Raw genomic sequence first — 144,179 nt, 5'->3', positions numbered from 1 at the left:
CTAAAGATCCTTTGAAGCTTTCACCTGCCCAAGTTATGTGTATAACTCATAAAAGAAGCAATGAAGGGCCAGTGATGTATTACAGGACTTGGATATCAGCTACCTTACAGGAAGTTTGCGTTTTAACAAGTCTAGGTTATAAGTGATCTTAAGCATAGGCAGATAGAAGAAACTGACTCTTATATATTGGTTGCTTTCTTAAGATGCTAACACCAGTAGAATGTAGATTTTGTTAGTAAGAACGCACACACTCTTTGACTGATAAGTGATTCAAATTCTAGTAGTCAGACAAGCTTGTCAGTTAATCTAATACTTGCCTTGCTTCATAACTGAACCTGGAAAGCCATTTATTTCATGCCGTTAATGATAAACATCATTAACATTAACAGGTTAGTGTTGTAATCATTGCCAGGTGGCCATGACTTAGTGACCTTCGTGAGAGGTTTCTGTCACCAAGTGAGTCACTAACTGATTCCTCAGAAGGAGGTGGTATCAGTGTTTCCTCAAGGCTGACAATATATGATTTGGATACTATTTTGGCACTAATATGCTTTATGGTCTGTGTGTATTTGAAAAGAAAAATCATTAAAATGAATATTAGAAGTTATTGAAAATTATCACTTGGTTGTATCATCATATTAACTAAAAATGTTTTATTATGGTGTGCAATGCAATGCTGTATTGTTAGACACTGAAATTTTGTATTTAGAGAATGTTAAAACTCAAGCATTTAGCAATTTTAATTATCTATGCTTTCAAAACAACCCCGTCACGCAGCTTAGAAAAAAATAAAACAGATGATACTTAGGATCATATACAATGATGATATAAAATATTTCCTATAAAATATCGCAAATGAAATGAAATGAAATGAATTCAAGTTTTCTGCGTCTTAACACATTTTTATTATTAAAATATATAAAGCTTGGTACAGAGATATTAAAAGAAACAACTGACTATAAAATGTGTGGTTTGAACACTCATAAATGTAAGAGAGCAAACAAGTAAAATTAGAATAGGATAGGATAGGATAGGATAGGATAGGATAGGATAGGATAGGATAGGATAGGATAGGATAGAATAGAATAGAATAGAATAGAATAGAATAGAATAGAATAGAATAGATCTGTAAGTCACGTATCCACCTAAGGAAATTCAATTTCAATGAATGGTATACTGGCATTCACTGGATTCAGAAGTACACTGTAAAGACATCTTAGCTGGATCTTGGGCTGCAGAACCTCCTAGAGTTAGACAAAGCTCAGTTATTTACCGCACACTCAGGAACTCACTTCAGTCAGTGTCTTCTGCAATTTAAATAAGTAGAGCAGTATCAGTGTCTCTGTTTATCTTCCTGCCTTAGGCAGGGCATTGACTGCCTAAGAAGAACACAGGAAAGAACACTCCAGGTGGGGCTTATCTACTCCTTCAAGTGAGGCCCTGGTGGAAACTAAGCCTAGATTTTTCACAGCATTATCAAGAGAAGGAAAGGAAACCATAGACTTATAAATTTCCAGAGGCCTTACTCGTCCACCTTGACTGTGCAGTTGGGTACTGTTTGGTGTATATGTCTGAGGAAAGAACCTGAACCTTAGAGCTTACACGGCCCCTCTCCTGTTCATCTCCCGGCATATTTCCTGCTCTGGCTGTTTGTGTATCCTGTATGTATTGTAGCTCCCAGCCATCATATGACTTTAGAATGTTACTCTGTTTCCAAAGGACTGAACCATGTTCCCCAAAGTCAAATTCAAGAATATTTAATAGAGTGAAGGATACTAACAAATAAATACATAATGTTTGCCAGTCAACCAAAAATAGGCACAGGAGAGAACAAACAGTTATGGTGATCTCCTGACTAAGATTATTTAAGTATTCTACCTTTTAATCTCTGAGAGAAAATTGAGACGGTATAAAAGTTCAGGTGAGCAGTAACGACTGCACATTTCTTTAGAGTCATTTCTTTCTATAATTTACTTTATTTGATGTTCAGCAAAATAGAAGGAAGCCAGCTTTTTCCAGTTTATTTAGCTTCTGATTCAAAACTTTATATAAATAAAATATCTACACAAAATGTGGCCATATACAGTGAGGATCTTGCGAGGTTCTTTGCTCATCTTCAAGGGCACCTCACTTGTAATTGCCCAGTGATGTGGAGCCTGTTGGAATTAGAAATGAAAAATCAATACTCGCCTTTATGCTGCCCTCTTGTATATATGTGTGTATCATTGTACCATAAAGACTTAATGGTCTGTGGTTTCTGCATCTTTTTCTTTAGCCAAGCTGAACACAGACAGGTCTATGTACGCCTCTGCAGGATGAAGCAGAATGCAACAAAGCTATTCTGAGAGTACACTGAGCTGTTCTGCAGTATTGCCATACTCTACACTGTTCTCTATCCTACACGGTGCACTGTTAGAGTTACAATGGTTTTGAAGGTATTCTATGTGTTTATGATTATTTGATGTTGGACTTCTGTCTTAGTTTTGGCCATGCCGTGCATGAGGCTTAGCACATTGCTGTTTAAGGTTGCAGCATTCCTAATCATCGGGGAAATGAAAATCAAAACAACCCTGAAATTCCACCTCACAACAGTCAGAATGGCTAAGAGCAAAAACTCAGGTGACAGCAGATGCTGGTGAGGATGTAGAGAAAGGGGAACATTCCTCCACTGTTGATGGGATAGGAAACTGGTACAACACTCTGGAAATCAGTATGGCGGTTCCTCAGAAAATTTGACATAGTACTACCTGAGGACCCAGTTATTCCACTCCTGGGGGGCATATACCCAAAAGTAGCTCCAACATCTAACGAGGACACATGTTCAACAATGTTCATAGCAGCCTTATTTATAATAGCCAGAAGCTAGAAAGAACCCATATGTCCTTCAGCAGAGGAATGGATACAGGCATTGTGGTACATATACACAATCGAGTACTACTCAGCTATTAAAAACTAGTTCATGAAAGTCCTAGGCAAATGGATGGAACTTGAAGCTGTCATCTTGAGTGATGTAACTCAGTCACAAAAGAAAACTCATGGTATGCACTCACTTATAAGCATATACTAGCCCTCCCTCAACAAATAAAAGCTCAGAATACTCAAGGTACCATTCACAGAACTTATGTTATGAAGCTCAAAAAGAAGGAAGACCAGAATGTGGATGCCTCAGTCCTTCTTAGAAGGGAGAACAAAACAGGGGAGGAAATACATAGTCAAATAGAGGAGCAGGGATTGAAGAAAAGGTCTACAGAGACTGCCTCACCTGGAGAACTGCTCCATATGCATCCACGAAACCCAAGTGCTATTTATTACTGATGCCAAGAAGTGTTTATTGGCAGGAACCTAATATGTCTCCTCAGAGGCTCTCCCAGAGTCATATAGATACAGATGAGGATGCCTGTAGCTAAATATCAGACTGGATATGGGGACCCCAATGAAAGAGCTAGAGAAAGGACTGAAAGAGCTGAAAAGTTTGCAACCTCATGGGAAGAACAACATCATCAACCAGCCAAGGCACCAAGATGGAGAGGGTGGTTGAGAGAGGGAGCACTTTCATGGATGCAAGTTGAGGGAGAGGAGGGAAGAGAGTGGGAGGAAGGGTATAATATTTGAAATGTAAATACAGAGAATATCCAATAAAATTGAGAAAAAAAGATTGTGCACTTTTCAGGCAGTAGATTAATAAAGGCTTTACAGCAGTAAAAATTTTAGAGCAGTAAACTTTACTTTAGGACAGTAACTTTTTATTGTAGCTCATAGTTCAAAGGAATACAGTCGATCCTTATGAGGAGGGCACGGTAGATAGGCAGCTCACATGAGTCCACGATCAAACAGCAGAGTGTGGTGAATGCTAGTTCTCAGATCACTTTATTTTAGTTTTGTACAGAACATTATTGCAGTGTATCATATGAGCCAAGGCTAGGGTGTATTTTTTTACATCAGTTAACACAATCCAAAATCTCTCTCCTAGACCTGCTCAGTGGTGGGTGTTTTGATTTTGTTTGTTTATACTTCTGCTTTCTCAGTTTGTGAGACAAGGCTCACTATATGTCATTGGCTAGCCTAGAACCCATTAGGTAGATCAGGCTGGTTTTGAACTCATGTTTTGTCTTATGTATTTATTTATTTGGCAAAAGATCTCTGACTTGTTTTTATATTATGTACTGCTCGCTTTGTTATGGACAGTTTCTGCGCTGTTGGTCTTTCTATGAGTTTGGATTCCTCTAAGTATATTCTTTGTCTTTCATGCTGATGTTCATACTTTGGTCTCTGATTTTTGATACCTGGTAGATACAAAGATATCTGATGTGTCTTCCATGATAAAGATGAGTAAAGGCTTAGTATATTTCCCAAGGTCATACACGAAACACAAATTTTCACCTGAGTGAGACAAATGTCAACAGTCTAAGGATTTTGAAAGACTTTCTTATAGGCATTGTAAGAGTAAAACCATTAGTTGCATTTTCAATTTTGAAGATCTAGTTCACAACAGAAGGAAAACAATACAAAACCTTGCACAAATTGACATTCTTATTGTTCTGTACATTTTTGACAGACCAGTTAGGGGATTACAGGTGACATACTTTGAGTTCTTTGAAGCATTTGAAGGAAAGATTTCAGCGATTTATGCTATAAATGTGCTTAGGGTTTTCTATTAAGCTGTTTAAATTTTTCTTCAGGATAATAAATTTTAAATGTATTTAATATGATCAAATGCATATAATCTAGTAAGCCTTAAGTGGTGAATCATTGTATACACATGCTCAAAGCCTACTGAGTTCCAGCTACTATGAAAGTAAATAATAGTAAATATAACATGAGTACTTTAAAGGTTAAAATATATATTTCCAAAGAAACTATTTTCCTTGATTTTTGTGTGTGTGTGAGAACTGATGATGTAGAGTTTGTGTACAGATCTATGTGTAATCAGTATTTTGATTTCTGAAATGTGTTTCATTTAAATCAATAATAAATACAGCATAGATAGGGATGTGGAAAGGCACCACAACTGATGTTCAGTGGGCTGAATTATTATTATTTTGCCTATAAAATATTGAATATTCATACAGCTAGGGTTGTAACCCAAATTTACTATAACATCAGGCAGATCTCACAGAGTATACCAATTAGACAAGAACCATTTTCTGTCTTACTCATTTTTCCCGTCATGCCATAATCGTAAGTGGGCTGAAGCATTTCTATAACCCAGCACTGGAGAGATTGTGACTAGCCAGTCTCTGAGGTTCGATGGTCAGCTCTCCCACTGTAAGGGAGAGATCTTACTTCACCGTGACACCTGACCTCAAAAGTAACCTTAAGAGAAATTGAGGATGATAGCTAACACAATCGTCTGGATGCTGCATGTGTACATATTTACACGAATGCTTATGTGTGCTTATGCCTGCATATACAAAGAACAATTCTACCTCATGCATACAATCATCTCAAAGGAAATCAACCTAAAAGGGTTAAAGCAAGTTGCTACATCATCATCTCAGGGCAGTACCAAATATGGAAGAGAAAAAATGGTAATGTGCATTTAAACATTGCTGCCCCACTGTAAGTTACAAAGTTAGAATAGACAGCCAAGGTCTAAGGATAAAATGTGGGCAGTAGTACAAACGACAAACAATAGAGCATCAGTGAATATGAGGATATGTTCCAATTGGCTGGAGGAAATCTAGCAGAATTTTACAAATAAAAATACTGGACCCTCCATGTGGGTTCAAAAGCAACTGTAGCAATCATAGGAAAGAGTAGACCAAAGATACACAGCTTTTGTCAGCCTTACTTGCATAATCAATATAAGGGCTGTAATTTGAGACAAGCAGAGCCAACAATCAATGTACTCACATACACTAAGGGTAAATTACTGAGAAGAAAGGGAGAAACAAGAGTCTTCTAAAACAGCTGCTGCCGTGGGTCCATCCCTGAATCTGTGGTACCCAGATTGTCTTGGGAATTTCTAACATTATAGACTATTGCAGGTACCTCCTGTCATTCAGAGAGCATCCTGCATATAAAGTCCCTAAAGTAACATTCATGAACCCTTGGATCTATGGACCATTCTTTCATTCCTTTCGCTTAATGAATGAACCTGTGTAATTATGGGTAATAGAACTTATAGACAGGGTTAAATGCATCACAGAAGGAAAAAAATGCAGCCTGATGGGTTAGCCTAGACAATACAGGCTTTTATGTTATTTTGGGGAAGCAATGTCATATAGAATTAAATGTCAACTTACCTAATTAATATGTTTACATTATTGTGTTAAACCTCCTGTACAAATGTTCACTTAAAGTAACTTCTAAAAGTTCTGAGGATAGTTCTTAAATACAAAAATCTGATTTAAGAATCACCTGTGCTCTGTACTAGATAAATTTATGTAAACTGTACACAGTCTAGGGTCACGAGAGAAGAAAGAATCTTAATTAAGAAAATACATCCATAAGATCTGATTATAGGACAGCTTATTAATTTGTGATCAGTGTGGGAGAGGCAGTACATTCCTCGGGCTTGCGGTCCTGGGTTCTATAAGAAAGCAGACTGAGCAAACCTTGGGTATCAAGGTTGTAAACAGCATTCCTCCAGGGCCTCTGCACCATTACCAGTCTCCAGGTTCCTGCCCTGTATGAATTCTTGCCCACACTGCTTTTGATGATATACAGTTGTATCAAACCGTGAACAAAATAAACCCTTTTCTCCTTAATTGCCTTTGGTTATGGTGTTTCACTATAGTGACGCTAACCCAAATTAATTCACTTCCCTAGTGATTCTTTAAAAAAAACAAGAAATAGAATGAATGAATTGTCTAGGCAGGTAGTTGGCTTGTAATCATAATCACTGGTGTGGCAGATTTATGAAGACTTGTCACAGCAATAGGCTTTTTCAGTGCTGTCTTGAAGAAACACTGTTTGCTGTGTTTTTATGGCTGTACACTGAGTTGAGATGCATGTAGTTACTTCTATAGACAAGTTGTAATTTTAACAGTTGATCATATCAATCAAAGTGGCAGGTGTGTAGAGTGGGGTAAGCAGATTCCTGATTGATTGATTAAGTTTTCCACTGCTTTGAACAGGTGGTGAACAGGCATGACCCCAGACTGCAAATGTTGCAAAAACACTAGTTGAGTTTAAAGACCCTGACCTTGGGACAATGTGTAAGCATTAAATACTTATCCTATGTGTCACTATGGATTAGACGTAGGGCTTTGTGCACTGTGGAAGCTCTTTCCCAACTTAGGTACAGCAACAGCCTAGATATAAGTTCTGACTGTGTTTCGGTGGCACTGAGACTTCATTCAAATGGAATGCAATAAAACCTGCCTTGGAAATGGATCTCTGTTAGGAAATGTTATAGGATATGCCAGAAACTGCATGTATTGTTTCTTTTCCTAGACAGGATTTCTTTGTGTAGCCCAGGCTATCCTGTAGTTTGTAGCCCTGTAGATCTGGCTGCCATCAAATTCAGGGATCTGCCTACCTCTGCCTGCCAAGTGCTCGGATTAAATAGTACACCACCAGCAGCTGGACACTGTGTTTTAATGTAAAAAGTTTCTTCTCCCATTCAACCCCAGCACATCCCCGCCCCAAATGAGTTTGTTGAGGGAATGAGCCAGATCACAGAAGGCTGTCAGGTATAGCTTGTGTTTGACTTCAAAGACTAGCGTGTTTTAGAAAGAACGAATAGGGAGGACTTGTGTGGGTATCAGCAGATGAACATGGCCCAACACTTCCTATTGCTGTCTGAGGAGGTATTCCTCGAGAGTCCCTGGCTTGAGTGGCTAGGATATGTTCTAGCAAGCAGAAAAGTTGTTCGGAAAGTTGGTGTGAAACCAAGTTGATGGACACTTGATGTCCTGCCCTGTCTTTCTCTCTCTTGTTTTTCTGTGACAATGGTTGTCACAGTCTAGGGCTAGTCTGGTAGCCCCAGTGTTCCAGAAATTTTCTGTCTGCACCCCAGCATTACCTGGATCACCAAGCCCAACTTTCAATATTAGTTCTGGGAATTTGGCATCTGGTCCTCGAGCTTGGATAATACATGCTCTTATCCACTAAGCCATTTCCCCAGCCTTGATACTGATGCTGCTATTGGTGAAGTGGCATTGTCTGAAGGACATGATTTACAACTGGATCCAAAGCCTGAGAAAAGCATAAAAGTAAAGATTTAACATTATGTTAAAATAAGACGAGCTGTTTTACTTCGTTCCTGAGTTTCAATTAAAGGCAGATTTAGGGGCATGCCATTAGGTGTATGGGTAACAGATACAGGTACTGGTGGAGATACATTGAAAAATTACCTGTCTCCATGTTTTATTCATTTTTCTTGCTATTTAATTCTCCTGTTTTTTTTAACGACTTTATTTTGCAAAACAAAGATAAATGTACAGATTTTAAACATTTTTTGCTTAAAATTATACATTTTTGTCAGTACTGTTTTTTCAGACATTAAAATAAATTTTACATAAAACCATGTGAATATGTTTTTTAGTCAGTACTTGATTTTTTTCAAGGGCTTGACAGTATGCATTGAAAACCTACTAGTTACAATAAGCGTAAAGTACATGTAAAACAAAACGCAACATGGAAATAGTCAAAGTCTTCTTGTTTTGTGAATATATGTATATTTTTTGTTTTCTTTATTTCTTGGACTTCATACAGTCTGTGAGTTGTTTCTGGGGGAGTGCAAGCCTCTGGGGTTAGCATCCCACTATCAGTGACTGCATATTATGTCTGTTCTTTTGTGACTGGGTTATCTCACTCAGGATGATCTTCTCTAGATGCAGCCATTTTCTTAAGAATTTGGTTAAGTCATTGTTTCTGGTGGCTGAGTAGTATTCCATTGTGTATATGTACCACAATTTTTGTATCCATTCATCTTCTGAAGGACATCTGGGATCCTTCCAGCTTCTGGCTATTATAAATAGAGCCGCTATGAACATTGTGGTGCATATATCTTTGTTGTGTATTAAAGTGTCTCTGGGGTATATGCCCAGAAGTGGAATAGCTGGGTCTTCAGGTAGTACTATATCCAATTTTCTGAGGTATCGCCAGACAGATTTCCAGAGTGGTTGTATTAGCTTGCAACCCCACCAACAGTGGAGAAGTGTTCCTCTTTCTCCACAGCCTCGCCAGCATCTGCTGTCATCTGAGTTTTGGATCTTGGCCAATCTGACTGGTGTGAGGTGGAATCTTAGGGTTGTTTTGATTTGCATTTCCCTGATGGCTAAGGATGTGGAGCACTTCCTCAGATGTTTCTCGGCCATTCGGTGTTCCTCAACTGAAAATGATTTGTTTAGCTCTGTACCCCATTTTTTAATAGGGTTATTTGATTCTCTGGTGTCTAGCTTTTTGAGTTCCTTGTACACCTTGGATATTAGGCCTCTATCTGATGTGGTGTTGGTAAAGATCTTTTCCCATTCTGTTGGTTGCCGTTTTGTTTTCTTGACGATGTTCTTAGCCTTACAGAAACTTTGCAATCTCATTAAGTCCCATTTGTTAATCTTTGACCTTAGAGCTTGAGCCATTGGTGTTTTGTTCAGGAAATTTTCTCCTGTGCCTATGTGTTCTAAGGTTTTCCCTACTTTCTCATCTAATAGTTTCAGTGTATCTGGTTTAATGTGGAGATCTTTAATCCACTTACACTTGAGCTTTGTACAAGGAGATAAGAACGGGTCTATTTTCATTCTTTTGCATAAATTCTCCTGTTAAAGTCCAGTATAGGGATGTTTTCTCTTTGTAGGTTTTGAAGTGGTTTTGATATTGTGAATGAGTTTGTAATTCACGAGCCAGGCTTCTTTCGCATAGCATGGCCCCTTTTGTTCCCTTTCTTCCTTCTGTGTCTTGGTTTCACTTATAGGTACAATATCATCTGCCATCCCATTACTTCTGGGAGAATTATAATGCTGTTGCGTGCTGGCATTAATCTCCAACATGGATATAACTGTAAATATGTGTTCTTAGGGAACCAGGGGAATAAACCTGTTGTGGTTGCCTATTATATAATTGCATATTGATATAGTAAATACATATTCAATAATTACCCTGAGTAAAATATCTTCCATCTTTCTCTGAAATTACAACGTTTGCTTTTTCTATGATAAAGTGTGTTTCTCTTGGGCTGGGGAGACAGTTCAGTAGTTAAGAGCAATGTGTAGTCTTGCAGAAGCTACTTGCTTGGTCTTATGTTCCCACATGATGGTTCCCAACCATCTGTAGCTCCAGTTTCTGTGGATTCTAGTGCCCTCTTCTGTGCTCTAAGTGTTCCTGGAACACATGTGGTCTACATGTGTGTATGTAAGCAACTCACACCATTCATATAAAGCCAAACTTTAAAAGTATTTGTATTTTTCCATGTCTCCACCCTTTCTCTCCTGATTTTTCCTTAAATAAAAATTTATAATATGTTTATTTAGGCCTTATTGCAATATATGATTTTATATTTAAATATTTTGTCTCTAATGATGGATATGTCTCTACCTCTTTGTCCCTCTGTCTTCTTATCTCTCTCTGTCTCTCACAGTCTGTCTATTTCCCACACCCCGTGTGTATTTGTGTTTTTGTATGTGTGTGTGTGTGTGTGTGTGTGTGTGTGTGTGTCTGTGTGTGTGTGTGTGTGTGTGTGTGTACACACTTGCATGTGTGTGTCCACATACAGATGCAGGCAGGCTCTTGGGTGATTGTCTGTCCTTACTAGGCACTTACAGTTCAGCCCACGGGCATGACTGATTCATAATTTCATTGAAGGGGATTAACATTCTTTCTGGTTTCCTGCCCAGCCAGTCTGATAAAACCTCACACTCTAATCACCAATTACCACTCAGGTCTCTCAAAGGATAAATTGCTGACAGGACCAGACTTGACCACGCAATCCTTACTGATTTCAGCATTTCTTCTGGAATCTAAAATGAGCAGAGCAAACTGGTCAAAACTGAAGCAGGATTTAGCAGTAGCTCTCAGGACATCTGCCAGCATTCCTTATGGCTCACAATTCAATATCTGTTCAATGAAAACTTCAAGTTATTTTATGTTCTTCCACATGTGCTTTTGGAAATATTTGAAAAAAAAAAAAAAAGATTGGTTATAGCTCTAAAATTCTCCCATCTCTTATTGTCTATGTTTATACCCTCCAACTGTAATGAGGAAAGACTGCATTTGTCATTCTGGAAATAATTCATTAACTTTTTTTTCCCTTCTACTACACTGTGTAGTTATTGTTATTTTATGGTTACTTGTCATCCAACTCATAAAGTTTATCTTACTTGTGTCAAAGAGAAAACATAACAGACAATGTGTGGTACCATCTGCAGCTCTACGTATCCCCAGAGTATGTGAAAAATATTTCTGTCGATACGGGAGTGGGACTGCTCTACCCAGGAGGGCATTTCTCTCCATGCCACGGGTCCATGCTTCCTCCAGTTGATATTTATATAAACAAAGGATAAACAATAGGTAGTGAAAGCATTAGAGTTACATGATTAATTGAGTTTTAGGATATCCATCATGAGAAAAAGAAAAAATTACAATGTTGAATTTTTTCCCTTTGACTGTAGAACTATGAAGTGGAATCCAAAAACTCAGTGACATTTTACAATCTAAAGATGCACAAAGCTTATATCCAGACTTCACCTATGCCGCCTTGATTCCTGTATATAACGACTGTTAAGATTTCTTTTGTTTTATTTCTTCCCGGCAACATGCTCTTGTGACTGGAGGCCACACAGTGGTTTCGAACAGTCATTCTTCTTGTGAAGGACAGGGCTCCATTTCCTACATCTGAGTCACATTGCACAACCTCCTGTGACTCCTGACCCTGTGGAATCAGCACTCACAGTTGCACATACACACCCCATCGAAATAATAAATAAATAAATAAATAAATAAATAAATAAATAAATAAATAAATAAATAAACTTTTTTCCCAAAATGCTTATATAAATATAAGTATAAATCTATAGACCCGCATATACTCATCCTGTGGCATTTTTCCCTAACAGACAGCACAATCCTAAATATTTTGTATGCTGCTTCTTATTGTTTACTTATACATTTTTTATCACATTTATGTGTCATTGTGTATGCATAGTTTACATGGATACATAACCCTGTATATGTATTTTACATATCTAGCTTATAGGTAAGCCAATCCTGGAAAGTCAGTACTTTGGGAGACCCGATGAGCATTCCAGCACTAACCTTTTCAATTTGCCTACTATATTTTTTCAGCATCTTAGATTGTCTGGCTAATAAGTCAGTGGAACACGGCTGATTTCTGCTTCTGCAGTGTGGTAATATGAAATCATGTGAACTGGGTGAAACCATGTTTATCATATTTATTCTCTGTGTGACAGCTGATACAATAGTTTATTTTTTAATATTTGGAAGAAGAAAAAAGTTTGTGTCACTGTTCTTAATTACACTGTTCTTAATTAATTACGTTTGCCTGCATTCAGAGAATTTCTCTAAAATATCGACAAAGCCATGAATGAATGTCTCAGTTTTCACACACTACACAATATTTACACTGAATGAGCCAGACATATTCCCTTAATTCTTTTAAATAGTTTATTCTGGTTAAAAGCAAATTCTCATTTTAAGTGCTCCATGGGTTTTTTTTTTTTTTTTTTTTTTTTTTTTTTTTTTTTTTTTATAGCCGGTGGCAGAGCTTTCTTTTGCATGGTCTAATGAGAAGTAGAGAATAGATGTAAAAGTCAAGAATGACACATGTAAACAAAGGTATGTCCACCTTAGTGTAAGCAGGGTTTTCTTGCAGGGATGAATGTTTCAGTTCTGTCATGGAAAGAGAAATCCCAAGCACTCCAGTTTGACAAATTCTATGAAAGATGTTTGGAGAGATGTCCTCAATCTGACATCTCTTCACTGTGCCGAGATAGAGGGTCACATTTTCTGGCTGAAGCAAGCCACAGAGATGCTTCCCAAGGGGGGAAAATGAGTGTCTGGTGCTGGCCCAGGGAAGCTCACAGTGTTTGCATTACCGCTGAGGCATGGGCCACTTGTTCTGGGTCAGTACATGGTATTACTGTCAAGGAAAGTTCCGGCTGTGGGAGAAAGACCACCCTCATGCTTCATTCATACTACAGACTAGAGGCAACCTGGAAATAAATCTATGTGGAACAAGAAAGAAAAGCATCAATTTAGATTTAAAACACACACACACACACAAGTGACCTAGATAACATATAAAAGAAGACTGAGTCAAATTAACAAGCCTCTTCTCACCCTATTTCACAGATAGAAGTCTTCTCCTTGGTCTCTTTATGCTTTCCCGACAAAGAGCTTCATCTGTGTTCAGTTGACCTGTCAGCTCCTGGCAGCAGAGACACAATATTGTCTACATTTCCCATCGGAAAACATTATGACCGTGAGAAGGCATCTGATTTCCCCATCAACTGAGTGATGGGCCCGTGTTGTCAGTATGCTCACGCTGTACAGTGTGGTCTGAAAGAGCTGACCACAGGTGCCCCGAGTACCAAATTCTGTATCAGGAACAATTTAGCTGCTTGTTCAACTCTCAGACATAACTAGAAAGCAGATTCTTCCATTTCGATGCGCAAGAGGATGTAGGTTGGGGTATTTAGTTACTTGTGCTTGTGTAAAGCTTTGAGTCAAAACTAAACACTGTACTCCAGGAGTGTGGTTGGTTTATATTCGATAGAGTGCTTGCCCATTGATCAGTTGTCCTCAATTAGAGCTTTACGTTATTCCAACTCAAAGCCTCTCTTACTTAAATTGTTATTGTTACTGCTACAATGATAATGATGATGATGATTAATGTATATGTTGCATGCACCAGATAGCAAGTATGTTAAGTATGTACATGTGTACATACATATGGAGGTAAAAACCAAACGCTCATTGTCTCCAATTTGTTTCCTTCTCATTAATCTCAATAGCTGACTGACAGCTTTTATATTCAGAAGCTGGCTGGCCTTGTAGCTTTTAGAGTCTTCCTGTATCTGCCCCTCAATGCTAGGGATAGAGACTTCCTAGATTCCCTTATTCTCCCAGAGCAATAGCTCTTACCCACTGAGATAGCACCCCATGTCCCTAGTTACAGCATGTTAAGTTAAATACACAGATATTTCGTCAAAGCATGCCTAAGTTTGTCAAGGTGGTTCATGGTTTGATATTTCTTTATGTCTAAGGCATCTCACTTCTGTGCTATTCCAACAGTTAAGTCAGTTATAACTCACAGACTTTGCATCTTTGAGACTATAAAATTCCCATAAAAATTGCAAAGGGAAGTCTTGACTCTTTAAAAGAAGCCTTTATTTCTTTAAAACTCAAGACATATAAGAGACCCTAGTATCTGAATGTTTGGGGTTGTATGCTGCAAAAGAGCATAATGTATTTGTGAGTAAAGTGAGTTTTTAGATTTTCTGATCTTTAAAGTGATGTGAGTTTTGTTTCACTAGTAGGCTTTGTGTCAGGCTAGCAAATGATACTGAAATCTAGGCTAATGGGGAGAAGCAGGGCTGGTAATAAAGCACAGCTTCCTGGCAAGTCCTCAGAGGCATTCGAACCTTGGTCTGCATCTGCTCCCTGCAGTCCTGTTAGTCCTGAAGATTTCTTGGGTTAGCTCTGGCCATGGGCCAAGATGACATGCAACACAAACATGTAGATAATGAGGTTTACCTCAGAGACATTTTAACACAGCGATGGTCAATACTCAGTTTCTAAGGTGTGCTTTGATGCTTTTCCTCTGTCAAGGACCCCCCCCCCCTTGAAGATATCTGTCTCCATTAGAGTGTTGTTCAGTCCAGTGTGAGAGTAAGTAAGCATGGGAGACAGAACCACTTCCTGGTAATATGCAATGCTCTTCAAGATGCAGAGAAATCACATTATAGTATTAATATTTTGATTGCCATATTATTTCACAAGCCACATAAGCTTATCGATGCAATACCAATCTGAGACATCTGTGAGAGAGTTGTGATGTGCATCTCTTATCAGAAACAATGACACCAATAGCATAAAGTAAAATCAGATAATAAGACAAATAGGAGAAGATATAAAAAATGAGAATGGAAAACAGACTGTTGACTAGATAATGAAGGCCTAGATAGACAGAGAGACAGACAGATAGATATAGATAGGTAGATAGGTAGATAGATAGAGAGATGACATATATATATATATATATATATATATATATATATATATAAAATAGATGGATGAATAGATGATATATAGACAAACAGATGACAGATAGATGGACAGAATTCAGGCAGACAGACAGATGGATGGATAGATGACAGACAGACAGATAGATGATGATAGCTAGTAGATAGATAATAGATGATAGACATAGAGATCATAATGTCCCTAATTAGCACTAGCTGTCAACTTGACACAGCTCAGAATTATCTCAGGTAATCTCAGTTGGAGTATTGCTTCTATCAGATTGGTCTTTGCAGAGGCCAAGCCCACTGTGGTAAGTACTATCCCTGGAAGGCATCCCTGGGATATTTCAGGTAGCTTGTTGAACAATCCAAAGAGCTGACCATGAAAAAATAGATGTATGGGCAAATGATATATGTATATATGTTTTCTTTGGATGTTTACACATTAGAGATATTAGCCCCATAAGAGCTAGACATTAACTGCATTTTCCTTTCCACAGTAACTTTGCACTGCATATACACTATGTTTAATCTTGGATACTGTTTGTACTACATGTAACTCCTATGAGTGGATAAGAGAATATTGTGACTTTGGGATATGATATGAACCAATGCACTATTCCATGAGAGGCAAAAGGGATGCTTAGCAACAGGCTGGACCATGTGGCACAACAGGAAGAGCATAGGGTGTGCTTGGAAAGCATGTATTTTAAGGGAGCTTGGAGTAATTCCATAGACATGACCAACATGACATCCCACTGGGGACAATATAGACAGGTGGCTGCAAGATGAAGCTACTACAACCTGTCAATGCGCTAATCAATGGGCTTGTTCACACTGAATGATCATTTCAAAGGTACTACCAAACTGGATGGTACAAATATTGATGTACCTTATAATAGCATATACCACCTGTGTTCTCTTGTTCTGTTTTGTTCTCTGTCCCTGTGCTTCAGGGAGATAAGGATTATCTCCTTTGCGTATTTGCCATGATGTTCCCAAGCTAAAGTTCTGGATGTTCTGGAGACAGCTAGCTACATATATAAACCTCTGAATGCACAGCCAATGTAATTCTTTCCTTTTAAACCTGTTTTTTGAGTGATTTATTCTAGTGATAAAGCAAAGTGGATAGCTAACACACCTGCATACACCACACCACACATACACATAATATATATTTATATATAATGATTCTTCTGCCTATCTTTAAAACATAATCTTCACTGATTTTTACTGATACCTGAGGAACCTCCCAGAACAAGCAGGTGACAGGGTAAAGAGATAGATTAGGCTGACTGGTCTGTCAATGACACCAGTGTGAGCTGACAGAAGATGACATCGAGTCTTAAGCTAGACATACACTTTATTATATAACTAGGGTAATGCCTGAGGTTGAACAGAAAACCCTTTTAATGATATCATAGCCCTTTAACCAATCAGATCATGACTTAAGTGTGTGATTAGAGATAGATAATAGATAGATAGATGATAGATAGATGATAGATAGATAGATGATAGATAGATAGATAGATAGATAGATAGATGATAGATGATAGATAGATGATAGATAGATAGATGATAGATAGATGATAGATAGATAGATGATAGATAGATGATAAATAGATGATAGATAGATAGATGAGATAGATAGATAAATAGATAGAATAATTCTCTGAAGTTTTCAGTGAGTCTGAGCATTTGACAAGTTTGAAGAGAGCAACTGCTGCACACTTGGTATGTTTGCTTATATATTCAGTTTCAGAAGGTTCTGATCCTAGTTCTATAGGGAAAGGCCTGGCAGGGATGACTGCCCTGTGTTCTACTACAAGGTCCTCCTGTAGAAGGCAGGACTGCTGTGTTCAGTCCTATATTTTCTATATTTGCTCCACATTTTGTCTTAAAGTATTTCTGGAAAGTATGTCATCTGTTAATCAAACCAACAGTGTTTCTCTTCAGACTAGTCAAGAATCGGGCATCACGTTTCCATGGGTAATGAGCCTGGGGAATTACTCCACTGCACAAGCACAGGGAACTGAGCTACCCATTCATCCCCAGCTTGCCTCAGGTTCCAATGCTCCGGGAAGATGGCCTTCGTCCCATCTGGATCCTGGAGGAAGCTCCAGAATTATATGATAACATTTTCTGTCCCGTGCTTTTGGCTTCATGTTCTTGCAGCCTGTCAGTATCTGTAGCCTAGCGGCGTGATATGACTTCTTTGTTTATAACTCCACAATGACTTCTAGAATGTCCACAAGCAAGCAGATGAGCATATCACTAACGCTGCCAAATCCTTCGGAAGTTCAGGATAGAGATAGTCTATAGAAACACTTTCCCAAGGCAAGTAAGTGCTACTCTGTGCACAGACGTTGGGAGATACAAAAGTCTATGAACCACTGCTTCTTGCTTATCACTTTTTCTTAAAGTTAGAAGACTAAACATCCTATATAAATATTTCTTAAGCATCCACTGTCAATGCCAATATGTTTCTGTGACTCTTAAAAATCAATGTAGATATTTATCAGTCTGTGATGAAACATTCTTATCAGGGACGTCCATCAATCAACTTATGTCTAAGTTCTTTCTCAAACTCAGTTTGTATTTGTTTACAAATTACATTCTTATATTTTGCATAAATCTTTGTAACTACCATGTTTTCACCCCTCAGCATAGGCATATCTTGTTCTAATAACTACAACACATATGGATGCTCACTAATTAAAACAAAAAAGTGTGGATTTTGTTCATGGTGTCCATGTCTCCTCCCTGATTAATCGTGGCAAACTCTGTACTGTTCTTATTTCGGTGGCACTGGAAGATGAGGACGTGTTTCCGATACAGCTAAAATTGAAAAAGCTAGAAGAGTGATACTCAAGCCTCTATGGTAAATTGTGATGATACCTTGTAATTGCGAAATCTGACGGGATGAGCAAGCTGAGCAGTCTACTTAAAATGGGTGTTTAGTCAGCGGAAATAGGGAAATAGATGGATTGATGATACATTCCATGGCCCCTTCATGCTCGAAACTATTTCTGGCTTCAGCATGGGATCTGTCAGCATGGTACACACAGGATTCTACACGTGTCATTAATCCTGGTGGCATGCATTGGTTTGGGGTGATTCTGATTATTGCCTTTAGAAACTAGGAGACCAGGCATGTGTGGTTGTATGTTTAGGGACATGAAAGGCTAATATGTGGATGAGTTGCCCATTTCAATGGGCTCACTTAGAGCTTTGATGCACCGACTCCTCTGCAATGGCTTCCTGCTACTCAGAGAACACAGCAGCTCAAAAAGCATCAGCTACTGAGCCTGCTACCCCGATCTTGCATTTCAGGTTCTTGTGTGGCCAACAGATCTGCATATATGGTTATAAAGAAGAAAATGTATTTTTCCAACTTGTTAATATACTTATATTATATAGCTTGCACTTCACGATTCTTTGAACAATGATGTTGAGAAGTGTGCCTCAGATTAACTGACTGGGAGGCACTGGTCTCTGCCGCCACAGCCTTTCAACGACTAGCCTTTGTCTGTGTTGGCTAATAAGACATTCTTAGCCTGAAAAGGTTTGTTAAGCCTAAAATTCTACACTTTGTCACAATCAAAGGGGCAAAATGATATTTTTTCCACTTTGCTTTGGAAATTATTTATGAGACTCATAGTTTTATAAATAAGGGGATAATCTGGTCCTGCAATATAAATCTTCTCAGGATATTTAAAGATATTAACCTGTACTTTAAAATGAAAGGGAACCTTGATTCATCTTGTACAAATGAATGGCTTATTTTATGCCATGATACCAGTGCAAAGACAATACTATCCAGCTGTAACTGTTTTCAATGTCATTTTGTGAAAAAGAAAAGAGCATTTGTTTAAATCTACAGGATTGAGGTTGAAGACAGAGCAACAGCAGGGTCTTCACTGTCTGGTGACTAATATTGATGCTTTCTCTTCCATATCCTCATTTATTTTTAATCGGTTTATCGTGTTCCTTAAAGATAATTCAGTTCTATCAGGTAGAATACTTAGCTTTGAATATTAAATTGTTTCATGAGATTTATAATAAAATACATCAGAGCTGCATGTGTTTTCTACCCACTTTCTGGGTTTAATTTTATTATTCTCCCTGGTTAGATATTATCTTCTGTTCCTAGGAAGATCACGGGTTATGATGCATAGACTTCTAAACTTCTACCATAGATTTTTAATACACATTATCTATACAACCATTATTTCAACCTTAAGGAAATGTTTTTGTTTTTGTTTGGTTGGTTTTGTTTCATTCATTTGCTTTAAAAAACTACAACTGGGAGTTGAAAAGATGGCTGAACAGTTGAGAGTACTGGCTGTTCTCCTAAAGGACACAGGTTCAGTTCCCACTAGCTACATAGCAGCCCATATCTGTCTCTAATTCCAGTTCCCAGCGATCTGACAACCTCATCCAGAACAACAATGTACATAAAAATTAATTTCTTTAAAAAAGGGCGGGGTAGTAGTGTTGCATGCTTTTAATAACAGCACGTGGGAGGCAGAGGCAGGCAGAGATCCATGAGTTTGAGGCCATCCTGGTTTACAGAGATTTTCAGGAGAGATGATAGAAAGCAGAAAAAACCTGTCTCTAAATAAATAAATAATAAATAAATAATAAATAAATAAATAGATAAATATTAAAAATTCTAAACAGCAAAAAATATTCAGAAATCTTGGGGAAGATGTTTTTTTTCATGTTTTACGTACTGTCTAATAGATACTAATTTCTCATAACTTTAATTTGTATGCCTTTGATTATTGTACTTTTGCCTGAAGACTGGAAACTACCCTCATCAGCAGCTATACACATGTGGTATTTAGTAGTTAGTGTCAATACCATAGTTGTAAGGGTCATCTGGCTTGTTACTCTTAATGGTTTTATATTTCTTTTGTTTGTTAGAGTTAACGATTCTTAATATTTTTTATGATTTCTGTGGCTTGTTTTATCTCTCTAATTGCATTACACTTACAAGACGTGTTTTATTTTACTTTGTTCTCTCTCTGTTCCCATGGATTACTCTGAGTGGCTAGCTGGGCTGCTGATTCTGTCTAAAGGTGAGGGAATCAATTTTTATGTGTCTCTGTGACTGGTAATGAAAGCTAAGTGTGTTCTGTACAATGCAAACACACCCAGGAGCCAGGAGAAACAGTGTGGCCAAGTGAATGACAAGAAACTGGTCAGTCTCATTCATAAAATCCTTGTCAAGAGGAGCTTACCCATACTCCCAAAAGGAGTGCCACACACACCGGGAACTACTGCCACTCCACCCCAGAGAGGACGTTACTACATGTGGAATCTTCTTCACTGCCTGAGCTACCTTACCCACCTTTGTAAGCAGCTTGCATGTCGAGAGATTTTCTTTCCATTTCTATACCACCCTTACAATTGATTTTTTTTTTATCATCATTTTTTAAAGTTTTTTTGAAAAATACCTTCCAAAATGAGTTGTAAGTTTTTATTCTGCTCTTAGATAAGATTCTTCTTGTTTGTGTAAGAATGTTTGCTCGTGTGTGTGTGTGTGTGTGTTGTGTGTTTTACACACTATTTTGCTCCTGGCATGGCTCTTTTTCTTTAGGATGACTTCTCTTCCCTTTATTCCCTTTGCATTGGCATGAGCCTTTTCTGATTTTTTTCATATGCACCTTTCTTCTCAAATTCCTGACGTTCTTCATTCTTTCTACTCGAAGACTAAGAAATGACATTAGTTGAGAACCGAGAACCACACTAAGCAGTAATTGTGATAGAATCGCATCTCCCATCTGGACAGACTACACCAGGCCAATGAAGTTCCATGTAAGAGAGGTTTATTGTGAGGGAAAGAGGCAAAGGGGGGCAACAGAGACAAGGGAGAAAAGAGAGAAGGTCAAGAGGCTTTGCCTTTTATTTAGGCTGAGACATAACCATAACCACTCACAGGTAAAGGTAGGAAGTAAACCAAGTAGATGCTGAGAATGTATAGTGATTGTCATGGCAACAGATGCACAGGTCCCTGTCACCTATGGGTGATACAATTGTTACCAATAGAGGCTGTTACTTTTCTTTGGGTCTGCTTCATCATTTTTACTCATTGTAATTTAGGTGATTCTTCAGGGTTGCCTAAAGCAAGGTACAGAAAAATCAAGGCGTTCTTTCACACACCAACTCAGCAGCTTAAACACGTTCCTGCCTCATTAGGTAAACATTGAAGAAAAGAGAAAATCCACCCACATCGGTGTTTCTATATCTTCCATTTCTGTGTATTTTTCAAACTTAGACATCCTGGTTGACTTGATTGCGATTTAAGGTTGGCTCCTTTATTTTGACAGTCTCATTCATATTTAATTTCAAGCCATTTTTTGCCACTGTATATCTTCTATCTCCACTAAGATATATGCTCTTCCCATCATGCAAATAGCAGGTATCCCATATTCTAATCACCTTCAGATTTCCTCTTTCTGAAGTTTCTGTAACAGGATGAATGTGTGCTTAAATATGACTGTCAGTTGAATGCTTTTCCCCCAAACTTTTCAACAGCATTTCCAATTAGTTTGTTATTCAGAAGTCTGCAGCATTGGAACATACTGATGGAAGTATTCTAAATACTCCTGTTTAGAATCTACCATATGGAAAGCAGATGAAGACAGAGCATCCCTCTCCCATCATTACTTGATCACTCTTGGATTCTGGGTTTCTTCTTTATTGTTTTGGTAACAGACTCTAATTTCTACAGCACAAGGACAGTTTCAGTGCTTTGCATTTTTAAGTGTCTCAAAGGCAAATTTTTATTTCTCTGTCTTGTGCTAATATACTGAGAGTCAGTTAGAAATAGCTTCTCTTTTCTTCTTTTGCCTCACATGCATTTGGTTACAAATTTATCTTTTAAATTTTCAAACAGAGCAGTGCTAAAATGCATAGGTTCATAATCCCAAATCCTCAACCCCCATTCCCACCCAACCAGTAGCTGACTTCTTCTAGATCTAATACATTGTGTGTAGATTCATCTTCCAGCTCTTGATACTTGCTAGAGGGCAGATTTAGTGGTTAGAATAGGTATGATCCTTATTGATTCATGTGTTTTAATGCTTGGTTTATAAGAAGTAGCACTGCTAGGAGGTGTGGACCATTGGGAAGAAGTACATCACTGTTGGGGTGAGCTTTGAGTTCTCATATATAAGTTCAAGCAATACCCAGTGCATAATCAAAGCCTCCTCCTGGCTGCCTACCAAAGAAGACAGTCCCCTTCTGCTGTCTGCAGATAAAGACATAGAAATTTTGGCTCTTCTAGTACCATGTTTGCCTGCATGCTGCCATGCTTCCCACTGTGATTAGGAGCAATGATGTCAGTCAGCACCAATGACATGTTTTCCTTTATACGAGTTGCCTTGGTCATGTTGTCTCTTATCAGCAATAAAGCCCTAACTAAGATGGCAGACATTTTAGTTTTCTTTTCAATACCAGTTTTGGTTTCATCATTAGGAATGTTAGTCTTTCTACTATATTGTTTGTTTGTAATTTTATTAAAGAAGTTTCCTTATTAACTCATAATTCTGATGCTCTCTTACAGTTTTAAATTGAAAAGCTTCCCATTATTTTATCTCTTCCTATTCATTCCTGATAGTCCTTGCTTTCACATTCAGATTGAAGGCAATGCTGTACAGAAACCATTCAGCAGAGCAGAGGTTGTGGGTCTTGTTCTCTTTACCTTTCTTCAGTTTAGCTACAATAGTGATCTGTTCATTCAATTTTATATCTGGTCATTTATATCATATTTATTTCACCGACTTAGAAACTACTAAAACTAATCAATTTTATTTCTTAAGGAAAAAAACATAAGGACTGCTTCAGGGTTCACTTGTAAATATAAGAAAGAATGGATATTAGAATATTTGGCTATCCATGCATCTTTAGGGTCAGTTTCTAGAAAATCTGTGAATCATGGTTATTTTTAATGCATTGCTTGAGGTCTTTATATCACTACTGCCCGGTAGCTCTTTCGCATCTGTCTTGATGTCTTTACTACAGTTACGGGTAACTCTCATGAGTTGTGGACACTGTAACACATATCTCCTGAAGTACATCATGCAGATCAGTCACAGGCCAGAGGCTGAGACACTGGTAAAAATGATCCAGAGCCTCCCCCTCCTCCAGCAGCTCTAGGACTGTATCTTCTTTTGCTATTTCCAGGCTCTGGCAGCTGTCACCATTTCTTAGCTTGTGCCTTCATCTTTCCAATTATGCTCAAAGTCCTCCTGGTCTGCATGTAGTGAAGTCTCTGAGGCTCGTCTCCTAGAAGATCATTTGGGAGGATGATGAGACTCACTGCAACATCACTGTGACATTATCTTTCTCTCAAAATTCTTAATATGACTACATTAGTGAAAAACTGTTTCAGATTAGGGTATGGCCATATGGCTCCAAAGTCTACTGAAGAGCCTCTTGAATGAACCTCATTTTCATTGCTACTGTTGCTTGTGAATTTTGGTACTCCTTATTTCTTAGCAGATGATGGCATTCTCCAGAGCGATGTAGGATGCTGTGGCATTATCAAGTCTAGTTATAAAAGAAATAATAGAGTTCTATCACCTGAATTCCATATGATTAATATGTCTTAGGAAAATAATCTGCTATATCAATCTTACCCTCTTTCTCCTTTTATTTTTTGAATGGTTCTCTGAAGGTTTCCAGGATTACATTTATTTCACATGGTCACGTGGGGGTATACTTGTACTTCCTTTTGTACAAAGAAAAATTACAGATATAAAGTGGAATCTATGGATTCTTTGGGAAGTGAGTTGTGTTAGGTGGTGTTTTGCTAGGGCAAACACATGAAAGAGTGTTTTCCTGAAGCAGTGTTGCAGTAAAACTAAAAAATGATTCATTGCTATGAGTTCATGTGTGGATTTAAGTGGAATTGTGGGCCATGGCTGATTCTCTGCCATTCAGTCTGTGAGCCACCCTCTCCTGGCTGTCTCTCTGACAGCTGGGAACTTAGTTCACATTCTCCACAGCCTGGTAAAATCATGACTCAATAATCAATAATTTATCAATCAGGTTTGTATATTAAATTCTCAGTCCACAGTGCATACATAAGCTTACAACCAGTTGAAAAAGATATAAACCACCCACCTAGGTAAGACAAATTGAACTATAGAAACCCTTAAAACTATTCATATCAACCTACCCCCAACTAAGGCCACTTGGATCTAGATCCTCCTTCTTTATCTCCATTTTGCTTCTCCTCTTGTTTTTCCTTCTCCTCCCCTTTCCTAGACTTTTCCCTGCCTCCCTTTCCTTTCCATCCAATGACAGGCTGAACCCACCTTGCTGCATAATGACATCATCCATCAAAGCAGACACTGGTAAGAAGATGTTTCACTAAGGCAGGCACATGAAGCAGACAAGGGCAAAAGGATGCTTTGCTGAAGCAAGCACAGGAAAGGTCACATGATGTTTAAGGACCCAACAGATGGTAGATGAAGCTAGATGGTATTGTTACACCTTGCCATTCCCTAATGGTCATTGTGTGTCATACTTTCATAGACAAAACACATACATACCGTAAAACTTCTGGTGGTGTTCTGGCAGTTTCTTGCTGCTTCTGCGGACTCTGGCTAACCGACACAGTGATGTCAACTGATACAGATTCAGGTAGAGTTTTGCTGAGACAGGACATGTGATGTTTGAAGGGAGCATAAATAAGACCCAACAGACAGTGACACTAGGCTTACATAGCTAGCAATGCATTGTTGGTCTCATGTCTCCCTCTTCATCCTTGTTGATCCTCACTCTCTTGAAAGACATGACAGAGAGAGAACTTCTCCTGGAGTCTTTGTTGGTTCTGGCTTCTCCTGCTGACTTATGCCGATTTGGCTGAGGCCTGGCTATCCCGACACTGCTCTAAAGGACTGCTGGTGTATATCCTGGCAATATAGATTGGATTTGCTCCAAAGAACTCTGTCAAAACAGGTCCAATTCCTCTGTATCCTAATAAATTTTTTTCAGTACCTCCATCAGATGGTAGACTAGAGGAGAAGTTAATCATAAAAGAAATACTTCATTAAAAGTAGAGTTTAAAAATTAAGCCTGTACATTTTTTTCTCAAAAGAGTATATGGGCTTTTTTTAAAAAAAATTACTGACTTTATGTTTTTCTCTGTTGAGATAGATTGCTTGTGTTAATTTGGGGGGGGGGCAAATTTCCCTAAATTTTAGAAAAGTATATAATAAATTCTTGTCACAAATGTCTTCTTCATTGTATTGTGTGTTCTGTGTACTTTGTGTATTTTTCAGTAAGAGGGCTCTTGAAAGGTGAACACAATTAGTGCATTGCTGGTGGGTTTTCCTTTGACCTGATGTAATTGTTTTACTTTTTGAACAGTGTTATTCCTGCTGTGTAATTGCTACCTGCTTGGCTTTATTTATTCTTTGTTGTAAATTCTACAGAACCAGGCACCTATAACATTCTGAATGTAGCTTTGTTTATATTTCCAATGCATAACTTGGTTGCTCATTTATTTTTTAATCCATTTTATTTGTAAGTAAAAATATATCCTTTTTTAAAAAAATGGATTTGGATTTTTCTCTGTATGACAATAAATGGAGTTTTGTTTAATATGTGAGCTACGTCTTTATTTATATTTCATCTCAGGTTTTCAATGAATTATATTACAGTGAATATTGTTTCTATATATATTCTATACTTTTTCCTCAATTGCGAGTTGCATTACAAATTTAATTTTGATGTTTTATTATACTTGTTTCCTTAGTAAAGTGAATCATACTATAGCAGTTTCCTTTATAGTGAAACATGTGGAAGATCCCCTTTCTTTTCCACCATTTTAACATTCCGCCTTACCTCTCAGGCTGTGGTTTCTGAACCTTTCTGTGTAGAGCTGTCAGGGTCATGGATTATTCGTATTTTTCCATCAGCGTGTTTCACTTACATATCTACTTATCATGAATATTCATTTGTATCATGCTCAAGTTTGACTTAGTATTAAATTTTAAGTTAAATACGGTTGGTTGGGTCTTTTTGATTTTCCTTCACTTTGTGTTGTTTCCCTAACTCTCTACCAATAGAATGGCGGTTCTTCTCTAGAGGACACTGTGGCTCTTCTGCACTGTGTTGACTTGAACTGACTCAACTTTCCTCATGTATAATAGATTCTTTCTGATGAGCTTGGATGGAACTTAACTTGTGTGTAGTTTATACTCCCTGCTTTTCTCTCTATGACTCAGGCTTCTGTGCTTGGAAGTCATTATACTTTGCTTATTCCATACACCTTTAAACTCTTCCTAGTTCCTTCTAGGGACATTTACTAGGTAGACTGTAGCATTTCCGGTTTCCTATAATAGTGTGTTTTATCTTGAGTTATTTGTTCTATGTATTTTGGATACTAATACATTTTGTATAACTTGATTAACAAATGATTGCACATAGAACTACTAAGTATGTAGAAAACTATTTCATGCCCATATAAAGATGTTTCCAGAGTATACAAGACTCCATCTGTAAATTCTTTCTTTCTTTGTTTCTTTCTTTCTTTTTCTTTTTTTTTTTTTTTTTTTTTTTTTTTTGTTTTCCCAGTGAGTAGATTTAATGGATTCTTGACATTCCCACATATTGGACCTTTTCTTCAGTCTCCCTTCATCATATATAAAATGGGAGTAATGTGAAGCTATACTCAAGAGTGAATGTGATGTACTCAGAGGGTTAATCCAGAATTCACACCAAACCTAGACAGCAGGGTCAGGCACCCGTAAGCACTGTGGCTGCCTCCAGAAAGATATCTATTGCAAAACCAAATGGGTCTCAGCTCCCTGGGGAATGGTTAGCTTTTTCTCACTTGCTTCACTTCTCTCTACCCCCAGCTTCTGCTCAATTTCTCTACTTTCTTTTTGCTAGTAGCATCGAGATGTAAACTCTTTCAGAGTTAGTAAGACCCATGCATTCTTTTTCTCCATCTAACAACCTACTCTCCTTTTTAGTTCATATTAACTCATGAAGATATGAGTTTTCCTCATACAGTCCATATATACATTTAATACAATTCAGATAACAATCCACTTCATCTTTTGGGCAGAAATAGTGAAATCAATTTCAAGACTGATATATGTTAACTCATATGCTTAGTGTGAACGCCGTAGCACCATTTCTGCTGCTACAAAAGCCTGAAATGTATTAAACTCACAATACCAGTGGCACTGGAATAACAGCCTATTGATGTCTTGTAAGAGGATGAGGCTGTATTACAAGGCACAGGGTGGCATCTACTATAGTTGAGCAAGATTATCAGCTTGAATTCTGATTTCCTGTGTCTGCTTTTATACTTGTGTATATGTGTGTATGTGTATATAGCACAAAAAACAACTGTAGGTATCTTTCTGACACATAATACACGTTTTATATCTTACCAAGTATGCAAGGCAAAAGAAGACCCGGGATCTACATGTCTCTGACATTTATTACTGGGTTTGTCAGCACATGCCACCAAAACTGGCTTTGTAAAAGCAGATCTTTTTCAAGTTAAACTCATTTCCTCTTCCTTGGAAGGCAAGCACTGTATAAGTTAAGCTAGCTTCTAAATCCTCTCTTCTTATAAGGTCACTGATGGCATCATTAGATCAGCCAATCATCATCACTCCTCCATATTCTAATTGTCACTATAAAGTTCCATTTACATATCCTGTTGACATTTAAATCACAGGTTTATATTTCCCAATGCATGAGTTCTTATGAGAAATATTTATGTCATGATATACTGAATATGAATCGAGATGTAGGTTGATTGGTAAAGTGTTTACCTTAGCATACAGGAGGTTCTGACTCAGAGCTCCAGTACTATATAAACCAGGTTGGATGCTGTATACCAGGAAAGTAGAAGAAGGAAAGTCAGGAGTTCAAGGTCATCCTCAACTACAAAGAGTTTGAGGATAACCACCAGAAGACCTGTTCCAAAAACAGAACCAAATTATACTTGAAAGAGGATAATTTAATAAAGGATCCATATGAACAGACTAAAAATGAATAACACAAGAACAAGATCAAATAAGAGAGAACAGATCAGAGTGTCACTTTGTAGCCTCGTGTATGTTTATTTGCTACAAATTTTTAACTGCAGTTCCACCATGATTGACAGTGTTTGGAACCAGTGCTGAGCTAGTGCTTGAATAGTTACATGCCTAGAAACTTTGAGCTGTCTTGCAATGCTTTAAAAAGTTAAGGGAATTTGAACATCAATGTTTCGATCCCAAAACAAAGCTTTCAGGAAAAAAAATACAAAGAAAAGTCTTTGAACTTTAGCCTTTTCATATCTTAGAGTTTTAGATAACAGGTGAAATATTATTTTGTGATATATAATAGATTACAGTATTATGTTCTATTTAATTAAAATACTTCATCTGACCAATAAAAAACATTGTTTGGAGAAGAAACAAGTGGGGTGTAGACTAGTGGAAAGTAATGTCTTTCAGTTGAGTTACTGAGATGATTCATACAACATTCAGCACCTCTTAGACCACTGGGCCTTCGGACATTTTTGTCATTTCTTGTCATGTGAGAAGTTGTGTGGTAATAGGAAACATGTATTTTAGCTTTGATATTAAGCTTCAAATAGGATCCTTTTCAAGGTTTGATTTGAAAATACTCTCATTCTCTCAAATATATACTTTATCATTTTTAATAACCCTTTAATTTCTGTTTCCAGATAAATAATAAAATGTTGATTTATTCATGAGTCCTGTAATTGTATCTCTTAAAGAAGAAGAAAACTTACATATTAAAGATTTGAGTGATAATATTACAAAGTTGTTTCATTATAGGGCATAAGCTTCTACCCCACTCTGGCGATATTTGAGTCCTTCTAGAATTTAGCCTATTTCTTACATTAGGAATAAGTTCTCCTATATTGTGTTATGAGTTTGAAAACAACATAATTTTCTCAGGATTCACTAAGATCTCTAATGAATCCTACAGTGTGATGTGTACTCTTAAAATTGTACCTCCAGCATTGTGTTCGACCTAGCTTTATATTGTTTTGTGCATATATGTATATGATATATGCGCATGTATGTATATGTATATATACAAATGTATGCATATATGTGTATGTATACACTTATCTAACTACAATGTTATTTTGTAATGCCATAGCAACAGCTGCAGTTCCAGTGCTAACTCATCAAATCCTTTATATTTCAAGTAGAAACACCAGGAGTTGTCTAGAATTGGACTTCAAGCCCTTCTAAAATTGAATTGTATAACCAGAGATTGATTTGTGGAAGTACTTTCTTCCTGTTAGTATTCCCTGTTCTCTAAAGTGGTTCTTAACCCCAGCAGCAGCATATTCAAACACCCCGTTACCAGCCTGTACTGTCTTTCTTTCTTTCTTTTTCTTCTTAACAAGAAAAAACAGACATCCAATTTTAATCAGAGCTTTTAAAAAGGAATCATTAAAAACAACTCCATCCTTTTAGATATAACCTGTACTTTCATAGTGCATCAAATACCAGGATACATGTTGCATTAACTGTATCCTTAAGCGTAAAAGTCAGCAACCTGAATATGGGGTAACATAATAGGTTATATCATAGGGGAAACGAGAACCAAAGAAGGGCTCATGGAGCTACCAGATAGATGTTTGGTTTTATCTGTCACATAGGAACATGAACATTCATTCTCTAGTTGAAAGGGCCGTTTTTACTATTTTCCTTAACTAAGCAAGAAATAGAAACAAGCTGACTCTCTTGATACCCACTCCTGGCACTTCACTGGGTAGTGCAGTGGATGAATCCAATAGAGAGTGAGAAAAGTCTTACCAACTGTATCCATGGCAAACTCATCCCATAATAAGCAAGTATATTAAAAAGAGATAGGCACTAGTACATTCAATAATTTTCTTCAGCCTACCTCATCATTCATTCATACATAAAAGTATATGTGCAGATATAAAATGCATATGCATATAAGCACATAATTTTATATTTATTTGTTCAAATATACTTGTTTGTATAAATTTTTATTATGCAGTTGTATGTGTGCATGCATGCATGTGTGTGTGTGTGTGTGTGTGTGTGTGTGTGTGTGTGTATGTTTACTCATGGTTATATGGAAGTCAAAGGAGAGCCTATTGAAAATTTTTTTCTTTTATTAAAATAGAATATTCTCTGTATTTACATTTTAAATGTTATCCACTCCCCCCCACTCCCATCTCTCCTCCCCATCCCCTTGCCTCAATGAAGGTGCTTTCTCTCCCAAGCACCCTATCTACCTCAGCATTTTGGCATTCCCCTACACTGGAAAAAAATCTTCACTGGACCAAAGACCTCTCCTGCATTGTTGCCGGACAATGCTGTTCTCTGTTATATATGTAACTGGAGCCATGATCTGTCAATTGATGAGCGTGGGGTGTCGAAGTTTCCCACTATTATTGTGTGTGTTGTAATAATATATGCTTTGAATTTTAGTAGAATTTCTTTTATAAATATGGATACTTGTATTTGGAGCATACATATTCAGGATTGAGAGTACATCTTGATTGATTTTTCCTTTGATGAGTAAAAAGTGTCCTTCCTTATCTTTTTTGATGACGTTAGGTTGAAAATCTCTTTTATTCAATAGAATGGCTACACCAACTTGTTTCTTAGGATAGTTTGCTTGGAAAGTTTTTCCAAGTCTTTTACTCTGAGGTACTGCCTATCTTTGTCACTGCTATGAGTTTCCTGTATGCAGCAAAATGCTGAATCCTGTTTATGTATCCAGTCTGACAGTCGATATCTTTTTATTGGGGAATTGATTCCATTGATGTTAAGAGATATTAAGAAATAGTGATTATTGTTTCCTGTTATTTTTGTTGTTAGAGATGGAATTATGTTTGTGTGGTTTTCTTCTTTTGAGTTAGTTGCAAGAAATTTATTTTCTTGCTTTTCCAAGGGTGTAGTTTCCTTCCTTGTGTTAGAGTTTTCCATCTATTATCCTTTGTAAGGCTGAATTTGTGGAGAGATGGTGTGTAAATTTGGTTTTGTCCTGGAATATCTTGGTTTCTCCATCTATAATAATTCAGAGTTTTGCTAGATATAGTAACCTGTGCTGGGATTTGTGTTATCTTAGGGTCTTTATGACATCTGTCCAGGATATTTTAGCTTTCATAGTCTCTGTTGAGAAGTCTGGTGTAATTCTGATTGGCATGCCTTTATATGTTAATTGTCCTTTTTTCCTTACTGCTTTTAGTATTCTTCCTTTGTTTTTAATGTTTGATGTTTTGATTATTATGTGTAGGGAGGAATTTCTTTTTTCTGGTCCAGTCTATTTGTAATTATGTAGGCATCTTGTATGTTCATGGTCATCTTTTTCTTTATACTGGGGAAGGTTTTTTCTATAATGTTGAAGATATTTACTGGGCCTTTTATTTGGGAGTCTTCGGTCTCTTCTACATTTATTATCCTTAGATTTGGTCTTCTCATTGTGTCCTGGATTTCCTGAATGTTTTAGGTTAGGAGCCTTTTGATTTTGCATTTTCTCTGACTGTTGTGTCAATGTTTTTTATGGTATCCCTGCCTCCAATATTCTCTCTTCATCTCTTGTACTCTGTTGATGATGCTGTGTCTATGACTCCTGACCTCTTTCCTAGGTCTTCTATCTCCAGGGTTGTCTTTTTTGTGATTTTTTATTGTTTATATTTACATTTTTAGATCTAGGATGGTTTTGTTCTATTCCTTCACCTCTTTGGTTGTGTTTATCTGTAGCTCTTTAAGTGATTTTTGTATTTCCTCTTCAAGGGCTTCTATTTGTTTACCTGATTTCTCCTGTATTTTTTTAAGGTGAAATATTCATGCACTTCTCAAGGCCCTCTATCATCAATATCAGGTATGATTTAAAGTTCAAATCTTGTTTTTCTGGTGTCTTGGGATATCCATTACTTGCTGTGGTGAGAAACTGGATTCTGATGTTGCCAGGTTGTCCTGGTTTCTGTTGCTTAGGTTCTTGCACTTGCCTCTTGTTATCTTGTTATCTGTGATGCTAGTTGATCTTTTTGTCTCTGACTGAAGTTTGTCTCTCCTGTGGGTCTGTGTGTCCATGGGCTCACTAGCGAGGTTGCTCCTGGTTGTTTAGCTCTCTGTGAGAAAGCCATGAGTCCTGATAGCTATGGGCTGGCTCTGGCTCTGGGCATAGATACAGACCAGAACATTCCATTCCCAGGCAGCACAGTGATACCTGTGCTCAGAGAGTTCCCAGAGTCTCTCCCAAGATAGTCTGTGGAGAGAAATTGAGGACTCATCCATGGGCTCAGAAGGGAGAGCATTTCTGAGGCTTCTCTGGTTGCTTAGCTCTCTGTGGGCAGGCCTTGTGTCCTTGGAAATTGTTTTCTTTATCCACTCTGCAGGGTTATTTCAATTTCAGGCATTTAGAAATCAGAAATATTATTACATTAGTTAAAAGGGCATTTGAAAAAGGGAAGAAAGTACATAATAATATTTATAATATTGTGTGACTGGTTTTTTTCAATCCTCATTTTAAAAGACATTCTTCCAAAATATATATTTTAAACAGTGTTTTTAACTACACATATATGGGATATTTTAACATGCTTATGCTAGAATCTTCTATTATGTGCTCTTACTGCATATCAAGGTATATTCCATTATTTATTTAGTTTCTGCATGAGATGAGAAAACAGTCAATCTTCCCCAAGTCCTGCAGGTGGTCAGAGTTCTAACCCTGAAAAGACCCTGCATCTAGTGCCCCACAGAGAAGAAGGTTAACATCCCTTACCCCAGTCACGGAGACTTTTCCTTTGCTTTGTAAGTTAACTGTTCCGCTATGGAAACAGCATTGTTGCCTGTGGTAAGTGAGTTCAAATGTGAGTATCTGTGTTTCAAGAAACTTAAGAACTACCATTATTTCTTCCCAGCCTTGCAATGTATGTATTGGATTTTTTCTTTTATACTATCAGATGCCAGTTTATTCACATGCATTATTAGCATGATACGATCCAATATGTTCTGTTTATAAAATCATCTCTGACATATTTAAGTACTTCCAACAATTAGTGATGCTGGTCTCTTTCATTATGCCTTTTTTGTCATATTCAATGGTTTCATTACCACACCATTATGTTAGGCTGCTGTGAATTAGAAACCTACAAGGTGCAGCTTGAGGGACTGAAGTCATCTAGAGTAGGAAAGTTCATGGTTAATACTGAAATCTGAGGAATGAAAGAATGGAAGAGGAATAGTGGATACATTTTACTCAATACTAGAAAGTGATCATCAAAGGAAGAGAACCAAAGTGAGAAAGCATAGATTTCAACACCATCTAAGACAGAATTGTGTTGTACTGGGGCAGGGAGGGAGTAAATATTTCAGAATTTAATGATGGAAGATGTAGTAAGAAGGAATCAAAGATGCTGCCTCAGGTTCACTGGGTTTTGTTTTTGTGACTTTATAAGAAGTATTTATTGTTTTCCCATCTATTATCAAATATTTATTTGCTCATGCTCAGAAACAGGCAGTAAGATACCTAGTACTATTTTCTGATTTTTGTGCTAGAACTTCACCTCCTTTGTAACTTTCATATGATTATACTAAATGTTATGAAAAAAAAAAAAAAAACATTTCACCACTCTTAAGTGTACAACAGTTCGTACAAAAATAATTTGGTATGCTTTTTAAACTACAGGCTATCATATGAAGTGAGCAATTTTCTTCATCCTTGAGCCAAGAACAAAACAAAACAAACAAAAAGGAGACGGTCTATATATGTAGAGTTTTCTCTGAGATGTCTTTAGGGTGCCTAATGGATCTTCTTTCTGGGGAATGCACATGTACTGGTCCATCACCATTATAGAAAACAAGCAGCATCCTTGGCAATGGTTTGTTTTTACAGGTGCAATACTTACAGACTTCACATGGGAGAGAAAGTTTCTGCATAATTGTAGAATCAATGTTGCACTTTCTTTGTTTATTCGTGGAGGGATCCAAACAGCACTGTGAGTTATAAGACAACTCCCATTTACTCTTTCTCTAGAAAGTTCAATCACCTCAGTTGGATATAAACACTTTATGTGCTCCATATCCTGCCCCTATGTCTCCCTCAGGCATTATTTTTTTTATAGATCTTACTCATGGCACAATATCTTTACATCATTTTTTTTTTCTTTTCTCATTTCTCCAATCCCAGATTTCAGTAGTCTGATTCTGGAAATGGGCCTGTCAGTCCTCTTAAAAGAATCAGCTTCTTATTAATGAATAAATATCAAATGATGTGTTTATTGGGACTGCTAGGGATTAAGCAGAGATATGGGAGATATAGTAGGCAGATGCCATACACAGAATTATATCCACATCTCTACCGAACACTGTTTTCTAGTTCTAAATTAGTCCTCTGTTGTATTATTGTAGATTAGAGAAAGATTATTGGCTTTGTCTTAGATGTTACATCACTGAGGAAGCTCTTTGGCTATTTTATATCAAGTGCTGCTGTTATGTTAACAATTGCATCAATGTGGATCAACAGAGGAAATCATATTTTATGATTTTCTTTACAGAGGTAAGGCATGCTTCATTTCCATCCTTTAATGCAATGAACAATGGATTGAGCTGTAACTTATGAACATTCTGCATGCTGTTGTTGATGCTATAAAACCTTAGTTATACTCCCCTCACAAAACAAGTTTACCTGTCACCTATCCTCTCTGGATATAGCCTTCTCCATTTACTGTTGAAACTATTTCTTTGTAGCAATTTTCGAATGCTGAATTGTTTTCAAACATCCTGGATTACATGCAAAGCCTTCAGATTCTCCTTTAAAAAGGATGTGCAAAGGGAAGATGATGACTGTATGCATACACACACACACACACACACACACATACAATTATTCAGAGTGTTAAAAGTATTCTAGAAGGAATTCTGACAAAAGCTCGGGTGTACTCCTTAAACAAGAAGAGTGACAAATTATCCAAACTTAAAGTATAATAATTTAGACAGTATTATTAGCCAACTATTGTGTGGCACAGTACAGGGACATACTTACAAAAGCCAAAGCCACTTGATCTTTGAAAAGATTTATCACTTTGAGCTAAGAAGAATTTCCCTAGTTAATGCTATCTTTGGGTGAGATGTTTGAATTAATCTGTCTTCGAAGCTCAGCTAAAATTCTAGTTCCCTCTACTGTGCAGTCTTTTCTAATGCCCTCTCTGTAAGAGTTGTCATGTTTGTTCTATCCCTTTGATTCATGACTACTTCTGCAATGTTAGATATTAGCTATTTATTTAGTGGGGAGAACCTAAGAGGCCTATAAAAGTAGTATTTTGTCTTTTCATTTGGTTCGTGGTTTACACATAATAGCTGTCCGGTAAATATGTTGTTAAAACAAGCTATTCACTGGCTTGTATGAATGAATAAAGAGAAAGAAAACAATTTGTAATGAAGATTGGCTTGCTTATTTATTTTGAATGATCCTTATGACTCTCACATATTTTTCTTTAGACAAAAACATGAATTTCAATATTTGACAAATTAGGAAATTTGTTTAGATAACAAATGGAAGAAAATAAAAATTGAGTGGTATAACCTTGTTTGAATACCAATTTTAAGTAAATTTCCCTTAAAAAGATTTATTAACTCTCAAGAGGAAGGCAAAGAACCAGATACATTTACTTGTATTCTAAGTATTAAAGAACATTTATGAAATAGCATGAGGGGCTGTGGAAGACATACCTGTTATAAGAGTTTTAGAAACCAGAACTCAAGCATTAAGGTACTCAGAACCTTAGAGTTAAACACAGGCTGAGTTCCTGTGAACAGGCAAACTAAAGGATGTAGAATTTCAAGGTGAGTCACGGCAGGTGTAGCTGGCTTTGAAACACATTGCTAGTTTTGACTCCATCCACCACTCAGTCTGGAAACCTTAAAAACTCTCATAGCCATGGCCACAGAGACTCCCACAGACACTGTGGGGCATCATCAGAAGTGAGGTCACAGAACCTAAGTCAGCTTTATGTCCACAGACAACTGATTTTTGATCAAGGTAGCATGACAACTCACTAGAACAAAACAAAACAAAACAAACAAAAAAAAAAAAAAACAAAGATTTTTTCCAATATTTCAGAAAACTGGATATCCACATGAAAAAAACAAGACATTGGATTCATACCCTAGAGTTTATACTAAATATTACTCAAATGGCTCATGCATTTAAATATAAGTTTTAGATATAAAAAATTTAAACAGAATTCCAGCATGCTCAGGGACAGAATAATATAAATTTGATTGAGATAAAATGATATATTTATGCTCAAGGAGTACGTTCCACAAATGAGATGATAATCTACAAAATTAGAAAATAATTTTAAACAACATAAATGATTGGTAAGAAAGCTATATATTATTATTATTATCTTTATTATTACTATTATTATTATTATAACTGTTATTATTATTGCTTACAAATAATAAGTGCCATTTAAAAGTACAAGTGACCTTGCACTGGGGAGGCTCCAGGGAGTCTATAAAGGTGACTCTAGATAAGATTCTTAACAGTGGCAGATATGCAGCCTGCAGTGGCCATCTCCTGTACCCCGGCAGGACTCCCAGTGAAGAGATAAGAACAGCAACCCACCCATAAAGCCTTTTGTCCAAACAAAATGTGTCCTGCCTGCATGATGTTCAGGGATGAAGAAGGAACAAAGAGAGAGAATAATCAACCAATGACTGGCCCAAACTGAGACCCATCCAATGAACAAGAACCAATCCCTGACACTATTCATGGTATTCTTCCTGTTATGCTTGCCGACAGGAGCCTGGCAGAACTATACTTTGAGGGGTTCCACTGAGCTGAGGGAAACCAGACCCACAAAGGTTGTTAGATGAAGCTCAGGGAGTTTTGTAGAAGAGTAAGGGGAGGATTGAGAGACCCAAAGAGGACAGGGACTCCATAGGAAAACCAACAGAGTCAACTAACCTGGACCCATGGGGGGCTCTCAGAGACAGAACAACCAACCTAGGCCACTGTCTTAGTCAGGGTTTCTGTTCCTGCACAAACATTATGATCAATAAGCAAGTATATTCAGTCCTTCCGCTCCTGTTCTCTAATTGAGAAAATGTGTTATAGCTAGATCTCATGGGGGCATTTCCTCAAGAGAGGTTCCTTCCTCTGTGATAACTTCAGCTTGTGTCAAGTTGATACAGAAAAGCAGCCAGTAAAATTGAGCCTTTGTCATCTTGACACACACACACACACACACACACACACACTTCACTATTAAGCTTCAACCCTTACTTTCGCATTTATCCCTAAGGTCTAAATGACTTTAAAAGTTCCATAGTCTTTACAAATTCTTACGTATTAAAATTTCAATCCCTTTAAAATATTCAATTTCTTTTAAAATTCAGTGTCATGTTACAGTTTAAAATCTCTTACCTGTGGGCTGCATTAAAATACTTTCTTACTTCAAGAGGGAAAAAATAGCAGGGCATAGTCAGAATCAAAATCAAAATCAAAATCAAACTCTAACCAACCAATATCTGGGATCCACTCACAATCTTCTGGGCTTCTCCAAGGGTTTGGGTCACTTCTCCAGCTCTGTTTTTTTGTGGCATACAGCTTGTCTTCTAGGCTTCAGCTACCTGTGCTCCACTGCTGCTGCTGTTCTTGGTGATCATCCCATGGGACTGGCATCTCCAAAGAACTGGGGTCTTCAACTGTAACTAGGCTTCACCAGTAGCCTCTTATAGGCTCTGTTCATGGTGCCAAGCCTCAACTCCTTTGCATGACCCCTTCAGCCCTGGGCCATCAACTGCAACCGAGGCTATACTTTTACCAAGAGTCTTCCATGGTCTCTCACAGTGCCAAGCCTCAGCTGTACTTCATGATGTCTTCATGTCTTCAAAACTAGTACCACATGGGTGACTCTTACACATTACCAAGTACAGCTGTAACAAGAGGTACAACCTTGGCTATCTCTGGAACACAGGTTCTTTGTGCTCTCAGAAAACATCTACCAGAAGATTTCACCTTAGTGATGCTGGTCTCTTCTCAATCACCACTAATTTCTTAGCTCCAGCTAAGCAGCATCAGTTGTCCCAGTAGTTCCTTCTATTCTGTACTCTAAAGCCAGATCCAAATCCTGCTGCTTGCTGGAGCTGAAACTTGGATCCCTCATTCTATTACATTACCCCCAGCTTTCTGTTTGCCATCTCCTTCATTGCCTAAGCTTGGCCATCCTACAACTTGCTCTGTTGAATGACTTTGAACATAGAGATCTAGATGTCTGTCTCTTCAGCACTGGGAATAAAGATGTTAGCCACTAATCCCAGATTTAAGTTTTTCTTTGCCTAGAACTTGCTCTGTTCTTGGATAGTCTTGAATTCAGAGATCTTGTCTTTGCCTCCTGGAATTAAAGACTTGTACTACCACTCCTGGATCTAAATTTAGCTTGGTGGAATCTTGCCACAAAGTCACTACTCCCATAATATGTTATCTTATAGAACATAGGATTTTGTTAAAAATGCTCTTCATGAGACTTAACCAGAGAACAAAGTCTCTTCTGAGCTTTTTTGAGACTTCCTTTGTCATTGCAATTAATATAAATCTTTTTAACATAGCCCCAGTTAGACTCTTCAGACAAGGGCAAAAGCAGTCACATTTGTCACCAAAATACCACAAAAGAGTCTGTAGGCCATGTACTGAAGTCCTCCACTGAAATCTCTTGGTCAAGGTCTTCACAGATCAATTTACTCACAGAAACAAAGTCTTCCATATTCCTACTAGGATGACTCATTAATCCCTACTTAAAACATTCCATAGCTTCCCAAATCCAAAGTCCAAACACATCCAAATTCTTTGAAACAAAAGCACAGTAATGACTATCATAACAGTCCCTCAGTTCCTGGTATCAAGATCTGTCTTAGTTAAGGTTTTACTGCTGTGAACAGACACCATGACCAAGACAAGTCTTATAAAAAACAACATTTAGTTGGGGCTGGCTTACAGGTTCAGAGGTTCAGCCCATTATCATCAAGGCAGGGTTATGGCAGCATCCAGGCAGGCATGGTACATGACAGTTCTATATCTTCATCCAAAAGAAACCAGGAATAGACAGAGCATCCTCAGGCATCTAGGAGGAAGATCTGTAAGCACACTTCCACAGGCCTCCAACAAAGCCATGACTTCCAATAGTGCCACTCCCTGGGACAGGGTATGCAAACCATCATAGCCCCACAACGTATGTGTGGAAGATGTGTTGCTTGGTCTTCAAGTTTGTTCTGCAACGACTGGAGTGGGAGCTATCCCTGCATCTGATCTCTTCCTGTAGATCTTGTTCTCCAAGCTGGTATGCCTTTCCTGGATCTAGTGTAAGAGGATATGCCTAGTCCTGCAGAGAGTTGATGAGTGTGTGTGGGGTATGTGCGTTACACAAGGTGGTTACTCTTTTCAAAGGAGGAGGTGGGAAGTATATTAGGAGGAGCTGTGTGAGGAGTTACTAGAAAGGGAGGGGCTGAGATTGGAAAATGACATGAATAAATAAATAAATGAAAACAAATAACACCCCAAAAAAGATCAAATAAATCTTGGGCCATACCTTGCTCGTGACCAAATAAAGACCCCTTCCGTCAACTGAAGCAGTAGAAATAAATTAATCAGCTAATTAATTAAAAAGTGTTGATAAATTTCACTTCTCCTGTGCAATTTAATTGCCAGTTGCTAAAAAGTGCTGCTTTTCACAAATAGTCAAACAGTAATAAATGCCAGTTGAAGTGTTAGACTTGTAGGGCTTGTATTCTTGGTGGTCCTCATGGGGCTTCCCCAAAGCAGTAGAAACATGGGTGCCCAGTTCCAACACCTGTGGACATACACACATAAGCTTTGGTTCAGTCAGATTCCCTTCTCTCTTCATTGACTTCCCATATTAACACAACCTGCATTCTCAAATAGCATAGCAAAGTGGTTATGCCAGGCATACATGCAGTTTTAAAATTCATTTATAGAGTTCAGTGAATATTTGATGAATAGAGTAGGACTGTATTGTAGTGTGCCCGTGTGTGTGTGTGTGTGTGTGTGTGTGTGTGTGCGCGTATTTAAGTAAGAGAATGCCTATGTGTGTATGTGTCTATGTATGAATGTGTGTGAAGTGTGAGTATATTCTCAATTATGTACACTTGTAGGCATGTGCATGGTTATGCATGTGCTCATGTAAGTGTGTGCATATGTGTGTATATATGTGTACATGAGTGTGTGTGTTGTATGTGTATGTTGTTTTGGAACACATTTAGATGTGTGTTTCTGTATGAGCCTGTATTCATTTTCCAATGAGGTATAATGTAGGCATAAGTTAGAATGATACCTTGACATTTATGGCACCATAGTGGCCACTGTGCAGAGAGTAATTACTTAATTTGATAAATAAAAGTTTTACAAATACAAATAAATAAAACTAAAAAATACTGTTCTCCAGAATTAAATTAGTGGGGAACATAGAGAAGAAATAAAATGCCCCAAAATTTAATTGGCCTCAGGGGGCTACAATATAAGTGACCATGCTTAATAATAATAATAATAATAATAATAATAATAATAATAATAATAATAATAATAAATTACTATATTGTAGATTGATGTCTATATGCATGTGAGGGCAGGTACAAGATAAAGCAAGGCCTGTGATTGGGCAGTGAAAATGAAAGGTGGGCACAGAGTTTTTTAACTGAAAGGCAAGATAGGAGCTGAGTGAGAAGAAACCAAGATGGAGGAGGAAAAGGATGACCCTCCCTGTGTGGCTTTAAATAGACATAAGTAGCTATGAATGTTTTATAAGGAATGAATAATTCCAGACAAGTTGTCTTATCTAGGTGGACAGTTTACATCAATATCAATTGGCTCTGAGTTTATTGTGTGTACTTTTGGGAGAATGAGAATTTACTAATACAAACCTGATTGATAAATTACAATTGATTTTATCCGGGAATTGCTACAATAACCACAGGGGGCAGATGCTGGGAATGTGAGCTGAGTTCACAGAAGAGAGTCACAAGAGGGTGGCTACACCTGGGGCCAGAGAGTAGCAGGAGGTAGCATGGCATGGTGCCTGGTCACTTTATACATTAATATTTACTGCTACACTATATTGCATGTATTACAATTTTATTAAGGAAATTGGTGTCCAGTGCCCTTAAAGACACTCATGCACACACACACACACACACACACACACGAGCACATAGATCTGTGAGATGTTCTCAGTGTCTGGATTGTTGTGAGCACTATTACACCAAGTATTTTAAATCATAATATCATGTTATATAGCTTAACTTTACACAATAAAAATTATTTAGCTTTAATATTTTTTAAAAAGTAATAGTGAGGAGCATTAAATGAACAAAATACCTGCTTACCACTATTACTAGTGTAAAATAATGAACCGATAGTACATTTCTGTCTCTTCTCCTGCTGAGGTTTCAGACGGGCAAATTATAAGTGACTTATTTGTATTATATTTTGGTTGATAACTATGAGTAGACTTACCTAGTGCTGCGGGAGTTTTTAATTATTTTTGCCACAAGCCCACAGTGATAAAGGCTCATTTATTTCAGTATTTCATCTTTAACCAATTTATTGTTAGACAAAAGTTAACTAAGTTGGAACCTGAGATAATTTTCCTGGCACCAGCATTTTAGGATTCATTCCCTACACTATTTATAAAAGTGAAATATTATGCCTGCAGGTACATTGTGTTGACAGAAAGAAATGACACAGTGCAGCTCCTGGAGGCTCAGAGGGGCAAGCATTCATATTTGACTATTATTTTTAATCTTTGTTGATGCTTTGATTTACTCATAAAACATAAGGAGGTTGCTTCCCTGCACCAAACATGTGAAAACCAGAGTCACAAGGCAGCTTCCTATAAAGTGATTTCTTTCTTTCTTTAATGCAGAAACAGGGTTGCTTTTAAGTAAGAAAAGAATCAATTTCCCAACTGGAAGTGGCTGTTGAAAGAAAGGACACATTTTATAAATAACCAGACACACAGGGTTGGGAAAAAATGCTGAATTCTTGTGAGGACAGAGTGAACAGAGGCAGAGAGGGGGAGATAATATTGATCATGCTCGGAGCTTAGACTTGCACCAGGCTGATCTGGCTCTGTAGCAGACTGGATTGATAAAGCTCTGAAGCAAACAAAGCTCCAGGCTCACTCCACCAGTCTGTGTTGTTGTCTTCATTTCATCCCTTTAATGGATAGAGTGTGGATGTGTGGCACCTTGTGGGTCATTTTACTAATTCTGTCCAGTTGACAGGCATTGGGGAAAGTTCTATTGTAAAGTACTACGCTGAGCAATTTCAAAGTTCCACACTGGTTTTTCCTACTGTTCTAGCATATTTGCCCCACAGGTAGCAGAACCAATACTCAAATGCCTTCAGACTGTTTCCTTAGAGACTCCCACTTCTGAGAATTACCTCTGGCAGAAGGGGAACTCTTAAAAAGGTATTTCGTTTTTGCTCGTCCACACAGAAATACTTCTGGATTTCACAAACACACAATACAGCAGACCCCTGCTTCCTTCACCTATAACATTCTTTTAAAAATAGATTTAATCTTCATTCAGAGCTGGCCCGATTCCTTGCTATGGAGAAAACCTGGATGAGTGCTGATGTAAAGTTCACTTCTTGTGTGGCGAAACCAAATTCTGCTGTACGCTGAAAAAACTATTTTTCCTATTATATTTTTTTCAAGGTGGAAAATGAAATAAAAGATACATATATTGTCATGGAAGAGGATGGCTCATACATTAAAAATAAGAAAAACAGAATAGTTTAGGATAATTATGGGACTAAAGATTCTGCAAATTATAGCTTTTCTTCCAGGAGTGACTTTTATCCAAGAACCAATTTGCGAAACACAACTGCTGCGTATCATTAGATGTTTTCTCAGCAAATGATAAATAACAAAGGTTTTCAGAATAAATGACAGAGAGTTGTTGGGTGTGGGTGGTTGATTAGCTCTCCCTACACTACTCACGGTGAAGAATTAATGACAATTTCGTTTTCTGAACCAGGAATGCTATACAATCAGCTGTCAGAGATGTTTCCCATTAAAACTGAAAGGCATAATGTCCAAGAAATAATCACATGCAAATGTATTCAGATCTGCACTTTCGGTCCTTGAGCTTTCTGCTGTTGATGATGTTGAGTGTGCTGATTATAACCCACAGAGTCAAATGTGCCCTGAGGAAAGGCCACTTAGGTACTGAGTTCATGTGTAAAATGGGCCTATCATTAATATTAGAGATTTATCCATGATTACAAATAATGTACATGTTGTCCTCATCTTTGGAGATTGAATACTTGGAAATGAATCTTTATGACAGTCATCCTTGAAGCTGCATCTAGGTCTTGTCAGATAATCGCTGGCCAACCTTGGCTGATTCCTTTTGACTAATGTTTCATTTTCTCTGTGAGTTAGCTCCAGGAACAGTAGATGCCTTCTCATGGTTGTTACTGTCCTCTTCAAGATCTAACAGGTAGCATGCAGCTGAGCTGACTAGGACTCTATTTGTGAAGTTCACAAAGATGTATTTGTGGTACCTTGCGCTCTTTTCCATTGCTGAAATCCACTGTAGTTACTTAACCCCATCTCTGAACAGTTCAGTGGGGCGGACAGGAGGAGCCTCAGTTCTGTGTCCAAGCCTTTCGCATAGATGTGTCAACACATGCAAGGGCACAGTTTGTTCCTATTCTGCCTGCACTTTATTACTGAGGTGAGCACAGGACAGATTGCTGTAGGTTGTGATTTTCTGAATAGGAATCATTCTGTCATCTTAGGCTTCCTATGTCTTATGCTGATTATAGGATAAATTTGCTCCAAAGACATAAACATACAAACACACACCCACACAAACGTGTGTGTGCAAGGAAAGTGGGTATATGTGTGTAAATATATATACATACACACATATATACATATATATAAATATATATATGTGTGTATGTGTGCATGTATGTATATACACATTTTCCTTAAAACTCACACAATTGAAATAGTACCACCTATGGACATTAAAAAAGAGAAAGGAAGAAACGTGGATTCTTAATTGGCTCTTTGCTTTGTGATCCGAGACACCAGGAGAAAAATGGGTACTGGCGGCCTTGTCTGATGTGGTTGCCATTTGTTTCCAGCTGTATCAACGGGGCAGATTTTAAGAGATTTGAGGATTAGAAGAGCTAAAATTAGAGTGGAGCTATGATTATAATTTGAGTAATGGTATATAGACATATCTGTCAATAGCTTTTGTCTCACACACATACAATAGTTTTTGTTAAAAATAACATTCATTTCACATTTTCCTTCCACTCAACTCTTTCCAGTCTCTCTCTCTCTCTCTCTCTCTCTCTCTCTCTCTCTCTCTCTCTCTCTCTCTCTCTCTCTCTCTCTCTCTCTCTCTCCCCGTATTATGAGTCTTGTGATGATATGTTTCATTTCCCACACTATGATGTGTGATAAATTACTACAGTGCAAGGTTTGTCTACATCATATACAAATAGGAGATCTAGGCTGGAGGTCCTTAGGCACTAGAGTTGTTAATATTTTTAATGTGAGTATCTTGAGATTCAGAGATGTACACTTTGACAGAAGTCTTTGCAGAATTACTGCATGTAGGATTACTACCAATTATAATAGTTTTAATCTTACATAAGTATAAATATCTCAATAAAAGTTCTGACATTCTTTGAAGCCTTTGGTTTCTCAGCACCGTGAGCCATTAAACATTCCATATGGTGAATGGAGCTGTCAGGAAGGTCACTGCTTTCTTCTTAGCTCCAGAGGTTATATCCAGTGTGAATTTGTTGGTGCCAATGACTCCTGCAATTGATAAAAGTTCCACTTTTTTTTTCACTTTTAAGTTGAAGGGCTCCGTGTATGTATTCTGTGTTTTTAAGTATTTTCTTTTTGAACAATTGCTAAAGATTTTGTCGCAGTGTTTCAGTTGGAAGCAATTTTCTCCAGTATGAGTTCTCTTGTGTTGATAAAAAATGTAACTTGCAGCTAAAACTCTTCTTGCTTTCTTTGCACTTGTAAGACTTTTCTACAGCATAGATTCGGAGGTGTTGACTTGGGTTTGAAGAATGTTCAACACTTGCCACCCCCTTTAATTTGACACAGGTTCTAGCCAGTAAAAATTCTGCTGTATGGCTGGCGAGTGGTTATCAGTGTGTCCTTAACAGCTTTTATAAACATGTCTCTACAATCTCTGCAGTCACAGTATTTCTCTCCACATTTTTGTTGGTTAAGAAATAATCAGACTAGAAGTAGGCATTCTGGGCCACATGTATCTTTTGATATTTACTAAAGTGCTAGATTTATAACTGTTGTAACTGTTCTCCTACTTTAAGGAGCTCTTGAGTATGAATTCTCCCAACCCCCTTGTCTCTTGCTCATTTGTTTTAGTTCTTATTGTTTTAATTTATCAAGACAAGATTTGTCTATGTACACCTGGCTGTACGGGATTCATCTTACAGAGACGGCTGACCTCCAACTCAGAGATCTGTCTGCCTCTCCCTCCCAAGTACTAGAATAAAGGGATGCACCACTTCCCAATAAATCGATTTTCCTGAAGTGTAAGCATATTTGTGTTGAGTAAGATGGCATAACTTTAAAAATCTTTGCTATGTACTATACCATTGCTGTGTTTCCCCCTAGTGCAAATTATTTGCTATTGATCAATCAAGGTGGAAAGAACAGTTAAAGGATTGACTATATCTTTATATTTTCTCAATTTCTTTCCGTTATGATTTTTCTTCTTCACTTTTTCGAATAAATTGTTTCTGTAAGTTTTAAAAAGCCTCCTGTGCACAGAGAAAGCATGGCCATGTTCAGGGCTACACCTCATGTCTCTTCACATTTCAGCATGTTTCTTTGAATTGAGATCAAGTGTGGCATATAGAAAGTGAGACCTGACAGGGTCTTTAACACAAAGGCTGAGTGAGTGTTTCTTTCAACTGAGGGAGTTATATGTTCCACCTTTCCTTCATTCAGTCATTTGTCTCAAGGGAGCAAACCACAGGGACAATAATCCTACAGGTCTCAAGTATCTCATCATCTTACCAATTTCACCAAGAATCCAGGCATTTTCAACTCTCTAGGGTGAGATCAGGGGCCATCTTTTTAAATGTCAGTGTGTCTCTGTTCAGGCTTCTGTGGTGTCCTAGCATCCTTCATAGGACTCTCTCAGAACTAGAAAAAAGCATGGTGAAAGAGACTTCATAAGCCAGCACCCAGAGTCAGATACCAACCTCTCTATTGATTGAACGAGCCACATTTTAATGAGTTTTCAGTGTTTCCACTAATGACTTTATCTTTAAACTGAAGCCAGAACATATGCATGGGCATATTTATGTGTGCCATATGTGTGTATGTATGTGTCTTATTGTTTTATGCACATATTTATCTATAAAGGCACCACAGAGCTATAAATAAAGTTGGGCTTGGAATCACATGCAAAGGTCTGAATGACGTCTAGCATTAATGTAAGATTTGGTTACAGTTTTTCTTATCAGTAATAGTTTGTGCCATTTTGACAAGAACAGATGTTGCAAGACTACCAGACTTTTGGATCTTTCTTGATCGAAGCTGGTTTTTAACTTTTAAGCTATGCTATATCATTTTACCAACAGACTACTTATACAAAGGTATTACTTTTAATAAGGCTAGATCATAGTTTTTTCAGTTTGCGTTGAATTATGACAGGGTTTATGTCTGACGGGTATGTGCAGTGCCTGTGCAGGCCAATAAAAGGCATCAGATCCCATGAAGCTGAATGATGCTGATTGTAAACCCCACCAGTAGGTTCAAGGGAACTGGGCTCCTCTGCAAGCAATACTTCCTTTTAGCACTGATTGGATTCTTCAGTTCTTAGATCACATTACCAAAAAAAAAAAAAAAAAAAAAAAAAAAAGGAAAAAAAAAAAAAAACCCATACACAGCAAACCATTTTATAGAGATTAAATTGTATGTATCCATTCCTTTTTAAACATAAATGACTTTTTATTTTTGTATTTTTAAGCTTATCAGGGACATTCATTTTCACTTGATGTGATTCAAGTTTCTATTAATTAGATGTGATTTAAATATTGGATAAACAGAATTTTTCCTATAATAATTGTGATTTGGAAATTGCCTACCCCAGTGCTACATGTTGCTACATTTTACCATAATTATGTTTTCAGGAGATAAAGAGGATCTTTTCTTGGCATTATGTATCTATCCCATTTGATGTCCACTTTCTCATTAACCCTAAGTGTTGCAGTCCCTCCATGCTAACCTACCCATTGGGAGAGGATACATTTTCTTCCTCTTGTACCCATATTATGTGAGCAGGCTGTCACATGACCACATGCTATTCACTGGTCAACAGTTTATGATAATTGACCTGAAATGGATAGAAACCTGAGCACATTCACACAGTGCTAACAGATTAATAAAGTGTTCTGGCCTACTTTGGTTCAGAGGTTGATTTGACTGAGAAAATGAGAGATGTAATGCTCAGCACTTTCCCATAGAAAGTGTTTACAATGTGAAAAATCACTTGCTGTCTGTGCTGATCAGTTAACATCAGAATCAAAACTGGGTGTGAGATGTTGAGGAAAATCTTAAATATATTTGTCTGAAGAGGTAAATATCTTATACAGATATTAAAGTGAATAGATTGTGTGTGTGTGTGTATTTGAAATTTTTTAAAGATGTATTTATTTTATGTATGTGAGTGCACTGTCACTCTCTTCAGACACACCAAAAGAGAGCATCAAATCCCATTACAGATGGTTGTGAGCCACTGTGAGGTTGCTGGAAATTGAACTCAGGTTCTGTGGAAGAGCAATCAGAGCTCTTAACTGCTGATCCATCTCTCCATCCACTTATATTCAAGTTTTTCTAAAAATCTATTTTTAGATTTACTCCACTATTTAGGATCTGATTTCATCTATTATTATTAAATATTAAAGGGGAATTTTCAAAATATAAATTAAGGACCAAGAGGCATCATCTTAATACTAGATTTAAATACTCTTAATTTCTGACATGTTACATAAATATTTCAAGAGCATATGTTAAATGAAAATGGACATACACATTTCTTTTTATTATGGCTATATCCACAGAATTTAAATAAAAAAATAACTAAAAAATGTTCAAAATGTATATGACAAATGGATAATTTCAAAACCAACTTGAGAGGGATTAGAACATCAATGTATGTAACTTGCAACTGGTACAGTCAATGGGAGAAGTGGGTCCATTTTCACAACCACTGTCTATGCAGAGGTTGTCACAACAGCAGGGACACAGGACTTCCATAAAATCCCAACTGTCAAGTTCCTTCTGGGGACTCTGATGTCACACCCATTCTGACCATAACTTTTTTACCTTTTGTTCTTTGTAGGAATTTACATTTTTCTCTAAATCTCATTTAGCACAGCTGGTAAATTATTCTCTATATCTTCTGAATTCACACCAGGATTTGCTAACCACTCATTCTTACCTATGTTTTATTATCATGATCTTTGCAACTAAATTGCTGGGGTTCCTAGCATCATATTGTCAGAAAAGAGGCTAGAACGAATAATGGGGGTTTGACAGCTTCACTTCTGACCTCTAATGTCACTCAGTGGAAGTTCATATATTCTCTGGATAAATGTGTAGTGGGTGTCTCAGTGGGAGGTAGTGGGGATAATAGAAAATCTCTGCATGTCTTTTTGATCTCTTTTCTCCGTGTAGAGGAGAGCATGCTAAAAGTGAAGGTAAAGGGATAACAGTTCTAGCATTAAAAGAAGAATATAATGTGAATGGTTTCATTTGATTAGCATGCATCCATTGCATACATTAATGGATCAGGTGTGATGTTCTATATTGCATACACCCGGTATTGGCCCAACTCTTAAGCTTATCCAAGACTATGACCTCCTTATTCTCAAGTAGTCACTATTATATTTTCAGGTCAGTTTGTTTTAGCTTTCTCTGATGTGAGAGAACATGGATGGTTTTGCTCTCCTGTACATGCCTGTTTTAATTAACATAATCACATAACCCCCAACCCCCGTTACCCACTTAGATGCCTAAGACAGGATTTCATTTGAATGTGTACGTAGCACTCTTTCTAGCAGTCTATTGATGGCCACCAAGGCTGAGTCAGAGTATTAGGAATTCTCCACAGCTCTGCAAACAGTCAGGGCATGGAGGGGACCCTTTGATGTGTTCCCATCAGTTCTTTTCCTTCTATATGCCGAGGTGGAGTAACTGGGTCATCCATACTCCTGTCTTCCTTTTTGTGTTGTGAACCCGGACTTCCGTGCTATTCTCTGTAATAGTTATCTTAATTTATATTCTTGGCATTGGCCGGTGAGCTGATCTATCTGTACATTCTGGCCAACATATTTTCAGAGTCGCTGGAAAAGAGATGCCACTTTGCAAAGCAGATAAAGGGCAATACTATAGACCCTTTACTTCACTTCAGAGTACTGCTGAATTAAAGTAACCAGGTATTAATGACAGGGATTGATGTAGTGTTAATTGAATATCACCTTTTTTTTTTTTTTGAGCATATCATGATTTGCTTCTTTTCATATGTTTGTGTGTCTTTTGGTTAGTACTTTATTTATTTACTTTCCATCCCCACCACAGACACTGTCCCTGAGAAAATGGTATGTGTGGGTGAACATGACTTATAACTAGTACTATTTCCTTATGTTGCAATCATAATAAATATTTATTGATCTTCTACCAATGGTTGGACTTCATACTACACGTACATACTTTCCTCTATTTTAACAGTCATTGTCAAACAACACTGGTCAGAATCTTATAGCTGAATATACTATGACATAGAATTTTAATTGTGCACTGTCAAGCAGCAATAAGAGATGGAACCAGGATTTCCACCATGGCTCTGTCATCAGGTCAGACATGTTTGGCAACAACGCTTTCTTTATTCATAGTGGGAAGCCTTGCTTTCCCTTAACTCATCTTCTCTCCATCTCTAGCCCCTGTTTCCCCAAGTTCATTAAAATCACCGTTACATAGTCAGCCCTCTCTGTGCTTGGCACTTGGCATTTGGCTTAGAAAAGGGTGTCAAATCCATTTGAAGTAATCATTGCATGCTGGGAAATTGCATCCTGGGAGAAGATGTGATCTCAGGAGCCATCATGAAGAAAGCAGGATTGAGCTTAAATGAGGGGGTAGTGATGGGAGTGGAACACCAGGTCCCTCTTACAGCCTCCTTGTTTGGCATTTGGGAAGAATTAACCACTGAGCTATAGAGGCACCCCAGTCACTGAAGAGGGCCCCCTGAAAGCAAACTTGGCAGGTCTGCCTCCCAGCAAGAGCTACCATCCAGGCTGCAGGCATGGGGAGCCAAGCCTTCTAAAAAGGGAATTGTTGCCTTGCATTATGTGAGACTTCATCCAGCATGGGCCCATCAGAGTAGATTACCTCATCATGTTATTCTGAACTGAGGGGTAAGACGGCAGGTCTCCCTTCTTTGAAAATCAACCCACGGCAATTCAGCTTTGATTACGTTCTAAACTTAGAAACACATCTATTTGTCTATTCTCCACCTTGTTCTCCCATCTAGGAAAATCCGGTGAGATACAGTGTGCCTCATAATCCATGTTCTATTACCCAAACCTGTCTACAGATTAATATAATAATGATAAAATTAGCCATGATAATTCCTGTTATTCTATTCATGAGTGAATAAAGTTTGTTTGGCTTCTCACTCAGCCCCAAGACTACTTTAAAAGAGATTCAAGAAATGTCCTAAAACATTTCACAAGATAAATCACAAGATGATACTCATAAGTAATAGTCAGAGAGACTTGTGTATAAAAATCACATGACACCCATGAAGAGGCCCATTGAGAAGTCTTAATAATCAGAGATAATACAGCTGTTCTTCTGTATTATTGCCTAAACTAAGCTGTTTTGAGTCTATTTTCTGAATCAATAATCACCACAACTCTCAGAGAAAGTAGAGGCTATCCATTTTGTTTACTTGACAACACCTTGGAGTAAATCAGAGTCCAGCATCTTCACCCATGACATAGGTGAGTGGCAACAGGTCTCTCGTTAGTATGGTGCATGCATTTTAAATATCTCATAATCAAAGAACATTCATGGCTTTCCTCAGGGTAAATTAGCCCCTTAATGAGCTAATAGAAGCACATCACAGATAATCACATAATTACATCTTTTGATAAGTAAGCAAACTGAATGTCCTTTATGCTTTCTGTATTATATACTTCTTTCATTTCTTTTTCTTTCTTCTTTTTTTTTTTTTTTTTTTTTTTTTGGTGAAACACCATGTGTTAAAAATTAGCTTCAGTGTTGAATATGAATACATAGTAGATTGTTGATTCTTCCAATGTGGTCTTCTGTACCTAAAGCATCTCCTTAAAAAGTAACTCTTTTCCAATATTAAGTAGAAAGAGAGAAACCAACCGAACCATATTGAGGTGACTTAAAAAAAAAAAAAAAAACAAGTGATCATAATTCTCCCTATTTATGTTTTGAAAATAAATGGTCATACTTTTATTAATATGGGTGTATTTTATGTTGTCATAATCAAAGGTGGGCAAATAAAAACAAACAACAGCAACAACAAAAACTGGGCTTTAAGTAGGCTAAGCAATGCCAAAGCTGCGATCAGAGGGGATGAAGACAGATAAACATGGGGGAGCTTGGTGGATTTCCTGGAAGAGCAGGCAGGACAAGGTTACTCATAAGCATTTACTAGTCATAAGCAATAATACATGGAGGAGACATTTGAGTGTACAGGTGCAGTATAAGGCAGAGGCCTGAACTGGAGACAGATGGGTATCTTTGAGTCATTGGCCTATAAATGAGGACATGGGGGAAATGAGGAGTTAAAATAAGAATCATCCCCAAACAGTTCATGTGAAAAATGGCACATGAAACAAGGAACGCCTGGAGAAGTAACCGACAGATACAGTAAGATCCTAACACCACCAATGGAAATGTTTTCTGATGTGGTAGGTCAAGTGCTTGAGCTTAAGAAAGATGTAAAATATGCCCCCCATGGGATTTCTCAAGGTGATGCTGTTACAAGCTTTAATACAATGGTGGGGGACCAATGGTAGGGTGGGTGTTATAGAATTGGTCAGAGAGGCAGTCAGAGAAAGATGACTTAGCAGCGTGGTAATGACTATGTTTGGGATGGAGGTTTTGGGAAAGTATGTACTGCCATCCCTAGAGCAGTTGATAAGGTACAGAATCCCAATTTTGATGGCATGAATCCCATTGAATAGTCTTTAGTTTTGGTTATAGTAATCATTTCACTGCGTGTTCTAAGCTTAAGGTTATTTCAGAAGGATTCATATAATCCTGGGCTAATTTTAGAACCAAGCATACCTTAGTTATAACTGAAGTCAGTAGTCTTCCATTTTCCCAAATATTGAGCTTCTAATAAAATGCAACTCTAACATTTTTGCATGCTTACAAAGGTAAAGAGGTTTGTCTTATATTCCTTTGGCATCCTTAATGGTTATTAATATCTGTAGATTTAATTTCTTGTTCAGTTCCTCAGAGTTCTTTTGCTCACTGATTTTGACTCCTTTGAGCCTTTTGTCTTATTCGAACTCATGTTAGCTACGGGACTTAGCAGCTAAAGATGTTCGTGCTGGGTTTAAATACTTTGTCTCAGTCATACATGATTGGTCTCTTTGGATTCTTGCTTACATTCATGTATTTACTTGGATCTTTTGAAAAAATACATTCTCATGAATGGATTTCAACCTATCTTCTCCATTTTGGGCACTGTGTCTTCCAAAGCCTCAGTCTGCATGCATGTTTTCTTACATGTTTGTTTGTGAATATTTGTCTGTTTACTATGAATGCTGAATAGTCAGGTTCGATGGCCAGTAGACTTTCTATAAATCCTGTTGACAGGTGCCTTCATTCTTGATGTTGAGGACAAGACTGCTGTCCCTTTGAAAACACATCCAGTCCCATCTTAGAGTCTCAGCCAGGCCTGAGATGACTTGACAAAATAAGATTAATAGTTGAGACAAGTGGGAAGTCTCTAAGTCAACTCCTACTGTATGCAGATTATGTTTGTGTGGAAATGAGATAATGTTTTTCTATTTCTGTAATATTATAACATTGCAAAATATCCTCCTTTTTCCAGTCTAGTTTTATCTCATGCCATGACTAGGAGAACGCTGTTCTAGCCAGCTCTAATTTTGCTTTTATGCCTGAATTTGTCATGACACCAAATCACCCAGATAATGTATAGATTTCCAATTAATTTTTCCAAAGTGAAAGAAGGAAAAAATCTTACCCAACTGATGCTTTCTCTGTCACATACTGCAAACCCTCTCAAGAGTTCTTATATTCTAGAATGTCATTCTCTTTCCCCCCTTCAATCAGAATGAGCTCACTTCTGTGTACTTTTACTGGTTCACAGACTAGACTTCCACATGGAGCTTCACCATCTTAGCACATGACCTAACCTGTCTCTATGTAAATGTACAGCAGTGCCTGAAGTTTACCTCTGACCTGTCACAACTCAAGAAAACCTAATATAGCAGGTCCATTCTTAGTGTTTCACCCCATCTGAGTTGCCTGTGCTCTGCTGCACACCAATGTTCACTTTAAATCACATTATTTTCTGGCATGTGTGCCTGAGAATTTCTCAAGGGATATAACTTTGTCACACCTACACAGTAGGTCTAACTACATGTTATTAGGTGGCTATCTATAGCCGTAATTAACTGTGACATATCGGTATATTGAAATGATCCTCAGTCTTCCTCTTGAGACACACTGGTACTCTTATTGCTGAAGGCCTAGCTGATATGTTCATAGTTAACTACTGCAGCTATATAAACCAATATCATTACTTAATGTTACATATCTGCACAAATCATTCCATTTACTATATAGCCACACACATTTGTAAATATTAAATATATGGGTCTCTGAAATCTGTTTAAGTCATCTACAAAGTTTACTAAGTAATTTCAAAGGGATTTTCCCATTGAAAATACATATTCTGACTCTCAAAATAGTGCAGCAGCCTCAACCTCATTTTATAGTTGTGTTTCTCTTGTATGCTAAGTTAAAGTTCTGAGTATATACTGTATCTGTTCATTAAAGTGCAGCTTTGTAAAGGTCAGCCACATGCTCCTCAGGAAGAGACAGACTTGAGTTTCCTACATTACCCAGTGGATACTGAGGTACCAGAAAGCCTTGCTTACATTTTACATACACACACAGTCACATATTGGTTGATCAAACTGTTTTTAAATGAACTTAATCATGCTGTGTAATGAAGATAGCTTCTATACCACAGATGTAGCCAATAGTTTTGTGTTCCTTTGGTGTCCTGTGAGGTCACTGATGAGGTGTAACTTCACAGTGTGATACACATAAGTTAAGTAACTGACAGAAAGAAAATACTCAAATATGGAACCTTTAATTCAGTTTCTAAGAATATATGTAGGTGTGTGTGTGTGTGTGTGTGTGTGTGTGTGTGTGTGTGTGTGTGTGTGTATGGGTGTTTGCATTTGTATGGACACATGTATACATGTATGCTGAAACCCACTGTTGATCTCAAGAATCATTTTGGCCACTCTTCCATTTTATTTGTCAAGACAGGGTCTCTCAATCAAATCAAGATCTCAGAGAATGATGAGAAAGACCTCGCGAGACAGGCACCCTCCATTAAACCCAGAGCTCGGAAATATGGTGTTGCTAAAATCCATTCTCTGGGCCAGACATAAACAGTGGGTACCCCTCCTCCCAACTTTCCAATTAAACACTGAGGCATAGTTCCTCAAAAGGTCTCTCTGGCAGGAACTATTACTTCACTGGGATTTATTACAGATGATAGACGAGGATTGACTAAAATAGTTGCATGTGCTTTCACCTCAGCGGGATGAACCTGTAATACCTTTACCTAGAAGGGATGAAGCTTCCCCTTTGCAGCAGAGATGAAGCTCTGACTCTCAGAATCTCTCCTGGCCTACATACTCTACCCTCTTTCTGAGGGAGCATGAAATTATGGTAGAGTTCTGTACAACAGGTGGTAGGAGGAGCAGTTGGTTAGGAGACCCCTCACTCTTTATGCAAGGGTATAAGCAGGCAACAAGCCCAGCTAGGGTAATCATGTACAAGTCAGTACAGATGAGCTTCCTAAGATGATGTTTTCTTGGCTTGGAGGTCAGTCATACACAGCATATGGCTCGTCCCACTAACCAGATTGCTTTGTGGATCCTCTGCCCGTCCCCAAGACTGGGATTGCAGGTAAGACTCCCACCTGGCCTATTCTGGATCCCAGTCATCTGCAACTCAGTTATTATGCTTTCCCACAAGCACTGAACCAAGTGCCCTGGATACGTCTTTATATGGGACACTAATCATTTATGAAGCTAGATGATCACATGTCCTGTGATGACTATTTCAAGTCCCAGCAGGTTCTCATAATAGTACACAGACTCTGAAGATCCCACGGAGCATCGGAGTTCAATACCAAAGGCTGTCTCGGGAAGCGAGGACTGTTCTTCACATTGGTGAAGCAGAACCCTTGTTACATCCATCCCAGGACTCACCATCTCTAAACCGAGATAAAATGACATGTTGCTCTTTTTCTATGAGGGATGTGATGCTCTTGGCTGTACTTTATTCTGCCATGATTATTATGTTCTCCACAGTACACTTTTCAGCTTAATAACTGAGAAATCCTGTTCTTTAAAACTCTAGTAACTCTAGAAGGAAAGGTGTGGGGTATATTATATTAATGTGTCTGCAAATTACAAGATTTTATTTTTTATTGAAATGTGAGTTTTGTATGTTTGATAGCATATTTATTTGTGCAGGTGCACTTGCTTGTGCAGGGTTGTGACAGCTAGTTGACATCGGATGCTTCCCACAGTTACTCTCTACCTTGCATTTTGAGACATGGTCTCCAGGGACCCACTTGTCTTTGCAAAATCCTGAAACTGAAATCGAATATGCCTTTCTGTGTGACACACTTCAGATACTCTAAAGCTTTGAAGATAGACTTTATCTAATGAAACCATTATTTATACAGAATTCTAGCAGATGGAAGCTACTGTCAACACATGAATAACATGTTTCTTCCATGTTGTGTTTAACCAGAAAATAATCTAATAGTGATTGTGTCCTGAAATGTGTCCATTAATGACATATTTATGTTCAAAGCTTAAAAATATGCTCTTGAAAATAAGTTGGCACTTTCTTCTTCCATAGTTTGTTCCCAAACACATTATGAGAAATCAATAAAGCAATAGTGGACTCATTTACTAATAAATCTTCTCCTTGGATAGGAGATGTGTATGAACCAACATGGGCCACTCATACACTAGGAGATAAACAGGTATCTGTACCCAGCCAAGTGCTTTAGCAATTATAAAGGAAATATTTCACCTAATCTTATTGCACATTTTTAATTAGCTTCATAGACAATAGATTCCTGGCTCCACTTTACAACCCATAAGACACTCATTTATTTATCAAAATGCTTCTGTTCTCTAACTATGCGAGGAATACTGGTTTGAACCTAAAAAAAATTAATAAAAGCCATCTCCACTAATTCATCTTTCCTTCCTAGATGTATCACATGCTCTCCAGAGTCCATGTAAAATAAAACTGAAGACCAAGGGTTCAACGTTTTCCTGTTAATGATAGACACTGAATGTGCACTTGGCATATCCACATGTATATTGATGCACTCGTAAGGTAAACCCTGTATGTGAATGTGGATTTGCTCAGACTCATCTTGTTGTTCCTGGTTGAGAATGTGATTATAAACTGTCAGTATCCACTCACAGAGATGCACAATGCAAAGGCCTCTCTTCGTCTACATCACTTATACACTCATGCTCCTAAAGTAAATGCAGTACTGTGTTTGCAAAAATAAATAAATAATAATAATAATAATAATAATAATAATGGCCTTTAGTGGTCACACTCAGCTCCATGCTCCACTCACAATCCACTGAAGATCTTTGTCTAGGCACCAAGCACTGAATTACTAATACAGGGCTGTCCTGTAAACAGGATTGGAACATTATATATCCTGTCACCACTTACTTCCCCGTCACCAGGGCAAAATTCCTCCCACATTGCTATGAATTATGTAGCAGAAGTTGACAGGAAACATTTAATCTCCTAAGTGAGTGCTGGGTAAAGAGATACCTTGCCGGCTGCTCAGACAGATAGTCTTATCGTCATTAAGCCACCGTCCGTGCTCACGGAAGATAGCAGACCTGAGCTTCATCTCTTGGTGACTGTGCTCCCCTCATTTTGTCATGCATGAGCCCACACTTTAAAAGCTGGTCATGTTCCAGAAACTCATTTGCGAATCAGTTGTTTGGAACTTGGGATGGATTTTTCCCATAGAAACGATATTAAAAATGATGGTTGGGTTCCCAGACAACTCATAAAATGTCCACTTAGCCTGCAATAAACATATATTCTAGAACCTAGCCAAGCTGCATAAGAGGTTCATCTTTTAGGCCTTTAAATATGGATACTATTTTGCCTAAAAGAGTATGAAGAACTTACTCTCTCCCCAACCCCCACCCCATGTACATATATCTATGAAGCAAATCCAATTTCCTAATATTTAAATTGTAGACCAAAGTAACAGACAATCACAAAGCATGTGACTTGTGTATCATGGAGCTTATTTAGCCTTTATTTTAACACACACACACACACACACACACACACACACACACACACACACATATATATATATATTATGTTATGTTAGAGTTTTACTGTTGTGAACAGACATAATGACCAAGGCAACTCTTACAAAGACAACATTTAACTGGGGCTGGCTCACAGGTTAAGAGGTTCAGTCCATTATCATCAAAGCAGAAACATGGCAACATCCAGGCAGGCATGGTGCAGGAGGGCTGAGAGTTCAACATCTTCATGTGAAGGTTGATAGCAGATTACTGGTTTCCAGGAAGCTAGAATGGGGGTCTTAAAGTCCACACCAACAGTGACACAACCACTCCAACAGGGCCACACCTTCAAATAGTGCCACTCTCTGAGCCAAGGACATACCAACCGTGTGTGTGTGTGTGTGTGTGTGTGTGTGTGTGTGTGTGTGGTCATAAAGGAAGATCAAATTGCAAAAGAAAAATAAATATAAGCAAAAGAACCTTAAGCTGTCCCATGTGTAGAGCAGGAGGAACTGACCGAAGTTGATCTGTCAGGTGTCTTAAATGGTTGTATTTTCACTGGGAGAGACATCACTCAGTTTACACATTCATTTCAATAACATGAATATATAATTAAGCACCTATAGATAATCAGTTCTAGATGCATTATAGATTTATTCTAAATAAAATAGGTATTTTTACAAAGTGATGCTTCATGTATTCTAAATTCTGTTGTGCTGAACATAATCACACAACCCCCAATATGTTGTTGGGAGAACTCTTTATCTTTTTTCTCATTTACTCTTTCCATTGCCTTTCAGTGTCAAATGTGTAGATGAGATCTTCCTTGGCAGGGACCACTGAGTCAGTGTCAGAGTAGATGCCAAAGTAGATTCCATACACTGAGGCAGAAGGAAGAGAGCAATGGGAGAATTTTCTCAAATAATTAATGGCTAGAATTAACCTGTGGTTTTATGCATTAACCAGAGTTACCCTCTTAGCCTTGTTGACATACTGGAGAAGTAGAAGTGTGATATCTGTATGTATTTCAAAGCAGGAGAGATATGCATACAATGAAAAAAGAGACAAAATAAAGCCAGAAATATGTACTAAAGATTTTTAAATTCTCACATGTAGATGGTTAAGAAATTACATTCTGAGCAGTGTTGGTAAAATCCCAACACTAATTTACAAATACTATTGAACTTGTGCTGGTAGAAGGTCCCAGAGGAAGAATTGGAACACAGATGCCTATAGGAAAAGGCTTAGTTTTTAGGTGTTTGTATAAACATTATTTCTTCTATTGTGGAATTATATTCACCGAAAAGAAAATAGGTTCTTCTAAAAAGCATGTTGCCACTAAACAAAACTTTCTTTGGCGCCTCTCCTATTGTTGCAGTGGGCAGTCATCTTTGTGTATGACATTTTGACCCTGAACAACACTTTTTGCAGGTATCGTTGATTCATCTCCAATAAGCTACATCTTATATAAGCTGGGTTATATAGCTTCTGACCTTTGATTCTTATGCCTGATAAAACCTAGGGCTTGAAGTAGCATATGCTACCTAGGCAGTGCCTAGTGCTTAGACATCAAATAGTTCATATTCCCATCTACAAAATTTAGGTTTATATCCTGCTGATTATATAAGAAAGGTATTCAGTTAGGGTTCTGAAAAAGGCTTACTGTTAAATTGTCTTGCTTTCATTTTAGGATTTAATGATTTTTGTAATGAAATTTATTTCCTATAACTTGCATTGGGTGTTTTAAGTAGAGAGCTGTTCTCCCAATACTAATACGAAATGAATACTGCACAATTTGTATAAAATTTTGTAAAATGTGGCTATTTTCTGACTGTAAGTTAAAAACCTCAAGCACCGATTATAAAAGAATTATTAATAAAGTTTATGTAGCATTAACTTTGTACATTTTCCATTAAATTATATTTTAAGGAAGTATTTTATAGAAGCAAATAAGGTATTTTTTACACATATATCAAATCTATCAATTTTATTTTGGCTACTGGATTTGTTTTACGAACTATAAGCTCTCCTGTTTTATGGTGACATCTTAAATCGCATTTATATATGATTGTTTCTCTATAAAAGACCCTTTGATTTCTGTGTTTGGATACTAAATATTCTATTATTTTAAGCAGAAAGTGTTTGTTTTTGTGTTCTTATATTGCACACTATTTCAATCACTTAAAAACCTCTGAATGTTTTTATATATCTGCTGCTGGTGAAGGTCCTGAACACAGCAATGGGATATGCAGGGAAAAAAATGTGCACATAGGAGCCTTCACTGTCCTAGGAGATGTGTAACCTAACCCATGTAAGTTAGACATGGCGAGGCAGTGTGGAGGGAAAGTAAGCCAAAGAAACACTGATTCTTCCATAACTCCATCTGGATCTTTGATTGTAAACCATAGTCACATCTTCTTGTCAGGATGAGCAACAGGCCGAGGAAAGGGCTTCCAAAGGACCTCCCAGCAGCAATGCGATAAGACATGGAACTCCATATTTCTGCAGAGTGTTTATCATGGATAACTGACCGGGGAATCCCATAAGCACTCTTTGGTTGACATAACCTAATGTCTGTGAGCTTTCCCTCTGAGATGTGATGAAATTGACAAAGTTGTTTTCATTCCTACTTATTATTATCTCTCTTGGGCTCATCCATCAGGCTAAAGGGTCCCAAGCTGAGCAAGCCACTCATTTCTCAAGTGTTATAAAAGTGAAAGAAGATGGATTGCTTTGGAAGGAGAGGTGGTAGAAGATAGGTTTAAAACAGAAATTCTCCACATGCAGAATAACGAATTGGAGATCATTTAGGCTAGAGAGGAATGAACAGGCTGCTTCCTGGGGTACTTGCTCTAATATATGCTGACTATGCTATACATACATTGTGAATAAAGCTTACCTCATGCTCATGTGCATTAGAAAAGGAAGCGAAATTAGTTCTTGCTGTGGACCCTATCATGGTGTAGTTAATACACACCCCACATCAATTTCTCTGTCCCGTTCATTGTGAATGGCATTGCAGAGAAGAGGCCAGAGAATGGAAGGCACATGAAATCAGAGAAGTAAAGCAGCTATACAACCACTCTGACTGAGAACTCACTACCAAAAGGAGCAAGGCTGAACAGGCAGAAATGGTTAAAAGCGGACGGGTCATAAAGGAATGACTTATTTCTGCATCCTCATTGTTCCACAGAGCTGGGGCAGCACAGAGGAGAAATACATCTCAAAAACAGAGCAGCAGCGCTGAGTGGGCTGAGACCAATCTCTCAGCACTCCGAGTGTGTCAATTAATCAGACATAGAGCAGTTTCAGGGCTCTTAGCTAAAAGATAAGACCTCGGAAAACCACCCAGAAAGCTCGGAGACAGGCTGTTTCATTCATTAACATCTATTTTCATTCTCCAGTTATTCCCAACAGGTTTAATGATCTGCTCACAAGGCCGCTAACACTAGAAAAAATAATTTTTGATAATAGGTTTTAAAATAATATTTTACGTATGATGAAATCTTCAAGGTGCAAATATTGTTGAGTAACTTACTACATGCTAATCATCATCATCATCATCATCATAACCACTACAGCATATTATGGGATACTCTTATGTGGACTGACTCCTAAACTGGAGGATTCCTGCCTTAAAGATCTTACCCTGTGTATCTTTACAAGTAAGCCATGCTCCCTACCCATGTGGAAGAATCATGCAACCTATCTTTATCTCTAAATTAAATAAAGTCACAGGTATGCTGGTTACATGTCATTATGCAGGCTTGTAATGTTTAACTTTTGGGTGGTTTTACCTTCTTAAATTAAGGAATCTTCTGCAGTTCTCTGTCTAGGGACAAAGCTTCCCTTGTATAAAAAAGTCATCACTGGAAATTTGCATGTCTGAGCCACAAGCTATGCCCCCACCACCCAAGTCTGAGATGTTGTATTACAGATCAAAGACTGTTTAGCTTGACTGTTAAGATAATGTTTACTTGCTGTTCTTCTTGAAGCAACTTTAGCCACTTATAGGGAGGAGTCCCATGTCTTCCCTCTTGATATAGAAATTAAAGTTGATATATAAGCTAGAGTCTGAGTGATGGTATTGCTCATACAACTTTGATCTTCGATAAGGATCTACTTTGAGTTGTGTGGATACTAGCAGATTGGAACCGGATTTAGTTTATGTAGATGAGGTATTTCAGATGTCAAAAGCCCATGCCTTCTTTCCCCAGGCATATTCCACTTTCCTTGTGCTTCACTGAGCTAATCAAACAACAGGAAGCTGCTTTCTGATGTGAGAACACAACATGGCCTTTAATTTTATCTATGCGATCACATCCCTCACCTGAGAAAGAAAGTTGATTTCCAGAAAAATCAATTGCACTAAGTACCAAATACATGGATACATATTTCCTTAGAGCATTACAGTTTTAATCTCATGAATCCAGGTAATACCAAAATATATTTTTTATGTAAAATCACATTACCACGTTAGCTTATGCAGTATTTGTGCGATTAGCCATGGTAGATATGTTACTTTTCTGGTAGAATTTAGATTGAATTTAAACCCTTCTCTAATTTTAAAGTATATTCTGTATGCTGTGATATATTTTAGGGATTTTTCTGTAATACACCAGGATAATAGAGCCAAATTAAGTTTAAAATGGAGAAAACTCAAAGGCTATTTTCCTACTTAGTGTGCACCAGTACATATTTACTCCTAGTTTTTACCAAATGAAATAAGACATATAACCTGAACTTCATAGAATGAGGCAAAACTGAGAATGTCCCATGTTGTTTATATATGAAATTTCTTTCTTTTTCCTTATATTTTTGGTTGTGAGCCTAGCCTTTAACAGCTGAGCCTTCTCCACAGCCCAGCTTCTTCTTTTCTAAATTGTAAAACCAGAAATAATTCATACCGTAGATATAAATACTACAAAAATATCGGTTCCTATACTTGGACAGGAATAAGAATAATATGCTCTGTTTAATACAAAGGTTTATAATTATGATCAGCAGCTTTCAGTATAACAGAAGATTGTGTTTTCATTCATGTAATATAATCTGAAACTGATCGTAAAGTTAGAATACACATTAGAAAAATTAATTGTCCAAATTCCAGATTTATTACCAGTAACTGACAATCTGAGTGATATGGTTTTACTCTGACATAAGAATTATAAACTTACAATCACATCTTTGAACATTTTAAACTTTGTCTTAATTAATTAATTAATAAGTTAAATAATGAATTAGCTTTGTATTCCAAGGTCTGCCAACTTCGTCTCCCAGTATCCCCTCACACAGATCTGTCCCCCCATTACCCCCTTCCCATTTCCTCTGAGAAGAGGGAGCCTCTCCTCAGGTATCACTTCACCACATAAGCCACTCATCAAGACACTGCAACACTAGGCAATCCTCTCCCACCGCGGCCAAACATTGTAACCCAGTTAGGGGAACCAGATCCATAGGTGGGCACCAGATTCAATGACAGCTACCACTCTAAGTTTTGGGGTACCCATATAAGATCTAGTTGTGCATCTGCTATGTATGTGCAGGGGACCTAGGTACAATTCATGCTTGCTCTTCTGCTGTTTGTTAAATCTCCAGAAGCCTCTAAGGATCCAGGTTAGTTGACTCTGCTGGTTTTCCTATAAAGTCCCTGTCTTCTTTGGGTCCTTCCATCTTCTACCCAACTCTTCCACAAGACTTCCTGAGCTCCATGTAATGTTTGGTTGTGGGTCTCTGCATGTGTTTCTGTTATGTGTTGAGTGGGGCCTCTCAGAGGACAGTTATGTTAGGCTCCTATCTGCAAGCATAATGGAAAATTATTAACAGCATCAGGGATTAGTTCTTCCTTATGATATGTGTCTCAAATGAGGTAAGTCATTGGTTGGCCTTTTTTTTTTTTTTTTTTTTTTTTTGTATTCTTCTTTGTCTTTGTTCGTGCACATCTCATAGGCAGGTCACATTTTGAGTCAAAGGTTGTGTGGGTAGGTTGCTGTCCTTATCCCTCCACCGGGAGACCTGCCTGATTACAGGCGGTGGCCATCTACTGCTAGGAGCCTCAGCTATAGTTGCCCTACAGAAACCTTGGAGCTTCCCCCCATCCCAGGTCAGGCATGTCCTAGAGATGCACCCCCCCAACCTGCCCAGCAATAATTTTTATTCTTTCTCACCTGCTCTCTCTACACCTAATCCTCCCTGGCCTGTTCCCCTCCTTTATCCTCTTTCCGACCCAGTCCCCTCCATCCATAAACCTCTGATGTCTATTTTATTTCCCTCTCTGAGGAAGATTCAACCATCCTCTCTTGATTAACCTTACTGTTTTGTTTCTTTGAGTTTGTGGTTTGTAGCATGGTTTTCTTGTACTTTATAGGTAATATCCACTTAAACCGAGTACAAAACCATTCACAGACCTTTGGATCTGGATTACATCATTCAGAATGGTGTTTTCTATCTCTATCCATTTGCCTACAAAATCCATGGTGTCCTTGTTTTTATTAGCCGAATGGTATTTCATTGTGTAAATGAACCTCATTTTCTGTATGCATTTTTCAGTTGAGAGGCATATGGGTTATTTCCAGTTTCTGGCTATTATATGTAAATCTGGTGTGAACATAACTGAGCAAGTGTCCTTGTGGTGGGATGTAACATCTTTTTAGATATGTGCTCAGAAGTGATATATCTGTATCTTAAGGTAGAACTATTCCAAAGTTTTTCAGAAAGCACCAAATTGATATGCAAAGAGGTTGTACAAGTTTGCTCCTACCAGCAATGTAGGTGTGTGAATTTTATACTTGTAATAATTTGAATATTAAAGTGAGTTGTAAGCCCATGGGTGTACACACATGGGAAATATTTAAATTTATTTCTAATCCTGGTAACAAAGGACTTTGTGGTTTAACAAAAGACTGGATGTTTGATAAACCTGTCAAAAATTATTTGCTTCATTTTTTTTGCTATTATCATCTTATAAAATAGTCTACACGTATACTCTTGAGTAGCATGTTAATACGGCATAGGTTAAAGAACTGTAGTGTGAAGATGTAAGCTGATTATATATGTGTGTGTATATGTGTATATGTGTTTACATATGCACATAAATAATGTGTATTATTATGTATATTATATGTATATTCATATGCTTCTATATGTATAAAAATAATTAAAGAAGATGAGGTCACATATTAGAGAGAGAGAGAAAGAAAGAGAGAGAGAGAGAGAGAGAGAGAGAGAGAGAGAGAGAGAGAGCGCAGAGGGTAGAGGGAGGAATTGGAGAAGGTGAGTTGGAAATGATGTAAACAATAGACTCATGTTAAAAAAGAAGTCTCAAATTACATGTAGAAAGGTATCCAGTCCCTAATTAAATGCAGCACTGAGAACAGGAACGTGATAAGTCCTGAAATTCTACAAATCAGCTTGTCAGGAATCACAAGTCTATCCAGGGCTATGGAATTAGACACTGCGGGAGGATCCCAGACACCAGAGGTTTTAAAATATTTTTGATTTATTTCTAAATTGGAGAACCACCCCTCTGAGGAAGGCCATGTATGTAAGAAGCCATGGTAACTCAATCCTTACATAAGTCAAATACGAAGATTACAGGACAAAGCAAACGCTGGGCAACCTGTCTGTGGACTCTTGAAATTCCCCTTAGGCAAAAGACCAAAGTCCAAGGAAAAAGAGTAATACTGTCCACACAAAGACCCTTCCCCATAAATAAATATTTTAATGCATGGTACAGATTCCTGAAATTAAAATAAGAAAAATAATGTACATTATGTAGGAAATGAAAATGTGCTAAAATTAACACACACCCCAGAATGTACTTAGTATAAATATAAAAGGCTGAGATGAACCCGAACTCTTCTTTCTTTCTGATGTCTATCACCTTATTGCAATCATTTGATATAATACAACTGGAAGAAATATGACGCTAAATTTTAGAATAACCATTATCTCATAGCATTTCTAATAATGTTTATATTGTTTCATATGAACAATGAAATCTTCTCTTATTCCCCGGCAGTGGAATAGGTGTTTTCTCCGAGTGGTGATTCCTTTTGTGCAACAGCCAATGACACACCCTTTATGTCATAATTTGGTTGACATGAACCAAAGCTTACTCTTTCCCAAAGTGCTTGTAAAGAGATGTAAAGAGATTTAGCACCATAAGAGAATGCTGGTCTTCTGAGAACCAAAAAGAATGTTTGTAAGTACTTATTTCTTAGCCAATGTCATCTCTTAATGATGTAAACAGACCAAGTTCCTTCCTTAGTGAATGCATAGATGGCCATTGATGCCAACAATATGTTTTGGTGAAGCCTTGTGCAGATTGATTCGTAAGAGTCTACCTCCAGTATTTGGGGTTAAATGAACTCATAGTAAAATTTAAGACTATATTTTGAGGCAGTGTTAGATTATGCAGGCATACTCATGTTCAGCTTACTGATAAGTTTTACCTGTTTAGGGATTGGTTGCTTTGGCTTATGATGTCTCCTGTATGAAAAGCATAAACTCTAGAATTCTTCATATGACAGTGCTTGACTGAGCCATACTAAAATTTGAAACTTTCATCTATTTTAATGAAGACGTCTGCCTCTAAATTGTGCACATTTAGATGTGTGCATTTCGAAAAGCCATTGAGCATATCAATTCTCATTCAATTACAAAGAAAACAGACCTAATAAAGCCTGAGGCCTCTTTCGGGTGTGTGGTATGAATGTACGCACGTGTGCACACGTGTGTGTACATACATGCATCTTACCAACAAGATAAATTTTCAGAGTTTCTCTCAAGAGCTTATGAAACAGATGCAAAAATTAAAGTATATTAAAATACCACCAAGTTTCCTATTTGAACTGGGAAATTACAAATACACAAGGACAGGACACAACAATCATCTGCCTATGGGCTCTTTGCATCCTTGTGCATGCACAAATGCACAGCATATGCACAGACACATTGGTGTCTCAGACTACAGACAAAGGATAGAGGCTGCCCGGCTGAGGACCAGCATGCACAGAAATTCTCAGGCTGCTACTTCTAATTTCATTTTCCTGTGACAGCCACTGTCTCTCCCTGGACACAAGGGGGACTGTATGCTGCAGTCTCCCGCTTTATACAATGTGATGGAGGAGATATCAGTTTTTTCCCAGGAATTTGCTAAATGGTTAAAATATTTCCCAAAGCACAAAATACCTATTAATTATTGATGAGCTTATATCAAAGACAAGGAGAGGCCACCTAAAGAGGTCCCAGTGACTAAACTCCAACAGTGGAATCAAACACTTAAATATTTGTCAGGCTTATTCCCTGGAATATAAACTAAATGCCCATAATTCAATTCCTATTTTAAAACTGATTAAATTAGGGATTGAAAAAGGGAAAGAGAGAGACCTATCATACAAAGAAGTAGACCTTAAGGGTGGGCTGTGCTTGAAATGTCCTTCCAAATAGCACCTGGAAAATCCCATGAGATGGTTAGTACACTGACAGACAGGAACTCAGCCTGGCTGTCACAACAATATCCTGTAAATATCGTGGACTGACTATTGGCATAAAATATAAGAAATATAGCACTTTACATGGGCTACCCCACCTCGTACTGACCCTTGCACGTTAACTAGAAAGTACTAGAAAACCCCAAATTCACAGCCCCAAGTGTCAGGAAGAAGTGTTCAAGACCATATATGTTGTCATCAAGGGTAGACTGAGAAAATGCCCTGCCCAAAATGACTCTGAGGAGGTCACAGATCATATACAGCAGTATCCTAGGTGACTTGAACATGGAAAGAGAAGTTTTAGGTATTAACTAAAAGAATTTGAATGTAGTGTAAATTCATATACAGATTGTGTCCCAGTGTAGATTCAAGAGTCATAACTGTACATGCCAGATGACATGTCTCATGGACTTGTGGATATTCCATATATCCCACCCCAACCCAGTGTTTCTAAAAATATGAGGAAAAAGAAGCTAGAAATAAAACATTAAATGTTGACATTATCAATGCCACATATGCACACTTCTGGGATTGTAAGTTCTTGTTTTACTGTTTGGAAGAAGAGTAGCCAAAATCAAAGCTCATTTTACACAGTGTTTTCAGGCACCTCTGTTTCTGTCTCACAAGGTCAGGCATGACAGTGAGGCTTCTCAGGGTGAGGTAATTCTCACTGTCTATTTCAATATAAGCCATGTGAAGATTTTTTTCCAGTGTCTGCAAAGGACTCCGCACTCCCTGTTTTTAACTCTGCTCACAACCGTCTTCCTGATCATTGCCTCCAAGTTTATTAACCCCATTGTTTTTCTGTTTTGTTCACGCAGCACACTTGCCAATGAGCAATTACAAAGTTAGACAGTAAAGCTAACTTGATCAGAGGTTCGATTTAGTGCTTAGCAAGAACATTTGATTCTGACGATGGCATCTTTTGAAATGATAATAGTAATTTTAAGAAAGGGAGTGGCATTTGCCAGCTCCTCTAAAGCAGTGAGTGTGCTATTATACGCTTGCTGCTTATTCTGGTTGCCCATTTCAGCTGACAGCTCTTCCCTCCTCTCCTCTGACAGTATGCTGACATGCTATATGCTTTCCTTACCCCATTCGCTCTCTCTCCAGCTCTACCTCAGGGGACTGAAATGTCAGCATTTGACTATGAAAAAAATACAGTTTCATCACCAAGAGTTCATGTCTACAGCATGCATTCTTTGTCAGTCTGCTCAGATGTAAATACGCAGCCATATGAACACAGTCTAAGAGAAAAAAAAGGGCTTAATTTATTTTAGTGGCTTAAGTTCTTAATCTAGCTAAGTGGCTTGCCTCCTGGAGTTCCCACTCAGGATTCCTGCTCTCTGGCCTCCGTATTTACAGTAGCTCAGCGAAAAACGAAAAGGGTAACATTAACATTGAATTAATCCATTCCCCCAAATTACATACCATTGCCACAGTGTATTGATTAAATTTGGCAGAAGTACTGCTTGATAATATGAAAAAACTGAGTGTACCTTGATATTTAAAAGTACTTAATTTCAGTGGAAGAGGGGGTTCATACTGAGAGAGGGAAATGTTACAACTACTTCGATAAATTATAGACACACCTATATGAAACTGGCAGCAAATATCTGTATTTTTTATTGTCCATGTATTCCTCTGTATCTCTCTGTGTGTATATCGGTCTGTCTTTATGTCTGTATCTCTGTGTATGGGTTTGCATGTGTGTGTGTCTTTATGTATCTTTCTCTGTGTCTCTGTCTCTGCCTGTCTCTGTCTGTCTCTGTCTCTGTCTCTATCTCTGTCTCTCTCTCTCTCTCTCTCTCTCTCTCTCTGTGTGTGTGTGTGTGTGTGTGTGTGTGTGTGTGTGTGTGTGTTTATGTGGGTGCTATTGATATAACTCTGACCATCTGAAGTGACAGCATAAGATCTTGGCCATTGAATCCTCTTCTCCATCTGTCTTTTTTGCATTTTTATTTTAATTAAAATGTAGTTCCTGGGTGGGCTTTGATAACATTAAGGTCTTTGTAACTATCTGCTGTCTGTCTTACAAACTCACTGTCTATGCAGAATTATAGTGAGAGTTTAAGCCAGTATAGAGTTTTGATCAACTCTATCAAACCTCAGCCTTTCCTTAGTTTCCTGCGAGAATCTCATGACACTCTTCCATATAGATAGATGGGCTGATAGTTCTCTTCTAGATTTCAGTAGGACATAGAACAAATCACATAAAATGATCATCCCCTTTTTCCTTGCATAATTTTAAAAAATCCAATAACAAAGGCAAGAAGATGAGAAGTAGATGTGAATCAGAGAAAAGGATATATAGATAAAAACACATTATAGAAATGACAGCCCCCAGTCACCAGAGGATGAGCCCCTCACAGTTGCTGGAGACCCTGGAACTTCAGTAGAGTATCAAAGGTTCTCACTCAGCTAAAATCATGCCTATATGGACAGGGTAGAGTTCAGTTTATAGGAATTAGTTATGGCAGCAGAGTCTGATCTCTGAGAAGGACATTTGTCAAAAGCACCAGAAAGAGTGCTTTTGCGCTTGTTAGACAATAGAGAAAAAAGAGTAAGAGCTGTCCATTGTACAGGGCAGCCTGATTCTGCCTTTGCAGGGGATGTAGGCAGCCTCTGTTAACTGTAAATCAGCAGATTGTTCCTTCTATAATTAGGTGCCGCAGCCAAATGTATCTTAAATAATAGCTGGAAGAGAAATGGGTAGGAGCCATATTTAGTTGCACTCAAGAGTAGGATTTAATGATGCAAGCTTAGATGCAAGAAGCCGAGCCAAAACAAAGCCCAAAGCTCTGCTTATTAAAGAAAATATCTGAGTGAGTTTTATGGAGTTACAGTTTTTGAAAATCGGTACATCAATCAATATTAAAAAAAAAAAAAAAAAAAAAAAAAACACAAACAAACCCTTAGGCTTATGGAAAAGGACCATTTGCTGTTTTAAAGAAACATAGAAAGCTCTATGAAATTAAGTGTAAGAGTTGTGTGTGTGTGTGTTTTTTGTGTTTCTTATGCTTATCTGTGTTCAAAAACATTGCTCATAAATAGCCAATGGTGTTCTTAGATGCTGCTCGAAGAGAAGGAAGGATATTACTTGAAATGGAGACAGCCCACATGCTTTAAGTAGCACAAGAAAGATGGTCCTTCAACCATCCCAGCCTCTGTAGATCGCATCCCACCTATCCATTTACATTATGTGTCATGGTTGATTAGCATATACTAATATATCAAACATTAGCATAACCTTCAAACTGATAGTTTTCTATTGAAGCAAAATATTTCACAAGGTAATGAAGATAAGTACAAATGATTAATAAAACTGAAACAGGTCAAGCTGAGGAAATTCACCCCTTTTCTCATATGCTACCTCCACAAATGTTGCCAAAGTGAGACTAAGAAAGCTAAGGAGAAGCTTGGGCTATGTGAAATATGACATTAAAGCCTGCACACACAGCAGGCAAAAGACTAGAGTCTTGGATCGCATTTTCCAAACTCTGCAGAGTCCAGTATTACTCTAATACCAAAAGTTTCTTGCAAATCATTTTGACATGAGCCAGCTCCTCTTCCTCTACCCGTTCAGATAATGGTCAAAAAGTTAAAGAATCAGATATTAAACAAGAGGAATGATCTCCTCCTCCTCTATTAGCCACAGTGCATTCACTATAAATAATATTGCCAGTTCTCTTAACTGCTTCCAGAAATAGTTCATGCACAAAAGGGTGTCTGTGCAGGTGTGTGCATGTTCCTTCTACACACATTGTTGCTTAAACAATCAGAAAAAAAAATTACACATCACTAAAAAATTGTCTCACATACTGCTGCACACACAGGCAACCTTTTTGTAACTCAATATTTATTTTATCAATGCTTATTAATAGAACATAATTTTAAGAGTAAATGCATGTTATAGTCAACTTAATGACCATTTTTTTTTCATAGAATGAGTTTTAAGCATGTATTATGTTCCTGGGGGAAACAAAGAAATAAGGTGAGATAAAAAATGTAAAAAACATTTTCTTTTAGATTGTAGATACTGCCTATGTTTTTCTCTGGAAATTTCAGTGTTTTGGGTTTCACACTGAGGTCTTTGATCCACTTGGAGTGCAGTTCTGTGCAGGGTGAGAGATGCAGAAATCACTGTATTCAACTAAGTGTGGACACCCAGTTTCCTCAGCACCACTTGCTGGAGATGCTACCTTTTTTGCTAGTGTATAATTTTCTCATCTTCATCAAATATCAGATAGTCATAGGTATATGTGATCTTGCTTGAATCTTCTCTTATGTCCCACTGGCCAACTTTATGTCTGTTTAAAAAAAATACAATGCTGTATTTATTGCTGTAATTCTGTATTGACTTAAATTTTTGAACTATCTCTTATCTCTGGCATAAAGCCAACATATCATATTGGATAGCTGACTTATGATATGCCTGTATATTATTTGAACACATTTTATTGATTATTTTTTTTAACCTGTGTTTCTCATTAGGTTGACCTGTAGTTTATTTTATTTGGACTTATTTCAACCTTCTTTTGGTATTAGAGTAATACTGGACTCTGCAGAGTTTGGAAAATGCTCCCCTTGTTTCTAGTTTTAAAATTATTGAAGAACCACAATCTTTGAATTATGTAGATCTTCTTTGAAATATGGTAGAGTTCTGCTATGACATAATCTGAGCCTGGCCTTTCTTTTAAACAGAGGGATTCTATTACTCTTTCAATCTCATGAATCAGTTAAGTGACTGATCACTTTAAGGTTTAGTTTAATTGTTTGGGTGAAACTGGAAACGAATCTATTTCTTTTCATTTTTTAAACTTGAGGGAGTACTGGTCTGAAAAATATTCTCTTGTAAGTCCTGATTTCTTAGGTGTCTTGATTTAATGCAATGCACGATGTCATTTGGACAGATGTCCTGTGGTTTCATTCTCCTTGGTTGTCTGTTCTCTATGTGGGCAGTTTAATCAACACAGAGCTGGGAAATCAGCATACTGAGTATGTAATTGCTACCTGGATGAGGTGGAAAGCTTAGGACCAGTAGGAGACAATGGTGAGACATTAAAAAGTGCTATGGGTAATGAGGCTTTTGTGGTCAACATCAGTTGCCTTTGTTAAATCACCTCTGAGGGTTGATTCTACTGGACATCTGGTCATTAGTAGACCAGTGGTGGAGGATGGGGCAGTATAAGGGTGTTCACAGGAGTAGTATTTTAAAGAACTTGGAGAAGACCCTTACATTCCATGAGGAACAGCTTAGGTCAGTCCAGCTGTTCCTTCCATTGGGCTTAGGTGATTACTAACCTGGAGATGGGTGGTCTAGCATACAGGTATGGTAGTATTAAGTTTTTAAGGAAAGATCTCATGCTATGGGCACAGTTACAGGACAGCTTTTCAGTTTTTCATCACTCCTTTGTTGGTTCTTCTGGATATTAGTCCTATGTATCTTTGCTATATTTGTCAGACACTGGCCATTGAGAATTAATTGCTTCTAACCAAAGCCAACCAACCCATCCCTAGACAGGAGCCTTCCCAGTTTCAGTGAAAAGACAAGGCAGAAAGTTGTGTGTTGTCAGTTCACAGAACACTTCCTCCAGCTTATAATGAAGACTGCATAAACAGAGGGAGAGCAGGAGAGATCAGCTTCAATTTTCTCTTCTTCCAAAGCTACCTAGTAAATACATCATCAGAGACCTGATGCTCACAGCTCCTACAAAACACATTTATTTTATGTCAGGATTTTGGATTACCTGTGAGCTTTCCCTGCCAATCCACTGGGATAACTGCCTATCCTGAATTTTTTCCTGCAGTGGTTTGAATAGCTCCCTGGAGAGCGATGGTAGAAGATGTTGCTGAGGAATGTAAAACTCTAGGTCTCCACTGTCCTCCACTGACAGCAACAACTCTCAAGTTCCACACACTTAAGACAGAAGGACGGGTTCTACATCACAATAGAAGCTGTGAGAAATGTGTTGCTTTGTTCAATCTACTAATATTTCTATGATGGAAAGGTATAATTCTTACCCAAACCCCAATATGTTTAAAATGATAAAGCAACTGACATATCAAACATTCTAAACTTTCATTGAGGATCTTTGCAGTCAGTCTTTCCTTTTGGTGACATTTTAAGATAAGTACTCTGTTATTGACAACTGTGATGCTTTTAAAGTCAGGCTACTTGATCTGCACTGTACTAGTCATTGCTTTCTACAACACTCCAGTAGAATGTGAATTTTATAAAAGGGACTTGTTAGGTCAGATTACACACTGTTGGGCTCTGAATAGCCTACCAGTGTCTGCCTGTAGGCTGAGGAGGCTGAGAACCTACTCAATCCATGAGGGTGTCATACATCAACAGTCCCCAGGCACAACTGAAATTCTAGAAGTCACTGGAAGGTTGTTGATGTTCGTTTCCTGTTGGAATGCAGAGCTGAAAATTGATGTCAGTGGAGGATAGCAATAGTGTGGGTAATGAACATACTTACCAGGCAGTGAAGGCAGAAGGGTGATAATGCCTTTTCCTGAAAATTATTTTAATTTCTTCTTGGATGCTGTTGCCCTCTGCCTGAGCAGGTCTGAGTCTTCCAGTCATCTGTACCTTGGAGCATCATCATGAACACATCACGATCTCCTAAGTGGATCCCATCAAGCCAACAATCAAGATCAGCCCTCACATTCTGTTTCCTATGGTTCCCCAGACAGTGGCTCTATATCAGGATTGCATATACTGCTTCTGAGTTGTGACTGAATTGTGGGCTACCATTTCCTCTGTTCACTAGTAGCTCCTCCTTCCTTGATCCTCTAATCTCAGCAACTGAAATAGATCTTGGACCTGACAAGTGGTCCATACAGGCTGCTGAGTGAATGGATGAACAGAGCAGAAATCAAGCACTGGACATTGATCTATAAATTTGACTGACTCAATGAATGTGTTCTGCAAAACTTGTCTAACCCTTCCAATATTTTCTTTTAAAATTGAATACCACATAGAGAATGGCCCCTAGCCTACAGCCTACATTCCCAGAAAGAATATCTTCCAGTTCATATTTTATCCTTTTATCAATGTTTGAAATATTACTAAAATAATAAATGCATACATAGCATAAGATAACAAGATGATGACTTCTTCCTCTTCTTTCTTTTTCCTCTCCTCCTCTTCTTCCCCTCTTCCTCCTCCTCTTCTTCCTCTCTCTCCTTTTTCTTCTCCCCACTCCCTCTCCTCTTCCACTCCTCCTCCTTATCCTTGAGTCTCTGTTTCCTTGGATATCTTTACCTCTTTTCTTGCACCCATTTGTACCTGTTCGTATCTAGTTAAAACATTTTTTCTTATACATCATTTCCAGGTCTTAGTTGGTATCAGGACACTTGTGCTAACGATCCAGATTTCTATAAATCCCGGCACTCTTAGGAGTTACCTTCTGCTACCATAAAATGCCACTGATTTTACCTGTATGAGCTCATTTTAAAATTAGCAATGGGCTGGACTGAAATGCCGAGGAGGGAGGGGTGTCTTCCTGTCATCCAGCTAATGTGGACACAAAGCAAAACACTTGTGCCTGGAATCTAAAATATATATCTGTCAGGCTCTGAAAATGAATGGTGTGTTTTGGGGCATAATAAGAAACTCCTGTGAAATTATTCTCAGTGGGACATCACATTTCTACATTTATTCTCTTTAGATATGAGTTTTTTTTAAAACAAAAAAAAAAAAAAAAAACAGAGACCATAAAATTTGAAGATTATTACAAAATCACTCAGTTCTGTTTTTTCACTTATAATTACTGATCCAACTCAAGAATGGTATTTTTAACAAGTCAATAATCGCAGACCCAACATTTTCACAGAAAATGTGAATATGAGCCTTTCCATTTGAATTCCTTCCTAAATAATATATTATGGGCATAGAAAGAAAAGAAGTATCAATTTAGACTAGTTCTATTATAATTAGTGCTATCATGAAGCCATTTCCCCAAATTTATACATTTTCTATTATTTAAATTTTTATTTCTAAAAATCAAACTGTAAAAGAGGATTAATAGGTGTAATTATCTGAATTTTTGGGGGCTAAACAGAGTTCAGAGAACATACCACAAAACTAGGGAGTATTCTAAGTTCTTGTCCACATATTCCTACCATACCCAGCACACATCTGGAATCCTGCTTACAGTCCTAAAATCCTCATCAAGTCTTCTCCAGAACCTAGTAAGGCAAATGTAACAGCTTCTCTTTTCAGATGTCAAAGTTCAGGTTAAGAGAGGGATTACAGCTTGGTGCAGAGCAACAGAGCTAAGCTGCAAAAAGAGCTACCATGTATGTCTGTGTGAGCCTGTAATGCCATCTTTGTTATGGAGAGCCCCAGTCAATGTGCTGTGTAGATAGCCATTATTTTTTAGGAGCATTACCAGCAATTTACTAAAGCTAAGATCGAACCAAACTTAGAGGAAGAAACATATATAGATTCATCTTTAAAGATTTTGTCTAAAGCCCCACACCTTACCAATACCTTTCCCCAAAGCAGAAAACATCAGCATTCAGGGTAACATCAGGTTCTTTGAAAGGTCAGGCCTTGCATGTTTTCTTTTAGATGATATTTTCCTTTTCTTTTATAATTAATTCTACTTATTTATTCATTTATTTATTTATTTTTACTAATTTTATTGGATACACTTCATTCACATTTCAAATGTTATCCTCTTTCCCAGATTCCCCTCCATTACCCTATCCCTTCCTCCTGCTTCTATGAAGGTGTTTACCCACCCACCAACCCCTATTTTCCTATCAATGTTTTAAACATTGCAAAATGAAAAGCCCAAACAATTTGAGAATCCAGTGGTAGAGGTAAGGAATGCACTAAACTGTGTGAGTACTCCTTCTATTAAAAATCGCACTCTTCCTAATAGCTAGTTACCAAGAAATTGAATTAGCAGAGAGAATAACCTTCTCCCCTTAAGTAGTGTACAGGTCTTTAGCAATAAAAATGTAACATTATATATTTGCTGACTGCTCTCAGCTCAGTTAAGTAGCTTCATTTGCCATTTTTATTAATTAGGTTTGTAAATTCAACTCTGATGTCAGCACATTAATTCCTTAAAGTTAGAAATAAGACAAAAGTTGTTAATATCTTGCAAAACAGGCTTTCATCTGGAGTATTTTTAAGGTATAAAGTATTTAACATAAACAGAAATGACTAGAACATATATTTCAAAAAGTAATTTTCATATAAAAGTCCAATTCTATTATTGGCTTTCAATGTTTGAATAAAATAGTTATCTTGGAAAGAATTTAATCATGTGAGTTTAACAGAGTTTGCTACTGTTGGAGAAATAGATGCATAATATAGGTCCATATTTTAATAATGCATAGTTCAGTTCATGTTGTTCATGCATAAGATCGGTGTGACTGAGTACATAGCTTCACCCAATTTAAATAGAGAGAAAGTCACTTGCAGTTCTTCATCATGCTTGGGCTTCATCCTGGTAGGAATAGATCCATGTCTACAGCATTGAAGACAGCAACTGTATCACAATTCCTCTAACATGAACTGTCTGTAATATCTTTAACCTAAGAAGGGTATAATCCACATTCATAAAGGAATTTACCTATCTGATCTTCAAAAACTATAACCCTATTTATCTTTTGGCATACCATCTCTTAGCAATACTCTTAAAGATTCGGATTGTATACTTAAGCAGACTGGGTAATTAAGTAAACACAGTCAACAAGACCAGGGGATAAGGCAAGTTCATTTTGCTTACCACCTGCAATTCTTTTTTTCCTCTGGTACTAATTATAGACTACCAGAAATAGACTGTTTCACTGTCGTATTTTGAAATTAGATTTAAAACAATCTAAATTATTAAATTCAGTAAAAGTGAAAGGCCATCAATCTATAAAACTGCACATCAGTAGCATTGAGTTTTTTATGTTCTAATTCTAATCTGTTTGACCTACTTTTAGTCAAAGGAGTTTCAGATCTCATTCAAAATACACCAGAACTCCCCAGAAGGAGTATGATGCAAGCATTTACAGGCATCACATAGCAGAGGAATGGAGTAAGGTGTTCTCAGACTAGCCTGGAATTCCTTATAAGAGTTTAAAAATCCATTTTTGAAACATCATCTAGCAACTGAAGCATCTTCAATACTCTCTGTTGAGAGGTTTGACATTTGAGTGCAGTTTCTCTGTTGAAGTGTGTTAGCCATTGCTTTACATGATCCAAACTCTGATTTTGAACGTTCTTGGAAGAGCAACTCAGTCTTCCTCACTTCCTTGTCCACTCCCAATTTGTTGTTTGTTGTCTCCAATTACAGGAGAAGAATTTTCCGTGTTCTGAGGCATTCACAATAATTCTCAGAAGCAGTAGTGAGGCCTCTTTGTTTCTCCTTGGGCCAACCAGGAGTGTTTACAGAACAGAAGGACCCATTCCAGCAGGCAGTCATAGGGTCAGAAGAACCATATGTCTAGCTTCATATTTATTCTTAGATTTCAGAAACTGCTTATAGATGACTCAGCTGTTTCTCTGAATCATTCTACTATGGCAACTGCCATTCTGGAGCCTGTGCTGTCACCAATATCAAGGGAAGGCTCCTCTGAATAGATTCATGAACACTGAATTTGTGGTGGATATATTCATCTCCTGCAGATTTCTACACACTTATCAGCTTAGGCAACACTGAGCTATTTTCTCCTATTTCTGTCAGATCTAATCCAACATTGATCTCACAGAGTCACAATCAAGAATTTGCTTTTCTCACGTCCAAGGGCCCCCGGATTCCTCAGTTTATGGTCCATTTACCTACCTTTAAAATCAAGAATAGGGACTGAGTTCTTCCTAGACATGACCACTATAGTGCCCTGTGTCTCCTATATGTTTAAGTTTCATGGATTAACATGTACATATTTTTGCTAAATCTTTTATGTATATGTTTATGTGTGGGGTTGTGGGAGGGTTGGTGTGGGTGTCTGTCATGATAAAGATTCAGAGAAATTAAAATCATTGCATAATTTATTACCAGTAGACTTTGAATTATAAAGTTACTTAAATCAACAGAAGAGAAATGCAACAGATTTATTAGATTTTACAATAGTGCTATTTTATCTATTTGTTTGTTTGCTTGAAGCAGGTTGTCCTGGAATTTGTGGATGAGGCTGGCCTTGAGTTCACAAAGATCTGCATGCCACTACCCCCATGTTTTGGGATTAAAATAATTTGCCACTATGCCTGGCTCACTCAACAGTACTATTAAATTTTAGATACCTAAGTTTTAATCTTTAAGGCCTAATTTCTTCAAAGAACATGTCACCAGTTTTTAATTAGTATTAACTAAGAGTGAAATTTTGTTTAGCAAAGGCTTAGAGTTTGAGCCTCTTAGGAATCAATTTCTTCCTATCTACCTCTTAGCTTGGTGTTTCTAATACTCTAAAGACACATTTTTTTTTCATAGTTACATACTGTTTTCCAACCAAGAAACATGAAGTAAATCACACGGATTAGCTTGGTAGCTGAGTAGAAACCAGCAGGAACCTTTCCTCTCTCTAAAATCTCCCACATACCTTTAGGTGCTTTTCTTCAAATGCATGGCCACATTTTTCAATAATTGTTTTTACTTCTGGGTGTGAGTATTTTAATGTTAATTTATCTACTTTTACGTGTATGAGTATTTGTAATTCATTCCTTTAAAAATATAATGAAATAACTTAAAACAAAAGCTATCACTTTAGAGTTGAAGAAGGCAAACCAGTAGAAGGATAAGCACCCAAGAAAAGGTCCAAGAACCAAAGACAAACTCATTTGCTCACTCAGAAATGCCATAAAACACTAAATTAAAAGCCATAATATATATGCATAAGACCTGTGTAGACACATGTAGGACTGTGTATGCTTCTTCAGTCTCCATGAACTCTTATAAGCTTTTCTCATGTTGATTAAGAGGAATGGTTCTCCACCTTCCTAATGCTATGGCCCTTTAATACAGCTCTTCTTATTGTCATGACACCAAGCAATACAGTTACTTTTGTTGCTACTTGATAACTATAATTTTGCTACTGTTAGAAACCATAATGTAAATATATGATATGCAGGGTATCTGATATGTGACCTCTGTGAAAGGGTCATTTGACACCCAAAAAAGTCACCACACACAGGTTGAGAATCATTGATTTTTAGGGTCCTGTTTTCTTGGTCATCTCCTTCCCCTCTAGCTCGTACTGTCTTTCAGTTACACATTCACTCACTTCATCCCTGCCATCTGTGAATACAGCTTCAATGGATAAATCTTTATGGAAAGAAAAGAGTTAAGATCTTTCCTCCAAGCCCTGTCTGTATTCACACCCCTTTGGCTATACACCTGTCAGCTTCTCTCTGACAGGGTTAGATCTTGCTTCTACCACGAATCACATTTTTCCTTAAGAAAAGTTTGAATAGATAAACTGAGACAATCACAGTTTAGATGGTGGGCATGTCTGTGTTTTAGTTTGGTCTTGGTGTCCTCATTATGCTAAGCTATGACCAATAGTCTTTAGTGAGATGCAGTCCCTCCCTTCAGTGCTCACACTGACTTCTAAAGTCACAGACATAAGCTCTTTAATGAACTTGGAGGGGGATGGAAGTTCGATGTTCTCATCACAAGAGCTGCCATTCATGATCTTGCTAGGATAGGAACAGGCAACACCAACCCTCAAAAGACAATTCAGGCAGGTTGTCTTTACCCACCACTTACTGCTCTGATCCTAAAACCAGTTAGCCAGCCAGCAGGTGAGTGGGAGACTCAGTTTTTTAATCTCATAAACTAGGGGCCAACATTCATGGTAAGCTTTGAAGGAGTGTATTCCAATTTTAAAAGAACTTTGAAACTTCTCTTAAAAATCTGTATTCTAGTCTTGTTTCATTCTGTCATCAAAACAATTCGAGGGCCAGGGCTTGGAAAATGGCTCCATCTATAGAGTGCTTTCTGTCCAGATATGGAGAAAAGAGCTCGAATGCAAATTCTGGGCATGGTTGTACCCTTCTGAATTCCCAGTGCTGCTGGAGGTAGAGATGGGATTCCTGGGGCTCACTAGCCACTTCATCTAGCACATTGTTGAGATCCTGTTCAGTGAGTGTGACAGAAGGAGACACCTAACCTTTATCTCAAGCCTCTATACATGTGGCCCCATGTGCTTGTGCATACACAAGCACACATACATGACACACACAGGCACATACATACACATGAGCTGTCAAAAACTATAAAGGGATTACCGGTTCAAGTATAAAGCTCACACAGCTAGTTTCAGGTTTCTAGACAAATCATTCAGTTGCTGAGGAAAGACACAGGACATTATTGTCCATGGTTTAGCAGGACCCTTAAATCTCATATATAGTAAAGCAGTCACTATATTGTTGTTTTTGCCCCAAATCCCAGAGGACAGTACAGGAGAGATCTATAGATCTGTGTACTAGTAGGGCTGCATGGCACATGGGAAGCCCTGTAGACTTCTGGGTAAAGCATTTTCTCATGAGTTTTCTCATTATCATCGACCCCTGGCCTTGTAGAGTCAGATAGCTTTAATACCTTACAAAATGGACAGACCGCTAAGGCTAAATCTCTCTTCCTCTGCTCTCATGTTTTTCAGTGAGATTTTATATGCTTTTTGCCACTGATTTTATTATCGTATAATCATTTAATGTAATTCTTCTATTACCATGCGTATCTGTCATTTTTATGAGTTATTTATAAATTGATGGTTCCAGTTCTGGTTCTGATCATAACTACTTCCTCCCTAGTAATCTCTCTCTGCCCATCTCTGTCTACAATCACCTCCATGTCTGTCTGACTGCCTGTCTGTCCTTGATTTTAGATCTGCCTTTTCTGACATTACATTGATGACTTTTGTCTCCTCTTTTCTACCTTCTTGATGTTATTCTTGGGTGAGCATTGCTGTTTTTCTTGATTGTCTAAGGCCCTCTTTCCTACCAGGTAATCTATGAAGAGTCTTCTGTTGATTTGCTATGGAGTCATATTGAGTAACTTATCTTTTCCTAATTTTGAAGTGAACATATTGGAACTGATACACACCTATAATTTTTAAGCTGTGAGCCAGCTTAAAATATCATTACGTATTTATCATTAGATAAATGTATATGTAAAGATATATTTATATGTAGTTATATATAGAGAGAGATACAAATATGTATGTGTGTGCATGTGTGTGTGCTTGTGTGTGTACATGTATGTATGCACAATATGTAGATAATGTGTGTGGATTCCACAGGCAGATAACTTAGTTTGGTTGACAAACCCTGTGACTAAGGTTCTGAGAGCTGGGCAAGTACCTTAGCTGCATGCTTTCACTTGCTTGTTTGTAAAACAGGGTTTATAGGAATTAATCATGTATTTATGAATTAAAATAGACTGTGTGCTAAGTTACTGTTTAAAAAGTGTTAATAAAACCAAGGATAAGTAAATACCTATTAAATAGCCACCATGTTCAATATGTTTCAAATTAAATTTGTATAAAGCATACATATTCTCTTCCTATTTTCAGTGTGATTTTCTTGGTTTATTTTTTTTTTGGTTTTGTTTTTGCTTATTTGTTTGGCTTCAAATGGTACATTGACCAACCATGGACGGTTCTATTCACCTAGACTGCTTACAGTTACAAAGAAACCCAAAGTGAAAGTCACACTGAGAATTATCTTGGTGCATATTTAAGGAGCTGGCATTCATGTGACTACAAGTGGGATAGTCAGGTGACACTAGAGGTACTTCTTTACACTGGCATCCACACTGATGCCAAAATAATAAAAATAAAATGAAATAAATAAAAATAAAAAGCAGTATTTGATATGTCTATCATATCAAATATAAAATAATATTTTTCTACAGAAATAAAGTTTTTCTACCTTCAGATCTTACATTATTATTCCCCCCCACACACACCAGCATTCCTGTCAACACTCATTTTGTACATAATGTCTATAAAACACATGGGTTCAAGTGATTCTTTTTCTAGGACATAATAACAACAACTTAAAAATATTTTAAAATATTATAGGATTTAATAGAGAACAAAGAAGTAATTATGAGATCTGATGTTCCTTTAGAGCAAAATCATGATAGAGATATAGACGTGGAAGGGACAGGAAAGGAAGGATCTAGATATCAAGAAACCCCATACGAGTAGCAACTTCTTTGCTTCATTCCTCATTGTTTCATCTCAAGTTGCTCAGAGCATCATGAGAAAGAAATGGGAAGCTTGGATCATTCGGAAATTTTGCTTAGGAAGAGGTTGAAAATGATGTTGCTGACTTACGGGTGTGAAGATGTCACGCTACTTAATATTCTGAGATGTGTGGTTTAGTAATCAAGGGAAACTAAGAGCACAGTTTCTTATGATTCTCCAAATCATCCTGAAGTCAGCCTCAGGGACTCTGTAATGCATTGCATGCATTTAACTAAAATAAATACCTAATGCAGCTCTTAAAGGGCTGGAAAGCTGGGCCTTAAAGCTCAGTATATCTTCTTTGCTGGATTTTATTGATCTGGACGTAGGAAATCATCACCTCCCTATCTGAAAGCAGACAGACTGGCAGGCTGATGGATAAGTAGATAAGGGAGAGAAGGAAAGGTCAACAGAAAAGAGCAGGCTGACTCAGGCAATATGAAAGAGCAGCTCTGGGGGTGAGCCTGCTCTGTCTCACTTGGTCAAGTCCACAACAATGCTTTTACTGATGCCTTCATGCGTTCTCCAGAGTGATGTCTGAATTGATAAAGGCTGACAGTCCAGTTATTATCCCCCTCCATTCAGTCCTCTGACAGTTTCTCATCCCATTCCTCTTCCTCAGTTTATAAGAGGATGTCCCCAGAGTCTGAAACATCCCCACACCCTGCCAGGCCTCCCCATTCCCTGGAGCCTCTAAGGCCTTGGAACAGCTTCCTGGTTGGGGACTCAGTGTATAAGAGACTTTGAGGGTTCAGCTTTCTTGAGAAAGATGCTCTTTCTGAGGGCTTGTCCTCCCCCTCACTTTCTTCCAATAGAAGAAAGCTGATGTTTATTCATCCTAGAAACTGTTATAGTTTACTTTGTTTCTTCTATTTATTTGTATATTTTCCCTAGAGATACTTGTGAAGTTTCTCCTGCATTTTTATTGATATCAAAATACAGCATTTAATTATCATGGTCATTAAAATGTCAGTTGCCTATAATTAAACCATCCACATTAGCATATACATAAAATGTATAAACACCCAGCTATCATAAGCCAAGAATTTCCACATAATAAGTCTGTTAAAAAATCATAGAGAATGAATAGGTAAATGTGTAAATATTTTAAGTAATGATTAGGTTTAGAGAATTTTGCTGTTTACATTTTATTACTGTTGAAAGTAAACTCATTTTAATTATGATGAACCACTCTTTATTTCTATCAGGCTCTTTTATCAACATTAGCATTTTTTATGGTTTAGCCTTTGAGCCTTTATCAAAGGGAAGTGGGAGAGGAAACCAGCTCTGCCTTGCTGAATGAAGGACAGGTTCATGTGTGTGTATGTGGGTGGGGATGCCTCTCCTACTGATTCTACATGTCAGTTACAACCTATACTAGATTAATTCTGATGAACTCTGAAGTCTATCTTCAATCTCTCTCTTTCCACTACATCATGTATTCATTTTTACCCATCATGTGCTTTATTTTCCTGTTGATGGACATTTATATGTCTTATATGTATGTGTGTGTGTGTATGTGTTAGCGTGTTTATGTGTGTTTATGTGCATACAGACAGAGTCACACATAGAAATTGTGCCTTGACCAATTCTTCCTATGAAGCATCTGAAACATATGGCAACAGTACATGACTTTAGATCCAAAACCTAATGCAGATCAACATCATTCCTGTTTCAAAGGTAAACATGAGGGAAACCCTCAGTTTTTGCTCTAGATCATAACTTAGTAGATAAATAATTGAACAAGAAACATTTCTCAAGACATACAACAGAGTAACACAGAAAATAACAATTTGTATGACACAGGGAAACTGAGTAATTGTTAGTGGTTCTCCTTTCTCATGGTGAAACTTACCTGAGAGATGGCAAAGACTGAGCATCCAAAGAAGGCCAACGCTGGATTTCCAGACACTTCTGATTACAGAACTGCCAAAGAGAGATTGGTCACAAAATTAACAGCCAAAGTACTAGAGACAAAATAGTACAATAGGCCAACAGATGATTACTTTTCTTAAGAATGAGGTGTTACGAGGGTTCATCTTGATTGTCTACTTGAAAAAATCTAGAATAACCTCAGGACATTTGAGTGAGGGAGTTTCCAGGTTGGATCTGGCTGCTGTGCCTCACCTGAATGTGGAAACATCATTACATAGACTGCAAACCCAGGCTGAAGAAGGAGGAGGCAGGGAGGCCATTAGTTCTAGATCTCACCTTCCTGAGTTTGGAAGCAATGTGAACAGCCATCTCAAACAACTGCTACTCTGACTTCCTATTATCATGGAGTGTACCCTTAGTGTGTGAAAATAACTCTTTTTTTAGGTGATGAGGCATGTAACTTACCATATAAAAATTAACTCATGTGCATCTTACAAATGGAAAAAAATTAATTATTGCTTAGAAAATTCTACTATTAGTTTTATCACATATACTATCTAATTCCATTAATTCCTGTGTAGCGAAGTAAAGATGCTTTATCATATGAAAAACATGTCAGAAATATTCAATTCTGTTTCTAGCGTGGCCTATATGATTCAAGGTTAATTCAGCTCTTGTTTAAAGGACTCACTTGCAGAAGATTGACCTCCCTATGTGCAAGACAAAAAGTCTTTGTCTAATTTGCAGTCTGAACCTACAGGAGGGAGTTGATAAAATAAGCCAATATGAGAAAAATATTAATTATTAAAAGGTCATGGTCATGTGAGAATACTACATTCTTCTCCCAGTCATCAAAGCTAAAAATGGAAATCTCTGGCACACTGAAGCAGAACATGATTCAGATACTGTAAGTTGAAAGGCAGACAGGACACTTCTGCTCCTTATGGAAAGAAATGATTTCCTATAAGCCAAGGACACAAAGATGGCATAGCGAGCCAGAAAGAGTCAATTCCATGAATAGTGCCTCTCTGACTGCACCAGATGACCAGACACAGGGCTTGTTCTGTAGCTCAGCAGCTCAGTTTGCTTGTGCTCCCATCCCAGCCTGTAGTAATGTCAGTCTTGTGGGGTGTCCCAGTCTTCAACTACCTGCATTAATTAGATTTTTTTTTATTCAACTACAAAAAAGAGATTTAAAGATCAAATTTTGTGTAAAATAAATGTGTACTGGCTGGGTTTTTTTTTTTTTTTTTTTTTTTTTTTTTGTCAACTTGACACAAGCTGGAGTCATCACAGAGAAAGGAGCCTGTGTTGGAAAAATACCTCCATGAGATCCAGTTGTAAGGCATTTTCTAAACTAACAATCAAGTAGGGAGGGCCCAGCCCATTGTGAGTGGTGCCATTCCTGTAGACCTGGGTTCTATAAGAAAGCAGGCTGAGCAAGTCAGGGGAAGCAAGCCAGTAAGTGACATCCCTCCATGGCCTCTGCATCAGCTCCTGCCTCCTGGGTTCCAGTCCTGACTTCCTTTGGTGATGAACAGCAGTGTGGAAGTGTAAGCTGAATAAACCCTTTTCTCCCCAACTTGCTTCTTGGTCATGATGTTTGTGTGGGAATAGAAACCTTGACTAAGACAAAATGCCTTTGGAGTTATATACAATCTTACGTTTGATTTCAAATCAAATAGTCAATAAAGTGCAGAAAGGATGAAGTATGCAGACATTAGAAAATAATTATTATACATAGAATTGTTTATCACTTTAATAAGCTTTGAAGAGACACGAATATTTATAAAACTCATTTTCCAATGGATATATATGAACCTTTACTTCTATATTTATAATCTATTGCGTAGTCCATATAGTAAATAAAATTAAACTTCATCCGTAAAACCAAATTATTTATTTACATTTTATTTTTATAGTTACATGATTTTTTCTGAATCCCTAATACTTAGAACTGAGATAACAATTCAAACTTTGAATCAAGTTTCATTAACATTACATTTTCTCTAACAATGAATTTCTTAAAATTTCTACATGTAAATGCAAAAAAAGTGGTACTTGACTGGGAAGGAAACATACCTCTCACAGTGACTGGACAGAGTACATCAACTGGGCTGGATCTTACAAGAGATGTTTGTGTTTGTTTGCTCGTTTGTTTTTATAAAGGGCCTCACTATATAATGCTGGCACTCCTAGAACTCACTATGTAAAGGAGACATGCCTTGAACTAACAGATATACTAATACTGTTTACTTCCTCTTACTGGGACCAAAGGGCTGTACCATATATCAAACTGGCCTTTGTGTTTGTTTTTCTGGTTTTGGAGAATAATCCATTACAAATCTTCTAAATTGTAAGATGTGGATAATTTGGGGTCAGGAATTGGATAGCTATGTCTGAATGGATGGTCAGGATGCCAACTTGGAGATCCATTTCCATTACGTTGCAAATAAGACCAAATTCTTCTCAAAAAATAAGCCTTTCATTAAAGCATCTCATATCCCAGGGAGTCTCTATTTTGAGCAATTTTGATCGTAGATGCCTTACAAGTTATCCTTACAAGAAGACTAAATATTGCTTCTATGTCACTAATCTTGGACTCTCTCTTCAAGGGACCAGAAAGGCAACCACTAAATTCAAAGCTTTTAGATAGAATCAAGCCAGGAGGACTGGTTCTCTGCATGTCTTGTCCCAAAGTCATAATTAACATGGCTGTAGAACTTATACCAAAGACTCATCAGTAGAACACAACTTATGGTACTCTCTTTTTCTATATCTTAACATAATTCGAATACAAAAGCATCTACTCATTTATTTTCTCTTTGCATTTTGCTTCCCTTAGCTCTTTTGTTTAGCATAGTGTGGAAGCCTTGTGTCTTATGAAAGACTTCTTCCATCACTGAGCAATTGTCTGGCCTTTGCTGAGTGTCTGGAGATAGCATAGTGCAGAGACTCTGTCTTCAATGGCTACAGACTCAGTGTTCAAATGAGTGCCTGCCATTTGAACACAGCTAAATGTGGGTCTAAAGTTCTGCTCAGTACTTAGTACCAATTGATTCCTTTTGTAACAAGAGTTTTAAAGCAGAGCTAGTCACTAAGCCATACCTACTTGTTCCAGTATATCAATTATAGCAAGGAATTGTGAAGAGAGACAATTAGAGGGTTTCATTTAGCTCATATTCATTTTAGGCGTCATTGACATAAGCTGTTGGGTTAGGAAGAGAAAATACTGAGCACTAAGAGGTAATTACACAATCCTGATCATTGTCCAAACTCTGGTCCACAGAAATGATTATCCCTGTCATTGCTTGCTTTAGGAGAGCAATCTGGTCCCTGTGAAATGATTGCTTCTGGGCCAGGGTGCAGTCACCGTCACAATTGTGGATAATTGGTCTCATCTGGGGGTGGTCTGCCCCATGAAATTTTACTGTCCCTGGAGTCCAAGGTGACTTTAGGCTTAGGACAATAACTTGCTTTAGGCATTTGGCCTTGAAAGAATGAGATAGGTTGGATAGTAATTCATTGTTCCTTTTCTCCTGGTTCCTGCTCTTTGCCTGGCCACAAACTACATGTTTCACACTATGAAGGCCTCCTTCTTTCTTTTCACTCTGTCCTCTAAGTACCTCACGGTAAAGCTTGGCTGTTTCAGGATGCCTGACCTTTGTCTACGACAGGTTTAAAAACACTATTGCGTATTGATAACCCATCACATTGAGTCTTGGAGTTGGTATTTTGTATGTGATATCTTTAAATATACTGCATACAATTTCTATATTTCTCATAGTATGGCAGAATGGAGTGTGCACAAAAAACATACTTTAATGTTAGATTGCATTAAAATTAGATGTATAAAATCCTATATCATATGTACCCTACATAAAATCATCTCAATCTCATTAAGAAGGCAAGATCAGTGTGAAAATGAGTTTGGTTTGATTTCAGTGTTTTTTGATTGTTTATCTTTTTTCCTCTCTGATGTCAGTAAAGATATTAAGAGAGACCAAGCCTGGAGAATTGTACTTACCACTTAATAAATTCTTGTTAAATATAATGATTATTTAGTGGTACATTTATTTATATGTTGCAATATTATTAATACAGTATGTGAGCACTAGTAACTTTTTAAAAATTCATATTAAATGCAGTTGCTTTTAAGAAAATAGATTTACAAACATTATTTTATTTTATTTTTTTTACCTGTTTCATTACCTCAGCCATTTGACTTTATACTACATTGATTTTTTAACTTTATTTTAAAAGACAAAGATAAATGTACAGATTTTTAAGCATTTTTGCATAAAAGTATACAAATACATTTTTATAAGGTTGTAATTAAGTATTTGTAGGTACATATACATACACATATGTATATATGTAACAATAATATAGGAAAAGAGGTTATTAGTTTGAGGAGATAGGAGAGAAACTGGGAGGGGCTGTAGGAAGGAAAGGGGGATGTGATACAGTTCTATTTTAATTAAAATATATTCTTTTTTTCTCTTGATCTTCACACGGTCTGTGGGTTGTTTCTGAGGTGTTCAGAGCTTTCTGGGGTTAGTATCCCACTATCAGTGACTGCATATTATGTCTGTTCTTTTGTGACTGGGTTATCTCACTCAGGATGATATTCTCTAGATGGATCCATTTTCTTAAGAATTTCATAAAGTCATTGTTTCTGATAGCTAAGTAGTACTCCATTGTGTAAATGTACCACAATTTTTGTATCCATTCATCTACTGAAGGACATCTGGGTTCTTTCCAGCTTCTGGCTATTGTAAATAGAGCTTCTATGAACATTGTGGTGCATGTATCTTTGTTGTATATTGGAGCATCTCTGGGGTAAATGCCCAGAAGTGGAATAACTGGGTCTTCAGGTAGTACTATGTCCATTTGTCTGAGGAACCGCCAGACTGATTTCTAGAGTGGTTGTATCATTTTACAACCCCACTAGCAGTGGAGAAATGTTCCTCTTTCTCCACATCTTTGCCAGCATCTATTGTCATCTGAGTTTTGGATTTTGGCCAATCTGACTGGTGTGAGGTGGAATCTCAGGGTTGTTTTGATTTGCATTTCCCTGATGGCTAAGGACGTTGAGCACTTCCTTAGATGTTTCTCAGCCATTCGTTATTCCTCAATTGAGAAATTTTGTTTAAGTCTGTACCCCATTTTGTAATAGGGTTGTTTGATTCTCTGGTATCTCGCTTTTTGAGTTCTTTGTATACCTTGGATATTAGGCCTCTATCTGATGTGGGGTTGGTTAATACCTTTTCCCACTCTGTTGGCTGGCTCTTTTTTTTTTTTTTTTTTTTTTTTTTTTTCATGATAGTGTCTTTATCCTTACAGAAACTTTGCAATCTCATTAAGTCCCATTTGTCAATCTTTGACCTTAGAGCTCCAGCTATTGGTGTTCTGTTTAGAAATTTTCTTCGGTGCCTATGAGTTCTAAGGTTTTATTTTAAAGCAAATCAACATTGTGTCTATTACAAGCCACAGCACCACCGGATTAAAATTTTTGAGGCTGTTCATTAATTTTTATTTCTTGGACATTTAAAAATTTCCCTTTGATGTGCATAGTACTCTGGCTGCATGTATATCTGTGCAGTATATGCAGGTGTTGTTTGTAGGGCCAGACAAGGCATTGTAACCACCCGGGAGTGAACACAGATGAGAACTATTCTATGGGTGCTAAGAATTGAACCATGGCGCTCTGGAAAAACAGCCAGTGCTCTTAACCACTGAGTCCCCTTTCTAGCCCTATTGTTTGGATCTTAACGTCTCATTCTGTCCCAGAATCAAAAGGGCAAGTTAAAGATAGATCATGGTCTATCACATAGCTTTCATTTATTAAGGAGACTTTTTCTTTTCTTCATTCTTCTAATGCCACCTCATCCTGAAATAGAGAAGTTTTGATATGTTTAGAGAAACAGGATGGGTTAATTCTGTGTCTAACCACTGTAGCAAAAGCCTGACAGGAATCAACTTACGGGCAGAGAGACATATTTGGAGTTCACAATGGAGGAAGGCCTGGCCAAGAATGGCTTCTGGACCGTATATGTGAAGCAGCTTCTTATTCCCATTTCCTCAGATCTAGAAACAGAGCCGGGACAGAAAGTATGAATGGGCCATAGCTCTCACAGGCTGGTCCCCAAGGGTCCACTTCCGCAAACAAGACTCCAGCAAAGGTTTTCACAGCTTCCCCAAACACTTTGGAAACATGATCATATGATGAGCCAAGTTAGGAAATTTTACATACAAATCTACCACAGTAAAACAATATTTGAATGCCAGTCCTATCAAGATGCTTACATAATCACAATAAAATATATGCCATGTTCTCTTTCAGAAAAAATGCCTTCCCCCATAAGTACATGTCCCAGTTAGGCTGAATGAAACCTGTACTACAATAGTCTCATGGTAAAATGAGAGGAGAGGTTGAAGAGGCTTCAGGCAAGGCCACCTGGATCTGAGATCCCAACAAACCAATTGAAAATACTCTCTTCCCTGGGGCATTCACAACAACGTTCTCTGGAATAGCTTTTGCTATTAATACTTGTAGCTTCTCCAGGGACATCTTTCATACACTTGAGTTTTCATCCCTGGGACAGCTCTTTTGGGACTTCACCTGTCACTGTAGCAAGCATGTAGGTAATCATGCAACTGTGTTATTTATGTAAATTGAGAAATCAATATTTTCTGCCACATGGACAAAAGATATCAATTTGCATAGATATCATCCATAGATAAACTGGGTAGAGGAAGTTTGAGGAAAACTGAATAAAAACTATGAATGTGGTCCAGTTATTCCATCATTTCTAAGCTGTGCAATCTTGGCTAGCTTAACTCATTTGCTTATAGATGTTGAAAGTAAGAGTAATGTATTCTTTAATTCTTGTTACAAAGATCAAGTTGGGGGAAGAATACAATGATATAATTAATATCAGTTTACCTAATAGTAGGCTGTATGAGTTCATTTAATTTCATTAGCTATTAGAATATTATTTGCATTCCCACTCCCTTGCAGACAGTAAAGTGTTATTCTTTCTAAATCGCTTTAAAGCTGGATGATTCAAGTTCTATTGAAGGCAATTTAGAAACTTTAAATGTTTATTATATACACTAATTATTCCCTTTTTGCTACCTTTATCTACATAGTCTCTACAGAAATTAAAATTGAATATCCAGTAAGTAACTGTAAAAAAAAAATGCCTCCCGTGAATTTAGAACAGAAAGTACACATTCATAACAGGTCATATCATTTACCATCATTCAGAATTATATGAGAGGACTGGATAAGTCAAGGCACAGCCCTCCATCAGCTTGTGAATCAATACCCTGGAGAGACCGAAGGCATGGGTTCCTGAATTTGCGTAGGTGAGCCTATAGCATACCATATACCTAACTTATGTGTGTTTAAATTCTCTGCATTACAATTCTGCATCTCTCGAAGTACTGATCTATATCTCCAGGCATTCATTAAATTGACATCACACACCTAGGTTTCTACTGCTGTTGTGGGAGGTGATGTGGGCCTCCATTTGTGGTGCCTGTACCAGGAACAGCTACTCTGAACTGGGTGAAGGCCTAAGGATTTGAAAGAAAGACACAAGTCCATTATTCTCGTTACCAGAAAGTTTACTCCATCTTAAACTGCCATCTCTCAGGACAGCCTGCAGTCATACCTCACATAGACAGTGGTCCCAGTATTAGACACTTAGTTGATTTCAGGGGAGGTATGTAAATTCCCTAGCTGCTGGGTGTAAGAGTCACCCCCTAGGGAGGAAGTCTGTAATTATCTTTTAGCAACTGGGAACAGGAAGGCCAGGTGTGGAGTGGCTTGTGACTAGGCCAAATAGCATAACAAAAGGGGGACATCTATCTCTCCCAGGGTCTAGGCATGCAAACTTGAAGCTAACCCCAAGCAGATTCGGAGAGTTGGTATGATCGTTCCAACATGTTGTGATATAACTCTTTTCTTATTTTTCTTTCACTGAATATTGTCCTTTATTTACATTTCAAATTTTATCCCTGTTCCCCTTTTTTCCTCCAGAACCCTCTATCCTATCCCCCTCCCCCTGCTTCTATGAGAGTGCTCACTCACCCACCCACCCACTCTGTCTCACTTCTCAGCCCTGGCTTTCCCCTACACTGGGGCATTGAGCCTTCACAGGACCAATGGCCTCTCCTCCCACTGATGCCAGATAAGCCCATCCTCTGCCACGGTTGCTTATGGAGCCATGGGTCCCTCCATGTGTACTCTGGTTTGGTGGTTTAGTCCCCAGAAGCTCTTTCGGTTTGTTTGGTTGATATTCTTCGTATGGGGTTGCAGACCCCTTCGGATCCTTCACTCCTTTCTCTAACTCCTCTTTCGGGGACCCTTTTCTAAGTCCAGTGGTTGGTTGCGAACCTCTGCCTCTGTATTTGTCAGGTTTAGAACAATGTCGAGGCTGTACCACAACGAATAACTGACTGGACGCTGAGCCCGGCCTCACCCTCAGAGAGTCAGTCCACACACTTTATTTACTCTTGTCATATATACCCAAATGGAGCTTTCCCCTCTATGTGGCTGTCTTCTCTATTTTATGTTAGTGTGCTTTGGTGGCATGGTTTAATTAACACAGCAAGTTAGTCAAAAATGCTTCATTGGTCAAACTATACCCCCAACTTGCCAACTGAAAAATTTAAATGTATTATCATTGCTACATACGGGTTGTGCATAACCCTGGGTTTTATAAAGACCATTCTTTCATATTGGTCATGATGTTTGACCAGATTCCACCAGCTGGGTTCCCCCTTGATTCTCCATGGCTTTTCTATCTCCTCCTTAGTTCTTTCTATCTTTAATCCTCATTTCTGCATGTCACTTATACATACACATGGACACATTCACACTTATGTCTGCTCTTATATGTTTTATGTGTCTAGAAAGAGTTTTAGGGCCAACAAATAAGAGGAAAGGCAGTATCTGCCTTTTGTACCTGGTTTTATTCACTTAACTCAAAGCTCTACAGGATTATCCATTTTCTTTGTCTATTTATCTTTTGACAAACACCTAGGCAGGCTCTGCTTCTTGAACATTGGATATTGTACCACAGGGAACATGGATGTGAAACAGTATTCATGGTCTGGTGACTTTTGGGACCTTTGGCTATATGGTTAGATGTGGTAAAGCAGGGTCACGTGGCCGTTCAATCTTCACTTTTTGTGTTGTGTGTAGGGATGGATGCATCTTGTGTGATCACAGGTTTTGGAAACCAAAGGTCAAGTGTTGTTGCAGGTCCTTCTGAACCATCTACCTTGCTTTATGACACAGGATCTCTATCAGGGTAGCATGGATCTAAAAGATTGGGATAGGATGGCTGGCCAGAGAAACTCATGAATTCATTGGTCTCTTCCTTTGCATCTCTGGGATCACAAGTAGGTGTAACACCCACCATTATGTGGGTTTTGGATAGAGAGCTGTCCCGCGCAACCGTCTCGCCTGCAAGAAGGACGCGGCACACGAAATAGAATCCTTCTGCGGTAAACTTTATTATCCTCGAGAACCAGTACTTGCTCCACGTGATGAAAAAGACGGAGAAAACCAAGAAATCCAAGAAGACAAACAGGACAAACAAGACGAACAAGATCCACGAGACGGACGAAACCAACGAGAGGGAGGAACTAATTAGCCAGTCCCCTTATAAAGGGATCAGTCCTTGCCTTGGACGCGGAGCCCCCTGATTGGTTGAAACTTATCAGGCCCTATGACGCCACGGAAGAGGCAGACCTCAAGAAGTGGAAAGTTACCCAGAACGTGCGCACATGGCTTGTTTACTGCTAACTCCAGCCGGATATCAGCGCCATCTTGTAATGGAGAATGTGTGGGCGGCGCCCCACAGAGAGCTCAGGTCCTTCTTGCAGGAAGCATTGATCCACTGGACTAGCTCTCTAGATCTTAACCCTTTCCTGTTGAAATTCTCTCCTTTGTTAAATAAGTACATGTTCTTTTTTACATACAGTATAATCTTAATCCAGTTCCCCTGTCCTCTGCTCCCCCTGGTTTCTCTTCCACCACTCCCCCATCCACATCTACACCCTTTCTGGGTCTTTCATTAGAAAAGCACAGGGTTTGAGGAAATTAAAAAAGAAATGTAACAAGTAAAATATAATTAATAAAAAAAGAGAAGCTTTCATATCTAAGTCTGACGAGGCAAGCTGACAGCAAAATCGAAGAGCCCCAGGAGAAGGCAAGAGAATCAGAGACCCACTCGTTCATACATCTAGAAATCCCATAAAATTACTAAACATAAAGCTGTGGTGTGTTCATTAGACTCTTTTGAGGAGCCTCTGCACTTTGATTTCCATATCAACTGAGGTGGATTCCCAGGCTGCTACCTCTGATTTTCCTAGCAAGCCTTTTGCCAGGACGGCCTTTCAACTCCTCCACATGTAATAAATAATACAATTAATGATCAAGGCCCTTTTGTGCAAGTATCCTGATGAGCCTTCATAGCCTGTTACTTCAGGAGGCAGAGGTGGGTGGGTGAAAGGTTCACTGTTCTGCAGACTGCATTAGGACAGAATAGACCTAGTGTATAATGAGGGACATAAGCACATAAGCAGACCTATCAGCAGCTAATGACTGAAGCTGTTCTTTACAATGCTTAAAAAAAAAAAAAAAAAAAAAGAGCCTCCCACTCTATTTAAAAACATACCAAAGGGGATTGACAGGAAAGAAAATCGGGAAGTGACTTGACTTGACGGTCGGTAATTCTGAAATCCAGAAGCAACACTTGAGAAAAATTTGTAATTAAGAAGGTACCTCTCTTCTCACCAGTTGGCCACTGGTAATGACCTGCCTCTCAAAGGTGACACAAATGTCTTTGTTCCTATAAACTCAGAGAAAAGGGAATGTTTCAGTGTGGCTGTCAAAAAAGAACACAAAATACTAGGGAAAAAAAACAGAGGAGGGTAGACATAATTAGTAATTTAGTTAAAGTAACCAGAATGTACCAGCCCTTGTCAAGGAAGAGCTTTTACTTTTGTGGCTTTCTTTGGTAATCACATGTGGATGAGTCATTTAAAAGCCAGTCTGGGTGTTTCATGGCATGCTGTTTTATTGTGTTTTCCCTTTCGCCAGCATGCCTGCTTGCCTTTAAACAGTTCCCACTTGCCCATGAAAGGTTTCCATCTGCTCCATGTAACTTAACAATGATGTGAAGGCCCCGTGGGTCCTTCTTGTTTATTTTAAAAACATTATAGAGGGTCCAGGAAAGTAGACAGAGGTGCTCTGTAGCTATAGCTGTTTATCTGAGTTTCATCTCTGTAACTCCCATGGTGTAAGGAGGAAACAGGCTCTCACAAAAGTGTCCTCTGTCTTCTGCACATGTAAGGCTCAGAGTATGTACCTTCTTAAGTGCACAGTAAATAAACAAAGCCATAGATAGATAGATAGATAGATAGATAGATAGATAGATAGATAGCAAAATTTTAAAATAAAATCACAACAAATAACATAATTTGTATGGGAAAAAAATCTAGATTTCTACAAGTTTTTATTTGCAAAAGCTCCTCAAAAAATGTGTTCCAGTGCCTTAAAAATATTAAACACTAAACAGTGTGGTCAATATGTTTACTAAGGTCCTTTACATTTAGTCCATATAACCCAAGAATGGAGGTGCACACAATCCACTCACAAACTGGACTCACAAGGACCTTGAGTTTAGTGCCATGGGTGTTACCTAGCAAAGTCAAATCTAGCCCGTTTGCATAGTGAAAGTTTTCTTAAACAGAAAGAAGCTAACAGGCAAATGAGTACATGTCATGTAGTTTGGTGAAACTTCCTTGACTTTTTTCAAACCTTTATCAATCCACACTGTTTTCCCTTCCTTGCCAAAGAAAGTGCCAGGCCTACTGGGTTTAGCATAAACCCTGCCACAGGATGAATCCTGCTCGCACCGAGTGCTTTGATTTTATCACTATTATTCTTTTCTCTTCCCAGTAGTGAACTTCATTTGGTAATCCATTAGCTGGACTAACTATTAAGTAACTGATGGTCTGAATCGTGTGATTCTGCAAACCTGTGGAAGAAGTTTAAGTGTCTCCTACTTTTAGATATGTGGGCATCAAAAACAGAAATGGGAAAATTAAATGCAGCCTATGTGAAGTAATCGTTAAGAGTTCTGGTGCAGATAGGTGATGTTTTCAGGGAATGCCTATGAATAATGTGCACGCTAACTTCTTGTTACTGTCATTGGAGAACTGTTATATTTTTCCACTACCACTCTTAAATAGTTGCATCTGCATGGTCAAGCCTATTTTCCTCCTTTTATTCTTTTGTACTAGAGTATATGATTTTGTCTAACATAGGTAGTCAGCACACACTCACTTGATTGATGTCACTTAGGCAAGTTCGTAGAAAAGGAAGGCCCATGACATCTTTAAATTTTGTTTGAATTAGTTATGTTAGAGAGCCAGGTTCTTGAAAAGGACAACATTATTCTAATTCCAGGTTAAAGATGCTGGCATTCTGACTGGATAGTCTTCGGGAAGTCAGAAGTCCGTGTGTCAATATTCTTCCCTGGCTTCAATTGATCAGTTACAGGAAACTCTGGTACTTTGAACTGTCTGAATGGGAAATGATGCTGAGTGTAAGCAGAGAGATTGACCTTATGGCCACAGGTGCATTTCCAGTGTTGCCAAGGAGATTCCTTCCTCTTACAAGACAGGCCAGGACCCAGAAAACTGCATCTTGGATAATGCATGACTTTGTGGGGAGAATTTACTGTTACAATGAAAGAACAAAAACTATGTGTCTTCTTTGTCAATTAAGAAACTCAGCACACTCTCTACTTTGCAGCCTGCAGCTGTCTGCAGACACAGAGATGATACATGGACATAGTTTCTGTAAAGCACTTGGTGTGATCCACAGATGACTCAAAGGTGAAATAGTGACATTTCCTTGGAGTTATTCATAGCAAAGGAAAGTGCAGCATTATGGGGCTTTTGGCCAATACTCATTTAATCTGGCTGTATAGATGACAGTGTTATTTTTGAACTATTCAAACCATATATGTAATTAGCTATCTGTTCTGCAAAATTATAAATGATGGTAGATGCCTCTTGGAGCTTGTGTTGGGCTCTAGAACACATGGAGGCATTTCAGATGATCCAAACACATAACCACATACCTTCACAAGCTCTCATAATAATATTCAGACATAAAAACTTGTGCATACATAGATATGTTCACAAACCCTAAAACACACACAGATACGCACATAGTCACACCAGTATGCAAATGTATATTCATATAAATTACACCAGCATGATAAACACAGATACATTAAGGTAAAGGCAGTGATTCATGAATGATACTAAAGAGCTATATCCATATCAGTTTTTCTACTGTGCTATTGTGATGTATTTATGCAAGATGCTACCGTGGAAGGAAACACATTGGAATCTGCCTGAGCATCTTTTCTATTCAGGCATCCCTAGGTCCCCTGCAGAGGAAACCAAATTATTCTTCCAAACAGATGGCACAATGCACTACTCTAATGCATGCATAGTATTGCCTGTAAGTTTGTCTCTCCACCGAACTGTGAGCCTCTCAGAAAATCATTCATTGTCTCAGCCTTTCTAGAGCCTGTCTTCGCACTCAATACGTCCTGAATTATATTTAGCAAAATGAAAATGTGCTCCAAGGGTCTTCATTAGGTCTAAAGAGTGTTAGAATTGTTGAAAATGAAATACTTTGTACTGAAGTACTATATTTTATGGGTTAGTCTCGGGCAATATATTTTATTTTTATCTTAAGTAGGCTAGTCTCTTCTCCACCATCAAAGAAAATGTGTTCAGTGGGAAAATTATCAGGAATCTGTCTTAAATAGAGAGAAGTAGATGATACACTTCCACAAAAGTGATGAGAAAGGAAGGAGGGGTCTGACTATAACTTTGTTGTGAGATATTTACCCACATGGTCATTTCTGTCCTCAGACACATTTTGCTGGGGTAGAGGCGGTTCATATTGAGATAGTATGATAATTGTGAAAACTACTCTCACTTTACAGTGAACTGTATTCTGCAATTTGAGCAATCTTTTAAAGCCGACGTTCAATGCAATGCTATATAGGGGTAGAATGACATAGCTTCTGCATACTGACAATGTAGACCCAAGCTGGAAAGCTAAGGGGAAACAACATGGAAAGGCATTGCATGCAGCATCTCAGATAATGGCCTGGAGGATGGCAGCCTGCTTCCCATAGTCTTTTGTCTCTCAGGGCATTTCAGTTCTCAAGCTGTGATTGGATTTGCATTTGAAGCTCTCTCCTATGATTTACAGATATCGAGTGTGATCTGGCAGCTTATTTTGAAAGTCTTTTAATCAAATAAGAGTAAAAGATACAAGGTGTGGTAGAAAATCACATTGGAGGTGATTCGCATTTCTGAGGTTTCTCTTTAGGAACCTACATTATACAAATCTACTTAAGAAAATTAGGCGGAATAGTGAGAGATGCCCTTCTGCTTTTACTGTTTCTTGGTTAATTCTGAAAGAACACCATTGTTGAAATTAGACTCGGTAAAAATGTACAAAGCAAACACATCTCTGCAAACATCATCAGGCAGTGAAACAAAACCCACTTGGACTCTGATCATTAATTTTCCCACCAGTCCTCACCTTGAGCATCCACGGCTCTGAGTTCAAAACACTATAGAATGGTCATGTATGTCTTCAAAAGTTGTGGTAATAGAATCATCCAAGAGGTAATTTTCAAATACTTTATTTCATTTAAAGCACCTTGGGGATTTATTATTGGTTTGGGTTATAATAACAATACATGAATGTGTATTACTATACAGTGTTCTTTATTTTATTCATTCAATTATTATTCACACACATCTATGGTATATACAGTTTGTGCTATTTTGAACAGAAAGTCTAGAATCATTCTTTCAGGTGCCTCTCATGACTATAGTTGTCATGGGAATTGTGGACAGTGTGTATCAAGATTGAACTTGTTAGATCATGGGGACACATATGTTATGTTCAGAATTGGTACCAAAATGTCATCTATGGCAGCAGGAACAAACTGGTCTTAATTTCTAGTATAAAACATATCTATTGACTATTTCCTTTAGCCTGGTGAGAGCGCATATGAAGACTCTTTTCATTTTAGCTTAAGTTGCTGTGATTAACCATTACACATTTAATCCATTTTTAATCTCTTTCAACTTCTTTTCCTAGAAATCACAGGCTCAAATCTACCTTTTTTTTTCTATTTGTGATCTGCTTTGTCTGATGAGTCTTACGTGTCATCAGTCATTCTTAAACTTCTATTTTTCATTAGTAGAGGTCTCTAACTCATCATGAAAGTGTTACTCAGTTCCCATCTTTGACAGTATTTTTATGTTCTCAGAAACCATTGCCTATCCTGTGAACACAAGATTCCCTGCTTTTCAATGTATACCTGAATCTGTTTAGGACTTAATGCAACGTACTGAAAACAATTGTTTTGCAGTATCCTGTGTCATCTGTGATAAGTCCAGTGTCCATCAGCAAAGGTAACATATTCTATGTTCTCTCTTCTGTTCTATTATTTGCCTTTCTCCTGTTCCATATGGGCATAAATGAGTAATTTTATCGACAGTGCTCAATGATATAAAGCTGTTGCTTTTGCTGTTTTTTTTTTTTTTTTTTTTTTTTTTTTTAAGTCAGAAGGTGAGACATCAAAGTTCTACGGTGGAAAGCTCTTTGAACAGGAGTATATCAAATAGTTCTTTAAAAAAATACTCATGATTTTACAGTAGTTCAATCATTGTCCCCCTCCTGGTCCAACTTCCCACAGTTCCCCATCTCATTCCTCCTCCCCTTGTCTCCATGAGGATGTCCCCACTGTCAACCACCACCCTGCCAGGCTTTCCTACACCCTGGGCCTCAAGTCTTTCAAGGGTTAGGTGTGTCTTCTCCTACTGAGGCCAGACCAAGGAGCCTTCTGCTATATATATATCAGGGGTCTTGGACCAGCTCTTGTATGCTGCCTGGTTGGCACAGTGTCTGAGTGATCTCACAGATCCAAGTTAGTTGAGACTGCTGGTCTTCCCAGGGTTGCTCTCCTCCTCAGCTTATTCCAGCCTTTTCCTAATTCAACCACAGTGGTCCCCAACTTCAGGCCATGGTTGGGTGTAAGTATCTACATCTATCTCATTCAGCTGCTTGTTGGGCCTCTCAGAGCTTGTTTGTAAGTACACCATAGCATCAGTAATAGTGTCAGGCCTTGAAGCCTCCCTTGAGATGGATCCCAAGTTGGGCTGATTACTGGACCACCTTCCCCTCAGCCTCTTTTTCATTTTTGACCCTGCAGTTCTTTTGGACAGGAACAGTTCAGAGTCAGGGTTTTCTAGTTTTTTACAAGGGGGTAACAGAGAATTAAGTCAGGTCATTCTCACCTTATCCATTGAGACATATCTCCAGCTCAATAATGCATATTAAATTAGTGTAATTTCATTATATTTTTTCCTACTGTATTTTTGTACCAAGGATGTGTGCATCTGTGTGCACAAATGCGCTTGAATCTCTATGATTCATGTGCATGTATTTAACGTGTATTATACATATATATGCATGTATATGTTTTGTATGTATGTACATATATGTGAGTATGTATATACATACATGTGTAAATATGTTGGTATATGTGCATGCATTTTTGTATGTTAGTGCATGTATGTATGTTTGTATGAGTCTGCATATATGTATGTGTATAGGAGGTAGAGATGTGGGTATAAATGTGTATATTTTCAAACCTCACTTTGCCCTTTTCTTTATGGGCTTGTTCAGAAACATGAGGAATATAGTTTTCTTTGCACTAGCTTTTCTATTAACTCTTCTATTATTAATTTGGTTGCACTGACCTCTTCTGCTGTTACTATCTTGGATTCTGCAATTGAGAAGTCTTCTCTATTTAAGAAAAATATTTTGGTAAAGAAATAAGAACTTTGAAAAGATGAGCCATGAATATCTGAATTATTACCTTTGGATTTGAAGCTTATGCTTCATTGCATAACCTCCTGAAGTTGAAGGCAAAATGTCAGAAACCAGAAGAACCTGTGTACAATGGACTTCCTCAGCCTTCACCAGGGTGCTGTCTTAGCACCAAGCAGTAAGAACAGAAATGGTTAGGAATAGCTTCCTAAGCAGTTATTTCCTTTGCTATATATAGGCTGAGGTTGGGAAGCTGTAATCTGATTAGCTAAACTGGACATAATACCATGTAATTATCTTCAGACAAATACACATTTCCATTTGAAAACAGGAAATGCCCAAATTCAGCTTCCCTGCTAGACCCAGCTGTGAAATATATTGAAATGTCACTACGTTTAAATTAAACCCAACCAAATATACTTATTGATTGATGGGAAAATATTATTGATGGTAAACACAGGTTCTCCACATTTGTAGTGCCTACTTAAATAATTTAAGACGCTACTGAGAAAGTTTGTCACATTATGAAAGCATTTCAGTTTCTATGGTTACACATTCTTTCTTAAAATGAACAAATTGAGCCTATTTCTCATATTTATAATGATTAGCTTAAGCTTATGTTTATAACAGAGAAAAGTGGCTGCATTTTGTCAAATTTGTTTTGAATTTTTTTTTTCAACAAGCCTTCTGTTTGGAGAGTATTTTCCAATTGTTGATCCAAATGTTTCCTTCAAGCAGGCTCTTAAGGGCTAACTCTGTCAATGGGAGGATTTACCTAACAGTTGTACAAATAGACTAAAAGGCAAAAGGGAGGCAAGGGGCTATTCGCCTCCACATGTGAACATACAGGTTTTATCCTCTTGCAAAAAAGAAAAGCCAACAACTAGAAGTAAATTCGTTTAATTAAAAAAGAGCACAAGTAACTCTGGTAGCATTTATTACTTTAATAACATGTCTCATAAATTACTGAATATTACATATTTAATTATTTAAAAAAGAAATTTGTAAACCAGCACCACTAAAAATAATTGAGATGAAAGATCTAGAGTTCAAGAATGCTTCAGTTTCCAAATCCTTACTTGAACTTTTTGGGATATATTTATCTTGGGAAAGAAGCCATTATCTCCAATATGTCTGATTGTAACATCACACTGATCTATTCTTGTTAGTACTAAACTTTTGGCTAAGTTATATGGTCACAGTTATGGAGAAATCTATCTTAAAAGGTAAAATGGCCAGCTATATGCTTTACATTAGTAAAATTACACTGTGTTATTGGGTGAAATAAGTATGGAGACTATACAAGTCTTATGTGCATAATGGTTTTATCATTTATTTATATATTTATGGCATGATATAAAGAAGCAAAAGACTGTCACAATGTCTTGTCATTGCTTCTAAAAGTGGGCATTACTTTTACTGATTCTCATTACAGTGGAGGCTTTAGCTTAAATTAACAAGAGAGCTCTGTGTCTGAATTCTTTAAGAATTCTTTAAGGTCTTCATAAATATAATAATCTAAGGTTTTATAATTTTGACTATCACTAATTAATTTAACTCCATTTTTCTTGAGTAATTTTCATTATACAAACATACTTTGGCTTTCTGTTAATTTTTCAACTAAAGGGAATTTGATTAGAGTGTTGGGCTATTGCTCATATCAATTTATTCTTTGGAACACATATCCTTTCTTTTCAGTGTTATATCTCTTGAGAAAAATTACTTTTACACAGACCACTTTTAACTTTATAAGAAACTTAGAAGTCATGCCATTTTGTACTCCTGACATTAATGTCTTCCTTCATTTAATTTTTTATTACACCAAAACTTATTAGGACCAATATTATAAACTAATAATAAGGTCATATAGCAATATCTTATTATAGGTTTAATTAACATTTCTATGATGATTAATACCATTGGACATATTTATATTCATTAACACTAACTGTGCAATAATTTATTGAAAGGTCTTCATAAATATATTGAACCTTTTCCAGCAAGTTGCTTAAATGTAGATGATCTATTTATGGAATTAATTCACAAATACCAAAAACAATTTCTGTTATTTCAGAATTTCTTTCTTCAATAGACAAAGAGCAAGAATATCTCTGGAACTCTACAAGTTTTCTGGAATTCAGGAACTTCCATGCTAGCCTCAGAACTGTCAAGGGAAAGCTATGGGGGTGGGTGCTAACCCCTAAACCCAATTTATTTTTCTTTTAAAAAGAGATTTAAAAAAATATATGTGCATGAGCGTTTTGCATATATATATGCATCTGTGTACCATATATGCATGGTACCAAGGGGGTCAAGAAGACTGCATTGGATCCCCTTATAAAGGAGTTACAGAGTTAGGAGCTGTTATGTAGATTCTGTGAACCAAACGTAAGTAAGTACTCTAAAAGAGCAGCCAGGTGAGGCTGGTCCAGAAATGGCTCGTTTCCCCAGTGTAGGGGAACACCAAGGTGCTGAGGTATGAGAGGGCGTTTGGGAGAGGGAGCACCTTCATGGAGGCAATGGGAGGGGGAGGAAGGAGGGGATTGTGGGAAAGGGATAACATCTGAAATGTAAATGCAGAGAATTTCCAATAAAACTATTGGGGGTGGGGAGACTGAGCAACCAGTGCTCTTAACCACTGACCCATCTTTCGACCCTCTTAATTTTCTCTTAAGTTTCTATGAATTCTTTGAAATTTTCATATATTATATGATGTATCCTAATCTTATGCACCTCCAGCTATTTGCTTCAGCTCTCCCTGGGATACCACAATGCATCTTTTGTCCAGCTTCATACAATGTGTGTTTCCAGTGTGTGTGTGTGTGTGTGTGTGTGTGTGTGTATGTGTGTGTGTGTGTGTGTGTGTGTATGCCTCAGAGGCTATCAAGTTCTTGCTGCTATTCATGCCATCCTTCTGTAATGTCTCTACAAACATCAGATCAATATTCGTACCGTATTTGTATCAGATGAAGTCACAATCAAACATTAGAACTTATGTCTGTCTATCACATTTCTAATGAACAATCCCAAATCAATTACTAAAGCTGAGGTAGAACATGGATATAATTTGGTTCCTGATGCAGCTTCACTGGGACTTTGATTCAAATGTAGAAGATCTTCTATTAGCTTATCTTTCTCCATCTGCATGAAATAGTCATTTTCTCAGAGGACTCCCCATCTTTTAACTTAGCTCACTTCTCATATTTCATCCCACATTTGTCTAATGTTGTTTGATATCTCTTAACTATTTTAGATTTTTTAAGTAGGTATATTCTACCATACTACATTTGTATTTTCTTAGCAGATGTGAAAAAAAAAAAAAAAAAAAAAAACAAACAGCTTATATTTTCTTAGTTTTAGGCATTGGTTAAATGGGATTGATGTCTTGGTCATGCTCTTCTATTGAGATCAATGAAAAATGGAGAAGAAAATGAATGTCATTTGTATTATTTTATGCATAAATAGTTGGATAAATACTAATAAATCTACATTTTTCAATATAACAGTATGGTATTGTGTGCTAACCAAATCTCCATGGGCCAATCTAACCAATTAAAGCACTTCAAATGTGGATACTGTAATTGAGAAATTCTATTTTACATTTTTAACTGGATTAAAATTTAACAAGCTATATTTCATAGTGCTTTAGTCATAGAATGAAAGGCAAAGAAAGGGCTTAGCTACTTTTATAAGTATAGCCTCTTGACACAAATATTGCTTGTGGGATTATTTCAAACCTTCTTTAAATATTGTTTTTATTTTAAACAAGTTCCTGGCATTACTATATTATCTGTAATTTGAAGTAGACTCAAAATATCTTGCTTTAATGTGGGCTGACATTAACATTGTACAATGTTGGATATTGTGATTTTGCATATAAAACACACACTTAACTGTTGTGAGTCAAAGAAATAGAACATTTTGAAATTCTATTCATAAAACATTTATGAAAAATATTTCTAAAGCCTGGGGAATGGCTAATTTAGTGCAATTCTTGTAACAAAAGCTTGAGTATCTGAGTTTAGACCCCTGGTACCCATGTAAAATAACTCTTCTTGGCTGAATGCATCTCTACTAATGTTGGTGAAGCAGAGATAGGTGAATGCTGAAAGTTAACAGGTCAGTCAGCCTAGACAAATGGAGAAGCTCCAAGTTCATCAGAGAACCTGGTTTCACAAACAAGATGAAGAGTGGTTGAAAGAGACATCTAATACTAACCTTTGATATCCACAGGCAAGTACACATTGTATGGTCACTCTATGTGAATGCACATATATATGCACACACACACACACACACACAAACACACACACACACACACACACACACACACACACACACACACACAGTATTTCCAAAGGTGATAGAGGTTTGCTGTATTGCTTTATATTATTTCAGCGAGAAGTTCGATCAACACAGTCATTTAGATAGAATGTTACCAGTGTAGTAATGATGTACAAATCAGATACCCTTTACATATAGAAATCTTTCCATTAAAGGCAGTACCTTAAAGTGGTTCTATGTTTTGTCATTTTTGGATGCCAACATTGACTTTGCTAAAGTAAACCATTAGTTTTTTTTTTCCTGAAAGCAATATGATATGCTGAAAAGTTATTTGTTTGTATGTGACGCCAGAGGTTCTTAACCTGTGGGAGATAACCCCTGTGGAGAAGGAACAACCCTTTCATAGGATTCACTTATCAGATATCCTGGATATCAGATATTTACATTACAATTCATAACAGTAGCAAATTTACAGTTATGAGGTAGCAACCAAATATATTTGCTTGGGGGTCTCCACAAGACGAAGAACTAACTATATTGAAGGGTTGCGGCATTAGGGAGGTTGAGAACCACTAATCTAAACCATCAAAAAATAGTTTTATTTCATTACTTTATATGTTTGAAGGGTTTTAAATCCCACGATAATAAAAAGGTGGTGTCCCTCACATTGAATAACAAACTAGCAGTTCATGCAATGTGGGCCTTTGCAGGACCACGTCAGACTGCACAGCTTTGAATTTTCAGAACCAACGATCCTCCCTTTGGTTTAGAACTCCCACTGTCGACTTTCATCTTCCCCTTGGCTCTAAGAGCATTTGTCTCTATAATATGCTAGCTCCTCATGGGCCTCTGGTCTATACCTTCAGTTCAGAGACAATGCAAACCCTAGGGTATACCTTTATTCATATACTTCTCTCTGCTATAGAGTTGATACCCATCTGACACACACTTAGATAAGAAACTGATGCTAACTTCTTCATGACTTTACTAGAGACTCAATGACTTCACTTAATACACTCTAATATGTGGGATCCAGGGATCCAACTTGGGTTGACTATATGTGATATTATCCATTGAGCTTCTCATTGACCTCATCCAAAGCTGTTGAGTGGGGCATCCGATTTATAATGTGTAAGTCATTTTATGTTAATTGGGGTAGATCCTTTCCACAATTACAAAATGCAGTTGCAAACTACCGTATCAGTACAAGTAATCTAGTGTAATAAAAATACAATTATTCTTATCTGAATATATATATATATATTATATATATATATATTATATATATATAATATATATATATATATATATATATATATATATATATATATATATATATATATATATAGTGGGTAAAAAACTTCTCTAGACACACTGAATGCCTATCCACCCAACTTTGGGAAAAGTCATAAAACATAAACACAGGTGAAATAAATTTTTGTAGAAAATGCAATGCTTTTAAGGGGACCAAAAAAAAAAAAATCACAGACAATTCACCATTGGAAAATATATTAGATACATCTGTTTTTCTTTTCAACCCACGAATTTTGGAGGTAGTATGAATGACAAAACTGTCTACCATGATATATCTCTGATTTGTAGAGTTCAGGACTGACAGTGAGGAGTGAGGATTGCCTTAGTTCCTCTCTGACTTTTGGCTTTAAAGAGGTATTATGTAGTTATCCCCACAGTGGAGTGGCTCACCTTTATTTTATAGAGCAGAATGATGGATGGTGGGCTGAGAGTCTTGAATAGAATGTGCCTCTCAAAACACCAAGGTACATTTACTTGTGTAGAGGACAGCTAGCCACTAGGATGACTTGGATGTTATTTTCTACACAAGAACATTAAATCTTCCTCAACTGGCTAATACACTTCTTTCATTGAAAATAAGCTTGCCTATTAATACAATTACATAATAATAATTAGAATTTGGTACAGATTAACAGATTAAGGGAGTGGTTTTTATTTTATTACACACCAAAACTTGCATTATGAATATATATATATATATATATATATATATATATATATATATATATATATATATTCTGTTACATAACAAGTTTCTAAACTGTAAATAAATTTTCTGCTCCATTTGTCATCTACCTTATTTTAGTTAAATAAAAATATTATGACATATGGCAACTCATTTCTATGTTAATTTTAAGCCATCTTGCTTTTTCCTCTGTGTTTTATTTTGATCTCTTTTGCTATATTTTTGAATGCTTTTTTTCTTATAAATTTCTATTTTCTAATGTTTATTTATTTTTATTTTATGTGTGTGGATGTTTGCTCTAGGCACATGAATTACATGTGCACTTTGTGCCTTCAGAGGCCAGATTGGACAGCAGGTGTCCTGAAACTGGAATCACAAAAGGTTGTAAGCTCTAGTGTGGGTACTGAGAACCAAACGCAGGACCTCTGCAAGACCAGCTAGGCTTTAACTGTCCTTCCTGTTCTTAAGTCGCTACATTTTATGCTTCCTGTGGGTGATAATAGTATCCTCTATGTGTTTAATGCCAACTGTCTGTGCTTTCCTTGATTTTCTTAATTTTCTTGTAGCTCTTTCTGTGCAAACTCTCCACAGACTTAACTCTTCAGCTCTCCTGACTTCTCACATACACTGATATAATATCTGTAGCTCTTCCAAATATTCAAAATGGAATCGAAGCCATTTCAAAGCCCGAGAATCTGGTTTAATAACTACGTGCATTAAAAAAAGTGCAAAAAGAGTGCATTAGAGTGGATACATACTATCCACTGTATTCAATTCATATACTTATAATTCTGTGTTTTCTATGGGCCTATGCACACACTCTTAATTTATATAATGGCATTTCTAGTTCCTAAATTGTCCTCCTTCCTGATGATTAAAGAAGATGTAGTTTTATTTAGTTGAACAGAAGCTCCTCACAGCAGGTAATGGTTTTCTAACACCCACCATAGATATACTTAGTATTATCTAAGTATTATATTTAAATACTTATTTCATAATATAATAAATTATATATATATATATATATATATATATATATATATATATATATATATATATACATACAGTTATTATTACCTAAACATTTTAACCTTGTGTTTTCTGATAACTGAAAATGGAGAAGACCTGAGAAGAATCAAAAAATCTGCAATATGAAATGGAATAGCAGGTCCCTGAACGTATAAGCTTCCTGCCTGGAGGACCTTCACAGCTGTTTCCTGTACTCCTTTCTTATTCATTGCAATAATGCATATTCATCTTAAGCATCCTTTTGATGTATTTTTCTCTAAGGGAGACCATGCATTTTTTTTCTTGTATATCTGAAACTCTATAAGCATATATATAGTTCCTGTCATTCATTTCTGAATCTTTCAAAGGTCCAGATAAATGAAGTTTGTAGGCAAAGATTTAATGTTTTAAAATATAGATCGTGTACACACACACACACACACACACACACACACACACACACACACACACACATTTCAGGCAGGCCTGGTGATTGAGGCATGTAATCCCAGCTACTTCACAGGGTAAAGTGGGAGATTTTCAAATCTCAAGGCCAGTCTAGGGTATAGAATGAGTTAATGACCTGAAGACTTACTGGCAGACCACTTGCCTGACCAGAACAAAGACCTGGGTTTTTCAATCTTCAAGGTTAATACTTAAATAATATGTATTATATATATATTATTTATATATGCATATATATACACAATATGTATTTCACGGAATGCTGTATTAATACATAGTCATTAATGAAGTTTCCCATTAAGGCACACACCCTTAGGGTATTCATGCCACCTTGTGCAAAACAAATAGTGAAATGTGACTATCAAAAATAAAAACAAACCTACAAACTATGTCAACTCAAACGTCACAGTCATGCTGCTTTTTTTTTGTTTTTGTTTTTTTTTTTGTTGTTTGTTTGTTTTTTTTTTTCCTTGTGAAAATACAGGCTTAAAATAAGGTCTCCTGGCTGGACTCTGTAGAGTCCCATTACTGCTTGTGGATCATAAATATTTCCTGAAAGGAAATGTGTCTTTGCGTCTTACTGAACTATTACCTGGTGTCTTTGGCTTTTTTATTGCTTCAACAAAACAGTATAACCAAAAGGGATTTTGTGGAGAATCAGTTGATTTGGCTTATGCTTCCATATCTCTGTTCATGACTGAAAGAAGTCAGGACTGGAAAAGTCCAGTCCAGGCAGGAGCTGATGCAGAATCTACAGAGGGGTGCTACTTACTAGCATGCTCAGTCTGCTTTACTTTTTAAAATAGAAAACAGGAGCAGCATTCCAGGGATGACACCACTCACTAATTGAGAAAACTGCCTGACATCTGAAACTTATGGAGGCATTTCCTTATCTCCTTCTTCACTGAGGACTCTAGTTTGTATCAAATGACACAGAATCAGACAGTACATCTGACCCTTGTTAACTTGACACAAAACACATCGCTATAAAACCACAACCGTACTGTCTTATTCATCTCCAAGGTCACACTTTTAAGACATAATTTTAAAGTCCTTCTAGCTAGAGCAGTAAGAAAGATAAGTCGACCAAGGAAATACACATTAGAAAGAAAGAAGTCAACATATTGCTACTCATGGATGTGATACAGTTGTAAACATAGGCAACCCTGATGACTACTTGGAAGCCTTGGATGGGGAAGGATTCAGGGAGTCTGTGGGGGTGACCCAATCTGAGATTCCTACCAAAGGGGGTTAAAGAGCTTAGAGTGTCAACCTACTGTAGCCAGACATGACTGCCAGTGGAGGGAGATGAACATCAATCCACCCATAATATCATTAGCCCAAAATTTGTCTTCCCTGGAAGAGGTGCAAGGAAAAGATGGGGCAGAGACTGTGAGGACACTCAACCAATGACTGACCCAACGTGAGATCTATCCAATGTGAGCAAGCCAGCCCTTGACAGTATTAATTATGTCCTGCTATGTTTGAAAACAGTAACATAGCATAACTGTCTCCTGAGAGGTTTTATCCCCAGCAGACAGAGGCAGATGCAGAAACCCACAGCCAAACATCAGGCAGACTTTGAGGAGTCTTGGGATAGATTAGGGGATAGAAGTCAGCAAGCCAGATGTGTCAAAGACACTACAAGAAGACCTATAGAGCAAACTAACTTGAGACCATGGGGCTCACACATCCTGGACCACCAACCTGTGAGCATGCAGCAACTGGATCTAGAACCTTATACATTCCTTGGTCTAATGGTGGTCCTCTAACAATTGAAGTAGGCTCTGTTTCAGTCTCTATTCCCTGCCATCAGATCCCCTTCCCCTGTGTACACTGCCTGGTTGGGCATCAGAGGAAGAGGAAGAGGAAGTTCCTGGACTTGCTTGGACCAGATATACCAGGGTGGGGTGGTACCTATGTAGGGATCCCCTTCTCTGAGCAGAAGGGGCCAATAAGGCAAGGGATTTGTAAGGTTGGGACTGAGAAGAGAAGATAAAGGGAGGCTGTGATCTGTATGGAAAATGATTTTTTTTTTTAAAAAAGATAGTTTAAAAGGCCTATAGTCTTTACAAACCCAAAGAAATTAAAAATCTCAATCCCTCTAAAATAGCCTATTTCTGTTAAAACCCAAAGTCTTTCAAATTTGAAGTTATTCAGCTGTGGGCTCCACTAAAATACTTCAAGAGGAAGAAATCAGAACACAGTCACAATCAAATCAAGGAAAAAAATCAAACTCCTACTGCCCAATGTCTGGGACCCACTCACAGTCTTCTGGGCTCCTCAAAAAAAAAAAAAAACATGGGTCACTTATTTTGATCAGCCATCCATAGCATATACAGCTCATCTTCTAGGCGTCAGCTGGCCCACTCCACTGCTGTTCATGGGGGTCATCCTCCAGTGACATCTCTAAAATGTTGGGGTTTCTCACTGCAACTGGCCTGCATTTTCAACAGCTTCCCATGGATTCTCTTCATGGTGCCAAGCCTCAAAGTCTTTGTATGACCCCATCAGTCCTGAAAGTTAAACTGAATCTGTACCTTCATCAAATTGCCTCTCCCAGCCCCTCACAGGGCCAAGCATAAGCTGCTCTCCATGAGTCCTTCATGCCTTCAAGTCCAGTACCATCTACATGTTTGGCTACAGTAAAAGACACAGCCTTGGCCACTTCTGGAACACATGCCACATGTGACAGTCAATACATGGATATAGATGAATGATCAGATCAGAGAAGACAGAGTAGAAGTGATATCTGATGGTTAATCTTGATTGTCAACTATATGGAGTTTAGAATCACCATGTAAACAGATCTCTGAGTAGCATTCATTTATTTTCTCTTGGCTTGTGTTGCAGATGCAATGTATCCAAGCATATCAAACTCCTTACCATGATAGAATGCACTTTGAATTCAGAGACAGAATAACCTTTTCCTATATTAAGCTGTTTTTGTTAGGCATTTATCCCAGCTACAGATGATTAACTAATAAAGGTTTTCATGGCAAAAGCGACAGTCAAAATGTTTATATTTACCTCCTGATATCTTGCCTATAGACATGGAGAAAATGAGGAACAGTGGTCAAGGGGTGAACAGAGGGAGTTGAGTCTTCTTAAAGGCACCATTGATCATGAAAAAGGGGACATCTCAGCAGATCTCAATTACCAAACCAGTGAGGAAAATTAAGGAAGTGTTTTATAGTTACAACCAAGGTACTGGGAGTAAAAGAGATCAGGCTCTTAAGAGCAAGGTGAATTCTCCATCAATTTTCAGCCAGCATATAGAGAAGGAATAAGGACAAATAGATGATATTTCCATAGATATTAATAAGAGACAGAGGGATAAATGATGCCCAAAGATGAGTCACTTGGGTAAAATATAACAGATGTATTAAGGGAACCCTCAATCTCCTTACCAGGCTTTTAGTGTAAGCTAAGTGCTGATCCAATCGTTTTATATAAATCTTCTAAAAAAGAGAAAGGACTGTTAATAAAATAATAGCATGATTACTGCTGTACATATGTCATTCTGTGACATCACAGCAATCCAGTGCCTTGCAGCCTTTGAGATGGCCTGCCATGCTCTCATCTTCTGCTCAAGAAGGTACAGTAAGAGGATTTCTACTCCTACCCTTTGGGCATGTTTGCTTCATGATCTCTTCAAATCACATAAAGACTTACATTGGTTTCTAATTGCCCCTAAATCTTCTGACCTGCATAGATGTAATTGCTTAAGGTTTATCATCACTTCCACAACTTCACCAGAATTTGGATGGTCATGAATGGGCCTTTCTAGACACTTCTCTAACATTCTTGACATGTTGGTTTAGAGAAGTACTTTATGGGTACTTGAAGAAGCCACAATATTCCTGGTGGATCCTTGACTATCTTTTCTCTTGTGCATAGTACATACACTCTAGCAACAAAATGGTCCAACCTAATGGTCTCTCCATTATAAACTCCTGGTTACTGTAAGCACCCACTCAGATTAGAATGATAACCTAATTATTTTCTTTATTTTCCCCAAAGCTTTTATATCCCTAGTATCTGGAGTAGAAACCTATTAATCTCCAGATGAAATTATATGATTTTTTTTTCTGATGGAAACCCTGCAGTGGCTAACTATGTCACTGATTAAAAGCCACAGTGAGCACAGTGGTTTGCACAAGCCAGATCATTTGCCATTATCCACTGGCTCTTATCCCTCTGCGTCAACAGGCTGTGTGATATTCCTGGAACACCAACAGATAACTATGGACAGAAATCTGATTTATTGTCCTTCTCTTTGGAAGTCTTTTCTGTCTGGTATCAATGTGGCTTGCTTGCATACTTTTCACAGATATTTAGATGTGACCTTTGTGATAAACGTTCACCTACCAACTCTCCTTAAAATAACATCCCCATGCTCTCTGTCAGCACTTTTTATTTTCTCTGTAACCACCATACACAATTCAATATATCTAGTCCATTAGTACAGGGGGTTCATTTAGTTTCTTATATAAGATTCATGAACTGTAGACTTTGTCTCTTTTTGCAACCATACCCGGAGCACATGTGAAAAGTTGTATGTTCAATAATTGTTTCCTAAATTGCATGAATGAGGGTTGTTTTCTCTATGTAAATGCTTGGCTTCTGTCTTCTGCCATTGTAAGTTGATCAGGGTTAGGTACTTGTCACAACACCTGCCAATGGACACATTGTGTGATGACCCAGAACTTGAAGAATGCAGTTTCTCTCAAAATACATTACAGGAATCAAGCTGAGCTCTTTTCCCCCCAGCATTTTGAAATGACAACTACAACAATCTTGAGAGATTAAATTTGGAAAGTAAACCAGTAATGTCATTATATCATGGGAGTGAGGAGCTTCTGTAAAAGACAAAAGCTTCTGTATGTGAAAAAAAAAAAAACTGATGCTTTGTCTGGAACATAAGGATGTAGGTCAAGGGGTCGAGACCTAACTTTGCATGCATGAGGATCTAGTTCCAGTTCCCAGGATCATACCAACTATAACACATGCACAAACACACACACACACACACACACACACACACACACACCAAACAAATTCACACACTGAAAAAAAAGTACATGTGAAAAACACAAAAATATATTCTGTAAAGAGAAAGCCACATAGTAATAAAATTCTGTTAGAGAAGATGAACCCATATGTGTTTCCCAGAGTTCTAGAAGGCATACATCTTCACCTGACTAAACTGAAGGTATCTTTAAATTTTGTTATTTACATTAAATATGCTTTCAAGAATTTCTCCTTTCAAGGTGGCTCTGATGGCAATTTCCCTTATCTACTTTTCAACCAAAGCTTTGGAAATCAGGTTGTGAACCCAGTCCATGTGTAGTCCAAGACTACAGCTTCCTCGAAACAGCCCAGAGTTTCATATTTCATCCCTGCACTGGCCCGTAGTAAGGAGAGACCCAGGTGCTGGCACATTCACCAAACCCTTGTTCTCCACAGCTGAGTTCATCTCCAAGGTGCTTTTCCTTAAAAACAAAAATATGTAAGATTAGGGCCACAGCCATTATACCAAGAGTCACAGATCCAGAATTCCACAGGATGCAAAGGAAAGGTGGTTCTGGGATAGGACACAGCATCCTTTGGATATATGACAGAAGTGATACAGCTATGTTGTAGAGTGCCTGTTTATAAGACTGTACTTACAGAGATATTCATACTGGTCACTCAGCAATAGGACATCTATGATATGATAGTGGAGAAGGGAGGAGGGAAGAGAATTCTGGGATGAAGGATATGAAGGGCTGGAGAAAAGAGCGGGCTCAACACATGGGATTGTGCTTGAGAAGGATTCAATGATGACACAGCATGTGCTAACTTCAAACTAAAACATAACAGGAATTAAGCAATAAGTGCTCATAAACAGAAATAGTTGAGAGTGGAGATAACAAAGATGAAATATAAATTATTTTTAAAGCAAATACAAATGACTCTTATTGTTTTGTTTTAATTTTATTGGATATTCTCTGCATTTACATTTCAGATGCTATCCCCTTACCCCAATCCCATCTCCCCTCCCCCTCCTATTGCCTCCATGAAGGTGCTCCCTCTCCCAACCACCCTCTAGCACCACAGCACCTTGGCATTCCCCTACACTGGGAAAATGAGCCTTTGCTGGACCAAAGACCTCTCTTCCCATTGATGCCAGACATTGCCATCCTCTGCTGCATATGCACCTGGGGGTCATGGATCTTTCCATGTAAACTCATTGGTTCGTGTTTTAGTCCCTGGGAGCTGCAGTGGGTTTGGTTAGTTGATCATTTTGTTCTTCCCATGGGGTTGCAGACCCTTTCAGCTCCTTAGGTCCTTTCTCTAGCTCCTTCATTAGGGTCTCCATGTTCAGTCTGTTGGTTATCTGCAAACATCCTCCTCTATATCAGTATGGCTTTGGCAGAGCCTCTTAAGTGGCATCTATACCAGGTTCCTGCTAGTGAGCAGTACTTGGCATCAGCAATTGTGCTTGGGTTTAGTGGCTGCATGTCGGAAAGATACCCAGGTAAGACAGTCTGTCCTTTTTCTGTTGAATGTTTTTAACTCCTTTGAATGACCCTTATTGTATAAATAAATATTCACAGAGATCCTGTGTCTTGTCACATTGAAGTATTTCCATCAAAGTTATATGTCCTGATATAATTTCTTATCTTTCTAGGATGTTACAAAAAAAAAAAAAAAAAAACAGATAAATCATTGATAGTTTATATGTTCTTATATAATGGAAAATTACCATAATAATTAAAATAATTATTTTCCAAAATTTCTAAGTTTCTCTCATTTGTAATTATTAGGTCTCAGGCCCAGGGAAAATAACCGACATTTAGGATAGACATCAAGTCCTAACAGGATTAGGCACATTCTCTCCTGCTGAGGCTCAACCAGGCAGTCTAGGTAGGGGAAATGGCAGAAATAAAGACCTCAACAACCCCCACTCCACTTGTCAGACACTTAGATGAAGATCAAGTTGCACATTTGCCACAAATGTGAAGGGGGCCTAGGTCCAGCTCCTGCATGCTCCCCGGTTGGAGGCCCAGTCTTTGTAAGCTCCCTGGTCCCAGGTCAGTTGACTGTAGGTCTTGTAGTGTCTGGCTTCCCCACCTTTACTCCCCACTCTACTGCTACACTCTCACAAAACTGCCTGACCGTTGGCTGTGAATCACTTCATCTGCGTCCTGGATGGAGCCTCTCGGAGACAGTTATGCTATGCTAGGATCCTGCCTACGAGGATAGCAGAACATCATTAGTTGTGTCGGGCTTTTTGGTGACTGACCTTCTTTGTCTTCCTCGAGAATCTAAGGAAAACGGACGCTTCCACATTTCTTGCACTGAGATTGGGGAGGTTATAAGGCACCCCACATTGTGCCGCAGCGTGGGCTCTTCTCCCTAGTGGCTCATCCTCCTCTGTTTTGTTCCTCAATGCTAAGTCTTGTGACTTTGGGATCCAAAATCTTAGTGTGGTACGATTTGGGGTGAAATTCAAAGTGTTCCTTCTTGATTTTGTCTCTGACCCTTACTCCCAGATGAATTTTTTAATTAAAACCAACAGGCTGAGTAGATGATTTCTTGGCCTGCTTTCAAGAATTCTGAGATCAAGTTCTTGCAGTTGATATATATTCAAACACTTATATATATGGCTGAATTTTCTTGGGTCCTCTGGCTCTTTTTTGTTTTTGTTTTTTGCTGTACTTCTATAAATCACATAACTTGAGACATTAAGAAATTTTTGGTTTGCAATGCAGAAATCTGGGGGTCTCATGAGAACTTATATTCCACAATGTTGCATGTACATTGAATTTATCATCTATAATTCTTGTAGCAAGAATAAATGAATTTATTCTCTATAATTTTTGTAGTAAGGATAGTGTTTTCCCTGTAAAAACACCTGTAGGATGTCTTTGCTCTGAGTTATAATTAATCCAAGGTAAATAAGTCATTTTAGATTCATTTAGGTGTCGGCATATCAAGGATTTCAAAGATTTGCCGAAGATTAAAAAATTCAAAACACTGTGCTGAGACTCACTATTCTTTTCCACAATAAAGCATTAAGTGTAATATTGATAGAGTAATTATAGCTCCAATCATCAACTAGTGTTCAAATTCCCTCATATTTTTAACTTTCTAAAGTTTTTTTTTTCAAATCAGCATACAAATTATTAAGCTTCCTTGTGGCATTTTTCTTACATATGTGTTATTATATTTTCTTCGTATACATTCTTCTCTCCCATTCTCTCTCTCTGCCTTATCTATCCATTGACAAATGAAAACAACACTAGTCCAAGGTCCCATACTTACCCCACTCCTGCACTCTGAAGGAGCATATTCTCTGAGCTGAAGGTAACAGATAGCCCAAAGACACAAGTATTAATTTTTCAAAAAAAGAATTTTAAATAACAAAAAAGATTAAAGTAAAATTATAGCATTAGAAGACATCATATTCTCTTGTTTAAAGCATCTGCTTTGAACACTCCCTGAGAAATCCGAGAAGAATGTCCTGCTGAGAAGGTTGGAGAAGCCTTATAATTAATTTTCTTTTATGGTTTTTCTTTGGTTTTGTTCCCAACAAAACTGTTTAACTTGCAAAGAAATCAAATACTTGGATAAAAACTAATATACCTTTCCAACCTTGTTGCCTTAAGGGTTAGTTCTGGGCAACACTAGCTTCATCTTTATCCAGATAATAGTGTCATTTCCTCATATTTTAAAAACATTAGATAACTTCTTATATATGTGTATACGTGCATATATATATATATATATATATATATATATATATATATATATATATATATACATACATACATAGACATATATGTATGTATGTATATATGTCTGTATGTTTGGGTATGAGACAGAGAGAAACACACACACACACAGAGAAAGGGGAGGGAGATTGAGAAAGAATGAATGATCATGAGTTTAGGAAATGACACTTGTTTATCAGTAGCATCAAACAGGCAAACTCACCAACTCTGTGCAGTTCATGAAGATTTCTCTCAGTCCCATCTTAGATTGCATGTTTTCCTTGAAAACAAGATCTAATGTATTTCCTTTGGCTGTCTTTTCCTGTTACTTCTTAATAGCACACAGTATAAATTCATCATGATGGTTATTTACTAAAAACTAGATGGTTCATCAAATTGAGGTTTCGTCATTCTGAGTTTTCCGAAAACGGTGATACTCTGATTTTTGTTTAACTAATTTCCTATAAATGTATTTCTGTGATGCATGTTATTGGTCTTGGGAGATTGTGAATATTTTGACTGTCCCATACTGAGGAAAAATTAAAACTGTGTTTAGATGTGTTTATAGCTAATATAATTCCTTCACCTCCACACTGTTCTATTTGCATGTTATTTCTTGACAAGCTAAAGTCTACATTATTCTAATTGCCTTAGTTCCTGACTAATTAGTGAGCATGTGGTTTTAATGGATGAGTTCTATTATCAACTGCTTGCAAATAATATTTTTATATAGAAAAATTAGGGTGGTCATATTATTGTTTGTCTGTGTTTATTGGTTCAGCTAAGAATATCTCCTGTCAATCATCCTCAAATTGTTTATGAAGCTGTGGTCACAGTCTCAGTATGGTTGGCTTAAGATCTACCATTGAACAGATGTTAATCCCTGTTAGGCTTTCCATTTTAGATGTCAATCAAAAAGATTTTTTTTTTGTTTGGTTGGTGAGTTTATCATTAGTTTCAGCTAAGATCTTTTTGTTTAAAAGTAAATCTTTTCTAAGATTTATTTATTTATTATACGTAAGAACACTGTAGCTATCTACAGACACACCTGAAGAAGATGTCATATCTCATTACAGAAATTCGTGAGCCGCCATGTGGTTGCCAGGATTTGAACTCAGGACCTCTGGAAGAGCAGTCAGTGCTCTTAACCACTGAGCTATCTCTCCAGCTCCTCAGCTCAATTCTCAAAGCAACATGTGTCTACTTTTGTTCATAATGAGAGAATAGAAAACATTGTTTAATGAATAGCAAAAATCAAAATGGTTGCTTAGGACACTAACTCTGCTATGTGAGGGGCAGGGGAAAGACAAACATAATTAACCATGAAAGACATAATGTAGGGTGAAGAAGAGGTTCTTCCTTCAAACCTCCTGAGTCCATATAGAATATCTAACAACTCCAAACCCAATAAGACTGAACTTGAGAACATTGTTGAATTGAGTTTACAAAAATTGTTAGTCAGCCTCACTTTTAAACCAACTGTATAAAACACTTTGTCCCCTGGTTCAAATGGAAACCTCCTTGTGTTCTTTGGGAACAATGTGAGAACGAGACACATGGGGTAATTTCTAAAACGTTCTCCCAAGATTGTTCTCAGGGAAATATTGTAATTTCTACTGTAAGTACATGGAATGGTTCAATTTCCAAGAGACACAATAGCTGCAGTCATTCCTTTTTTATTTTATCTGAGGCTTTAAATATTTTAATGGGCCATGTTGGCATCTATGTGGCTGGGGATGACCTTGAACTCTTGATCCTTCTGCTTCTATGTCCCAGTTGCAGATACTATAGTGCGTGTTATTACCCTGGGCTTACGGCTATAATTTCTAAACTGTGTGTTGGGGCTTAAACATCTTGGATCTCTTTAGTACTAGGCAGAAATGCATGCATGAGCTACAAAAGGCAACTCGATCTTTTATCTCATCAGGAAAAGAATAAGATCAATTACTACAGCCTGAGAACTCACAGTTAGCCCCTTGTAATGGTGATGTGTTTTATGGGCCCTGTTCTGTTTGCTAAAGTAGTTTGTGCGTGTGCCACTGTAGCATCTAATTTCATCAGAGGAGCCTTATAATAATGGCAGAGGTGAGGCAGACACCCACTGCTTCTTAAGCAAACAAAAGCTTATGTTTAACATTTTGGAGCTTTGAGGAACCTTGAATGCTAATATCAAGTGCAAAGGGCTCAGATGACTAGGTATTAAAGGCCTTTTACTTTGAACTCTCGAGGTTATTAAGTATAATAACTAATATAAGAATTAATAAGGAGCTCCGATGCTGTTTAATCAAGGGTGTAGGGTTATGGCTTAGGATAGTCAAGATATCTTATTATTAGAGAAATAGAGAAGCATGCATCCTTGAAATGAAACACGTTATAATATAAAAACTACTAAGAAGGGCCCATGTATTAAGTTATAATAAGTTACTGGCTGCCAGATATTCCACACCCCATGTGTGTGTGTGTGTGTGTGTGTGTGTGTGTGTGTGTGTGTGTGTACATATGTATGTTACAGACATATGTGATTAGTCTGCTTCCCTATTTAATATTTCATTCTTAGCAATTGAATTGTAGAATGGTATCCTTATGTAGTAACTTCTGTGAGAGCCTCATGTCCTCCAGTTTCCCACATCATTGGGAAATATCAAAGACTAATGCTGCAGATGAACCTTCTGAGGCAAGTTACCTAATAGCCTCTCAATTTTCTTTCTAAACCCAATGGTATTTTGTAGCTAGTTGTTTCTCTAAATGTCTTTCCCTCCTGCTCGTTACATAGAGTGAATATCTTAGCTATATGAGACACCATTCACATTGGGTTTCTTCTTACACCTTCTGAGGCAACTATACGTACTTCCTGAAGACATCCAGGAGTATTTCAGTAATGAACAATGTCCTACCTCTGACTACCACTGCACCAAGAACTGGGAAGGTAGCTGCAGGCAGGTTGAATTCAACCTGGAATTCTTGTTACTTCTTCACTTCTTAAACTATTTTTTATGAAGACTTTGGCAGAAGGCAAAGCTTGTGACTAATTCTGCTTGGACTCTAAACCATGCATTTAATTCCCCTGTCTTACCTGGCTAGTTATGCATACCCACCAACCAACCAACCAACCAACCAACCAACCAATCAATCAATCAATCAATCAATCAACCTGTCAACCAATCTCTATCTCTGTGTGTCTCTCTGTCTCTGTCTCTCCCTCCCTCCCTCTCTCTCTGTCTCTCTCTGTGTCTCTGTCTCTGTCTGTTGTCTCTCTTTCTCTCTGTGTGTGTATGTGCAGGCACATGTGTGTTTACTCTGTGTCCCTTTACATGTACCAAGCTAGAACAATATGCTAGCTCTCCTGCTCCATTACTCTTTCATGTATCCTATGAACACAGGATATTTCATTGAATCTGGCACTAAGCTGATGGCCACCAATCCTCAAAGATCTTTCTGTCTCAGCCTCACTCGGGTTGAGGTTGCAAAATTTCTGGATTTTTACATGATGTGTGTGCATCAAATTCTCTCACTGAGCCATCTCTGCAGTTGTTTGCCACACTAATAAATATCATCTCAGAATATACTGAAGGATTCAAATCCAACTCTTTGAGATTCAAAAACACTTCATAGGGTCCCGTACCACTATACTATCTGAGCAGAAATTATTTATGGCAGAAATTGAATAAAGTAATAAAAGTTCTTCTTAGGAAATATCGACCAATTACTTTGTTCAATCTTGAGATAAACATCAAAGTAATAGTCTGTCTGATGTTTCTATTGTACTTCAAACTCTATAGTAGTAATTCAAGCAATTTAAAACTATATTTATTTTTAGACCGTGTATATGAGTATTCTTCTAAATGTATGAATATGCACCACATGCATTCAGCCCCCAACAAGGCTAAAGAGCACATCAAATCCCCCTAGAACTGGCGTCTCAGGTGTTTGTGAACCATCATGGAAGTTCTGGGAACCAAACTCAGGTCCTCTATAAGAGTTTCAAGTGCTGTGTCATTGCCACCGTCCCTCCCCTAAAATGATTATGTAATAGATCTCTTCATATGATAATACTTTACAGTCTGAAGTTGGCTTTAGCTGAGCACCTCCCACTAACATTAGCTTAGAGCAGTGGTTCCCAACTTACCTAATACAGTTCCTCATGTTGTGCTGACCCCCAACCATAAAATTATTTTCGTTGCTACTTTATAACTGTAATTTATCTGCTTTTATTAACCACAATGTAAACGTCTGATATGTAGGATGGATAATATGTGGATGAAGTGAAATAAGGTGTCGTTTGACACACAATGGGGTCACATCCCACAATCTGAGAACCGCTATCTTAGAGGAACATGGCACTGTTTGGTACATCAAGTGAAACCCAGCAATACAAATCACAGCACTGTAATTTTATGCCTTTCCTCATTTTCAAAAAGAGTGTAAATATATGTATTTTCATTTCAACAACCCAGAGAGAAGACCATGGAGACAGTGTAGGACCTTGTTCCCCGAGCACCTCCCTCTTTTTCTCCATCATTTTTTCTTTCCTTTGCAGAATCCAGGTGCCTCACCTCCTGTGGAAACCAGATATTGGTTTAGACTTTCCCATTTGCAACCTGGACATGCTTTCTCAATCTTTATTTATTTTTCTGCACACCATACACATAGAGAAGCACATGGAACATATTATTTTATTTGTTGCTCACTCTTTCATTCTCTGCCATGTTTATCCTTCTGTATTTAGGCATTTTCATACATTCATCATATTTACAGGTCTGTCCTTGATAAGTATGTTGCCACATGTCTTATATAACAACACTCTATTTAATTTACTCATTATACTTTGGTTGATAGTTGTCTCTGTCTCAGTCTGGAATCTTGAATCATTCTTTTGTTTTTGGTGGTGGTGATGGTAGTGGTGATGGTGGTGGTAGTGATGGTGGTGGTAGTGATAGTGGTGATAGTGGTGGTAGGGATGGTGGCTGCTGTGGTAGTGGTAATGGTGGTAATAGTGGTTGTCATGGTGATGGTGTTTTGCTTTGTCCTTTATTATTTTAATCATTATCAGTACATACTTTTGTTCAATGTAGGTCTAAAAGTCCAATTTCTAGGCCTTGGTGAGGGTATCTATCTAGCTTCTCTGTAAAATAATCAGCCCATTTTCTGAAGTGGGTGTAATAATTTGACAGTTTTTCAGCACAGCATAAGAATTCCAAGGCACATGATCATCACAGTCTATATCAGTGAACCTGTTCTGAACTTTTCGTCCATGGTGGCATTTAATTATGGTCTCAGTTCTTATTTCATTTGCTATTAATAAGGTGAGTCACATTTAATATATTTATTGTTGAGTATTCACGCACTGTATCTGTGAAACGCTTTAACCAATTAACTTGACTGTTTTCAATTTTCTTTCTTGTTTTTATTGATCTGAAGAATCTTAATTTTCTTGAAACAGGAATTTGCCAGTCACCTGGGTGTTGTGTGTATTCCTTTTGAACCTTGTGCATTCAGTTTTAATGCTTTTAATTTTATCATTTTAAGAATAATAGTCTTGGCTGTAAATCTAATATTTTATGGCTTGTAGGTTTTTATCTAACTGTTTAAAATTCATTTCCTGCTCTAAGGTCAAACTCAATTATCATAGAATAACTTTAAAACACATATTGCTTTATATTCCACATTCAATACTTCAATCTATCACAGGAGGGCCTATGTTCACAGTTTTAGATCAAGGTCATTTAAGTTTCTACAGTATGAATTAATTTGAACTAGCATAAACTCCAAGCACAGTTTTTTCTTTTCTCTGATCAGAACTTTATCCAAATCTGCACCTGTAAGTCAGTGTTTATAATTATTTTGTTTTAATCATTCCCAATATACTATTTTCATATGTGTAAAGTTAATATATAAGTATACACCAACATTTGATAAATTAATTCTGTATATATGTTTTATTTTAATTTATTTCGGGTTCTTTGTGTTATTGTATTTTCGTGTAAATTTTAGCTTTCAGCTTTGCCTTTTTCCAATTGTTCTGCGAACTTGATTTACGTCCTCATCCGTCCAAATCTACACTCCTACTTTCTCTCACTTGAATACAAACAGGCTTTGAAACTAAAAACTATAATAGTAAAGTAAAATTTAAAAATAAAATATCAAGCCAGAATCTGGTGAAACAAACACATGTGGAATAAGAAGAGCTGAAGGAAGAACAGGAGAAACACGAACAGATGCTGAGACACGCAGAAAACCCATTGAGCATAGAATCAGAGGCCATAATATATAATCAAATTATTCACAAGGGGAAAGGACAATGACAAAGCATCTCATGGCAAACAAAACAAAAGGCAAGAGAAAACTTTTTAAAAGCATACTCCTTGGGTGAATTTTGCATTATCCATCTGTTGGTGGCTATGGGGCCTGCCTTTAAGTGTGGTTTGTTCTGTGAAATTCCAGTGGAGGAAACTAATAATTCCCTTACGAGCTGCTATCAGTTGGATACATCTTCTGGGTTAGGGATGGGAACTTGTGTCCACTTTTTCCCTCAGTGCTGAAAGGCATAAACCTGTGTAGACTGTGCTCACCCTTCCATAGTCTCTGTGAGTCTGTGTGCCCTCGTCCTGATGTGTCTAGATGGCCTTGTCTCCTTGGTGTCTTGCGCCCTCTTGGGCTCCTAAAATTTTTTCTTCTTCTCTTCCTCTGAGTTTACTGTTCTCTTTTATAAGAATTTCTGAGCTTAGAGTATTTCTCCAAAGCAATGGAAACCCTAGCTAATAAACTACTCAAGGCCCAAGTTTAGAAACTCTTTGATTTTTTTTCTACTTCCTTTTTTTAAAATTTTTATTTTAAAAATAATTTCTTATACAATATATTCTTATTAGTTTCTCTTCCAGAGAGTTTTAAGTACAAACGTACAGTTGATATCTACACCAATGTATTTTATGACAAAATTCACGTGTGCAAATTATGAGGAACTTCAAAGCTAAGTGGTTTCAGAACTTTTGAAAGGGTACATTATTGATTATAGATTATTGATAAGAAAGAATCTCAATGTGAAACTGATGCTAAGTATTGAATTCCTGTTCACTGCATCTGTTGAAATATTACTTGTGTTGAACATGGGACATATGCTAACATCTCCTTGCAGAACCACTGTAAGACATTTTAGAGCTTAAATGTTAAAAATACATAGTCTTAAAAAGAGGATTCCTCCATCCAAGGTGTTGAAATTAGGGAGAACCTCTTGTTCTTTTCTTTTTCAGATTTCCTGTGTCTTCATAACTAGTATCGGGCTCCCATCTGACAAAGATCTTGATGAGTTTGACAGTCATACCCTAAGAAAAGCTAGGGCAGTTTTGAGGAGATCTGGCTTATAAGGACGATGAATACACTTATAAACACAGAGATTTAGAAGCCAGTGAGATTTGCATTTGATTTTAAGTGCTTCAGAAAAAGGTTGGAATGAGAATTTAAATATGTAATTGATAACAAGAATAGCTACTACTTATTGAATATTGCCAGCATTAAAAATATACAGCTTAGAAATATTTTAAATATTTTAAAGGGTAAACCTTTATTTTTTTAGTTTTTTAATACTGTTACAAGAAACATTAATGTCTCTGTATTTCACATAAACTAAGATTTATGGAGCTATGACAGACATTTAACCAAACTAAATAATAGAACATAGTTCTATCTATTTCAAGCACTTCTCTTTCCCATAGGAATCAAAACATAAACCTGTCTACAATTTTTGACTCCGCATGTGTCTTCCTGTAGGCACCAAACCACAAGGTTCAAGGCTCATATATGGGCATAAAAGGTGTCCTGGATTTATAAATGATAGATCCTTAAAGAAGTGTAGAAATAATGTTTGTAATCAGCACAGCATACCCAGAACACCATTCTGAAGTGCACCTTGTAAATGAGCACATGCTGGGAACAACAGGCTATACAATGCTGGGGATAAAGTCATGGTAGTTGGATAGAGACCATACCTTTATCTTTCCTTTGCCCATCCATTCTTAGATGGATATGTAGGGTGAGTCTCTCTGAGGTATTTGTTACAATTTGTCAATGAATATACAATGGAAAATATCTCTTCAACGTCTTCTCTTTTATTGTATTGGGGATAAAATTTTCATGCACATCCCTGAATTTCTGCAGCTGATGATAAAATTCACTACATCATAATGAACTGAAAAGAACTGTCATAAAAATCTGTGTATCCAGGATTTTTATTTAAGATGTTATGATTTCCATGGTTTATAGCAATGTGAACATAATTTCAATGTGATTCTAGACTTACACTGTTGAGATGATCAGTCTCTGAGTCATGACATCTGTTGGTTTATCTGACAAGTACGCTCACTGAATTTTAGATAAGTGCCCTAAATTTTATTTAGCATTTTTATAATCTCCATAGCAACCTTATTTATTTACAGTACATGTTTATCTCTCCAAGTGCTCCATTTATATACAGTTTTAAGATACAGAGAAAGGCCAGTTGTTCCCAGCATGTGCTTATTTTCATGGCATACTTCAGATTGGGGTTCTGGGTAAGATGTGCTAATTGCAAACATTATTTCTATACATATTTTTGTTGCAGATTCTCTTTCTGCTGAGAAGTACTGAATTTGTGAATCGAGACATTTTTCCTTTCCACAATTTGATATTTTGAAATGGCAAATTTGGTGATTATATTTGTTCATATGAAGCCAAGCATGTGGAAAGAATGAGAATTGGGGTCAAAATCCAGAAGAAATGAACACAGGTTACTAAAAGTATCAGAATCAGAAGATTGGAGACACCTAGCAGCATGGCTGACTCGGGTACTGTAGGGTTTTGCTGTCCCAGCCCCATCATCTAGGCTTTCTTTCAAGAGCATCTCCATGTAAATGTGTTATCTTTTCACTAGTTAACATCTTGGGAAAAATTATTTGTAAAACATTGATACATATTTGAGGAGGCAGGCATGCTTAAGATGACTTAAACATAACACAGTATGTACATGTACTAGTGTTTGACATGGAACTTCACAGATTTGTATAGTTTTAAATGTTAGTTGAAATTACTTTTTCCCTTTAATTTAAGTTTTTAAAATTATTCACTTTATATCCATTTCGCTGGCCCTGTCCCAGTCATCCTCTCCCACAATCCTTCCCCCATCCTCTTCTCTTTGAGTGGGTCAGGGCCTCCTTGTGTATCATCCCCACCCTGGCACTTCAAGTCTCTGCAATCATAGGCTCTTCCTCCTCCACTGAGGCCAGACAAGGGATGTTCAATGTGACATTCCCTCAGAAGGAAGGGCTACTATGGCAGCAAGTGACATGTCTTCATCAGCCTGTCAGTCATGAACTCTGACACACCTCTATTCCATCACAGTATCTTGTATTAAATAAAACACAGAAGATAGATAAAAATCAAATTGTAAGACAAAACCTTGGCTAGGTTATTTTATATTTGTTGGTTCTGGAGTGTTTGGAATACAAGTATGATAGTCTAAGAAAAGATTTGAAGTTAACTATGTTAAATGTAGGACTGGCTTAACCTTATGGTTTCAACCCATATTATGCTTTTAGCAAGATCAGTCCATTGCTAATCAAAGAGTATTTCTAGAGTCTACAATCATATATACTCTTTAAATTTTATCTGAGAAAGCTTTATAGATCTAGATGTAACGTTATGTATCACAGATTATCATGTACTTAAAAATTAAAATATGTATGTCTGGGCACTACATGTAGTCTAGCTGAGTTATATTGAAAAGGCTAAGCTGACTTCATGACATGTTTCACATTAGTGGTTTAGGAGACTACACCTAAGTCTCTGTTTCCAAGAACTGGGCAAGTCTCGTCTAGTCCAGGCCTCAGAAACTGCCTGCTCCCTTGCTTGAAGCAAGGACAATGCATCAGGAGCAGTTTCCAAACTTCCCCAGCAACAGTTTCCAGTCCTTTAAGCCCAGGCAATGGTTCTGGAATGTCAGTAGAGATAGAGCTAAGATAGAGGTCACCTATCCCTCCCAGGATTTCCGGAATGTGTTTTAGATCAGGCCTGCCAGCTCACTTCAGGGTCCTTTTAATCCTTGAAGATGGTAGACCCCAGCATGTTGGACAATTTGTTTCTTCGTACGATTTAAGTCTGGGATATCATTTTTTGGTGAATCATGGAACCTTGCAATATGTGTATGTATATTGTATGTATGCCAAAATGCTACTGATTACACAAAACATATATATTTTATTATCTCTAAATAAAATACATGTAATGTTTTATAAATATCCCAATATATGTAATGGTTTATAAATATTCCTCATAAATCACAGTGTTTTATAAAATATATGCCTATAGGTTTTGTTATCAAACCCAATTGTTGAAATTATTTCAGAAAGCAATATTCAGTGTTGTAGTAACTTTACTTTTAATCTCACTGAGTGAGATTTGGCAGTATATACAGTTTAAAAACAGAACATTCCAGTGTTTGCGTAAAGCTTACTAAATACCGATGGCAAATGAATAACTATAAGAAGGCTCTTGGTGGTTTATGGAGCTTTGTATTACCATCTCTGGATTTTATGAAATATTATTCAGAGTTTTATCTACTGAAAATGGTACCTATAATAAGTCAACGAGAAAACCAGTTTTTAATGGTGGTAAGTGTTCATCCCAAGAGAACACTAAATACAAAAACATAATAAGAAGTACCTTGATAAAGGCAGGAAATACAGGTAAAGGGGTACCTGGGTGGACTGAAAAAAAAAATGACCAACTGGTTGAAAGCATTCACTGCTCTTCTTAAGGTTACAGAGTTTGTTACACAAACTTTTTCTTCCTTTATATAAACAGTATATGTAGAGGATGGAAATAGAGCCCAGTGGCAGGTGTTGAGAGGGCTCAATGGAGGATGGTTGGAGGGCTCACTGGGGAATGGTGAGAGGGCTCAGTGGCTAATATCATGTTCTTTGTTTGTTGCTTTGATTTTTTTATTACTAGGATGTTGGCTCAAGACTTAATAGCATATCTTAAACTTCTTTCATTGTGAGTCAAATATCTAGAAAATATGTCTCATTAGAACATTTTAGAACCAAAGCAGTCACAGTGGGGTTACATGTTACTAGGAAACATGTAGCAAAGACCAGCAAGAAGGAACCATTCTTAGCAGTGTTTTGATGCAACCAGTTTCTAGAAGACTCATTTTCAAGTGCATCTTGAAATTTCAAGTGCAGTGTGCTATTGGATTGTAATTGAACAGAACACAGACCAAAGTGTTTTGAGGGTAGAATTACATAAATTAATGCTTTATTTAGGTCAATCACTTTATTTGTGTTAATGTTGTTTTTAGTTTTAGTTTATGAGATGAAAATCATATCTGTGTGTGTGTGTGTGTGTGTGTGTGTGTGTGTGTGTGTGTGTGTGTCTATGTGTGTGGGGGAGTTCTGACTTCTCTATATTGCAAAACATTATAGATCATGCTCTTGCCCTTGGTTGTTCCCCAGCATTGGAAGGTAAGTTCCGATTACTAAAAGCACTACATATTTGCAAGACAAGGCTCAGAGATCCTTGAGCTGAAAGTGATCTGAAAGCCTATTTCCTGAGAACTAATTTTCATGGTATCAGAAGGGGACATGTTTATTTCCATGCTTACATCCATGGGTGACAGTGACCAGGATGCACAATAACTTTGAGGTAGCAATAGTAGCACATATACCTTGAAAGTAACCAACAACTCTCTAATTGGACTAAGACCCATTCAACAAAAGGGAAATCATTCCTGGTTCTGGAACCAAGCCAGTAATTTATAGTGAGGTCATGACTATTGAAAGAGATCTGCAAACCACACTTACTTAACCTCTGTAACTCCTAATTATAGTTTATATTTGTCCTTATATGTACAGATAAGTTTTTCTTATCAAGGAAACTAGCTTTTGCAACAGATAGACATAAAAAAAAAACACAACCAACCATAATGCAGAGTTTTTGAGATCAGTTCAAGCGCATATAATTACAATACCTGTACACTAAAGTCAGAAGCCAGTCATAGTCCTCTTTATTGTTGCTGTTATAGATTTCTTTGTTTTATTTTATATGCATATGAGTCTTTTGTGTATTTACATTTATGTACCAAGTGCATGTAATGCCTGAGACCAGAAAAGGATCCTGGATCCCAAGAAACTAAAGTTAGAAATGGTTGTTAGCTGCTCTATGGTTGTTCAGGATTGGCCCAAGGTAGAGTATCTGGTGGTCTTAAATTCTGAGGGACTGTCTACTGCATTGTGGTAATGAACTTGTATAATATCATAGTTCTATTGCCAGTGAGTGTTCTCTTCAAGAAAAATGGCCAACAGGCAAATGATGTGAGAATTTTCTCTCTCCACTGATTTCTTCCAAAATGTTGACACCTAAATTGATTCCTTTTGTAAGATTCCTTTGATTCATGGTATATCTTTAACAAGTTTGGTAAATCAACTCTTAAAAAGTCACAGGACTCCATATAAGCACTTATAAATCCTTTAATAAATTTTGTTTACTGTTACAGATTAAGAATATTCCAAAACTGGAATACATTAAAACTGATATTTGTAAAGAAATAGCTATTTCCAGTGAATATTTAATCTGGCACCATTGGCTGGATTTTTAGGTAAAGTGGGAAATATGCCAACTCCTTTAGTGAGAGTTAAACAGTTTTGTTACTAGATTGATGTTTCTGTTCTCATTATTTTGCGACTTTCATTCACTTGCTGTGATTGTAAAAGAAAAAAAGAGCAAATATATTGCTTCTCATATAATCTGACTTACAAATGTAGAACATGTCCCCAAGTTCAAAATATGCACAACAAGCAATTAAATGCTTTGTAACTATGTTTTAATTCAATATAAATATTCATAAAATTTTTCAGCAATGTGCTTCCAAAGTGTTCCAAGCGTTCCAAAATACTACATTGTTGTGTAGTAGAAAATTGAACATGATTGTATCTTTATTCTGGGGGAAAAATGTTTGTTGTATCCTAAGGGAACATAAGTAAAACCTGGAATATTTGGTGCGGGAAAAGTACAATATATTCTGAGGTTGAAGGCTAGTTGAAATCCCTCACCTCCTCTAATTTTTGCATAAAATCACAGACCTCTATCAAGGTTTAGCACTGAGATCCTAATTCTGAGAAAGACCCACAGGTAGAACAGTTGCACGTTTGTTTACTCTTCACTTCCCAAATCCTGGCATTCGAAACATAACACAGCATATCTGTCTCTTCATGCCCAACCCCCTGCACAGCAGTAAGAGAGGCAGAAATGACGTCAGAAATCCACTGACAGATTACACTCTAACTCTCCTCTTACCCCCACTGTTATCTGCACTTGAGTCCTGAGTCTCATGTTTCAAGAAGGAAATAGTTGATGATTCTGCCAAATAAAGTAATCCATGTCTTTCAAATTTATATTCACATAAAACATCAGGACATGGGCCAAATGTAGCCAGATTAATTTTCAAAACAATGGATGAATGACCCAGAAACTGGCTGGTAAGAGAGAATTTGGTTCTCTCAGAAATGTCTTGAACCAGGCCTCTGTTTTCTACATAACTCTCAATGTCACATCCTTCCATGCTCCTACAGGAACAGACTACCATGTTCTTCATATCCTAGTCAATGACTTTGGAGGGCACATTTTCAAGGACAGCTAAATTCCTTCAGAAAAATAAACAAAAACATTGTCATGCTATTTCATGACCACAGCCTCTTTTTTCCAGGTAACAACTTCCACATTGTTTCCTTGATAAAGCACCATGACCAAAAGCAAATCAAGTTAGAGAGGATTTTAGTTTATGGTTCCAGAGAGATGGAGTCCATCACAGTGAGGAGGCTAGCTGCTCACATTTTTATCCACATAGAAGAACAAGAGCAAGCAAGCAGGATGTGGAATGGGGCTATAAGCTCATAAAGCCCGCCTCTCCATGATGTAGGAGGCTCTAATTCCTAAAGCTAAAATAACTTTCCCTACAATCCAACCAACCAGGGATTATATATTCAAAGTACATGAGCCTATAAAATATCATTTTAATTCAAACAGGGTGCTTACATAGATTCCATCAATATCATGGGGAAGGGGGTAGAGGCATAGTTCAGTTGGTAGAGTGATGGGCTAGTAAGCATCAGGTTCTGAGTTTAATTCCCAGCTTCATATAAAACCAACCATGCTAGTACATACATGTTATCTCAACTCAAAGTAGGCAAAGGTAGGTTGATAATAAACTGAAAGTCATCTTCCTTGGCTCTATAACATATTCAAGACTAACCTGGCCTATAGGAGATCCCATCTCAACACAAAAGAGCAAAACCACAGACAAGATCTAATTGTTGCATATTTTGACATCCGGTCAGAGTATTTCTCAGTATAGATTGTTCAGTTCTGTTCTATATATTGAAATTAATTTGACATAGCCAAATACTTTCTTTGTTCTGGCTCACCAACATGATCTTAGTTATTTAAAATTAGCCTCACTTCTAATGCACATAAACAGGATCTACTATTAAGCTATAACTCAGAGTGACATACCCATAAAACAAAAAAAATATTTTTTATAAATACCTTAAGACAATTCTTTTAGAATGAGTGAGCTACTTAGAAATGATCTTTTTATTTCTATAATTCTGAGCTCACATCATTATTATTTCTTCTGTAATTCTTTATATTTTCATTACTGTAGGCTCAAAAATGGTACTGATAATAAATAACTACAATTACTACATAGAATTCTATAGGCTATTGGGGAGAGACAGATTCAGTTGACATTAAAGATTGAAATAAAAAAACAGGCAAAGTAGAAATCACTCATTAATCTCATAATTTTTAAAACATAAGGCAGAAAGGAAACCAATATATTTTTAAAGTGTGTATTAAAATTAATTATGATTTTTGTGAAAGAAAAATTTTACTCTCTGAGAGGGAGCAAGACATTTGGAATATGAAACAGCATGTATATAAATTTATAAATATCTGATGCTTCAGCAAGAATATAAAAATCAAAAACAACCTTAATATTACATGCCCTAAATATTTCAAGACCGGATTTTCACATTTGAGTTACACATAAACCTTTCATATAGGCAATTTCCTTCGTATCACTGTTTTTGTTTCATTAAAATAGTGAAAGGTTCTTAATTCCCTGAACTGACCAAACAGGATGTTACTGTCCTTTCAGTTTTTAATATTAGGAAGCTAAATGGCAAATATATTTCTAGGAAAACATACGAAATAATTCTAGTGTCTTACTGTTTCTCTGGCATGTATTTGGTAATCTGCATTCTCTCTACCACTCTGGAAATAAATGTTTTTCTTCCTGTTGCACAGTTGTTCCTCCGTCTGTTTGTTTATCATCAAGCTCCTGTCTCCTCTTGGCTTCCTGTCTTTCATGTTTGAAAATGCCCCTGAAAGGATCTGCACAAGTTCGAACCTTGGTGTTCTGAGGCTTATCTCCTTTCCTGTGCCGGGGTGCTTGATATTTGATTGATTGTAATTAAGCAGAAAGCTCTCTTGACATTGAGAGACCTCGACACTATGGATTTACAGAATATTCTGAATTTGACAATTCAAGTTTTTGTTCCTATTTCTCAATGGGAATATACCATTTGTGAGGTCCCAAGAACATAACTAATTACTTACAATTTCTGGAATTAGAATAAATGCAAACATGACTTACTACTAGGGTTTTTTTTTTTTTCCTTAAGGAAAAAATGATGCTTTATTACAAAATACTGTATCTTGTCAAGCTCAGTGGAACTATGACTGAGGAGCAGGGCTGATTCTTTGATCTAGATGTAGTCTGAGGGTAAACCTGTTTTAGACACTGATACTTTATTCTATAAATAGTTTGATCTGTTATTCACAGTGGACCATATGGGACTTTGTAAAGTGATTTATAAATTCAACAGGACTTCAGGAATATTAAGAGAAGACTAAGACATTTTTGTATTAAAAAACTTTCCCAATTATGCCTTCTGTTGGGAAAAACAGACAGCACTTCTGCTAATAGTGGTGCTCATTTAAAGTAGTGATCCTCAACCTTCCTAATGATGTAAACCTCATGTTGGGGTGACCCCCAAAGCATAAAATTGTTTTTGTTACTATTTCATAACAATCATTTTGCAACTATTACCAAATCATAATGGAAATGTATTTTTGGAGACACTGGAGTTTTGTCACAGGGGTCATGACGCACGGGTTGAGAACCACTGAATTATACCTGTGGTTGACGACTACCGTTCCACTTCCACTTTCGTGGAATTTTAAAATTCTCAAAGAACACTTACCGGATTGTCAAAGTTCATCCTTGAATGTGCTTCATTCTCGTGTGAACGGGGGACTAGCAACCCGAGAAACACAGTTGCCTTTCGCCAGGTTAGTCTGTAGGGGATGGAAACCAATCACCACACAGGGTTCATGTTCGCTCATACTGGAGCTTGCGTGGCAGACGTTTGTTGGACCCTGATTAGACAAAAATAGGTCATATGGGGTATCTTAATTTTGGTCTCTTTGATAATGGAAAGATCACAACTCCAGCGCCCAGAGGCTCCAGTTGGCTTCTGATCTTTACTCTTGGATCAGGGTGGCATTACTTTGCCTGCCTCTGACTCCGTCCCAGCAGATGTCCCTGCCTGGCAGGGATGTATTTCATCACTATCGCTGATGGTAGGCCCTCAGTTCCTCCGCTTTGCTTAAACCAAAAGGTTGCAATTGAAATCAAATGAAGGAGAAAAAGAGAGCTAATTGTGTGATTGAGCAATGAGCTAGGTATTCATCCACACTGGCTCAGGCTGTGGCAATCTAACACCACGCCTCTCTACAGCTGTGCTCACTGAATGAGCCAAGGAGCTACTCAGGGTGATGGTTGGAGTCAAAGCCAGTTTAATACTTCTCTCCATTCCTTATGCTGGTGGAAGATTTTAGGCATAACTTGTTTTTTAAAATAACTCAGAATCATCCCTCGAATTTTACAATCTCTTACTTTAAGAAAAAATACTATGTTGCTATACATTTCAATTAAAATAGAGTTATATCATTCCCCCCTTCTCTTTCATCCAACCAACTCCTCCCAAATATTTCCCTCTAATTCTTCTCAAAACCCCTACTCTTAAATCCTCTTCATTATTATGAGTAAAGTCTGTTGGTCCATTATTGTTGCTTCTGTATCTGTGGTTTCCAGGGTGACCAGGTTGGATTGAGTAACGAATGATAGTGTTCATCCCTGAGAGAGGCTAATACGCCATCCACAGTCATCAGTTGCCTATAATTTCCTCTCCAGGTGTGTGACTCCATAAGACCCCCTTCCCTGTTCATAAACCTGTTACCATTCAGAGTATTTGAAAAGAATAGTTGGATTCTTTTTGCATTCTATTTTTTAGAAAGCGATATCAATGCTCCAGAATCATAAATTAAGATACCAAAGAGCCTTACAAATGAAAATAAAAAATATATCTAGGGTTTTTTTTAATTATAGAAATTTTGCTCTGGACTACCCTGGTGAAGTATTAATGGCCCTTTTTGAATTAAAATGAATCACGATGTATAAATTTATGCCTAAAGTCAAGAAGCAGAATATTTGAGAGCAAACAAGAATTTGACTCTTATCTATAAGTTTGGCACGATTAACCCATTTGTTATAGGAAAAACAGGAGAAAACGCTTTTTTACTTATATTTCTGGGAGATGTAGGGAAGCCAAATTTTTAGTCAACTGAAAAGCTTGGAAGGAAGATGGGGAAGATGCATTCTTCCATGTCCCTCCCCAAATATACAGCTGGGAAAGACTGAGAAAATACATGTGACAAAAAATTAGGAATGACAGAAGGGAGCAGGGGATGACTGTGCAGACACTTGTGATCCCAAGGAAGAAAGGCATTGTTCTATTGTCCTTGTTTTCTCACATGGCTGCTAAGTTTCATGGTGGAGAAGTGATAACATGGAAGATTACAGTTGACTCAGAGTAAAGCAAACAGTGCAACGATCCTCACAAAACAAGCTCCTTTCTGTAAATGGAGTACTGAAAAGAGATGACTTAGCATAATAGAAAATAGTTACCTCAACAGAGAAAAACAAATGTAAGGACTTTATCGCTATATAGAAATAATGTTTCCTGTATATTGCACTCTGGTTACAGAACAGCAGGAGAGAAAGAAATGCAGTGTAAGAATGTCCCACTCTCTCCTAGAGCCGGGCTTGCAGGTTACTTAACAGAATGGCCAGAAGGATGGCTTAGTTCCTGTGTTTGCTGAAAGACTAAGGACAGTTAAAGTTGATGTCCACAAGTGCATTTCCAATGGTTAATTGTGTGTGTGTGTGTGTGTGTGTGTGTGTGTGTGTGTATGCACAAGTCTGGGTGGGTAGGCCATGGTACTGGTTTACTGTTTGTTTCAATCTTGCTATGCAAATATTTTCTAAATAAATATTTGAGTTTGTTAACTAGAGATTAGAAAAGTTAAGTCCATAAAGGAACTGATCATCTGAAGCTGCAAGAATGAGACAAAGAAAGAAAGAAAGAAGGGAGGAAACAAATAAACAAGCAAAGAAAGAAACAAAAAAAAACAAAGATAAAGAGACGTGAAGGAGGGAGGAAGCAAGGATGGGAGGAAAGGAGAAAGAGGAGGAGCAGGAGGAGGAAGAGCAGGAGGAAGAGGAAGAGAACAAGCAATAACCGCAACCAACCCTACCTCTGTGTTAGCAGAAATCCTTTTTTTCCCCCAAGTTTGAGTTTGTTATCATTAACTGGAGTGATAGTTAACGTTTTTGACAGTACATATGACAAAAACACCCAATACCAGGAACCAGGAATGGACACTGTTCATAACCAATAAACAGGTGCAGATGACCAGTAAGTTCTCTCTTGTCTCTGGATTTGTGTGTGGGATATGGGGACTCAGGAGAGGATCAGATAGGCTGAGAAATGGCCTGCTGTCTGAACAGTAGACAGTGATTATAGCAGGTGATCCGTTAGCCCTTCCACACAGAGCGGGGTCAAGTAAGAGTCAGCGTCTCTTCCTAAGGACCCTGTGATTGGCAGATCAGAGATTCGGTTTTGGTTCTGAGTTTAGACTTCTCATGATCCCGCAGGAGTCATTTATCTTAGATAATTTCTTGTTAAATTTCTTGTTAAAACTCAGTCTCTCGCCGCAGAGTTCAGAGGGGCAGCTTGGGGATAGAGTTTGTAGGAACTTTGAGTTGACAGGAGCAATTCCTAAAAGTTATGCAACATCCTATCTGTACACAGTGTTTTGGTTTATTTTTTTCAACTTTATTTTTAAGAAATAAAACAGAAATACATGTACAGAGTTTTAAAAGTTCTTCAAAAAATCTGTACATGGTAGCAGGAATCCTATATGAAAGTAACTTTCAACTCTACCAAATCCAAAACTCTCTTGGTCTATCCTGTCCAATCTGGACTTGATTTTTGAAAGCCTCCACAATCTTGTGAAGCAATGATTCAAAAATCAATCTTTCCCCAGCACCCATGAGACAAAGCACATATACAGTGCAAAATACTGTTCCTCTGAATAACACAGACTACTTCAAAAATTTTTTTCAAAGAAAATTTACTCAACTTCATATAGCACATCTCCAAAACCCTACAACTAATCACAGCACTTGTCACAATAATGAAATTATTTGCTCTTTAGGGTATTTGAAGAAAGCAAAGGTGTCTGCTTTATCTATTTGGATCCAATTTCATAACAGAAGATAAAAGATATGCATTTGAAAAAGGAGAGAAATGAGACTCATTGTGGATGGCACTGTATCTCCATAGAAAAACTACTAAAGAAAATATATAAAAAAGAACTTTCTAGAAAAGAATTAGTTCACTGAAGTTACATTTAATAATTTAAAAAATCCATCATGTTTCCATATAAACAAACACAATATATATTTACAGACCATCAGAAGAGAAAGAAACATTATGTAAGAACTTTTCGTCAGCTTCTGGTCCAGGGCTCAATGTTCATTTTATATGTATGATGTTTAAAACATTGTATATTAAAGCTGCAAGCTTTTCTTAGATATTATTAAGTATTTAAGATATTTAACTTTATATGGACATATAATTAATATGATTTTATCGAATTCCTCACCCTTTAATTCCTCTCATATATCTTCCACCATTTATCCTTGCCAACTTTATGTGTTATTATTCTCTGTGATTGTCTCTGTCTCTGTTTCTGTCTGTCTGTCTGTCTGTCTGTCTAGTTAATGCCATTTGAGTCCACTTAGTGTTGCCTGTATGTGTGTGGTTGCAGGACCATCCACAATGAGCAGCATCTCAGGACCCATATTCCTAAAGAAAACAGACATTTTTTAGAAGACAGAAATTGTCAATATGTTCTCAGACAGAGGAGTGACATTAAGAGGCCTTTGGGGGAATGGCTATAGGGATTTTAACTGACTTGATTTTATGCAGATCTTTTAGATGTCAAAGCCACTGTGATATCATGTGCTCATATGTTCAAGCACATTCTCATGTCTGGCAAGTATTTTTATTTGTTTTTTTTATTTTATAAATTAAAATAAAATTATACAATTTCCTCCTTTCTTTTATTCCCTCAACCTCATGCTCTCTCCCAAATAAAATGTTGCTATTCTTTTGTGCTATTACACACACACACACACATACACACACACACACACACACACACACACACACACATATACATTAAATATATAAATACAACCTTCTCAGTCTGTACAATGCTGTTTGTATGTGTCCAGGACTGACCATTTGGTACTGAAGAATCAAGATGGCGGTTCTTCCCTGGGGAAGGCGGTTTCTCCCATTCTCAGCACTCCTTAGTTGCTTGTTCTTTGTCTAAGGTTGAGGCTACACAGGATTTCCCTTTTTCATGTTAACATATTTAGAGCTGTAAATGTGGAAAACAAGTGACCCACAGACAACTGATATGTTTATAATGCAATTCCTGGACCTCAGTCTCAGGAGTTGTAACAGAATGAGGAGCAGAGAGATTGTGAAAGTCAGAGAAGCTGGAAGTTTGCGTTGAGGTTTCATCTTCTAGAAATGTAAGAGATGCTATACCCATGATGTCCCTCCACATGACTAGTATTGTTTCACTGCAGCTGTCCACAGTCTTTGTCTCTTACAGTCTTATTTCCCCTTCTTCTGAGCTCAGGAGAAATGGGGTATGATATAAATGTCCCAGTTAGATCTGGGCACTCCAGAATGTCTGTTTTTTACATGTTGACTGGTTGCTGAGCTCCAATTTAATCTTACCTGCCACAAAACGAGTCAGTACTAATAAGAACTAAGAACTGTAATAATTTATGGATTGAAACCTCAGAACTTAGGAAAACATTTTCACTATGTTTTGAAGAATAATGACATTGGGACTCCCACCCCACCAAAAATCTATGCCCTTGACAGCCACAGGTTCGTGGCTGGGATAACAGTGGCAGGTATGGGTTTCATCTTGTGGGATAATTTGGCAGGATATTTGCTCACACTGTGAACCCCGAGATTGCAAACTGGAAAAACTTTGCTGTGGTGTGACTGAGTCCCAGCACATACCTTTAACCCCTGAGCTTTCTGTTTATGGCAGGCAAGTACTTGTGGTGTGGCTCAGCCCTAGAACACACCCTGTAGCCAAGAGCTAGATAAAGTCAACCATAATCTTAGAGGTAGGGCAAGCAACCAGCTGAAGGGGAGTGAGCATGTAAGTGAACATGAAGGAGGGACATTGAGAGGGAAGGTATTTAAGACAGTGTGGAGAAGAAGAAAGAGCATTTTTTCCCCTCTTCCAGGACATTGGTGAAGTAGGAAGTCCAGTTGCATGATTTCTCTGCCTCTCTGAACTAGCTAGATTACTCACACCACAGCATCTGACTCCAGAGACTTCATTGGTAAAGTTGAACTGCTAGGATTTTGTTTTCACAAACAAGTGAGTAGGTTGTTTTTATAAACGTAATTGATAATGTTATCGGTTGCCACCATAAGAGTTGTGCCAGGATTTTACCAGTGGGCATCTTTCCTGGCTAGATATTGTTGTAGCTAGAGAGACTTGATGACTTTTCATCTTTGTCTTATATACATAGAATATACCAACACTAGAAGAACTAGCCCATGGAAGCGAAGCATTCACCTGAGTATCCACTAGGGAGTTCCATGCTCAGTGACACAGTCATGTAGTTTATATGCCAAAAAGTCTCACTGAAAGAGGTCTTACTGTCACGCTCTAGAGAGTATCCAAAAGCTATGACAATAGCTAATTATAGGTTTGAGCAGGAAATCATCTTTGAAAACACACTGACCAGTGTCATACTGACACTGAACTTTTTATTGGCTAGCCCATTGTCCCCTGTTATGGCATAAGGAAACTTAAACCCCCTTTCACAGATATGTATATGTGTGTTTTATGTATATGTGTGTATACACATGTATTATGGGAATGTGTTTTTATATGTACATATGTATATGTGTGTATATGCATGTGTATGTATATATGTGTGTGTATGTATATGTATTATGTGTGTGTGTTTGTGTATATGTGTTTATATGTGTATATATGTGCATACATGTGTGTATATTGTGTATATGTGTACATATGCATATGTGTGTGTATGGAAACTTCTACAATAACAAATTTCCACATGACACCTCCAAAAATTTACTGTGAGTTATCTTTTCCCACACTCCTTCTTCTTCTCTAACCCAGGCCCATCTGATTTTTCTCTTCTTTTTCTTTCTTCTGAGGTTTATGAGCCTTTAGATACTAGTATTTAAATTGAATGTCCATTAAAGGCAGGAAGCTTGGAAGGGGGCCATGGGGGAGATTCCCAGGGAGGATGACAGTAAATGGCTGGTATGAAGGGGCAAAGAATAATAAATGGCTCACATTTAATAAAATACATCTAATAAATCCGAAACAGAGGGGCACACCGTCTACAAACTGAAACGTTCGGCATTGTGACTGAGTTAATGTTCCACAATTGATTAAGTCATTGACATAATCCTCATGGAAGACAAATGCATATGCAGGCTCAATTACATTTTCAGCAAATTTTAGACAGCCCCTCCTAAAATGTACATAAAATGTCAATGGAAATGTGAGAGCTTGCGGAACTTTGAAAGACAATAAAGTAGAAGGAGGTGGTCCACCTGGTTTCAAGGCTAATTGTCCAGTTACAATGATCAATACAGTAGCTTTGGCAGAAGGACAGGAACTTGAATCAATGAGACAGAATTTAGGAACTCAAGCATTCTCACAGAGTGTTCCAAGCTGCTTTTGAGAGAAGTACAAGAGGAACTCAGTGTAACAAAAGAGTCTGTCTGAAGCTAGGTTTAAACATACAAAATTTTAAAATTCATTTTAATATTATTTCTTTATTTCAAATGTTATCCCCTTTCCAGTTTCCCCTCTGCACACCCCCATCCCATCTCCCCTTACTCTGCTATGAGGGGGATCACTCAGCCCCCCAAACCCTCCTGCCTCATAGCCCTAGCATTCCTCTACACTGGGGCATCTGCTTTCACAGGACCAAGAGCCTACCCTCCCATTGATGCCCTTCAGCTCCTTCAGTCCTTCTCCTAACTCCTCCATTGAGGTACCTGTGATCAGTCTGATGGTTGACTTCCAGCATCAGCATCTGTATTGGTCAGGATCTGGTGAAGCCTTTCAGGAGAGAGCTGTATCAGGCTCCCGTCAGCAAGCACTCCTTGGCATCAGTAACAGTGGGTTTGGTAAACATAGAAAAATTTAACAGAATCATACAGTCATAAAAATGTTAATTGCTTAAAGACTTAAATATGCAAATGTAATAAGAACAAAAGAGAAAAAAGGCATCCTGGTTCTTAGACATTATAGAGCTGAATTACACGTACAGTTTTGAATCTGTGATCTATGTTAACTCAATTGCTTAGCGGTTGAGAACATTGTCTGCTGTTCCAGAGAACTGGGTTTCAGTACACAGCACCCAAATGGCTGCAGAAAACTGAAACTCCAGTTCCATGGTATCTGGTGCCCTCTTCTGCTGTCCTAGGGTACTGCATGCACACGATCACACTATCCCTGCACAGAAAATATGAAAATATGTAATTAAATCACGTAAATAAAGTCACAGAAGACAGTACCCATTAGATATTTGAAATTTAGTTTTGTAGGAGAGGGGGAAGGAAACTATAAATTTTAGGAAAATATTTCTTCCCAGTATCTCTCCAAATTCTGACATCTCAAATATAAAACATTTCGAAATGCTAAACAGTAAAAATCTAAAGTTCTTGGTGCTATTATTTCTGGCTCTAAGAATCATTCTGCCTCCTCTTCTACATAGATCCCAGAATTCCGAGGAGACTGTTTTGTTAAATGCATCCAATATAGAATAAGTTCGGAAGTCTGTCACTGTATGTACATGGTTCAGCTGTGTGTGTGTGTGTGTGTGTGTGTGTGTGTGTGTGTGTGTGTCTGTGTGTGTGTTAGCTCCATTCCACTGCAAGAGCAAACTTCTCTAAAGAGGGGGATACATATGTATGAAGTGATTTGTTATTACTGGTAACTTTATCGCTGTGTTCTTTTAGCAGGATAATAGCATTATATATTCCAGAAAGCTCTAGGACCTGTCTAGTCTCAGATTCTTGCTCACTTTAGCAGAGCCAAGCATGGGTTCTATTTCATGGAGTACACTTTAATTCCCATCAAAAATTGATGAGTTAATCCAAAATGTATGTGCCATGAATGCAACAGTGTATCCTATCCTGCGACATCACAGTTGGGTTGACAACAGTGATTACTTTTCTCCTGCAGAAGCACACCTTGTGTTCTTTTTTGTTGTTGTTGTTGTTAGGTTTGGTTTTTGTTACTTTTTTTCTAATTGTTTTTGATTGTTTTCTTCAGAAAGAGGGCAAATGGTGCTGCAGGTAGGAGGTGTTAGGTTGGGGAAAAGAAAATGATCCAAACACATTGCATGAAAAAAAAAAGGCTTCAAATAATAATAATAATAAAAAGTTGGTTATAATATGGGAGAAAGACAGGAACAGGCACTTTACTGAAATGTTAGGCTACTGAGCAGATGAAAATTGTTTAACGCCTTTGACATTCCAAAGGCTAGTACAGTTAAACTTATGATGAGAGTTTGGCACCCCTCTAGGAATGCTTGAGATGATTAGCAGCTAAAATGCTGAACCCATGCAAGAGTGGAGAGAAAGTGATTTGCTTAAAGGTGGTTTATGGAAATATCAAACCATGCTACCTTCCTGAAAAATCACTGGCTCCTTTTCTTTCCTTTTTCTTTCCTTCCTTCCTTCCTTCTTTCCTTCCTTCCTTCCTTCCTTCCTACCTTTCTCCCTCCCTCCCTCCCTCCCTCCCTCTTTCCCTCTCTCCCCCTTCTCTCTTTTTCTTTCTTTCTTTCTTTCTTTCTTTCTTTCTTTCTTTTTCTTTCTCTATTTTTAATTAGTTATTTTATTGATTTACACTCCAAATGTTGCCTCCTCTCCTGGTCTTCCCTCCCAGCATCCTTCATCTCTCCCTGTGCCTTTGAGAGGGTACTTCCCCAGGTGGCATTCATTTTTCCCTGGAGAAATCAAGTCTCCGAAGGATTAGTTGCATCATCTCCAACTGAGCTGAGACTAGGCAGTCCTTTGATACACATGTGGTGTAGGCCTCAGCTCAGCCCATGTATGCTCTTTGGGTTGGTGACTTAGACTCTGGGAGCTCCTAGGGATCCAGGTTAGTTGATACTGTTGGTCTTCCTATGGGGTTGCCATCCTCTTCAGTTCCTTTGGTCCTTCTCCTAACCCTTTTAAAGGAGTCCCTGGCCTCAGACCAATGGTTGGCTGTAAATATCTGCATCTGTCTCAGTCATCTGCTGATAGAACCTCTCAGAGGACAGTCATGCTAGGCTCCTGTCTGCAAGCACAACATAGCATCAGTAATACTGTCAGGGTTTGGTGCCTGCCCATGGGATGGATTCCAGTTTAGGTCAGTCACTAGCTGGCCACTCTCCTACAAAACTAAATTTTAAATATCTAATGGGTACTGTCTTCTGTGACTTTCACCAGATGTACTGTTCGACAGAAAACATGACACATGTGTTCAGAACCCTTTTCCCTCCTGAATTTTAACAGTGTGGTGTGGATATATTTGTTCAGTGGGCGTATCCTGCACGTTATGACTTTGGTTGGCCTTGCTGAACAATGAATTAACAGTGGGAGGACAAAGTTGGTGAGCCAGGGCTATATCACACTGAACAAACAGGTATGGGACCCCAGACATAGGCTTCATGAG

This window comes from Micromys minutus (assembly GCF_963924665.1).
Source record: "Micromys minutus genome assembly, chromosome: 25".
Lineage (NCBI taxonomy): Eukaryota > Metazoa > Chordata > Mammalia > Rodentia > Muridae > Micromys > Micromys minutus.
Note: the sequence above shows the minus strand (reverse complement) of the source record.